Source organism: Bufo gargarizans, chromosome 4 (genome assembly GCF_014858855.1).
Source record: "Bufo gargarizans isolate SCDJY-AF-19 chromosome 4, ASM1485885v1, whole genome shotgun sequence".
NCBI classification, from domain to species: Eukaryota; Metazoa; Chordata; class Amphibia; order Anura; family Bufonidae; genus Bufo; species Bufo gargarizans.
In genome coordinates this window covers 337,960,975-338,105,153 of record NC_058083.1, presented here as the reverse complement: position 1 = coordinate 338,105,153, position 144,179 = coordinate 337,960,975, and the positions used below count along the sequence as shown (strand labels likewise).

General features: G+C 43.3%; 1 protein-coding gene across 1 annotated transcript; it reads left to right on the top strand.

Moving 5' to 3' along the window:
* Positions 1-57,126: 57,126 nt before the first annotated feature.
* Positions 57,127-143,815, top strand: TAB2 (TGF-beta activated kinase 1 (MAP3K7) binding protein 2). The gene is made up of 8 exons (XM_044290737.1): positions 57,127-57,459; positions 101,293-101,339; positions 107,278-107,464; positions 108,405-109,839; positions 130,817-130,977; positions 132,189-132,282; positions 138,854-138,949; positions 141,544-143,815. Exons 3-8 carry the CDS (start codon positions 107,363-107,365, stop codon positions 141,687-141,689), a joined length of 2,034 nt encoding a protein of 677 aa, XP_044146672.1. The 5' UTR covers positions 57,127-57,459; positions 101,293-101,339; positions 107,278-107,362; the 3' UTR covers positions 141,690-143,815.
* The last annotated feature ends 364 nt before the right edge of the window (positions 143,816-144,179 follow it).

The following is a 144,179-nucleotide window of genomic DNA, read 5'->3' as shown; positions in this document are numbered from 1 at the left end:
GAGGAATTTGTGGTTTCCAGAATCTTGGATGTTAGGAGAGTCTGTAACTCCTCACAGTACCTGGTGCATTGGAAAGGCTATGGGCCGGAGGAAAGGTCTTGGGTACCAGCTAAGGATGTTCACGCCACTAGACTTGTCAAAATTTCATGTGGAACATCCTGAGAAGCTGTCGCCTGGCTCCTCGGGTCCGGTGGCCCCACGTGGAGGGGGGATACTGTCACAATGCGCTCTGTGCGGAGGCGGGGACGGACGGGGCACGCTTGCGTCATCAGCGAGCCCGGCTTAGCCCGCTCCCATGGTAGCCACAATAGGGATGAGCATTAGAACTCAGGAGTCATGTGACGCTGGCCACGTCACATGACTCAACCAGCGCCCTATTTAAACAGGCAATCTGCTGGCCACAGGTTGCCTGTTATTGAGGTCCTTCCTGCGAGATACTCACCGGGTTTGTAGTTCCTGCTTGGCTTCCGATTTCCTGTCCGTCTCATCCTTTGGTCTTGGCGTTCCCTTCTGGTTTTGACTTCTTGTTGTTTGTCTTCCCTGCACTATCCTAGCTAAGGGTTTGTCGACCAGTTGTCCCTTGTCGCTAGGACTTGCAAGGCAAGTAGGCAGGGACAGGGGTGCGGGTGGAGTTCAGTGGTCACTACCCCATCCCCTGTGTGTGTGACACTATCGGAGAAGGCTGCCACTGGTGTGGAAGTAGCCTGAGAACTTGTGATTGTATACTCATGGGTACTTTCACATCTGCATTTTTAATTCAGGTTTTGAGATCCGGTAGCGGTAACTGATCAGTTTTGTCCACATTTATTGTCAATGGTGACGACAATGTTCATGATCAGTTCAGTTCAGTTGCGCTTTGGGGGCAGACACAAAACTGCAAAAGCAGCGCTTTACTGTCTGGTTTGCAAAACTGAACAAACCTGATCAGGCTTAAAAATCAATTAAGTCAATGATGCCTGATCCATTTTTTCGTAAAACGGATCAGGCATCCATTGATTATGGCTACTTTCACACTAGCGTTTCTATTTTCCGGTATTGAGATCCGTCAAAGGGGCTCAATACAGGAAAAAAAAATGCTTCAGTTTTATCCCCATTCATTGTCAACTGTAACTGAACAGAATGGAATGCTTCAAAATGCATTCCGTTTCATTTGGTTGCATTCCCATACCGGACAGCAAACCGCAGCATGCTGCAGGTTTTTTTCCGTCATGGGATGCGGAGCAAGATTGATCTGTCATGACCCACAATGCAAGTCAATGGGGATGGATCCGTTTTCTCTGACACAATCTGACGCGATAGAAAACGGATCCGTCCCCCATTGACTTTTAATGGAGTTCATGACGGGTCCGTCTTGGCTATGTTAAAGATAATACAACCGGATCCGTTTATAACGGATGCAGATGGTTTTATTATCAGTAATGGAAGCGTTTTTGCTGAGCCCTGCCGGATTCAGCAAAAACGCTAGTGTAAAAGTTGCCTAATTTAAGTTTTGAGATACTCTGCCGGATCTTAAAACGTGAATTAAAAACACAGAAAATAGCCTTAGTTTGTATATAGATCATCCACAGTTAGGTTAAAGAATGTTACTATGCCTGTCTGACTTTCCCTTTATTACTATATGTAGCTGCGTTTTTGTTCTACCATGCAGGATGCCCAGATTAATTCTGTTTCTGTAATGTGATATAGCATCACAATACAGCTACATTCATCACAAGTTTGATATTCAGATACATATTCTAATTATTACCAAGAATTACAGTTATATATAATAAAGATTCTTTATTTTTTGCTATCCCAGAATTTTTATTGAAAATTTCATCATAGGAGAAACCTTTTTCGGGCTGTATCATCTAGTAAAGTTGCTATATTGACAGTGTCATCATTATTTGGTCTGCTGGAACAATTTTTTTCCAGATCTGATGCTATCAGTGGTTATCACCAATGCAAGGTCAGACATCCAGATGATGGGAGTGGTAGATGTTGTGTCAGAGTGTCAGGCCATTGCTCCCTAGGGATGGGTGCAGTGGAAAGGTGGCTTGAATCAGGCCTGAAGTAAAACTATAAGGCCCTTTCACACGGGCGAGAATTCCGTGTGGGTTCAATGCGTGAGGTGAACCCATGGCACCCGCACTGAATCCGGACCCATTCACTTCAATGGGGCTGTGCACATGAGCAGTGATTTTCACGCATCACTTGTGCATTGCGTGAAAATCGCAGCATGTTCTATATTCTGCGTTTTTCACGCAACGCTTGCCCCATAGAAATGAATGGGTCTGCGTGAAAATCGCAAGCATACGCAAGCAAGTGCGGATGCGGTGCAATTTTCACGCATGGTTGCTAGGAGATTATAGTGATGAAAGCAACCCCGGACCCCATTAAAGTGTATTCACTGTAAAATGTGCCTTGAGGGGTTAAAAAATTAAAAATAAATTAACTCACCTCATCCAATTGATCGCGCAGCTGGCATCATATTCCTCCTTATTTCAGAACCTTCAAAAGGACCTTTGATGACGTAAAGGTGAAATCTTCTATCTTCATTCAGCAGGACCTGCGCTGATGTCACTGCGCTCAGCATTTGGTGAGCGCGATTACCTCATCAAAGGTCCTTTTGCAGGTCCTGAAAGAAGAAGAAAGATGATGCCAGCTGCGTGATTAATTGGATGAGGTGAGTTATTATTATTTTTGAATCCCTCAAGTCACATTTTAGTAAGCATTCTGTATTGAGAATGCTATTATTTTCCTTTATAACCATGTTATCAGGTAAAATAATAAAATCTACAAAACACCTAACCCAAACTTCAGTGAAGTAGTCCGGGTTCGGGGCTGGGTACCACATTCAGTTTTTTATCACGCGAGTGCAAAACGCATTGCACCCGCACAATAAAAACTGAACATCGGAACGCAATCGCAGTCAAAACTGATGTCACGACCATGGTAATGGTCGTGACTCTTTGGTCGCATGCAGTTGTCAGCGGTTTGTTCTTTGTTGTCAACCACAGGTGAGGGCTCTGGGTTTCTTGCTCACGTGTGGTTGCCGTTGGCAACATATGGTTGTTGGCAGTGTAGCAACTGGAGCTGGTGGCTAGGCGGCTAGCTGTCACGGCATGGGGTTGCCTCTGGCAATGTGTGAGTTTTAGTGTTCACTTTCTATGTTTGCTGTTAGGGAGTCTGTCCTGTGTGTGGGTGTGGCTGCTTGGGCTATTTAGCTCCTGCTGGAAGCCAGAAGTCTGAAGGGTACTCCTGCCATGTTTATGCTGGAGTCATCCTACTGGTTCATTTACCATCTGTCCAGTGAGGACCACCCTTGAGGTCATAAAAAGTTATGCATGATGTTAAGTTGATGTTGTTATCCTTTCTATGTTTATTGCAGCTATGGATGTCCTGGTTACCTGTGTGTTTTGTGGTGTGCTGTTCCTTGGTGTTTGTGTGGACAGCAGTACTGGTGCATGGGTTCCAGTCAGCGAGGCTGTGGCAGGTAGGTTGAGAACTGGTGTAGTTCACCTGCCATATCTATATGTCTGTATATGTTCCCCCTTCCTTGCAGCTTGGCCAGTGAGACTCCTGTTTGTCCGTGTCTAGGACGAACAGGTCGTCTTACCCTGCTCCTAGTCCAGGGATCCCTGAGGGCTAGTAGGGACCCGAGGTTTCAGTGTATGAGCCCTTCTACCATCTGGGTTGGCTTATGCGGTTAGGAGTCAGGGTCAGAATTAGGGATGCGATAGGAGGTGACCTGCTCCCTGATCCTGGGGTCCTGGCCTAGCAGCTACCATCCATCCTCTTACATCGCACGGCTGAGAGTTTCCCTCACTCTCAGTTGTGACAACTGACTACAATTGCATGCCTACTCGTGCGGTTTTCCCGCAATGCACACGCGACGTATCCAGAGCAAATCCGGGACGCTCGTGTGAAAGAGGCCTAAAAGTCTCTCATTACTTAGTGCAAAATAAAACATGTGGTACATCCAGCAGTAGTTGGTACAAAGTGCAGTTTCTGCCACAAAATGAGGAGGTATGGTGGCTGGATATGTTGCAATTCATGTTGCATTTCAGATGTGCTGTCTTGCTAAGTTTTTTAGTTTTTTAGTAAGCTAACTATCTACCTAATGTAATTAAACAGTAAAGCACAAATATAGAAATGACACTGCTGTCTCTCTCAGAACTGCAAAAAAACTACAGAAAATGGCTGCTGGGGAGGTTCCTATATAGTAAGGGGTAGGCAACTTTCCTATTGGTTGCTAGGGATGTTGCTAAGCTCAGACAAAGACATTATAGCCTTCTCATTGGCCCACAAGCAAGAGGAAGGTTGCTGATTAAAAGAAATCTAGACTATTCGAGAATATGAATATATAGCACTATATTCTAAATCTTCGCAAATTCTCGAAGTGGCGAAGCAATTCAAATTTGTGATTGGAATATTCGCGCCCAACACTAATCATAACTAGAGCTAAACAAATCGTATGACAAAAATATAAAATGACTTTCAGACTAAAATCTTAAAAAGGTTGTCTCACTTTAGAAAATGGTATTTATCTTGTAGAGAAAGTTAATACAAGGCATTTACTAATCTATTGTGATTGTCCATATTGCCTCCTTTCCTGGCTTCATTCATTTTCCCATCACATTATACACTGCTCCTTTCCAGGGGTTTACGACCAGAAAGGAGGTTATAAATCACAAAAACAGTCACTGGTAAGAAAATAACTTTCACTACAGTTTATATCATGTACATCATCAAGAATACTTCTTTAACTTTCTCTACATGATAGCTTTGAAATGCTTGGGGCTGCCATGGCAACCATCTCAGTGCGGGGACCCGATGGCTCAGGAGAGGGAGCGCAAACCTTTTTCTTTTTTTTTTCCTGTTGTGTAACCAATATATTATTTATTGCAAGATATACATGGTGTAATAAACCAGTGTGGCACACTAGATGGTGCTGCGTGGAGTCGGGATCCCACCCCGTACGTATGATAAATAAAAAAAACTACAGCAAAATTGTGTTGGTATTCTTGGTATTTATTGTGGTGCAGCAAAGGTACACTTTGTGTGACGTTTCGGCTGAAATAGCCTTTTTGAAACATCAGCCGCTCTGGAGGAAGGAGCCAGTGAGTGCTGCGCTGTGGATACAGGTGGTGTGCCGACGCATGCAGTGGATAGAAGGCATGGAGGCGTCTTTCAGTTTTGCGCGGGCCTCCATGAGCTCCCATAGAAGTGAAAGGTTCGACTTGAGACTCGATCGGAATTGTAGCTTATTAATTTGCGCAGTGAGTTCCCGAACCTGGAGCGTTCTATGTTTTTTAAGCCGCAAGGCCAGTGCAATACACTGGCCACAAACTACCTGCTTGTGGACTTCCTAGAGCATGGCCTGGGAGGGGACCGAGCCGGTGTTTTAGTTGAAGAACGTTCGGATGTACCCCTCAACGTCCGCGAGGGTGGACAGTGATTTCAATGGAGAATCATTAAGGCACCAATGGTACAGGTTGAGAAGAAAGAGTGAGGGTGATAGGGGCTGGATCTGACCAGGAAATGAGCCCAATGGAAACATCACACGTAATCTTCAAAGTCAGAGCATTGCCAAAAAAGTAGTCTATCCCGGTGTGTAGCTTATGGGGGGGGGAATAGAAGGTAAACATTTTACCCGAGGGGTTGTCCACCCTCCAGAGGTCGTAGAGGGCAAAGCCCCGGATCGTGCTACGGAAGTCCCTAGCAAGGCGGCACTAGTTTGAGGGGGCGGGGTGGAAAGGCAGGACAACGGGTCCGCGTTCTCGGAAAAGATAATGTTAAAATCCCCACCCAGGATCCACACGGTCGGAGGCATACCCTGGAATTTGCATAGGACCCAACACACAAACGGGAGAATTTGGAGGCATACACATTACAGAGTACAATATGACGACCCTGATAAGTCCCTTCAAGAATGACATAGCGGCCAACGGGGTCAATGTGGGAGGAGGATACTGAGATGGGACAGGAGGCCAACAACAATATGGTAACACCTGCCTTTCTGCGACTAAGATTAGCATCGGGGTAGTAGTGCTTGGAAAAATGAAAGGATCCTGTCTGGTCGAAGTGGGTCTCCTGTAGAAAGGCCTGCAGGTTGTGTCGCTCCCGGAGCACCAAATGCCTCTTAGCATTAGAGCCCAGTCCCTTGACGTTTAACGTGACACAATGAACCGTTGTGAAGGAGTAGAGTAGCAAGGTGTCTTACCAGCTATGAAGGTAGTATCAGGGAGCGGAAGGGGAAGATGCAGACACCACTTCACAATTCATTACAAAAAAACAAGCAATTAACTATATACCTAGAAAAGACTATAAAAGTCTGAAAAGGGACCAACCCCGCTGGAACAAAATCCAGCAGAGAGGACTCACTGAGCCCCACTGTCTGGGGACCAAACCAGTCACGTCCCAAAAGAGGAGGAGGATAACGTGAGCAAAACCAATAGGCCAAGAACAGTAAAAACAATCGTAGTCAACAGGCTGCAACCATGCCACCATTATAACTTCCTAGGCCTCGAGCAGGCGATAACTTTGGAGTCTCCAAGACGGAAAAGGAGAATGTCCAAACATGCCGATGAGTCCCTCAGCAATGGGGGGGGGGTCATTCCTCTGGGCTCAGGGAGCACCAGTCTTGCTGAGAGGGCGCTCTTTCAGGATCGACAGACATCACTCTGGACGAGGGCAGTCGACATCTCTTGTGACCTCCCGCCGCCTGCCAAGCAAGTGGGGCAGGCAGGGATGCCGTGGCACTCTCCCAGTCAGAGGGGTCAGGTACTGGGAAGTCCAGTGTGGTATAGAATGGCTCAAGATCAGCGTAAGAGTGTAACACCGGTGTGCGGCCATTTATCCGGGTGTTCAGGGCAAAGGGGAATCCCCAGCGGTACAGGTTGCGATGGTCCCTCAGGGTCTCCAGTAGGGGAAAGAGATGGCGTCTATTCTGCAACCTGATCTACGACAAGTCCTGGAAAAGCTTCATCCCGGCCCCGGAAATCCAGTAATTGTGGGTCCCTAGTTTTTATCATGAAAGCTTCCATCCGGGTGAAGTCATTGACGCAGCAAATAATGTCCCTGGATTGGGAGGTGGATCCTTTGGACTGGAGAGCTCTGCGGGCCCTATCCAGCTTAGTAGTATGAGATGGGGGGGTCACCCATAATTTAGTTGAAGAGCGCGTCCAGAGTTACTTGTATGTCCTCCTCCCCCGGGGGCTCCGGGAGGCCATGGATTCTGATATTATTCCTCCTTCCGCGGTTGTCTAAGTCCTCCAAGTGGCGCTGCAGAACACTGAGCTCCACGACCTGAGTTGAGAGAAACAGGACCACGAGACTTTGTGTTCCTTCTCCAGGGTCTCCACCCGGGTGGGTAGGTCACGCCGTACCACAGAGATTTCAGAGCAGCATGTAGCAGTGACCTCTGTAACTAGAGCTTGGAAGTCCCCTTTGGTAGCTGAGAGAATATAGATGCCCAGTCCATGGGGGGGGGGGGGCTTGGGGGGCACTGCTGTGGGTGCCGTGGCCAGAGAATGTAGAGTTTGCAGGGGTAGGGGCAGCAGGTTAAAGGTTAAGGTTAATAAAAAAAAAAAGTAAAAATGCATGGTTCTTAAAGGGGTTGTCCGACCTCCCCCAAAAAATAGTGAGATCCAGAAGTGATGACATCAGTTCTGCAGCCAATAATTGGCTCTTGTCCCCAAGATCAGACTGGGGTTTCCCTGGACATCTGGGCCCCACTATGATATCAGAGCCGGGGCCCACTGGAAGATCCTCTGGTACTCTGATGGGCCAGTCAACACTGCATGTCCCCCACTAATTATTTGGCATTTTAAGCAATACATTTTAATGTGACTGAAACTAACAATATTCTATATCCTTGTTGAACCACAGAAAAAGCCATTGTAAAGTATTAATTAGGACTGGTTTCCGGATCAACCTCAATGCTGGACCCCCTCTCTTATCGCCTCGCCTTCATCCCCATAACTAGATTGTGGAGTGCCAAGGGGTTTACATGGCTGCCAGGGGCCTAATAATGGCCCCACAGAATTACCATGTATAGCCTGGCTTAAAAAGAATTCTGTCAGTTTTTTGCAACTGATATAACATGGAGTGTATTATATTAGCAATCGGGATGACAAATTCAAGCTCTGTGAATAGGTAATAAATCTCAATTGTGGGAAAAGTCTTTCAGTTTAACCTCCTCCTGACATGTGACGTACTAGTTCGTCACATGTCGAGTCTATAAAGATGGCGTCTACTGCGAAGCATTAAGGGTGCCACAGCAGCCAGGTGTCTGCAGTTTTTTTTATACAGCAGGCACTGGCAGCTTTTGTCCGTGATCAATGGTAGTGCAGGTTGCAGACTTTTACACCTACAGATGCCGTGGTCAAACCTGACCTTGGCATCTGGACATGCTAAAACCTGGAAGCGCGTGTATGTTTCCATGTGTACTCTGGCGAGGATTGGGGGAAGCTGGGGTGTGTGTGCAGCAGCCCCTGTCCTCCTGTTTGACAGGAAGCTGCTGCACATTAGTTCCTATGGAGACTCTGCCTGTAGGAACATAGTATAATCTTCATAAACTCCAATGCTAATGCATTGGAGTCTATGAAAGAAGCAATCTGATGATTGCTTGTTATAGTTCACTATGGGAACCATAAAAAAGTGCAAAAATATATTTTTAAAAACACATTATGGGCATCTCCAAATGCGAAAACATCCATACTATTAAAATATAATTTTTTTTATCCCATATGGCAAAAAGAGAAAAAATTCTAAATGGCCGATTCGCCGTTTTTTGGTCGCTTCACCTCCCATACAAAATTAAATAAAAAGTGATCAAAAAGCCATACAGCAAATGGTATCAATGAGAAGTACAGATTGTCCTGCACAAAATGAGCCATCACACAGCTCTGTACACATAACTACAAAAAAGTTATAGGGGTCAGAATATGGTGACAAAAAGAAAAAAAATATTTCTTTCAAGGTTTTTATTTTTTTATCAGTAGTAAAATGCAAGAAAAACTATACAAATGTGGTATCACCAAAATCATACTGACCTGGAGAATGAAAGTAACTGGTCAGTGTTACCGTATAGAACGGTGTAAAAACAAAACCCATAAAACTGTTGTGGAATTGTGTTTTTTCCAATTCCACCCCATTTGGAATTTTTTTTACCAGCTCCTCACTATATCATATTCAATATTAAATGGTGGAAAGTGCAACTTGTCCCATCAAAAAAAACAAACAAAAAAAAAACCATAATGCTATGTGAACGGAAAAATAAAAAAAAGTTATGGCCTCAGAAAGGCAGGGAGTGAAAAACAAAAACAAAAAAACCTTCAGGGCTGAAAGGGTTAAACAGGGCATTTCTAGGGAAAAACAAACAAACTGTCCCTAATTTGAAAATAAGCTGGTATACATGCATACACTGGTATACTTATGCCAGTTAGATCACATGACCCCCAATGAGACCTCTTGGATCCGACAGCATTTGCTGTGTGGACAGGAAGCCAGTTTCTCTATTCATTCCTAAGAAAGCCCCAATGTCAGTCTTATAGCAATAAATAGAGAAACTGACTTCCTGCCCATACAGCGGACATTATGGGATCCTTTCAGGAGCATAACTAGACAAGGCTGGGCTTAAAAGTTTTGCACATTGATTGGGCAACTTCCTTCCCCTCTCACAACTAATTGACTGTCCATGCTAGCCATAAAACCCCCCACCCATTCAGTAGTTATGCTCCCTTAGTGCCCTCACACTGTAGCATGCCCCTTTACTGCCCTCAAACAATAGATATGTCTCCTTACTGCGCCCACACAGTAGTTATGCCCCCTTAGTGACCCCCACATATTAGTTATGCCCAATAGTGCCTCCACACAGTAGAATACCCTGTTAGTGCCCCCACAGTAGTTACACCCCCTTAGTCCACCTTCACAGTAGTGCCCCCTTATATGAGTGAAGGCCTCCTGTGGTGTAAAAAAAAAAAAAAGAAACAGTAATACTCACTTAGACTAGTTCCCCGATGAACGGAGCACCTCCAGCTCTCCTCAGCAGGCTCAATGCAGTGACATCATCGCATCAGCTGGGATGAGTAGATGAGGACAGACCAGGGGATGAGCCTCAGCCTTTGCAGTCTTCTATTCAGCCAGAGAGAGTCAGCGAGCACGGCATGGGAATGAGATCCAGGCCGTAATGGATGACAGTGCTTGACAGCACAGCAGAATATGTTGGCAATGTACCGTAAAAGCAACTGTGAATATTTAAAAGTGAAAACTAATTAGGACAGGTAAACACTAGTCATAATGACACTAGTAGAGAATGAAAGGGTAATTTTTACCACCAGGAAATGCCAGTGATCTTCAGTAAGGATATAAGCTCCTTAATAGCAAATGTGTTGGAAGAATTTCCTCTATTATCCAAGGCTATTCCTTAAACTGCGCTTAAGGAGTGGTTAGAGAGGAAACTTTTCCCTTAAGCTTAAAATAAAAAGTAAACATCCCCGACAATTATTAATCTTGCTGAATCTTTGAAAAAAATGTTGGCAACAATATGAATCAGCTTTCTGCTACTAATTATGAAGGCTGGCTTCTTTATTATTCCTGGAACCAGATCCTGAGTGTGTCATATTACTTCAGGCACTGACACACATACATTACAGCTCTGACATTCATAGTGTTCTGTCAATGTTCTGAAAGTCACATTGCCATTACAATTTCTACTTTATCTTTTTGGGTAAATCAATATAAAGAAAGCAGAATGCTGATTCATGTTGTGTGGGTTTGAAATGACCCACCACAAGCATCTTGTGTTCGAAGGAGATAAGCTTTGTCATTTGATCTCATGTAACCCAAAGTTTAAAATAGATTCACTCCGCTCGGAAACATTAATCAGGTCAGCTGCCCTCCACCATTAAAACCTTATACAATCTGCTAGCGGTAAATATAGATTTTTTATTTATTTTTTTGCAACTGTATACACTATAGTTATGCATTTAATAGTTATTTTTAGAGGTTCGCTCTGGTGTTTAGGATGTTTCATGCAGAACAGAGGTTTTAGAAGCTAATGAACAGTATATGCATAACATATTATATACAATGGTTTAACTTACAATATAACCTTGCACCAAAAAAAAGACATATAACTGTGGTTCTCCCTACAGCATGCTGTGGTTTGCAACAGCTGGTTGAAAACTACTAACTGGAGACATGGGTGGAAGATCATTGCTCAATACAGTATGCATTCAAAAACATAATGGATTAAACAGTTTCTGTTGCTCAATTGTATTTTTTCAAATATTTCACACAATATATAATACTGCACTGTGAGCCAATAATATGAAGAGGTATTTAACTTCATGTTGGTAGCAGCCTTTGCACTAGGGTCTACAATGGCTTTTAAAGTTATGGGACTGATAGTGGGCAATTGGAAAGCAGTAAGAATTACTTATAGTGCACATGATAACTACTCACTTAAATGTATAAAGCACATCAACAAATGATACATCTTAAAAGGTTTTCCAGTATGAAATATTTATTTATCAATTGCTCACCGCATGGTCCCTGAAAATTATAGTTCATTTCATACTTACCTGCTCCATGCTGCTCTGGTCTCCATCTTCCGGTCCTCCGAGCTGCATATATCCAACTGGCGATGGGCACTTGCCCGGCTCCAGCCAATGACTGATTTCAGCGGTGATGTGGCCACATGCAGCACATAACTGGCTGGAGCAGTGCATGTGACTATGCCCATGGCCAGCCAGATGTAAACAGCATGGGGACCGGGGGACTACAGAAAGAGGAGGCGGCTTAGAGGACTGGAGCCGCATGAAGCAGGGGGCAAGCTGTGGACACTTGATAAAAAAGAATTGTTACCGGAAAACACCCTTAATGCTTTTCTGGTGGCACACTCTTTCAGCTTGGGTAATGGAATCTGCTCTGAAAACACCAATGAAATATATGTACATGTCGGTGCTCATTACATATATTTAGATGCCACTGTACAGGGTCAAAAGATCGTTTCTTCCACATATATTTTGCTTATTATCGTAGCATATCCCCTGTTTAAATGGGGCAATACACTTCCAACAAAGAAGCATACTTATGCTGACATAAACAACCTGATCACCCGATTGCTCTATAGTCCAGGATAACGCTCTTTGGACTAGCCCTATGTCAAACCGGTTGGTTGGCACAGCGGTTCCACAAGCATTGCCTGTAATACACACTTTAAAGTGGTTGTCCAGCCTTGGAACAAATAACCTCTGGGGTCCTAAACATTCCCTTTAACATAATAAACCCACCTATTTGCTGTCATGGAACCAAGCCGCTTCCTGGACCTGTGGTGATCAGAAGCAGCTGGGAATGGAGCAGCGGACCACAGACAGGGGAGTAGAGTTTTGTAAGGTCATTGTCAAGAACCACAACCAGCAAACTCAGAAACTGCTACCAGTCTTCCTTAACCACTCTGGTTGCTAGGAAGCTAAGGTTACACCTAGGTATGCAACAGAGCCTGCTGCAAGGGACCCAGCTCTGTGAAGTAAGATAACAGGTTACAGGTGCAAGCTTGTTCAAAGCAGACCTACCAAAAGACAAAACAGAGCAGATATGGGGTTAATCCAGAAACTAGCCAAGATTGGTTTACAGACGCAAACAAGCTGATCTAGAGTTCAGGTACAAAGTACTGATGTATAAGTGAACTAGAACACTGAATAAGCAATCAGTGCTAGCAATGGCTGAATAGCAAACTTAAAGAGCAACTAAATCTTTATGTGGAGATTAATATGTTGTGCCTAAAGTCCTAATAAAACTATTTCTAATATACTTTATTAATCAATTTAGTATTTGTATTATACTTTTAATTCCCTAAAGCGCAGCATTAACTGTGCACTTAAAACTCAATTCTCCGTACAGCTCAGCGGTGTACGGAGTACGGGCTGTACACATTTTATCAATGGGGCCGCAGCAGCGCTGTAAGTAAGGAGTACATATAGCTTCTCCTGCCCATTGCCCCCCGGAGGATTACTAACTCCTGGCATAGCACATAAGTACTCTGTACCCATGTACTATGCCAGGATTAGCTGAGCGGAGCAGGCTCCTGCTTCTGCCTACTCTCCTAAACTAAGAGAACTGCATGTCAGCTTTTAGCTTAGTGGGGAAGGCAGAAGCAGTAGCCCGGCATAGTACATAGATACAGGGTACTCATGTGCTATGCCAGGAGTTAGTAATCCTCTGGGGGGCTCCTGCCCGTACTCATGCTCTGTACTCCGTACATCGCTGAGCAGTGGTGTACAGAGATCTGAGTTTTAAGCGCACAGTGAATGGTGGGCTTTAGGGAAGTAAAAGTGTAGTAAAAATAGAAAATTCATAAATAAAGTATTTAAACATAGTTTTATCAGGCATTAGGGACAGCATATTTAAATTTTATATACAGGCTTAGTTACTCTTTAAAGGGTTTCTGTCACCAGAAATACCTAAATTGAATTAGCTGAGATTAGCAATGTGCTAATGTCAGCTGAACTTTACTAGCCTATTCCTAGTTTAATCCATGCCCCGTTACTCCAAAAATGTAACTTTTATAATATGCAAATTAGCTTCTAGGAGCAGGGGGGTGTTGCTCCTGCTCCTAGAGGCTCCCTTCTCCCACCTCTGTCACCTCCCTCCAAGTCTTGATTGACAGGGCCAGGCAGCATTTGCATCCTCCCGCCGGCCCTGAGTGCATGGTAAATCTCGCGCCTGCGCCATGCCATTCAGTATTCAGCACAGACACAGTAAGGAAGTCGGTAGCCAATGAGCATACTTCCTTCACTATGCCTGTGCTGAATACTAAACGGCATGGCGCAGGCGCGAGATTTACCATGCACTCAGGGCCGGCAGGAGGATGCAAACGCTGCCTGGCCCTGTCAATCAACACTTGGAGGGAGGTGACAGAGGTGGGAGAACGGAGCCTCTAGGAGCAGGAGCAACGCCCCCTCTGCTCATAGAGGCTAATTTGCTTATTATATATGTTACATTTATGGAGTAACGGGCATGGATAAAACTAGGAATAGGCTAGTTAGGTTCAGCTGACATTAGCACATCGCTAATGTCAGCCCGTTTAATTTAGGTATTTCTGGTGACAGGAACCCTTTGAATACACCATGTAAGTTCTAGAATTGGATGCTGTGCCAGGGACTGATAGGTCAACCAGCCAGGGCTTGACTGGTTGGCATGGCAACCCTCCCAGCACAGCTATGCAGAGGATTTAGACTGAGTAAACTACTGACATGATTTTCATGCTAAGGGGCACAAGCTAGGAGCCCAGTGGTTGTCCACTCCAAGGCCAGACAACCTCTTTAAATCCAGTGACAAATTCTGTTACCTTCACTTAAAAACGTCTTCTATCCTTCCTTGCCTAAGCACTGACACTGCTAAAACACTAATTTCGGCCCTGATTTCTTGCCTAGATTAATGTGACTAACAACTGTTTTATATTTTACTATACATAAAGTATAAATCCATTTGTATCAATGCACTAAATGTAATTTGCTTTTCTGAAGATAATGTTTAAAACAGAGTGAAAAAACTTTCATAGACATGAGCCATAAAATACCAATCTTTTAGGAATTTGTGGCTTCAGTGAATACTTGCTTTGCCCACTTTAACATATTTCGGGTTTGTAGAGAAAAGCAGATCATTTTACATCTTTTAAAAACAACCTGAATACATAAATACAATGTACTTACTGAAAGATAGCACATCGAACAGTGATTTGTGAATTGGAACTAGTGTATTATTAGTTTGTATTTCTTAAACTGGAAACAGACTTATTAGATTTTATTTATCCAGTAAGATATAGTTGATTGCAATGTGTGATGTTTTTAGGGCACTCTATACCACCTCAAGAAGGAAGTCTAATGGCCCCATGCAGTGAGTCCTACAGAATGGGTGAAATATGTGAGGAACCCTGTAGATGGGAATAAGAGGATATAATAAGGAGAAGAGCTGTAGGTATGGAAATGTTGGTGTAGTATTCTGAAGTGCTTTGTAGACTAACCAATGCAATGAGTGACAGAAAGCAGAGATATTAGTATAACAGACAAAAAGATATCATATTACAATAACACACAAAAATTTCATCCTGACTGCTGCATTCATGATGGATGGAGGAATGCCAATTACAGAAAATACAGAATTTATAATCTATGTATTTATTCTGTTGCCAAGAATTTTACTCAGTTAAATTATAACTAGCTTTATATACCCGTGAACACTTATGATGACATATTTATTAGGTCATTAACGTTCTGGAAATAAATATGCTCTTTTTGCCTTGGAGGTATGAGATAAGTAGCTCAAAAGTTAAAATAACGCAAGCCTCAGACATTTATCTCACATGTTTGAGGTCCAAGGCACAATCTGAAGTGTAAAGATGATGTTAGGGTTTGAGTAATCTGCACATTTGGAGCAGCTTCATTATATTTCAAATATACATCAATAAACGAAATATCTTTAGTTCTCTAGCATTGCAATTTTAATGCGCAAATGCACATAATTTTGATACTACATGGCAGTTGAGAATGAGTGAAAATAAGTTTATATACTCCTCCACATTGAAATTGCAACACCAAGAGGGAAACGTGGAATTATGGAAATCACAGGATTGATAGACATGTTAATTATATGCAAATGACAGAAAAAATAATAAAAATCTCGATTTGAGCATGAGCGCCACTCACAGAAATATATGCACTCACACGCCTTAACATGCTATCACTGAAGTTACTAATGGTTGTCTGAGTTTGTCCATCGATGTTTTAGATGTGCTCGATGATGCAGGCCATAGTAGCATGGTTAGGCCACACAGACTGCTTACAGTAGCACAAACAACATGCAGCCTAGTTCCAAGAACAAATTAATGTTGAGCTTTTACTGTACCTAAAATGAAGACCAGAAGGAATGAGCTGCTGTATATTATACCACGCAACATCATATTCCCAGGAGTAGGACCAGTGTGATATTCCTTTGTAAAGGCCTCTTCATGGCTTTGCCACGTGGTCTCCAGATCAATCTTTGGCTATCATTATATCTGAGACAAAAGCAAAACTCGTCAGTCAGGAGGATAGACCTCCATTCCAGCCTCTATTGCTGTCTTGCTGTGCCTCATCATTGCTTTTCAGTGGTCAATGGAAGACCTGTAGCTGCGCGTCTGGCTCGTCGACCAGTGTTGTACAAAAGCCTTTTGATGGTTTGTGTAGACATTGTTTGCTTCCCTAGGTTTGGGCTGTTACTACGCCCTATTCTTATAATCAGGCAATCCATCCATGCAGAGATTTGCCTCTGTACACCTCTTGCTGTAATTGTAGTTCATCGTTGTTCTCCCAAGCACCGGGACACACAATGTTGAACAGTGCTGACAACGGAATAGGCACGTATAAATTTGCCAAGGTCTGTCAGTTAGGATTTTCTCCCTCTCAGTATGCGATAACTGGCACGCCGACAAACAAGAGGCATCGCACAATCATTCCATATGACTTGATGCAATTTTTGAAATTCTATTTGGCTAAAAAATCTTTGCTTTCAATCTGTCTTTTATGCCCCTTCCACATGCCACAGATTGGAGCTAGGTGCTTGAAAATTAGAACATCTACAGATCTTAGTGACACTTGCTACTTCCTCGATTTGCATAACCTTACTGCTTGTCCTCCTTGGTGTTGCAGTTTCAATGTTGAAGAGTGTATATATTGCTGGCGCTACATCTATAAATTCATCTGTAAAGATAAACTGTGTTCATTTGTGTATATATTGTGACTTGTCCATACCATGTATAAAGACCTTGATTTCTCACCTTGAAATATGAATCTTTTTTGTTAATTGAATATTTTCTTTTCTCATGGCCAGGGGTGTATCTATCACAAGGCAAACAAGGCATTTGCCTAGGGCGGCACTTGAAAAGGGGGTGGCAAAATGCCTTGTTTGCTTAGTGATAGTTACACAATATGCTAAATATATTTTTTGCCCCTTGTCCGATCCTTCATTATGCGAGCGGCATTGCCGGCGCCGCATAGTGAAGGAGTTGAAAAACGTACTTCCTCCCCCTCCTGACTTCCTCCCGACCTCCCCTGCCTTTTGTATCCTCACGTTGCCGTTGTGACGTCACACGGAGGTGGAGTCACGGGCCGGCAATGCTAGGGTGAGCCTTATCTCCTCCAAATGCAGAGCGGATCCTGCACACGGTTACACCGTGAACACTGAGGTCAGGCCCCAGCCACCAATGCACTGAACCCTGAGCCTGCTGTCTTCAAAAACTGTAAGTACTTAAATTACAGTACTTCACAAAAAATCAATTAATTAGTTGTTTTATGGGGTAAGGGGGTTGGGACCCGTTGGGTGGTTAGAGGGGGGAGAATTAGGGAGGGATTAATACTGTACTAACTCTAGCTGCACATTGTTTTTTAACAAGGTAGGGATGGGTCAAATTTATATTAAGGGGGTGCCCGAGTTTAGTCTTGCCTAGGGCAGCACAAAACCAAGATACACCACTGCTCATGGCCCCATTAACACAGAAAGCAGTTACCGAACCAGGAACTATATTAAGTAACAAGTCCCTCCAAGTGCACAGACTTCATTTCTGAAATAAAAAAAGTAGTCCAGTCTTTACTATGTAATAATCTATCTTCAGGATTAGCTATCACTAAATAAGTGGCATAAAAACGGGGCGGGACTTAGTGGGAGGGACAGGGCTTTGTGTGGTCCTCCAGATTTAATTTAAAGGGGTTGGCCACCCTAAGTATAAAAAATCCAAAGTGCCCCAGACAATAGCCAAAACTATGAAGTATTAATATCTAAAGCTAAATGTACTGGCTGTATATAATTTTTAGAACCTGTTCACCATGACTTCCCTGGAGGAGCTCCTCAGACCGGATGTGTGGGAGGAGCAGCTCTTAATGTGAAAGTAAAAATCCCAGCATGCACTGCAGCAAGCATCTCCAGAAGAGCAGTCACATGACATCCCCGACCACCTGTGTTTTCACATCGAGACAAGAGCCCCTCAGACATTATCAAAAACTGCTGTACAGACATAGCAATAGAAGGAACACCCCAGTCCCAGCAGTAAGCTGTACAGACATAGTAATAGAAGGAATGCCCCAGTCCCAGCAGTAAGCTGTACAGACATAGTAATAGAAGGAACGCCCCATGCCTAGCAGTAAAGAGAGTTTACTACCTGTCCCACACATGTGTTTCTGGGGAGGGGGGGTAAGCCATGAACAGAATGAATAGAGAGGGAGATTTATAATTTCCCTTGTTTCTGAAAAGTAGCTTTAAAAACTTGTAAACTATGTGTTTGCAACTTTTTAACTGCGCCTTTAAAAAAATAAAAGGGGAGTGACAATAGCAAGGAGGGGGCGTGACCAGTTGCCCCAATAAATTTATGTTCCTTTTCGACAGTTTGCTGACCCAAATGAAGCCAGAAATCTATGGTAGCTCTTAGCTTAGAGAGATTTTTGTTTAGGTGCACGGACTGCCTGAGGAGGGGGATCTTTTGAGTGGGGGGACATCCCTTTGTTGCACAAGAACTCTAATGAATAAATTTGTACAAATCGATCTGCTCACATAGCGAGGAGCCTCCTGTCTATCATTACACAACCTACTCCCAGCTGACAGCCTGGAAACCATCTAAGAAAATATGACAGCCCTTCACCTGGGGAAAAAGGGAGAATGATGTAGTCAAACATCTCTATATACAATGTACAGGGGCTGACACATCTGTATATTCAGTGTACAGGGGGTCACAGATCTCTTTATGCAGTGATGGGGGTCACACATCAGTATATACAGTGTACAGGGGGTCACGGATCTCTATGTGCATTGATAGGGGTCACACATCAGTATATACAGTATACAGTGGTGGGGGTCACATATCACTATATACAAAGCGCAGGAAGGAGAGGGTACATATTTACAGATGAGACTAGTGACTGCAGCTCAGAAAGGGTTAAAGCTCCTGAACTTTTGGTCTGGCTGTAATAAACATGTCTGTGATAAGATCACAGAGCAGAGGGGCCATCACCAGGACAAACACTGAGATTCCTCACAGTTTTGGTCCACAGCACCATCCTGGCCCTGCTACATCCTCATAAAGCAGGATCCTTTCAGTACAGGAGATACAGAAGGGACAGAGTCTGCAGTCAGTGAGCTCCCATCAGCCATCACAGCTTCTCCTCAGTCTCTCTTCCTCCTGCAAAAGTTTCTTTATTTCTGCTGTTAAGAATTTTCCTGCTAAGCCCCTCTGGCTCTGCACAGCCAGGAGAGGCAGAAGGCACCTCTGATACAAGCAGGATTTCTAGGACCCAGAGAGCAGCATAGGCTTCAGGCATGGACAAGGTAGCTCCTCCATGGCACTTGCAGGAATGGACGAGACAGGCTGCTGTGAGAGCAGGACAGGACGGGGCGTGGCTTCCAATAGCAGGAAAACCAGGCAGATCTGCTTAAAGGGGTTTTCCCACCTCAAACAATGGGGGCATATCGCTAGGATGTGCCCCCATTGTCTGATAGGTGCAGGTCCCACTGCTGGTACATGCACCTACAATGAGAACGGAGCCGGGAAATGAACGGAGGGGGCACTGCGCATGCGTAGCTGCCCTCCATTCATTTTTTTAGGGCCGCAAAAATAGCCAAGCCAGCTATTGCTGTCTGCCCCATATAAATGAATGGGAGCATGGGCTGTGCATGCGCAGTTTGCTCCCATTCACTTCTATGAAAGCAGCGCTTGGTGGTGGACGGACCCTGGGAAATCCAGGGTCATCCAGCCACAGCGCTCCCCGCTTCATTCTCGTTGTAGGTGCGGGTCCCAGCTGTGGAAGCTGCACCTATCAGACAATGGGGGCATATCCCAGCGATATGCCCCTATTGTCTGAGATGGGAATCCATCTTTAACCGCTTTAAGTCCGCCCATAGGATATAAACGTCCTATGCAGGCATGGGATCCAGCCGGTTCTCTCCGGTTCTGCCGAACCGTTTGTTAAAATTACAGGCGGTTCGCAGGACCGGTGAGAAGCAGGGATCCCGACCCGGTCCTGCAGCTGCGCCTGCACCAGTGGCGTAGCTATAGGGGTGGGGGCGGAGCGGAAGCCGAGAGGAGAGGCCCTGTGTGACGCGCACTGTGCAGGGCAGCTGGGCAGGCGAAGTGAGGAGGGGCCGGGGGAGCGGCTTCAGTTGAGGTGCGACGCAGGACTTAGTCACGTACCTCACTGTGACCTCCTGCGGCGGATCTCGCGAGATGACGCGATGACGCGGCGCGGGAAGGCACAGTGAGCGAGGCATTGGTGACCGCCTGTACCAGGATGCCACAAGCTGTGAAGGAGAGAGAGGTAAGTATTAATTATTTCTCCTAAGCAGGTGCCTACTCCACCTTCCCCTCATCCTGACCCAATGTTTAGATTCTTTTAGCCAAACAAGAGTTATGGATGGGGTTGATGACAATATTTAAGGTGGCCACACACAGGGAAACACATCTATTTTGCCCACAGAGTAAGAGCAGCTTTTTTAAGCGGTACTCCACTATGTAATGGCCCCCTCTTTATTATTAATATAATGGCCCCCTCTTTATTATTAATGTAATGGCCCCCTCTTTATTATTAATGTAATGGCCCCCTCTTTGTTATTAATGTAATGGCCCCCTCTTTGTTATTAAAGTGGGGGCCATTATATTAATAATAAAGAGGGGGCCATTATATTAATAATAAAGAGGGGGCCATTATATTAATAATAAAGTGGGGGCCATTATATTAATAATAAAGTGGGGGCCATTATATTAATAATAAAGTGGGGGCCATTACATTAAAAATAAAGAGTGGGCCATTATAATAATAATAAAGAGGGGGCCGTTACAGTAATAACAAAGAGGGGGCCGTTACAGTAATAACAAAGAGGGGGCCATTATATTAATAATAAAGAGGGGGCCATTATATTAATAATAAAGAGGGGGCCATTATATTAATAAAAAAGAGGGGGTCATTATATTAATAATAAAGAGTGGGCCATTATAATAATAATAAAGAGGGGGCCATTACAGTAATAACAAAGAGGGGGCCTAAGGCTTTTTAAAAGTTGAGTGGTATGTGTGTAGTGTATATATAGTGTATTTGTGTGTAGTGTATATATGGTGTATGTAAATATGTCGTGACTGTGTTGCATATATATGGTGTATGTATATATGTGTCATGACTCGTGACGCGCTGCGTATCCACCGCTGAGTAGGGAACCTGTTGTTAAAAATTTGAATCCCACCCCTGGTCCTATGGGTGGACCTCTATTTCTGAAAGCACGTTTTAAAACGTCCTTTCAGAAATAGCAGCTGCACGCTAATCGTGCAGCTGCTGATCGGGTTGCCCGCTGTCAGTGACAGCAGGGCAACCCAGAGAGAAGGCAGGGACAGTGCCCAGGTGTCCCTGCCTTCCGGATCGCTGCAGACACAGCGCTCACCGAGCGCTGTGTCTGCATGCGCTTCCTGTTCCGGCCCGGCGGTCATGTGACCGCCGGGACCGGAGAGAGCAGGAGCTGTGTGAGGTCTTACAGAGACCTCGGTCAGCCCTGCTCTGAGGCTGTACAGCACAGAATCACGCTGTACAGCCTCTCTGGGGGGTGCATTTCTTCTGTAACTGGGGCTACTATGTCAGCCCCAGTTACAGGAGAAATCAACAGTGAAAAAAAAAAAGAAAAAGTGAAGCAAATGTCCCCCAGAGGTCTTGTATGACCTTATGGGGGACGAAAAGTGTAAAATAAAAAATAAAAAATAAAGGGTTGAAAAAAATAAAATACAAAAAAGTTTCACATGTAAAAAAAAAAAGGTCCCCAAGTAAGGAATAAAAAAAAAAATTAAAATAGAAAAAATATAAAAAAATATACATATTTGGTATTGCCACGTCCGTAAAAACCAGCTCTATAAAAATATCACATGAGCTAACCCCTCGGGTGAACACCGTAAAGAAAAAAAAAAAAAAACTGTGTCAAAACAAGCAATTTTTGTCACCTTGCATCACAAAAGGTGCAACACCAAGTGATCAAAAATGCGTATGTCCCACAAAATGGTACCAATAAAACCGTCACCTCATCCCGCAAAAAATGAGCCCCTACATAAGAAAATCTCTCAAAACATAAAAAAACTATAGCTCTTAGAACATGGAGACACTAAAACATCATTTTTTGGTTTCAAAAATGCTATTATTGTGTTAAAGTGAAACAAATAAAAAAAGTATACATATTTGGTATTGCCGCGTCCGTAAAAACCAGCTCTATAAAAATATCGCATGAGCTAACCCCTCAGATGAACACCGTGAAAAAAAAAAAAAAACAGTGTCAAAACAAGCAATTTTTGTCACCTTGCATCACAAAAGGTGCAACACCAAGTGATCAAAAACGCATATGTCCCACAAAATGGTACCAATAAAACAGTCACCTCATCCCGCAAAAAATGAGCCCCTACATAAGAAAATCTCTCAAAAAATAAAAAAACTATAGCTATCAGAACATGGACACATTAAAACATAATTTTTTTGTTTCAAAAATGCTATTATTGTGTAAAACTTTAATAAATGAGAAAAAGTATACATATTAGGTATCGCCACGTCCGTAACAATCTGCTCTATAAAAATGTCACTTGACTGAACCCCTCAGGTGAACGCTGTAAAAATAAATAAATAGAAACTGTGCTAAAACAACCAATTTTTTGGTCACCTTGCCCCATAAAGTGTTATAATGAATGATCAAAAAATCAAATGTACCCAAAAATAGTACTAATAAAACTGGCACCTTATCCCCTAATTTCCAAAATGGGGTCACTTCTTGGGAGTTTCTACTGTAAGGGTGCATCAGGGGGCTTCAAATGGGACATGGCATCTAAAAACCATGTGGAGTTCCTTTTCTTCTGCGCCCTGCCGTGTGCCCATACAGCAGTTTATGACCACATGTGGGGTGTTTCTGTAAACCGCAGAATCTGGGTAATAAATATTGAGTTTTGTTTGGCTGTTAACCATCGATGTGTTAAAGAAAAAATTGGATTAAAATGGAAAATCTGCCCAAAAAGTGAAATTTAAAAATTTGATCTCCATTTTCCTTTAATTCTTGTGGAATGCCTAAAGGGTTAACAAAGTTTGTAAAATCAGTTTTGAGTAACTTGAGGGGTGTAGTTTCTACAATGGGGTCATTTATGGGGGTATCCACTATGTAGGCCCCACAAAGTGACTTCAGACCTGAACTGGTCCTTATAAAGTGGGTTTTGGCAATTTTCTTAAAAATTTGAAGAATTTCTTCTAAACTTCTAAGCCTTCTAATGTCCTAAAAAAATAAAATGACATTTCCAAAATGATGCCAACATAAAGTAGACATATGGGGAATGTTAAATAATAAATATTTTATGAGGTATCACTTTCTGTTTTAAAAGCAGAGAAATTGAAATTTAGAAAATTGCGAATTTTTCAAATTTTTGGGTAAATTTGGGATGTTTTCATAAATAAAGGTGAAATATTTTGACTCAAATTTATGACTATCATGAAGTACAATGTGTCACGAGAAAACAATCTCTGAATGACTTGGATAAATAAAGGTGTTCCAAAGTTATTACCACATGAAGTGAGATATGTCAGTTTTGCAAAATTAGGCCTTGTCAGGAAGGGGGCAAATGGCCCAGATGGGAAGTGGTTAAGAAGATATATTAGTAAGTGTAAAATTTCTCACTTTTATTTACAGTTTTAATAAGTGCTAACAGAGTGGCCAACCCCTTTAACTTTCGCCAGAAACAGACAGTAGTTCTAGTTGAATTCTGCTCCAGCCCCTGTCTGGCGTAGACTTCAGTATCTGGCACAAGGCAGGGATGTGCCTAATTTATTAAGAGGCATCAGTTTTGATAAATCTTCCCCCAAGCGTTTTATATTGTTGCACTGCATTTACATGTTTATTGTAATATATCCTGTTCCTTTTTTACTGTTATTGTACTATATCTGCACTGCACTTTGGAAAGGGTTAATACACAGCCAGTTAATACTCAGAGACTTTGGGACTTTATCTATGCACTGAAAAGTTTGAAAACTTACACAGTTACTTTGCCAAGTTTTGGAGGGAAACCCCAGACATACCCAGACCCAGACATACTGACTTAAAACTCTATACAAATCGATGATAGATTGCAATTGACACATTGTTTCTGTTTAGGCTGTGATTCTCCACTTCACCCCTCCCACTAGAAAGTTCCAGTTCAGTTAGAAACTGTAAAAAAGGAGAACAGTTGGAGCCCCTAGTTGTCTGCAGATAGAGCCCAGTGTTTAATAGAAGAGACTCTGAGAGACTGCACAAGCGATAAGAAGATGGCACTGAGATAGGGATACTCAGCCACAAACCCTGGGTCACTAGCCCTTTGGACAGGGTGCCAGCTTTCTGAGAGAGAGAAGGAAAGCTAGCTACGGCCTTTCCTCAGCACAAAACTTTCTGCCAGGGAGGAGACTGGAGAAGCCAGCTCAGTGCCTTGCCTATATTGTTTTGCACTGAAGTTTTTCCAGTAAAGAAACACATTGGCTTTACTGCAGACTCTGATTTTCTGGACTTATTTATCAATGGGGTGAACAACGCCTTTCCATTCTTTTCAGATAGCAACAACACATGGTGACACCTGGTGGTGTCTGGGGAACCAGCATAGCTTTGGGGCTACCCCAAACCTGGCCACGATCTCGTGGACAGAGCTCCAAGAGATCTCCTGTTTTTCAATAGATTGATCCATAGGTCCTGGAATTTTCACAAGTTGGCAGCCAGATGCTGGTTACAAACCTAGGCTAGAATGTAGCCTAGTGTTTTAACAAGTAAAGCAGTTCAGAAATAAAAGTTAGTAAGAGATTAACTATAGCTTTGCTGGAATAGCAGGGTGTGAACTGAGCAATAGAGACACAAGAATACGGGAGAAAAACTTAAACAAATGCAGCCTTATAAGGGTACATTATGGACATTCCTGGTAAACATGATAGCCAATGTCAAAATATGCAACCTACCAAATACAATACATTTTCAGAATTGTGCTATTCTATTGCTATTCTCCCATTTTTACCATGTGTCTCTTCATTGTTAGGAACTTGTAAGGGTTTACAGACAACGCTGCAATTTAGCCTTCTAATTTTTCTTTTCATGGCCAGGATCTTGAAGCACAGATGCAGGAGTATGTGCAGTAACTTCCTGCCTAGCCACCTCTCTGCAACTATGCTGAGCTTTATGGAACAGCTTCAAAGCATATATCCAAATGGCATCAGGTGGGGATAGGAGAAACAGAAGTGAATAACAGCATTAACAATGCAGTTTATGACACAGGGCAGACTCTGTATGGGAATAGAGGGTAAAATCAGACACGCCTCAGGATCCAGGTCTATAGCGAAGAAGGACCGGCACTCACTTTCTTGATGATATGAAGAAACATTTATTTAAGGCATAATAGCTTCATGAGTCACTAGTTTCGTCTCAAACCTGAGCCTTGTTCAAAATGCAATGGCTCAGGCTTAAGTCGAAACTAGTCACTTATGATGCTATTATGCCTTGAATAAATGTCTCTTCATACCATCAAGAAAGTGAGTGTTGGTCCTTCTGTGCTATATACTAGTGGGGTGCCTTCCTTGGAAGTGTGCACCACGTGCAAACCGCAGTGCCGACCCATCTTCTTCAAATCAGCATCCAGATCTGTCATCACAAGAGATAAGAAATCCTCTGTGGACAGTAAAAGGGGAAATCACTATAGGAATGGTGTTGGGCTGATAGAAGAGTGCTAGTGAAGGCAGCAGCATCCTGGATGAAGAGAACTCAGATCCAGCATGTCTTAGGCTACTTTCACACTTGCGTTCGTCGGTCCGCTCGTGAGCTCCGTTTGAAGGAGCTCACGAGCGGACCCGAACGCCTCCGTCCAGCCCTGATGCAGTCTGAATGGAGCGGATCCGCTCAGACTGCATCAGTCTGGCGGCTTTCAGCCTCCGCTCCGCTCGCCTCCGCACGGCCAGGCGGACAGCTGAACGCTGCTTGCAGCGTTCAGCTGTCCGCCTGGCCGTGCGGAGGCGAGCGGATCCGTTCAGACTTACAATGTAAGTCAATGGGAACGGATCCGCTTGAAGATGACACCATATGGCTCAATCTTCAAGCGGATCCGTCCCCCATTGACTTTACATTGAAAGTCTGAACGGATCCGCTCAGGCTACTTTCAGACTTAGAAATTTTTCTAAGTTATTAATGCAGACGGATCCGTACTGAACGGAGCCTCCGTCTGCATTAATATGATCGGATCCGTTCAGAACGGATCCGATCAAGCGCAAGTGTGAAAGTAGCCTTAGGGTACTTTCACACTAGCGTTTTTGTTTTCAGGTATTAAGTTCCATGTCCTCTAGTAGAGGATATCAGTGCTGCCTGTCAGCCTCAACAGCACTGGCTCCACACCCTCTTTTATTTTATTTTGCCAGCACCAAAGAACATGTAATCCCACTTCTGATTAAGTTGGCTGGTTAGCAGTGAACTGTATCAAAATACAGTGACCACGGGGCGGGGCTTGATGCGCTGGCTGCCGGACACACCTAGAGAGAGCTCTGCCTGAGGCTCTTGTATTAGAGGGGAGAAACACTACAAATATGGGCAAATTAAGACAAAAGAAAGCCCCAAAGAGCCCACCAACCACCCAGCCATCTTCTCAGTCGATTTCATTTTTTTTTTCACCGATTGCTGAACCCCCAGAGGACTCTGACCTGCCACCATGAGGTGAGACACCGCCATCTTGCCATCTTCCTCTGGCGCCCAGGACACCCAAGACAAGCGTGCCGCCACCACCAATTTCACCACAGGACCCTCCAGAAAGACCCCGGGCCCTGGCATTCATGAGAGACAGCTGCAATCCTCGGTCGCATCCATGTGTCTGGGGCCTGCATCGATGACTTCCAGCCCCGACAAACATGACGTGTCTGCCCAGGCCGCGGACCTTAGACAGGCATGGACCGTTGATTTTCAACTTATACACTCTGATATATCTACTCTCAAGGAGAAGGTAGCAGCACTGGAATCGTTTAAAGAGATGGTTTCACGTTCTCTTCAAGAATTTTGCAACTCAGCTCTAACCTCTAAGCAGCAACACTTCTATGCTCTCAAGGAAGAAATAATTTCAAAGGCTCAGGGCTACCCCTGCTATTTCTTTTGAAAATACCCAGATACACCTCTTCCCAGATCTGTCCAGATGGACAGAGGGCATGTTTGAAACCGATTCTGTCAATTCTGCAAGTCCATGAGATACCCTATTGATGGGGGTTTCCATTTACCCTACACGTTCGTAAGGATGACAAAACAGACTCTCTCAAGGCCCCATCGGATCTACCCAGCTTTCTTCAGACCCTAAACCTCCCGCCTGTGACTCTTCCGGACTGGGACACTTTCCTGCTGGACTTGCCGGGTCCATTTCCTGTACCCCCAGGATTGCTGCGACTCTCTTCAGAAGGACTGTCGCCTAGACCTCAAAGATCCAAGAGACGCCAACGTCAGCACTCTTGTTCCTTCAGAAGCCTATTGAGATGCCTAGTAGCTCTTGATCTACCATCTATCTTATTCTCCCCTCTTCTATCTTCTAACTTTCATAGCCTCGGGCGTCTTGTGCTCAATTTCGCCTGTTCTCCTCCTTATCTGTCTCAACCACTACTTACTCTACAAGAAGTGTCTCACGCCATCCATAGGTAACAGTGTGCGAGTCCTCTGTGGATAACACTGTTTACAAAGTTGTCTACTGTGAATGATAGCTTTTATGCAATTGTTGCTCTTTCTTCAATTGCTTTGCTCTTTTATGTTTTTTTTTCTTTTTATAATTTTCTGTTTGACGTTAACAGTTTCTAATGCTTTTGTTGCCTCTAACTCCTGGTCACTACTGTGGTCTGCCTCCGCACCACTATCTAAATGCTCCTTCCTACCTCTCTATGGATCTGTCCTGATCTGTTGGTATGATTATGGCTAATATTGTATTGGCTTACCTTAATGTTAAGGGATTTAATGTTCCTAAGAAAAGGTCCCGCATGCTTTACGATCTGCACAAACAGAAGGTACAAATATTGTGTATATAGGAGACCCACTTTCAACACACAATATGCCACCATTGAAAAACAGATACTACCCTGTCTAGTACCATAGCAGCAACACCTTGAACAAAACTAAGGAATGTCTCTATTTTGTTCTATAAATCCATAGCACCCAATATAATACACACCTGCGCAGACCCGGATGCCTAATTTATTTTGATCAATTGTGAGATTTGCGATCAAATCTACACCATAGCCTCTAATCATAACCAGGCAACCTTTCTTATCAGAACACTGGATAAGCTCTCACAGTTTGCGATGGATTCCCTGATACTGTGTGGCGATTTTAATATTGCCAACCACCCTTCTCTTGACTCATACACACTTCGCAAATAACTCCATAACTCGCAGCTTTTAGATATCTGGTGATTGCAACATCCTGATGACAGAGACTACACCTTCTTTTCACAACCTCATAATAGCTATGGCCATATAGACTATATTTTCTTGCAACATAAACATAGAATGTGTCGGCAGATAAGAACCATTTGGCCCATCTATTCTGCCCAATATACTGAATACTATGAATAGCCCTTGGCCCTATCTTATATAAAGGATGGCCTTATGCCTATCCCATGCATGTTTAAACTCCTTCACTGTATTTGCAGCTACCACTTCTGCAGGAAGGCTATTCCATGTATCCACTACTCTCTCAGTAAAGTAATACTTCCTGATATTACTTTTAAACCTTTGCCCCTCTAATTTAAAACTATGTCCTCTTGTAGCAGTTTTTATTCTTTAAAATATTCTCTCCACTTTTACCTTGTTGATTCCCTTTATGTATGTAAAACTTTCTATCATATCCCCTCTGTCTCGTCTTTCTTCCAAGCTATACATGTCCTTGAATCTTTCCTGGTAAGTTTTTTCCTGCAATCCATTTACTAGTTAATAGTAACTAGCTCTTCTCTGAACTCTCTCCAAAGTATCAATATTCTTCTGGACTGGTCTCCAGTACTGCGCACAATACTCCAAATGAGGTCTCACTAGTGCTCTGTAGAGCGGCATGAGCACCCCCCTCTTTCTACTGGTAATGCCTCTACCTATACACCCAAGCATTCTGCTAGCATTTCCTGCTGATCTATGACATTGTCTGCCTATCTTTAAGTATTCTGAAATAATGACCCCTAAATCCCTTTCCTCAGATAATGAGGTTAGGACTGTATCACTGATTTTATATTCTGCTCTTGGGTTTTTACGCCCCAGGTACATTATCTTGCACTTATCGACATAAAATTTTAGTTGCCAGATTTTTGACCATTCCTCTAGTTTTCCTAAATCCTTCTCTATTTGGTGTATCCCTCCAAGAACATCAACCCTGTTACAAATCTTTGTGTCATCAGCAAAAACACCTTACCATCGAGGCCTTCTGCAATTTCGCTGATAAAGATATTAAACACAATGGGTCCCAGAACAGATCCCTGAGGTACCCCAATGGTAACAAGACCATGGTCTGAATATACTCCATTGACTAGAACCCTCTGTTGTCTATCCCTCAGCCACTGCCTAATCCATTCAACAATATGGGAGTCCAAGCCCAAAGACTCAAATTTATTGATTAGCCTTCTATGTGGGACAGTATAAAAAGCCTTACTAAAGTCTAGATAAATGATGTCTACTGCACTTCCGCCATCTATTATTTTAGTCACCCAATCAAAAAAATCAATAAGATTAGTTTGACATGATCTCCCTGAAGTAAACCCATTCTGTTTTTCATCTTTCATCCATGGGATTTTAGATGTTCCACAATCCTCGCCTTAAGTATGGTTTCCATTAATTTCCCCACTATTGATGTCAGGTTTACTGGCCTATAGTTGCCCGATTCCTCCCTACTACCTTTCTTGTGAATGGGCACAACATTTGCTAATTTCCAATCTTCTGGTACGACTCCTGTTACCAGTGATTGGTTAAATAAATCTGTTAATGGTTTTGCTAGTTCACCGCTAAGCTCTTTTAATAGCTTTGGGTGTATCCAGTGGCGTACATACCAGGGTCGCAGGGGTCGCAGTTGCGACCGGGCCCGGCACTCCAGGGGGCCCGGCCGCCTGTGGACCCCCCCAGGCCGCTGGCAGGGCTCCCGCTGTACTCAGATGTAATGGAGCGCTCTGGTGGGGCCCGGCATGAAGTAAAGTGGCAATTTCGGGCCCCATCAGAGCGCTCCATGCCACCATTACATGTATAATATGGGGGGTGGGGGGGCCGGAGGGTCAAGTAAGGGAGGGGGGGGGGGGGGCACGCACTCACACACACAGGGCCGGCAGTTCCGTTTCTATAGTGAAGCAGGGAAACCTCTCTGCTCCCTGCTTCACTGATCTTCAGAGCTCAGGAGCTCCCCCTGCTGGCCCCAGATCGCGCTGCTGCCTGTCACTGTGGGAGGAGACCTAAAAACCCGGCAAGCTGCCTACTCTCCTCAGGGAAGAAGGTAAGTATGTAAGAATTTTTTTTTCTAATGCTGCAGACTGGGGGCAGGGGGGCAAAGGGGCAGAGAGGCAGAGGGGCAGAGGGGCAGGGGGCAGAGGGGCAGAGGGGGGGGGATTGATGGGAACAACTAGAGTGAGGGGGCACAAAAGTTGGCATCTCTACTGAGGGGCACCTAATCTGCCATAACTAATTTGAGGGGGCACCTAATGTGGCATAACTACTGTGAGGGGGCACATATAAAGGCATAACTATGAGGGGGCACATATGAAAGCATAACTACTGTGACGGGGCATGTAAGGCTACTTTCACACTAGCGTTCGATCGGATCCGTTCTGAACGGATCCGATCATATTAATGCAGACGGAGGCTCCGTTCAGTACGGATCCGTCTGCATTAATAACTTAGAAAAAATTCTAAGTGTGAAAGCAGCCTGAGCGGATCTGTTCAGACTTTCAATGTAAAGTCAATGGGGGACGGATCCGCTTGAAGATTGAGCCATATGGGCTCATCTTCAAGCGGATCCGTTCCCATTGACTTACATTGTAAGTCTGAACGGATCCGCTCGCCTCCGCACGGCCAGGCGGACAGCTGAACGCTGCAAGCAGCGTTCAGCTGTCCGCCTGTCCGTGCGGAGCGGAGGCTGAACGCCGCCAGACTGATGCAGTCTGAGCGGATCCGCTCCATTCAGACTGCATCAGGGCTGGACGGAAGCGTTCGGGTCCGCTCGTGAGCTCCTTCAAACGGAGCTCACGAGCGGACCGACGAACGCTAGTGTGAAAGGAGCCTAATCTGGCATAACCAATGTGAGGGGCACATATGTGAGCATATCTAATGTGAGGGGCACATAATCTGGCATAACCACTCTGAGGGGACACATATCTGGGCAAATTTACTTTGAGGGGGCACATAACCGGGCATAAATACTGTGAGGGGCACATAATCTGGCATTACTACTGTAAGGGGCATATAATCTGGCGTTACTAGGTGAGGGGCACATAGTCTGGCATTAATACTGTGAGGGGGCACATAATCTGGCATTACTACTGTAAGGGGACACATATTTGGCATAACTACTATGAGGGGGCACATATCTGGGCATAATTACTGTGACGGGAACAAAGGTGGGCATAACTACTGTGAGGGGCCACAAGGTGGGCATTAGTACCGTGTGGTTGCACTTAGGGGAAATGTCCTAGATTACCCTGCTACACATTGGCATGGCTCAGTCTTACAGGCCAGCTGGTGATTTCACAGGGGCAGTCACCATCCCTTCCTTATGTGATTATTCTTTTTTTCTCACCACAGGGACCTTGTTCTGGATCCAGCGGACATCACGCCGACGCCAGCGACACCCTGGATGAGGTAGGACCAGATTTTATTAGGACTAGGTGAGTGTAGCCATGCATTGGCCTTAGGGCTCTTTAACACAAGCGGATCCCGTGCGAGGAATCCGCTGCGTAAATGAGAGCCAAGCCCCGTTCCGGACAGCAGAGACACAGAGCATTAACATGATTGATAATGCTCCGTGCCTCTCTGTGATCTCTTTACTACAAAATCACAGAGACATAAAGTTGTCAACGTGATTTTGTAGTAAAAAGATCACAGTCAATCATGTCACTGCTCCGTGTCTCTGCTGTCTAGAATGGGGCTTGGCACTCAGTCACGCCGCGGATTAGCCGCACGGAAAGAGCCCTTAGTAAAAAAAATCTGCCGGTTCTTTGAAAAAATGTTTGCACTGTGGCCCATAACACTATAGTTACACCACTGGTAGGGGAGGTAGTGGGGGGGGGGCTAGGAGGCAGGTTGGGGGGGGGGGCGACGGGGAGGGGGCCCCATAGATCAGTTTCGCACCGGGGCCCCATGGATTGTGTGTACGCCACTGGGTGTATCCCATCAGGCCCCTATGACTTAGTTGTATTAATTTTAGACAGCTGACTTAGAACCTCTTCCTCTGTAAAGACACATGCATCAAAAGATGCCCCTTGCCATGCTGAGAGACCGTGACCTGGTGAATGATGGGCTCCGATGTGTTCCTGACAGGAATATATTGGCAAAAGTCTCAGCTTTTAATATCTGCTTGTATGACTAGCTAGTATAGTCAGTGGCATATCCGTTTGGTGCATTTTTTCTGTAATTTATATAATTATATTTTCATCCGCACAATGCTCCGTTTTGTGTAGGATGCCTTTGTGGTGCATGTGGACCACTCCGGCATCCTCCATTGTACGCATTTTTTGCTGGGGATGGTCGTTTGCTGCGGTCCACATGCGTTGGGACTGCTCCCCCAATGAGCAGTTCCCCCATATTTGCCACTATATTTCTGTGATTTTGTTTTAAATGAGGTGTAGCTTTTGAGGCGTATAGTACCCCCTGGTGATCACCTTAGAAAAGTTTTCCTGAAGCTTTACGCATCTAGATACCTTTGGCGCATTAGAGAATAGTTGTGAGATTTCCCTATTTGAGAATTGAGTATCAAGGTCTTTTTCCCACTTACGGATGAAGCTATATGTGTTGGGTCTGGCCTGGGAAACTAGCATGGAGCATAATTGTGCCACTTTCTTTTCAGGGGGATCATTTTTTCAAATTGTGTTTTAGAAGCGTTGGGCGAAGCTTTTTTCTTCCCTAGGTAGTGTTTGATGCAGAATTTATGAATGAAAGCTAGTGATTGTAGTTTACGATGTAAGTCCCAGCTGTCTATGAGAAACCCTGCAGGGTCCAACAGGTCAAACACTGGAAGGGACATGTCAAGAGTATCCTCCGGCAAAGTGGAGCTGAAGGCCCTCCCAGAACCCCATAGAATGTCTCTCACCTGAAGAACAGGTGATACTTCATGATTTCAGAGTAATATTTTATATTAGCCAGATCAGAATGCCATATTTTTCCCTAACTCCTCCACAACGGCACTTATTGGAGGGATGTCCTCGCCCCAGACAGGAAACAACGACGTACAAGCAGAAGATTTAAGAGCCTTCTCCCCCTTACCTAGTCAGTCGTTGTTTCCTATCCGGCGGAAGTACGTGAAAGGCGCTCCTGAAGTTCAGGAGAAACTCTGTCTTTTCCGCCCAGCCTCACCTCGGTTCCTGGGGTCCTTCCCCACTTTCATGTGGGAGGGCTGGAGCAGGGAACAGGTCCTTGGGGACGCATGGACTCCTTTCCTGTTCCTGGGAGTAAGTCCTGCTTGCAGGTGCTCCCGGGCGCATGCGCGATAGTTCCCGAGAACTATCGCGGGATCCGGCGTCTGACGTCAGCGGGAGAGATTCTCCTTGGGCAAGAGAATCTCGCAAGTAGGTGGAGCTCCAGCGGCGCGGAATTTAAAAGTTCCCCTCAACCAGCACAGCGTCCTCATGCTACGCTTAGCCATGCTGGGCCCTGGAGACATGGACACCGCAAGAAAGCCTGTGGATCCCTCTGTCTCTGCCCTCAGCCCAATAAGCCTCCTCCCAGAGGAGAGATATGCTTATAACTGTTATGTATTCTGTTCTATACCTTATATTGCACACTTGGTGCCTGCTGCTTTCCACCACCGGTGAAGGGTCTGGCCTCTTAGATGGTTCTTTTGCTGGTCTCTAAATGTGCTCCCCATTATGTTTCTATGTTGATCTTAGGCCAGAGAGACCACAACCCCGAAACCGCCTGGTGGAGATCTGGCACGAAAAAAATGTCGCAAAGCACTCTCCTCCAAGTCAAAAAAACATCTGTGCCCCAAGTGCACAGAAAAAATTGTCTCAGAGGAATCTCCTTCCCTTCTCGAATCTATGAGGGCAATAATTAAAGAAGAAGTTAATGCGGCAGTAGACCTAAGAATGCCGTCAACCCCAAGACCATCCACCTCTCAAAGATCCCTAGCCTCTGACACCGGGTTTGAGTGGGATGAAGGGGAAATATTTTCCGGGTCAGACTCCTCCTCTTCTGAAGACGACTCTGGTAAACAACTCTTTCAGCTGGAAGAGACAGATGGGCTCTTGAAAATCATCAAAGCAACTATGAACATTGAGGAGGTGAAGGAGGCCAGATGTACCAGGGGTTAGGGGAAAGGAAGAAAAGAACCTTCCCCATTCACAATAATGTCAAGTCCCTTATTGATAGGGAGTGGAAAGATCCAGAAAAAAAGGTTGCTATATCAGACGCCTTTAAACGCAAATACCCCTTTGATGACGCTGACTCAAACCTGTGGGAAAAAACCCCAAGGGTAGATGCACCAGTAGCCCGGATCTCTAAAAGAACCTCGCTACCCTTTGAGGATACTGGCCTTCTCAGGGACCCCATGGACAAAAAGTGCGAAAGCCTTTTAAAGAAATCATGGGATACTAACACAGCTATGCTGCGACCAAGTATAGCTTCTACCTGTACTGCAAGAACACTCTCAGTTTGGCTGAACCAAATCCTGGCTTCCCTACCAGCTGTCAAGAAGGCGACTAATTTTCTTGCTGATGCATCTGCGGACTTAGTGAAACTCTCTGCCAGGTCAGCGGCCTTATCAAATGCCACAAGAAGAGCAGTCTGGCTCCGCACCTGGTCAGGGGACGCGAGCTCAAAGAAGGCGATAGATTATTTGGTACCTCTTTAGACGATATTCTGGACAAAGCTGCGGACAAAAAGAAGGGCTTACCTATGGAGAACAGCTATTTTCATCAGAGGCGTGCCTTTCGAAATCAAAGAAAGCCCAAAGGGGATCCTAAGAAAAAAGAGAATTCGAAGAGATGGCAGCCCTCCAGGGGCAAAGGTAGAGGGTTTCTCTTTAACCCCGAAAATGCTTCACCCTCCAAACAATGACGCCAGACGTCAAGTGGGGGGCAGACTAATCCACTTTGCTGCCATCTGGGAAAATATAGGAGCATCTCTCTGGGTGGTAGACACCTTAGGTCAAGGCCTAAGGTTAGAGTTCCTTTCTGTACCAATAGATCGTTTCATGATCAACAAAGTCCTGCCTCATCGAGAAAAACAATCTTGCCTAAAGTCAGAAATTACGTCGCTGATTCAGAAATGAGTAATTCGTCAGGTTCCTGCGGAAGAACAGGGCAATGGGTTTTACTCCCCTGTCTTCTTAAACCAGAAACCCAACAAGACCTATCGACTAATTATAAACTTAAAAGCGCTTCAAGATGGAGTCTTGAATTATACCTTACCTGGACGACTTTCTGGTAGTTGCTCCCTGTGCAGAGACCCTTCTGTCCCACCTAGCAGACGTTCAGGAATTTTTCACCACCCTAGGGTGGATAATAAATTTAAAAAAATCAGACTTAAACCCGGCGCAAAGGAAGACCTTTTTAGGGGTAAAATTAGATTCCCATAAGTTAATGTCTTTTCTTCCACAGAACAAACAGATCGAGCTCCAGGAAAATGTTTCACTATTCTGCAGTCATAAATCCACAACGGTAAGGAACCTCATGACCATTCTAGGTATCCTTACGTCAACGATCCAGTCAGTAAGGTGGGCCCAATACCACACAAGACCACTTCAGGCGTTCCTCCTATCTTCCTGGGATGGCACCTCCACGGCCCTGGAAAAGCGCGCAATGATTCCGAAGTCGGTAAAAATATCTCTTATGTGGTGGCGAATCAGAAAACACCTTCAGACGGGAGTCTCCTGGAGACAAGGAGATCAAATGATCATAACCACAGATGCCAGCAGCATCGGCTGGGGAGGTCACTCAGACGGAAGAGTGGTCCAAGGCACTTGGGGAGCAGATCTACTACAAGCCTCCTCCAACTTGAGGGAACTCTCTGCGGTATACAACGTCATGGTCGCTCTCTTTACGCCTACATCACCAAAAAATATAAAAATCTTCTCAGACAATACTACTACGGTCGCCTATTTAAACAAACAGGGAGGAACCAGGAGTCGCTCCCTAGCAGCTGTAAGCGACAAGATCTTCTCCTGGGCAGAGATCAATCTAATTTCCCTTACAGCCTTACATGTCAGAGGAGAAGAAAATTCTTTGGCCGACTTCCTTAGCCATCAGACTCTGAAAGAAGGAGAGTGGTTCCTAAATCTGCAAGTATTTCATCAGTTGTGTCTCAAGTGGGGGACTCCAAAAATAGATCTGTTTGCGACAAAGTCCAACAAACAGACCAAACAGTTCTGTTCCCTCTCCCAAAGGGACCAGCCACTATGGATAGACGTCCTATCCCGACCATGACCAAACTGTCTTCTTTACGCCTTTCCTCCCTTCAGCCTAATATCAAAGACTCTGATAAAGGTACAGGAAGAAAAGGCCAAGGTAATCTTTATAGCCCCTCACTGGCCAAGAAGATCCTGGTTCCCCTTGCTACTTCATCTTTCGGCAGGGGAATCCTGGATACTCCCATCCGTACCGGATCTCCTTCATCAAGGCCCATTAAATCACCCAAACGTCAAATATCTGAACTTGACAGCCTGGAGACTGAGCGCAGCACCTTAAAAAAGAAGGGACTCTCGGATTCAGTTATCTCCACTCTCATGCTCAGCCGAAAACCCATAACATCCAGAATTTATCTGCGGACCTGGAAAGCCTTTAAAAATTCTCGGGTAACATAATTTTGCCAGACATCCCTCAAATTTTGTAATTCCTTCAAGCTGGACTTGACAAGGGCCTCAGACCAGCAACCCTTAGAGTGCAGGTATCAGCCCTAAGTGCGTTTTTGGACATCAAGTTGTCAGAGTCCTCTTTAGTAAAGCGTTTTCTTAAAGGTGCTATGAAAAAGACTCCTGTAGCCCATCCTACCGTTGCTCCCTGGGACCATAACTTAGTACTGTCTGTGTTAATGTCTCCTTTGTTTGAACCAATAGAAGAAATATCCCTGAGACTTCTCACGTTGAAGACCGTGTTCCTTACGGCCATTACAACTGCTAGAAGAGTCGGGGAGATCCAAGCCTTTTCATATAAGCCTCCTTATCTAACGATCCTCGATGACCGCATAATTCTGAAACATTGCCCAGCCTTCCTACCTAAGGTAGTGTCTAGATTTCACTGAGAACAAGAAATTTCACTGCACTCGTTCTGTCCCTCACCAACCTCAAAAAAAGAGAAAAAATATCACAACTTGGATGTAAGAAGGGTTGTAATCTGCTACCTTAACAGACCCTCATCCTTCAGGCACTCGGACCAACTGTTCCTACAGTACCAAGGGCCCAATAAAGGTTGCGGGGCTAGCAAACCTACGATATCCAGATGGATAAAAAATATGATCAAGCTAGCTTACCTGCAGAAAGACCTCCAGCCCCCGGTTGGGCTAAGGGCTCACTCCACCAGAGCAGTGTCATCCTCATGGGCTAAGGCGGCATCAGTATCATTAGAACAGATATGTAGAGCAGCAACTTGGGCTAATCCTATGACATTTTTCAATCACTACAGACTGGACATCCTTAAAAACCAGGACTTATCATTTGGGCGCAGGGTACTTTCTGCTGCTGTCCCTCCCTGATCCTTTTACTCTGTTAATCCTCCAAAAAGTGCCATTGTGGAGGCGTTAGGGAAAATAAATAATTGCTCTTACCGGTAATTGATTTTTCCGATAGCCTCCACAACGGCACTGGGATTCCCTCCCTGATAATAGTAAGTACAAGGAGATCCCTGGGTGCCGCTTTCCATGTCAGCATACTTAGTTTAGATTTTTTATTGTAATGAAAGGTCCTCTTTAAGTCTAGCTTTGTTAAAGCGCCTGGAACCCATAGCATGACACCAACACTGCATTTTCGAAACATAAATGCTATCGTGATGATCTAAGGGGGGGGTGAAGAGGACCAATTGCCTGGTCCATTGTGTGGAGAACGAGTAGATAGACATAAATGGGGGTAACTAATCTGTAAACCTAATACATGTGACAGTATGGAATATTCAACTTCCGCAGAGGACTGTTAGAGGCAGAATAAAAATAGTAATACTTGCTGTACTAGAAAAAACTGGCCCGAAATTGTCATGTGAGACTAAACTTGGAAAACTTAGCTCACAACTGTCCAAGTGAATGGGCAACTTATGGGACTTCAGGCCCGATCCAGACAATAACGAGTCGGTAGAACACCTGCAACGGGGGCTGTCCCACTTTTAGTCATAGCTGGAGTGAGCCGGATCACTCAATTTCCAATCTTGGGTTGCATGGCAGGGGTCTCTCAATCGACCTGTGGGAATCCATGGGTCCACTCCTGGCAAGTCGGGAAGGTCCGTCAGGTTTTTCGCCGAGTTCCAGTCAGGAATGTCCAGGGAGGCGATTTCCATGACGTCATATACCAGAGGAATGTCTGCTGGAGAACACACAGTTAATTTTTGGCCCGGGGTGTTTATCAGTAGCCCAAAATGATGTAGCTAACGGTAAGTAATATTCTTTCCCCTCAAGATGTCTAAGAGCAGCTTTAGCATCCTAAGCTTCTGGAGGGTAATAGGAGATAGATCTTGAAATATTAACACTCCTGTGTCTCCGAAGGCGATAGATTTTTTGGTCCTAGCCGCCCTCATTATCTGATCTGAAGCCAAGAAGCTGGATAAACGGCATATCACATCTCTCGGGGGTTCCCCCTGTTTGGGGGTGGGGGCGCAAGGCCCTATGCACTCTGTCCATGGTGAGATCTCCCACAGAATCAGGGCCTACCAGCATTGTGAAAAGGTCAGTTGCCGAACCGCGCAGAGCTTCTGGCAGGCCTTTCAGCTGTAGGTTGTTGCGGTTATCTTGATCTTCCACCATTTCAAATAGGTGATTGATATGTGCCTGGGTTCTGTCCAGGCTACTAGCTACAGCCACACTCTGAGTTATAATGGATTCTTGTTGGCCTTCCACCACATCCACTCGTTCCTTCACTTGCCTGAGGTCACGTTTAAAGTCCTGCAGATCTTTGCGGAGAGAAGCTATTGTATTTGCCAGGAGATCCTTCAAGAACTTTCTAGATATTGACAAGTTCTCTCCCTCCTGCTCTTGCTCGTGATCACTTTCTCTATCAGAGTCTGCGGACATCTCCGAAGCTGCAGGGGTTTCCACTCTAGACGCCATCTTGGAAACCTGTTTTCCCCCAGCAGCGCTTTGCTTTCGGACAAATGTGTCCATTTCCCCGTGTCCGGGGCCGGGTTTGTTCAGTCCTAGTGTCTTTGGACCTGTCTCTCAGGGTTTTGCCCATTTTCTGACTTGTAGTGGAATCAGATTAAGCTTGTTTCCACTGGACCCAGAGCAGAGCTCACAGCGGCATGTGTGTCTCGCTCTGCTGCCAAGCTTCGCCCCAACCTCCCTCCATTTTGGAGTCGTTTCAGGAAATTTCCCATCTGAAAAGGATGGAAAAACTGACAGTGGACTTTAATTTCTCCTCTGAAACCTATAATACTACCTGGAGGCCTTGAGTAGATTTCCTGCCCACCCCGGAGTATCTTTCCTACACTTAAAATCTGGGACCCTTATTCCCCCCATGATGATGGACCTTTCCTATCAGAAGCCTGATTTGGGAGCTGTGGGTGTCTGACATTTTTTCGGGAACAAACCTCCATGATGATGGGGGTGGAGGCACACCACATCTTGCTAAACATGGAACGTTCACGTGAAGGCGCCTTTAATAGTTGCATACCAGAAAGGTCAGTATTTGACCTTCCTCCTCTCACTGGTAGATGAAGTGGACCTTTCATTCATTGATCCCTTCTTCTATAGAAGTATACAGTGCCTTGCAAATATATTCACCCCCCTTGACTTTTTTTGTGTTTTGGTGCCTCACAACCTGAAATTAACATGGATTGTTTAAAGGATTTGCATCATTTAATTTACAGAACATGCCCACAACTTTGATGATATAGTTTTTTTTTATTGTGAAGCAAACAACAAATAGGACAAAATAACAGAAAAAGTCAATGTGCGTAACTGTTCAACCCCCTAAAGTCAATACTTTGTAGAGCGACCTTTTGCGGCAATCACAGATCTAAGTTGCTATGAGCTTGCCACATCTTACCACTGGGATTTTTGCCCATTCCTCCTTGCAAAACTGCTCCAGCTCCTTCAAGTTGGATGGTTTGCGCTTGTGAACAGCAATCTTTAAGTCTGACCGCAGATTTTCTATTGGATTGAGATTTGGGCTTTGACTAGGCCATTCCAACACATTTACATGTTTCCCATTAAACCACTCAAGTGTTGCTTTATCAGTGTGTTTGGGGTCATTGTCCTGCTGGAAGGTGAACATCCGTCCTAGCCTCAAATTACGCACAGACCAGTACAGGTTTTGCTCAAGAATATCCCTGTATTTAGCACCATCCATCTTTCCCTCAATTCTGACCAGTTTCCCAGTCCCAGCACTGAAAATCATCACCACAGCATGATGCTGCCACCAGCATGTTTCACTGTGGGGATGGTGTTCTTTGGGTGATGTGATGTGTTGGGTTTGCGCCAGACATAGTGTTTTCTTTGATGGCCGAAAAGTTCAATTTTAGTCTCATCAGATCAGAACACCTTCCTCCATACATTTTGGGAGTCTCCCACATGCCTTTTCGCAAACTCACAATGTGTCTTTTTGTTTTTAGCTGAAAGTAATGGCTTTCTTCTGGCCACTCTGCCATATAGCCCAACTCTATTGAGCGTACGGCTAATTGTCATCCTATGTACAGATACTCCAGTCTCTCCTGTGGAACTCTGTAGCTCCTCCATGGTTACCTTAGGTCTCTGAGCTGCCTCTCTTGTTTGGAGAGTTCCTTGGTCTTCATGGCAGTGTTTGGTTATTGATGCCTCTTGCTTAGGTGTTGCAGCCTCTGGGGCCTTTTAAAAAAGGTAAGTATATGTAATGACAGATCATGTGACACTCAATTGCACACAGGTGGACATCATTTCACTAATTATGTGACTTCTGAAAGTAATTGGTTGCACCAGAGCTTTTATATGGGCTTCCTAACAAGGGGGTAAATACATACGCACATGCCAATTTTCTGTTTTCTATTTCTAAACAATAGTTTTATTTATATATTTTTCTCATTTCACTTCACCAACCTAAACTATTGTGTTCTGATCCATCACATAAAATTCAGATTAACAAAACATTGAACTTACCCCGGGGGGGGGGGGGGGGGGGGTGAATACTTTTGCAAGTTACTGTATATTTGTACCTCTCTAGACAGTGGAAAAGGAAATTGTAGGGGCATTACATACCATATGTACTGTATCTCTGGTGCCACATGTGAGGAACTATGTTCTATGCAGGGGAGAAAGGGGTTAACAAGCCTAATTGCAATGCATCCTGGGAGATATATGTGATTGATGATTTGCTGTCCACCCACAGAAAGGCAAGCAAGGCCTCCAAAAATGTTAGTAAAACCTGTTTTAAATTTGTGGGATCATCCCTTTAAGCTTCAATTGCAGCTTCTGCTTCAAAGACAATGAACAGTAGAAGCTTGTGATGTCCCGCCATCAGTGTCACTTCCAAGTTCTGCATATTCATTTTAAGCAGGGGATATTTCCCAGTGGAATGTGAACTACTGCTGTAACTAAATATTGCTGACTAAGCAGAGATCCTGTCTGAAGCTGACACCTCTTTGGCTGGGCCCTTACTGAGGGATTCTTTTCAAAGCTTTCCATTAATTTGCATTGGTAGGCTAGGAATTCTGCTGTCGTATATTGTCTAAACAGCTAAAAGGAGTTTAAGAAAATGGTGGATCACAAGTGTAATAATCAGAGAAATATAGAAGGAATAACATTTTAAAATAAAATATGTATATGTGGATAAGGGCACTCTCAGAAATCAAGGACCATGCAAAGATACAAGAAATATAATTTATTATGTTGAATATTACTATAAAACCATATATAAAGGTAGTCAACAGTCGATGACTTTGTAGCAGATAAAAAATATATTAATGGAAGAATAGCAGCATTATATATTCAACCAAATACACCACTCCTAAAAAAAACTGCTTGTGACAACAGTAAATACATCTCAATAGCAGCAACAATATAATCGAATGTGGGCAATCCCAATAGCAATATGGAAATTGGGTAAAACTGCAATAAATCAAACTGTGAGAAAATCGAACTGTGAGAAAATCGGAGGTCAATGATATCCACTACTAGTAATCAATATTGAAACTTCAAAGTTCCTTACTTTATTCCACCAGGGCCAATCCGTCCTATGAATATTGGTTGAAGCGGCGTCCCGCTAAATCAGGATGGGTAGTGGCGTCCCGCTACTTAACAGGTTGCAAGCGATTATTCGTTTACCTTTTAATCGCGATTTGACGGCTAACACAGAAAGGAACCGATACATCACTGGCCCGCGTGTTGAACAACAGCCCGCCAGCGTGGTCTTCATTAAGTAAATAACTCCCGATACCAGAGTGTGACAACATCGCCGGCACAGCGCAGGGAGTGACAATATCCCAAGGTTCGGTAAAGTCTGATTCGATGGAAGCTGGATTAAATGTAAACAAAGCTGGATTAAAGGTAAACAAATAATCGCTTGCAAGCTAAGTAGCGGGACGCCGCTACCCATCCTGATTTAGCGGAACACCGCTTTGTTCGGAAAGTTTTACACAAAATTAACCACAACAATATTCATAGGACGGATTGGCCCTGGTGGAATAAAGTAAGGAACTTTGAAGTTTCAATATTGATTACTAGTAGTGGATATCATTAACCTCCGATTTTCTCACAGTTCGATTTTCTTGCAGTTCGATTTATTGCAGTTTTACCCAATTTCCATATTGCTATTGGGATTGCCCACATTCGATTATATTGTTGCTGCTATTGAGATATAGTTACTGTTGTCACAAGCAGGTGTTTTTAGGAGTGGTGTATTTGGTTGAATATATAATGCTGCTATTCTTCCATTAATATATTTTATATCTACTACAAAGTCATCGACTGTTGACTACCTTTATATATGGTTTTATAGTAATATTCAACATAATAAATTACATTTCTTCTATCTGTGCATGGTCCTTGATTTCTGAGAGTGCCCTTATCCACATATACATATTTTATCAATTTATCTAATTATCGAGTGAGTGTTCTCGATAGACAAGGAGCACCTCTTTTGGGAGTTCCGATTTCCTAGTGCGACATCCTACCCTCTAATACAAACATTTTAAAATACTTTATACACAATCTAATGATATATAAAATTTTCATGCTTTAGACATGGAATTCAAAAATATAATTGGGCTTCCATGAAAATGCTAAGTAATAAACAGAATTAAAGAGAAGAAGGTGCTGAGCATATTGATCTATGATTTTATGGCAAAACCCTTTTAACCCCTTAAGGACCCAGACATTTTTCTCTTTAACCACCTCCCATCCGCACGTTGATTATAAACGTCCGGGAGGTGGTTCTCTATCTCTGAATGGATGTTTCTGAACGTCCATTCAGAGATCACAGCTGCACGCTAATTGTGCAGCTGCAAATCGGGTTGCCCGCTGTCAGTGACAGCAGGGCAACCCTTAGAGAAGGTGTCCCTGCCTTCTAGATCACTGTATACACAGCGCTCACCGAGTGCAGTGCAGGAAGCCGGGGCCGGGAGAGTGCAGGAGCTGTCGGGTCTTTCCCGGACCTCGATCAGCCCTGCACTGAGGATGTACAGTGTAGTATACCGCTGTACAGCCTCTCTGGGGGGTGTATTTTCCCTGTAACTGGGGCTACTATGTCAGCCCCAGTTACAGGAGAAATCAATTGTGAAAAAAAAATAGTTAAATGTCCCCCAGAGGTCTTGTATGACCTTATGGGCGACGCAAACTATAAAATAAAAATAAATAAAAATAAAGTGTTAAAATAAAAAAATAAAAAAAAAAAAAGGCTTCACCAAAAAATTCCCCAAGTAAGGAATAAAAAAAAAAAATTTAAAATAGAAAAAATTAAAATAAAATAGATACTTTTAGTATTGCCGCATCCGTGATGGTCAGCTCTATAAATATATCACATGGTCCACCTAGTCCAATAATCACCATAAAAAATAAAAACTGTGCCAAAAAATTTTTGGTCACCTAACATCACAAAAAGTGCAACACCAAGTGATCAAAAAGGCGTTTGTGCCACAAAATGGTACCAATAAAACCGTCACCTCATTCTGCAAAAAATGAGCCCCTACATAAGAAAATCGCAAAAAATAAATAAATAACTATAGCTCTCAGAACATGGACTCATTAAAACATATTTTTTTTTGTTTCAAAAATGCTATTATTGTGTAGAACTTAATGTATTTTCCTGCGTATAAGGCTACTTTTTAGCACATGAAAATCTTCTCAAAAGTCAGGGGTCGTCATATACGCTGGGTGTCGTCTTATATGTCGGTATACGGCGTGCTGAAACTTACTTCCTAGCCGGACTGGAGAAGCTGTCCTTCTCCAGCTTCAGGGACAGGCACTCTCTAGCTGAGCCACTGTGCACTGCATCCTGGCCAGCCGCTCCTAAAGTAGCCCCTCTCCCTGCTCTCAGTGGTTTTCTCATGCCGGCAGTATCACATTGTGTACTACCGCTCAGATCGTCTTGAAGATAGGGAGGACTGGGCAGGCAGGGAGAGCTGACCCACCCAATCCAAGCAGGCTTTGTATGCAGTGTGCACAGAAAATACCGGTACATCGTTTGCTGTGAATGGCTGGTTGTTTTATAATGGGTTGGATTGGCGATTCTGAGGGAAGGCAGGGGGAAGCAGGAGCATCTGCACTTTGGTGTGCATCTTATCTGTGGTGAAAAAACAGAGTCTATCTGGGGAGCAGACACATGTGGTGGTGAATACAGTACAGCACCAGTATCTGTACATACAGTACAGCACCAGTATCTGTACATACAGTACAGCACCAGTATCTGTACCAGTTCATACAGTAGAGCACCAGTACATACAGTACAGTATACAAATGGCTAACAGTCAAGATCCCATCATGGCTCTTCCAATAAGAAGAAAGAAATATGAAGCCAGTTTCAAACTTAAAGTTGTAAACTTTGCCATGGAACATAATAACTGCGCTTCTGCAAGACAATATGGAGTAACAGAAAAGATGGTTCGGGACTGGAAAGCAAATGAAAAAGCATTAAAGAGTATGCCAGCAACAGATTTAAGGCCACTGTATCATAGTGTACTAGATTCTTGGAAAGGCATAATATGGTACTAAGGCAAAAGACGAAAATTGCACAACAATTACCTGCAGATCTTGATGCCAAAGTAAAGCGTTGGAGGGGTACTCTTATACGGTGAGTATAGCCCAAACCCTATATTTTAACTGGAAAAGTTGGAGGTCGTCTTATACACTGGAAATTATGGAAAATAAATAAGAAAAAGTATACATATTAGGTATCGCCACGTCCGTGGCGATCTGCTCTGTAAAAATGTAACATGACCTAACCCCTCAGGTGAACGCTGTAAAAATAAATAAATAGAACCAATTTTTTGGTCACCTTCGCCCATAAAGTGTTATAATGAATGATCAAAAAATCATATGTACCCAAAAATAGTACTAATAAAACTGGCACCTTATCCTCTAGTTTCCAAAATAGGGTCACTTTTTGAGAGTTTCTACAGTAAAGGTGCATCAGGGGGGCTTTAACTGGGACATGGCATCTAAAAACCAGTTCAGTAAAATCTGCCTTCCAAACACTATGTGGCCCTCCTTTTCTTCTGCGCCCTGCCGTGTGCCCATCCAGCAGTTTACGACCACATGTGGGGTCTTTCTGTAAACTCAGGGTAATAAATATTGAGCTTTGTTTGGCTGTTAACGCTCGATGTGTTAAAGAAAAAAATGGATTAAAATGGAAAATCTGCCAAAAAAGTGAAATTTAAAAATTTGATCTCCATTTCCTTTAATTCTTGTGGAATGCCTAAAGGGTTAGGAAAGTTTGTAAAATCAGTTTTAATTAACTTGAGGGGTGTAGTTTCTACAATGGAGTCATTTATGGGGGTATCCACTATGTAAGCCCCACAAACTGGTCCTTAATAAATGGGTTTTGTAAATTTTCTTAAAAGTTTTAAGAATGGCTTCTAAAATAAACATCCTAAAAAATTGAATGACATTTCCAAAATGATGCCAACATAAAGTACACTTATGGGGAATGTTAAGTGATAAATATTTTATGAGGTATCACTTTCTGTTTTTAAAGTTTGGGGATTTTATCATAAATAAAGGTGAAATATATTGACTCAAATTTATGACTATCATGAAGTACAATGTCTCACGAGAAAAAAGTCTCTGAATGGCTTGGATAAGTAAAAGTGTTCCAAAGTTATTACCACATAAAGTGAGATATGTCAGATTTGCAAAAATAGGCCTGGTTAGGAAGGGGACAAATGGCCCGTATGTGAAGTGGTTAAGGACTAGGCCATGTTTAGCAAATCTGACATGTGTCACTTTATGTGGTAATAACTTTAAAACACTTTTAGCCATTCTGAGATTATTTTCTCATCACATATTGTACTTCATGACAGTTGTAAAACGGAGTAAAAAAAAATCATTTTTATTTATAAAAAAAATACCAAATTTACCAAACATTTAGAAAAAATGACAAATTTCCAAATTTCAGTTTCTCTACTTTTATAATAGATAGTAATAACACCAAAAATAGTTATAACTTTACATTCCCCAGATGTCTACTTCATGTTTGGATAATTTTGTGAATGCCATTTTATTTTTTGGAGACGTTAGGAGGCTTAGGAGTTCATAAGAAAATTTCCAAAACCCACTTTTTAAGGACCAGTTCAGCTATGAAGTCACTTTGTGAGGCTTACATAATAGAAACCACCCAAAAATGACCCCATTTTAGAAACTACACCCCTCAAGGTATTCAAAGCTGATTTTACAAACTTTGCTAACCCTTTAGGTGTTCCACAAGAATTAATGGAAAATGGAGATAACATTTCAGAATTTCACTTTTTTGGCAGATTTTCAATTTTAATCCACTTTTTCCAGTAACAAAACAAGGGTTAACAGCCAAACAAAACTCAATATTTATTGCCCTGATTCTGCAGTTTACAGAAACACCCCATATGTGGTCATAAACTGCTGTACGGGCACATGAAGGAAAGCCATATGGTTTTTGAAAATCAGATTTCACTGGGATCATTTTAAGCTGCCATGTCACATTTGAAGACCCCCTGATGCACCCCTACAGTACAAACTCCCAAAAACTGACACCATTTTAGAAACTACACCCCTCAAGGTATTCAAAACTGATCTTACAAACTTTGTTAACCCTTTAGGTGCTACACAAGAATTAATGGAAAATGGAGATGAAATTTTATTATTCATATTCACCTATAGATGAATAATATGAATATATTGATTGTAATCCAATTACGGTAATAGTATAGCACATAAAATATAATTAAAATGCATTATTATGTGTACACATATCTCATTATATATTTATTCACAGGACCTAAGCGACATGAAAATATAGATAATGGCCGAAATGAACACCTAAAGATAAATAAAAAAAAATCAATATTAGTGTTCTTTCTTGTATATTAGTTGTTATTGCCCAGCACTGTGTTGGTTAGTCCTATGTTAGTTATTGTTTCTGTCCATAAATGAATAGTTCTTATAGTTCTTACTATTCGATATTATATACAGGTATGTGTCACGTTCGTGTGTGAGGGGAAAACACCACACCGAGCATAGGAGGAAAAGGGGATATCGCAATAAGGCCTGGAAACTAGAGAAGGAAGATGGACTCCTAGAGAAACCCCTAACTCCAGTCCTGACAGACTACCAGTATGAACAGGCCCCAAAGGTAGGCAAGTTCATATACCCGATTCCAAGAATCCTATCTCACCCTATAGGAACATTGAACTAATGTCAGTGAAGGACGAACAGGAGTCTCCCTCAGGCCTAATGAGAAACAACAGGGAAAGGCAACACACACATATAATAAACAAAATACAAAAGGGAAAGGAAACACTTATCTTCAATGAAGCTTTGGTAGCACCAGGAACTCTGAGAACCAAACACAAGCTAACCACAAGTCCAACAGAAGCTATAAACCGCATAGCATAGTGGGAAAAACAACAATAAATAGAGAAGGCTAAATGACCAAAATAGCCACATCTGGGGAAAGAAGCTGTGGCAAGCACCAGAAACAACACAGACATAATTTGATCCAAAAGGAAAACATGTCAGATCAGACCACGTGTTGCAGTCTCACAGATCTTCTGCCACCTGTCGCAGGAATGTACGTATGTCTCGGTACGTCCGTGACAGAATGTCCTTTTCACCTTTTCTGCGGTATGCAATAAGTATGGTAGGATAAGTACTACAAATGTGGTAAGATATATATTGTAAATAAGATCAGCAGTATACTGAATATGGAAGTGTGAGCGCAGTGTGCTCCTTGCCACCTTAGTACATCACTTAGTCCGTCCTGCCAATCAGGTGTCAGCGGCTTTGCTCCCACTTGTATGGCGTATATCTGTTTGTTAATGACCCTCTATATTCAAATACATCTATAGAGGAGTGGACCATTTGGGGATTGGGTTTATTATTGTTATGTTATTGGGTTTACAATAAATTAAATTGGTTCATATTCCAAATTTCATTTTTTGCCCATAAAAAAATGGCGACTTGGGCATTTGACTTTATTTTTTTTTCACTATGGCACCTTTAGATTTTAACAGTTTGGCCATTTTCAGATGTGGCGATTCCAATTATTGTATTTTTTGCCCTGTAAAACGCATCTGCCCATAAAACACACCTAAATTTTAAAAAATCTTGTCTAGATGTGTGAAACTAATAAGGACTAATCTACTGCATGGGACTGCCTGGCATTATGAGGGGTAAACTAACTATAATCTGCTGCATGGTACTGCCTGGCATTGTGGATGAGGGGTGAGTTGACTATTATATGCTGCACGGGACTGCCTGGCATTATGGATGAGGGGGTGAGCTGACTATAATCTGCTGCATGGGACTGCCTGGCATTATGAATGAGGGGTGAGCTGACTATAATCTACTATATCGGAATACCAGGCATTATAGATCAGGGGTGAGCTGACTATAATCTACTATACGGGGCTGTCTGGCATTATGAGTGAGGGGTGAGCTGACTATAATCTGCTGCACGGGACTGCCTGGCATTGTGGATGAGGGGTGAGCTGACTATAATCTACTATATGAGACTGCCTGGCATTGTGGATGAAGGGTAAACTGACTATAATCTACTATGCGGGACTGCCTGGCATTATGGATGAGGGGTGAGCTGACTATAATCTACTATATGGGACTGCCTGGCATTGTGGATGAGGGGTGAGTTGACTATAATCTACTATACGGGACTGCCTGGCATTATGAATGAGGGGTGATCTGACTGTAATCTACTCTATGGGTATCACGATCGGCGTAACTGTCACATACGTGACACGGAGGGAGGAAAAGAGGGAGGCCCTGCCCTAGTGAGAGGGAAGGTGGTGACCCCTGACTCACCTTGCGACTGGCGCCTGGCTGCCCTGTCGTCCCTAGACGGGTTCCTCACCCGTACGCCGATCACGTGCCTAAAACCCTGGCTTTCCCTAGGATGAGCCCTAGATAGTGAACAGGGCGGTGGGAACACTAGTCCGCACCACTAGCTCTAAAGGAAAACACCAAGGGGAGGACAGACAATACAAACTAAACATATAATCCCAGGAGGGCAAAAACAGGAGACAACAAAAGCCCAACAGGGATCCGGAGGGTAGCACTCTGGAACAACAACCAGATTCTCAGCTCCAGTGGGTCAGCATAGATGTCCAGGCAGGAAGCTCTATAACTGGCAACAAGAGAAGTGTGAGAGGAGAATATAAGGAGTTTGGGAGTGGCAGACAAGAAACAGCTGAGGAGGAGAAGCTACAGATCCCTGAGTGAGACAAAAAGGGTAGCAAGGCAAACACAGAAAACAAACACTAAGAAACACTGTGATCTTTAGAGATAGAGCGCGCAGCCACCCGCTGCGACTTCCTGACCCCGGGTATAACGGAGTCAGACGTGGCTCTTGACACCCTCGTGACAATGGGACTGCCTAGCATTGTGGATGAGTGGTGATCTGACTATAATCTACTATATGGGGCTGCCTGGCATTATAAATGAGGGGTTATCTGATTGTAATCTACTATGTGGGACTGCCTGGCATTATGGATGAGGGGTGAGCTGACTATAATCTACTATACGGGGCTGCCTGGCATTGTGGATGAGGGGTGATCTGACTATAATCTACTATACGGGGCTGCCTGGAATTGTGAATGAGGGGTGAGCTGACTATAATCTACTATACAGGGCTGCCTAGCATTGTGGATGAGGGGTGATCTGACTATAATCTACTATACGGGACTGCCTGGCATTGTGAATGAGGGGTGAGCTGACTATTATCTACTATACGGGGCTGCCTGGCATTATGGATGAGGGGTGATCTGACTATAATCTACTATACGGAACTGCCTGGCATTGTGGATGAGGGGTGATCTGACTATAATCTACTATACGGGACTGCCTGGCATTATGGATGAGGGGTGATCTGACTATAATCTACTATACAGGGCTGCCTGGCATTGTGGATGAGGGGTGATCTGACTGTAATCTACTATATGGGACTGCCTGGCATTATGGATGAGGGGTGATCTGACTATAATCTACTATACGGGGACTTCCTGGCATTGTGGATGAGGGGTGAGCTGACTATAATCTACTATACGGGGCTGCCTGGCATTGTGGATGAGGGGTGAGCTGACTATAATCTACTATACGGAACTGTTGAATCAAAGGCTGAAAACGTAACAAATTTTGCCTCCGCGGCGCATACATTTTAATGTCTTTTTGGTATTACATTTACACATATAGAGGTAGAATTATCAAAACTGAAGTAAAGGAAAAGTGGCTTAGTTGTCCATAACAGCCAATCAGATTCCACCTTTCATTTGTCAGGCGTAATATGATTAGTTGCTATGGGCAACTAAACCAGTTTTCCTTACACCAGTTTTGATAAATCTCCCCCATAAAGTTTCATTGGAATCCAATAACTCCTTGATGTGTACAGTCATGTGAAAAAATTAGGACACCCTTTGAAAGCATGTGGTTTTTTGTAACATTTTTAATAAAAGGTTATTTCATCTCCGTTTCAACAATACAGAGAGATTAAAGTAATCCAACTAAACAAAGAAAACTGAAGAAAAGTCTTTTCAAGATCTTCTGTAAATGTCATTCTACAAAAATGCCTATTCTAACTGAGGAAAAAGATAGGACACCCTTGCCCCTAATAGCGAGTGTTACCTCCTTTGGCTGAAATAACTGCAGTGAGACGGTTCTTGTAGCCATCTACCAGTCTTCGACATCGGTCTGAGGAAATTTTACCCCACTCCTCAATGCAGAACTTTTTCAGCTGTGAGATGTTTGAGGGGTTTCTTGCACGTACAGCCCTTTTCAAGTCACCCCACAGCATCTCAATGGGATTCAAATCTGGACTTTGACTTGGCCATTCCAGGACTCTCCATTTCTTCTTTTTCAGCCAATCTTTGGTTGATTTACTAGTATGTTTTGGGTCATTGTCATGTTGCATGGTCCAGTTCCGCTTCAGCTTTAATTTTCTAACTGATGGTCTCACATGTTCTTCAAGCACCTTCTGATACACAGTAGAATTCATCGTGGATTCTATGATGGTGAGCTGACCAGGTCCTGCTGCAGCAAAGCAGCCCCAAACCATGACACTTCCACCTCCATGCTTCACAGTTGGTATGAGGTTCTTTTCTTGGAATGCTGTGTTTGGTTTACGCCAAACATGTCCTCTGCTGTTGTGTCCAAATAATTCAATTTTGGACTCATCTGTCCAAAGAACATTATTCCAGAAGTCCTGGTCTTTGTCAACTTTATCTCTGGCAAATGTCAGTCTGGCCTCGATGTTTCTCTTGGAAAGCAAAGGTTTCCTCCTTGCACACCTCCCATGCAAGTTAAACTTGTACAGTCTCTTTCTGATTGTAGAGGCATGTACTTCTACATCAACAGTAGCCAGAGCCTGCTGTAGTTCTCGAGATGACACTTTAGGGTTTTTGGAGACCTCTTTTAGCATCTTGCGGTCTGCTCTTGGGGTGAACTTGCTGGGGCGACCAGTCCTGGGCATGTTGGCAGTTGTTTTGAAAGCCCTCCACTTGTAGACTATCTTCCGGACAGTGGAATGGCTGATTTCAAAATCTTTTGAGATCTTTTTAAATCCCTTCCCAGACTCATAGGCTGCTACAATCTTTTTTCTGAAGTCCTCTGACAGCTCTTTTGCTCTCACCATGGTGCTCAATCTCACTTCAACAGTCAGGAGCACACCAAACTAAATGTCTGAGGTTTAAATAGGGCAAGCCTCATTCAACATGCAGAGTAACGATCTACTAATTATGTGCACCTGGTGTGATATACCTGTGTGAGATCTGAGCCAATTTAAGAGGGAATACATGTGAGGGTGTCCTATCTTTTTCCTCAGTTAGAATAGGCATTTTTGTAGAATGACATTTACAGAAGATCTTGAAAAGACTTTTCTTCAGTTTTCTTTGTTTAGTTGGATTACTTTAATCTCTCTGTATTGTTGAAACGGAGATGAAATAACCTTTTATTAAAAATGTTACAAAAAACCACATGCTTTCAAAGGGTGTCCTAATTTTTTCACATGACTGTATATATATATATATATATAACTAGTGGAAAATGAAAAAACACCTGCACCTCAAACTGCTAGAGGAGCTTAGTCAGTGGTCACACAACAAAGGTGGTGGTCTTCAGGGTATGAAGCAGCTCGATCTCCAGATCTCTCCCCCATGGAGAATGTCTAGGATTGGATGGGGCGATGCATGTGGCTGAACTACTAGTCCATATTGAAAGAGCTTAGAATGACATACACAGCAGGATATCCAGTGTCTGTATGACCGCTATCATACCAGAGTGGCAGCACCAAGGGGAGATGCCACCCAATATTAAAGAGGACCTTTGATGGCTCCAGACTTTATAAGATATGTAGCACGCTATGTAGGGCATAAAGCAGGGATCCTATAGCGCTTACTATTATTCCTGGGCACCGCTCCCTTCGCCCACTGTGCCTGGCATTATGAATGAGGGGTGATCTGACTATAATCTACTATATGGGACTGCCTGGCATTATAAATGGGGGGTGATTTGATTGTAATCTACTATATGGTACTGCCTGGCATTATGAATGAGTAGTGATCTGATTGTAATCTACTATACGGGACTGCCTGGCATTATGGATGAGGGGTGATCTGACTATAATCTACTATATGGGACTGCTTGGCATTATAAATGAGGGGTGATTTGATTGTAATCTACTATATGGTACTGCCTGGCATTATGAATGAGTAGTGATCTGATTGTAATCTACTATACGGGACTGCCTGGCATTGTGGATGAGGGGTGATCTGACTGCAATCTACTATATGGGACTGCCTGGCATTATGGATGGGGGGGGATCTGACTATAATCTACTATACGGGACTGCCTGGCATTATGAATGAGTAGTGATCTGACTATAATCTACTATACAGGGCTGCCTGGCATTATGGATGAGGGGATATCTGACTATAATCTACTATACAGGGCTGCCTTGCATTGTGGATGAGGGGTGATCTGACTATAATCTACTATACAGGACTGCCTGGCATTGTGGATGAGGGGTGAGCTGACTATAATCTACTATACGGGGCTGCCTGGCATTGTGGATGAGGGGTGAGCTGACTATAATCTACTATACGGTGCTGCCTGGCATTGTGGATGAGAGGTGATCTGACTATAATCTACTATATGGGACTGCCTGGCATTATGGATGAGGGGTGATCTGACTATAATCTACTATACAGGGCTGCCTGGCATTGTGGATGAGGGGTGATCTGACTGTAATCTACTATATGGGACTGCCTGGCATTATGGATGAGGGGTTATCTGACTATAATCTACTATACGGGACTGCCTGGCATTGTGGATGAGGGGTGAGCTGACTATAATCTACTATACGGGGCTGCCTGGCATTGTGGATGAGGGGTGATCTGACTATAATCTACTATACGGGACTGCCTGGCATTGTGGATGAGGGGTGATCTGACTATAATCTACTATACGGGACTGCCTGGCATTATGGATGAGGGGTGATCTGACTATAATCTACTATACGGCACTGCCTGGCATTATGGATGAGGGATGAACTGACTATAATCTACTAGACGGGACTGCCTGGCATTATGGATGAGGGGTGATCTGACTATAATCTACTATACGGAACTGTTGAATCAAAGGCTGAAAACGTAACAAATTTTGTCTCCGCGGCGCATACATTTTAATGCCTTTTTGGTAATTACATTTACACATATAGAGGTAGAATTATCAAAACTGAAGTAAAGGAAAAGTGGCTTAGTTGTCCATAACAGCCAATCAGATTCCACCTTTCATTTGTCAGACGTAATATGATTAGTTGCTATGGGCAACTAAACCAGTTTTCCTTACACCAGTTTTGATAAATCTCCCCCATAAAGTTTCATTGGAATCCAACAACTCCTTGATGTGTATATATATATATAACTAGTGGAAAATGAAAAAAACACCTGCACCTCAAACTGCTAGAGGAGCTTAGTCAGTGGTCACACAACAAAGGTGGTGGTCTTCAGGGTATGAAGCAGCTCGATCTCCAGATCTCTCCCCCATGGAGAATGTCTAGGATTGGATGGGGCGATGCATGTGGCTGAACTACTAGTCCATAGTGAAAGAGCTTAGAATGACATACACAGCAGGATATCCAGTGTCTGTATGACCGCTATCATACCAGAGTGGCAGCACCAAGGGGAGATGCCACCCGGTATTAAAGAGGACCTTTGATGGCTCCAGACTTTATAAGATAAGTAGCACGCTATGTAGGGCATAAAGCAGGGATCCTATAGCGCTTACTATTATTCCTGGGCGCCGCTCCGTTCGCCCGCTGTGCCCTCCGGTATTTCCCACGCTCAGTATGTTAATTACTAGCATTGGTACAGGGAGGAGGAGACGCCAGGGTTTCTCACTGGACGTATCCTTCTCCCTGGCTGTAGCGCGGTCTAATCACAGCAGAGAGCGTCACAGAAAGAGAAAAAAACTCCCTGGCTGTGACGCTCTCTGCTGCGATTAGACAGCACTGAGAAAGACTCAGTCTCCTCCTCATTGCTCCGATGCTCCTCATTATAATACAAGGCAGCAAAATCAACGGGGGGCCACAGCGGAAGAAAGGGATGGGGGGGGGGGTCTTTTGATAAACAACAAAACATCCATGGCATCAGTGGGGCCCTATACGGTAACACCCTAATTAGGCTACTTTCACACTTGCAGCAGTGATCCGGAAATCTGCATGCAAATGGACAGCATTTGTAGACTGATCCGGATACGGATCTGTTTTACAAATGCATTGCAAGAACGGTTCTGTCTCTCCCCATGTCCTCCGGAGAAACGGATCCGTTATGTATTTTTTTCACATTTTTGCAAAGACAAGAAGGACAGATCCGGCATTTGATCCGGCACTAATACATTTCAATGTAAATTAATGCTGGAGCCAGCAACTGTCCTGGAATTTTGGATGGAGATAATACTGTAGCATTCTGCGGTATTTCCTCCGTCCAAAACGTCGTTCAGTGACTGAACAGAAGATATCCTGATGCATCCTAAACGGATTGTTCTCCATTCAGAGTCCATTAGGATAAAACTGATCAGTTATTTTCCAGTATAGAGCCCCTAAGGGCGGAACTCGGTGCCGGAAAAGAAAAATGCTAGTGTGAAAGTACCCTCAGACTTTTGCAAAACTGATGAAAGGTCCTTTTTAAGGGTACTTTCACACCGTTATTAATTTCCGGCATAGAGTTCCGTCCTAGGGGCTCAATACCGGAAAAGAACTGATCAGTTTTATCCCAATGCATTCTGAATGGAGAGCCATCCGTTCAGGATGCATCAGGATGTCTTCAGTTCAGCCTTGACTTTTCAGGACAGAGATAATACTGCAGCATCCTGCGGTTTTATCTCTGTCCAAAATTCCGGAACACTTGCCGGAATGCAGGATCCGGCATTTTTTCCCATTGAAATGCATTAATGCCGGATCCAGCCCTGAGTGTTCCAGCAAAACGGATCCGGAATTGCGGTCTGCTCAAGCTCAGACCGCAAAAATGTGGGGGAAAAAATGCCAGATCCGTTTTTCCACCGACATTTCAATGCATTTCTCAGACGGATCAGGATCCTGATCAGTCTTACAAATGCCATCAGTTTGCATACGTTTTGACAGATCCCTCAGGCAATTCCGGCGACGCAACTGCTTGCTGGAATCCTCTGCCGCACGTGTGAGGGTACCCTAATGTGACCCTGCCTCACCATATACCCTGCTACAGAACCCAAAATAAAGGGGGCATCGCCTGGGCTGTGTGATCATTGACCGAGCACCACTAGCAGTTTCCACATTTCCTTTTCTCATTTCTGGCAGGGTATATATAGTACATATAGCATGGCATACTTTTATTTATGTGCTATGTGACCTGACCCTACCTCACCCCTGTCAGCATCTCTACTTGCTGTGGGTGAATGGAAACACAGTTATTTACAGCCGCCCTGGCATCCAGCAGGCTGCCCAGTCCCACAGCGTCTCTGGCAACACCGGGCAGGAGGGGACATGGTCACGTCACCACAGCAAGGCTCCCCCTCCTCCTCTCGCGGGATCTCCCTTGGCTCTCGTCCGCCATATTTCGCCCTGCTAGTATTTTGGTTTCGCCTCTTGCCTGGAAGCAGAGGAGTCATAGACAGAACTCAGCTAGAGGAGGGACCGTTACGTTCCGGGACTGGTGACGTCAGAGACGCTTGGTTCCGCTGGCGGAGCGCGGGACATTGTGGACTGGGCCTGACAGGATTTTGTGGCCGGGACTTTGCAGTGCAGCGGAGGGGGGGAGGTGGCGGTGAGATTGCCGGGCCGGGGCAGCAGTAGCTACGCTTGTCCCCCTCCCCCCCGCTGGACCTAGCTTCACAAGGAGGCTGACGGAGAGGTGTCGCGGCGTCACGCCGGCCCCTTATCCGAGCTGGCGGCGGAGGAGAAGGCTGTGAGGTGAGCGGGGAAGTAGTTCTGCTACTGGGGCCTGTTGGGGAAGTGGGCCCAGGCCTGAGCGCTGGAGGGGGAGATGGGCGGTGATAAAGCTGTAGGCCCCGGCTCCAGGCCTGTCACTGACACTTGTGTGTGGCAGGCCTCCTGTCATACGTGCCTGCCATTACCTGACTGAGGTGTGCGCTCCCCCACCCCTCCAGATACTGGACCGACCTGGTGGCTTCATTCACTCCAGGTCTGGCTGAGGGGCACACCTGGCATCTTCTGCCACATTGGAGCATGGTGATAGGGACCCCTGTGTGTGGCAGCTTTTGCCCCTGGATATATTGTCATGTGGCACCTTACAGGGTCAAGTTGTTGGAGATGATCCCCACTGCTGGCAGTATGTCTTCATGTATGTGGTAAAGGCCATATGGTCAGGTCTAGAGCAGGACAATTGCTTCCTGACATCAGGGGACGGCTCCGTATTACACACGTGATTGGCTTTCACACAAAGCGTTGATCTGCTGTCAGGTTGTCCACATAGCCGAGCTATAACCGTCTCCCCAAAAATGGCTTCTGCCAAACGCTGTTCACACTGGTGCCGAGAGCTTTCATAGAGACCAGGGATCAGCAGCCTTCGGCACACCTGCTGCTATGAAACTACAACTCCCAGCATGCTCACTTACCTGCCTGTTCCCGTAGAAGTGATGAGTGGATGCTGGGAGTTGTAGTTTCAGAACAGCTGGAGTGTTGATGTTTGCTGTCCCCTGGCTTAGTCTATTCTGTGCCACATGGGCCCCATTAAAGTGGTTCTCTTGGATTATAATATAGTGGCCCTTTCTAGGTAGTCAGTGTCTGATTTGCGGGAATCCGACAACCGGTACCGTGGCAGTGAAGGTGGAGGTCAGACCCCCAGTGATCAAACATTGATGGCTGATCCTAATGATAGTCCTAGAAAACTCCTTAGGGTCCATTCACACGTCCGCATCCGTTCCGCAATATCGGGAGCGGGTGCGGACCCATTCATTCTTAATGGGGGCAGAAGGGGATGCGGAGAGCACACTATGTGCTCTCCGCATTTCTGGAGCGCGGCCCTGAACTTCCGATCCTCGGCTCCGCTAAAAAATAGAACATGTCCTATTTTTGTCTGCAATTGCAGCTAAGAATAGGCTGTTCTGTGGGGGCTGCGGATGCACAATACACCACGGACGTGTGAATGGCCCCTTAAAAGTCTTGTCCAACTTTCTACTTGGCGAAGGCATATCCTCAGGATAGGCCGTCACTAGCTGGTCAGCGGGGGTCCGGCGCCACACACTTCCACTAATCAGCTGTTTGTGTAGCGGGATCACGTTACTACAGTGCTGCCCCCATTGAAGTGAATAGGACCACATCTACAGTGATGACCTCCATCTACTACACAGTTGACAGAGCTGTGTAGTTCTGGTGACAGCTACACCAATTAGGGAGCGGCAGGGTGTCGGCTCTTAAGGATAGGCCATCACCTAATAAAAGCTGGACAACCCCTTTAAGTCTACGTCCACGTGGGACTTAAATTGCAGCACACAAATGCAGATTTCACCCTGTCCATTGTGATGGCTGCAGTCTGTAGTGGAATTTGCAGCGTAAATGGATGTATTGGATTTATAATCTGCACGGTCTCCATTTCCCCATGGATTGCGCGCCAATCTTTTTATGCAGCACGTGCACGAGTTTTCTTAAAGATCGCTGTTCAACTGTTGCGTGCCGACCAACATGACAAGTCTGCAGTAGTTTTTGGAGAATTGCTTCAGTTTCTCATGAGTTCAGGTGAAGCGCGTAAAACGCCTGTTTTTGCTGAGAAAAAGTGGCACGCTACGTGGAAGCATGGCCTAAGGCCCTATTAACGCGACTGTATTTTTGGTCCTATTCTCAATTTTTGTAGATTGGATGTAGACCATTCATTTAAATGTGGCTGCAAACAATGTGGCCAGCGCTCAGTTTGCTTTCCACATCCGTATGTCCATTTTGTTGTCCCACAAAAAATATAGAACATGTCCTCTGGTCCGTTTTTTTTTTTTTTTTTTTTTTGGACAAAAATGGACATTGTTACAGTGGGTCTCCAGAAAAAATGGATGCAAAAGCGACTTCACCTGTGGGTTTTTTTTTTTTCCCCCTCAGACCACAAAATACATCCGGTCTTCTGAATGCGCCACTAATCTCATTCACTTTGCATCTGCAATTCCGAAGATTATATGTCCCGTGTAAACGTCCGCTGAGGGTGTATTCGCACAGCCGTGTAACGGTCGCTGCGTATCTGCATGTGCTACTCTCCCCAGATCTCGCTCTTTGCATTGCAAGGGGTGAAATCTGCTCAGAAAATCCGCACAAAGGGCCCGTTAACATAGTGGTTTTTGGTGCGAACTCTGCTACAAATTTGCGTGGTATCTGCCTCCTAGTGTTTTCAAAGCGAGTTAGCGTTGCAGTTTAAAACCACACTGCGCTGTGAGCTCCGGTCAGTGGGGCTGAACCGCAAGCGGGTCCGTTACCGCTAAGGTGAAAAACCGCAGCATCAGATTGACATGCCATGAATGCCTAAATCCGCACTGCAGGTCAATTTCCATGCAGGGAAATTCTGCACTGTGTACATGAGACTTTGAAAATGTCTTGTGTTTAGCGGATGCTGGATTAGGCAGCGGTAATCTGGGTCCAGATTAATCAAAAAGTTTTTAACTTGTAAATGGAGTAAAAAGCAACCTTTTCTGGTGTGCTACCTTTTAAGGGCTCATATACACACAATCGTATCTTTCCGTGTCCCTCCTGTGGGGGTGTTTGTGTTGTGTGTGGGTTTTTTTTTTTTTTTTTGGCGGACTGTATGCGTAACCATTCATTTCAATGGGTCTACCAAGGAAAAAAAAAAAAAAACGGAAGTTACTGTGTGCATTCCATGCTCACATTTCGGACAAGGATAGGACTGTCCTATTAGGGCCAGCTGCTCCGTTCTGCAAAATATGTAATGCACACGGACGTCATCCTTTTTTTTTGCGGACCCTAAAATACATACGGTTGTGTGCATGAGCCTTAGAGGACCTGTCACCACTCCTAGCTCCATGCATTCCTCATGTACAAACAATTCTGGAGTATCTAGTCTTGTGTCTATGTTGTGCCATTCCTCTATTATTTCTACTAGAAGACATGAATGAATTGCTAGCAGTCTGCAGTAAGGGTACAGAGGGGTGGTAACCAGTTGGGGGGGGGGGGGTGTACCTGCCCAGTCTGACAATGGCAGCACTGATTGGATAGAGGGAGACTGAGCAGGTACACCCCTCTGTACCCTTACTGCAGACTGCTAGCAATTATTCATAACTTCTTGTGCAAATAATAGAGGAATGGGACAACATACAGACATAAGAATAGATGCTCCAGAATTGTTATTACATGGGAAATGCATGAAGCTATTAAAACTGCCAGGAGAGGTGACAGGTCCTCTCTATGGATAATTTATTGGTCATTTGCGACGTCACACCAGTTCTCGTCATTCCACTTTTGTGTCTGTGCCTTGTAGGATGATTTTCTGTCTCTTTATCAGTTGCGACTTTTGGAAAAGTTGTGGGGGGAGGGCATATGGCAGGATGGGACTTTGCGGTGACGCTGTAACTGCGCCTAATTTTACAAGCACTTTGGGACTAAATTTGGCAAATAGACCGCCACCTTTCATCTCATGTTCTTTAATGAATGCACTAACAATTGGTAATTTACTGTGATGATGATTGCCCCATATAAACGGTGATTAAAGGGGTTTTCCAATCAATTTTTTATTTATTTTTAAAATAAAGTTCCTGCTTCTGGTTCCTGCGCTGTTTCCATCTGGGTGGCCATTGGCATAGTAACATGGACCGCTCCAGCCAGTGACTGGCCTCAGCATGTCATGCTGCTTGTGGCCATTTCACCACTGAAGCCAGTTATTGGCTGACCATGGTCAGCTGGAGAGAAACGGCGTGGGGACTGAGGGCAGCAGGCTAGTATGAAGCTTCTGTTTCAGGGGAACATGCGGGCACTTAATTAAATTATTACTGAAATTTATATCAAATTCTTTTTTTATATATATTGATCAGTTCCCTTAAATCTGCCAGTGTCTTACTTATGGCCATTTTTATGTTTTGGGTAATAATTCTATTCAAAGAACCTCTTGGCATGTCTGTCTTTTTCTGTAATGCGAGTGGTCCCAATGTTGAATGCTCTTCCAGATGTACCGTAAGTGTTTGCAGGTAGGTGCAGATAAGGTAGCGTTGTGCTCTGTTAGTGACTGTAAAGGTTGTCTCTCTGCTTCACCCTGTAGACCAGGGATGCTCAACCTGTGGCCCTCCAGCTGTTGTAAAACTACAACTCGCACAATGCCCTTTCGTAGGATGATAGCTGTAAGCTGTCAGGGAATGATGGGAGTTGTAGTTTTGCAACAGCTGGTATGCCGCAGGTTGAGCATATCTGCTGTAGACTGCCTTTGGTGGGCTTGGCTGTAATTGTATTAGGGTCCATGCACACATGAATTTTTGGCTTCTGTATTTTTTGGCTTTAAAAGGAACCTGTCACCAGGATTCTGGGTATAGAGCTGAGGACATGGGTTGCTAGATGGCCGCTAGCACATCCGCAATACCCAGTCCCCATAGCTCTGTGTGCTTTTATTGTGTAAAAAAACCTATTTGATACATATACAAATTAACATAAAAGAGTCATATCTTGTGTGACCAGAGAAGAGTCATATTTTTCAAGCTCTGACTCATCTCAGGGTAATTTGCATATGTATCAAATCAGTTTTTATACACAATAAAAGCACACAGAGCTATGGGGACTGGGTATTGCGGATGTGCTAGCGGCCATCTAGCAACCCATGTCCTCGGCTCTATACCCAAAATCCAGATGACAGGTTCCCTTTAAAAACACCGAGTTCACACCTATTTTAATTTTTTTGCCTAATGTTTTGGGGGCTTTTTTTTTCTTTTTAATTGTATTTGCTCACATGGCCTGGAAAAAATGTCACTTGCTACAGCATACTGTGGATTTAAAAAGACAAAAACGCCAGAAAAAACCTGCGTGAAAGCAGCCATAGGGTACCTGCTGATGAGTGCAGATTTCAGAAGAAAAAACCCACTGCATCAAAAACTGTATGTGTTACTTGTAGTATTTGGTGGAAATCTCTTCCTTCCATTAAAAAGGGTGAAGTGCGAACCAAAAATCACACGATTGACACTCTGCAGATTTCTAAATCTGCCTGTGAGAAAGAAGCGACGTGTACATGAGAATCAGACACTTTGCTGGTACTGTAGTATGCAGGTAATTCCGCATAGTGGGCAGGTACCCTTAGTGCGCCCTCACTTCTGGCAGGTTGGAGTTCTACAAATTTGAATGTAAATTTTGTTGCAGAATTTTCTGCAGTGGAACCTGATGGGTATTTTCTTTGTGAGTTATGTTCTGTGGCTCATATCTCCATTGAAAGGAATGACATTTGGATACAAGAAGTCCACAATACATTAGTTGTGTTCTGTTCCCCTGCAGAATCAATATTCCACACCGTTTTTATCCCCATAGACCAACATAGGGGATGTCTCTCAGGGCATGCTTTTTACTGGTAGACACCATAGTGCCGAAAATATCCTCATGACCTCATGCCTTTTCATTATTTTAGGCCTCATGCTCACGACCGTTTTTTTTTTTTTAAGGTCTGCAAAAACGGGGTCCGTAGGTCCGTGATCCGTGACCGTTTTTTCATCCGTGGGTCTTCCTTGTTTTTTGGAGGATCCACGGACATGAAAAATGAAAAAAAAAAAATCTAAGTCAAGTTTGCCATTGAAATGATAGGAAAAAACGGACACGGATCACGGATGCGGATGACAATTTTGTGTGCATCGGACAGGAGATAGTGTGTGTGTGTGTGTGTGTATATATATATATATATATATATATATATATATTTTTTTTTTCGACGGACCCATTGAAAGTCAATGGGTCAGCGAAAAAAAACGGCACAACGGCCACGGATGCACACGACGGTCGTGTGCATGAGGCCTTAAAAAGAACTTTTTAGCAGGCTTAACCCTACTAAACCAGTCATACTGCCTGGTAAAGTTGGCCTTGCTGATTAACCGCTTAATGACCACAGATATTCCTTTTAACAATTATCACTAACCCTGGGTTCACACCTGAGCGTTCTAAAAGGAGCGCTCTGTATGTGCGATTGTACCGGCGTTTACAATCGCGCATACAGAGACAGGCGAACACACATTGTCGCGTGTTCCCGAATATCTATGTACGGGAACGCGCGACAAAACGCCCCAAAAAAGCTCAAGAACTTGTTTGAGCGTCGGGCGTTTTACAGCGCGATCGTACGCGCTGTAAAACACCCAAGGTGAGAACCATTCCCATAGGGAAGCATTGGTTTCTCCTTGTTGAGCGTTTTACAGCGCGTAGGAACGCGCTGTAAAACGCTCAGGTGTGAACCCAGGGTAAGCTGTCTTAGACATTCAGCCTGAATCAGCAGAACTACAAACTAGGGATCGACCAATATTGATTTTTTTTTTTAGGACCAATACCCATAATTTGTGAACTTTCAGGCCGATAGCTGATAATTTATATCTATTCTGTGAATTTTCATATTTTTTTTTTTTAAATATTCCTACACAAATCTGCTAAAAATTAATGTTTATTGTTAATGTGTATTTTTTTTTATATTTTTTTTGAAAATCTTTCTTTTTCATTTATACTTGATATATTTGTATTTATTTTTTACTAACTTTTAGCCCCCTTAGGGACTAGAACCCTTGTCCAATTCACCCTGATAGAGATCTATCAGGGTGAATAGGAGCTCACACTGTCCGTGCTGCTCTGTGCTTTGTGCACACAGCAGCATGGAGCTTACTATGACAGCCAGGGCTTCAATAGCGTCCTGGCTGCCATGGTAACCGATCGGAGCCCCAGCATTACACTGCTGGGGCTCCGATCGGAGGAGCAGGGGAGAGGGGATCCTGTTGGGGGGGGGGGGCGCGCACTGCGCCACTAATGTTTTTAATACTGGGGTGGAGGGCGCACTGCGCCACCAATGCTTAATACTGGGGGGGGGGGGGGAACTGCACCACCAATGAAGCTTAATCTCTCATTTTATTCATATACAGGAGGCGGGAGCTGGCTGCAGAATCACATAGCCGGCTCCCGACCTCTATGAGCAGTAGCTGCGAACTGCGGCACCTGAGGGGTTAACTACCGCAGATCGCAGCTATTGCTCATAGAGGTCGGGAGCCGGCTATGTGATTCTGCAGCCAGCTCCCACCTCCTGTATATGAATAAAATGAGAGATTAAGCTTCATTGATTGGGCAGTGGCCACAGACCCTCCCCTTATCTTGTCCCCTGTTCTTTCATTGGCGGCAGCAGCAGCACAGGGGGAGGAGACACTGCTTCCTTCTCCCCTGTGCTGCTAAGGGGAACACGGAGAGCACTGACAGCAGCGTGATCTGTGTTTCCCATACGCTATCGGAATATCGGCAAAATAGATGCCGATAGCGGTCAAAATCCTGAATATCGGCCGATAATATCGGTAAAACCGATAATCGGTCGATCCCTACTACAAACTGTTTAACCTAGATGCCATAGTCCAGGGATGCCCAACCTGCGGCCCTCCAGCTGTTTCAAATCTACAATTCCCAACATGCCCTTATATCAGTAGGCTGTTCAGGCATGCTGGGAGTGATAGTTTTGCAACAGCTGGAGGGCCGCAGGTTGGGCATCCTTGCTATAGTCAATAGCGACTACAGCATCTAAGTGGTTACATAGGAAGGTGACTTCCCCTGTCGCCTATAGGCACCACCATGAATAAGAGTCCTCCCGATGCCTCCAGATCACCTGCAGTAAGGCCGTGAACAAGGTCCTGCTGGACCGAAACGATATCGTTGCCCATTTGCATTATAAATGATCCTACTTGGGATGGACAATTAATAAATGAATTAATTTTGACTATCTAATATTGAGTGCCGTGGTTTCTACATATTTGATTGATCTCTTCCACTGAGCACCAACAGCGACACACAAGGAGTGCCATCCACTACAATTATCATGCCTTGTGTGTATGGCTATTAGGCCATGCCAAAGGCAAGCCTGTTAGAGTTCATGTCAGTATCCCACTGACAGTATAATCCACTGTACTACATACATAGTACAGTGTATTATAGAAACAATCGGAGGATCACATGTCAAAGTACCCTTTGTGGGATTAGGTAAAGTTTTATGTAGAAAAATAATACACCATTTTCCATGGAAGAAACATAAAAAACCCTTAACATATTTCATAGTGGCCTGTAACAAACCAAACAATACAATTATCATGTAATTTATCAAGCACAGTCAAAGCTTTAAAAATCCAATAGGTTTTCAATGGGATTCAGGTCTGGAGAAAGTGCAGGCCACTCCATTTGAGGTACCTCAGTCTCCAGCAGCAGCCGTTCTCTAATGATGTGACCTTGTTGAGCTGGGGCACTGTCATCCATGAAGATTAAATTAGGCCTGTGTTGTTCATGCAGAGGCCCAGTGACTGGATTAATGATGATGTTATTCAAGTAGTATGGGCTTGTCACTGTACCATTCACAAAGTGTAGGGCACTTCTGTATTGACTAGATACACCTGCCCACACTGTAACACCACCAAAGGCAAACAGTGGCTGATATATAGCACTCGTCTCCAACATTGTTGGCGGCCAGAATTTCTGCTAAGCGTGAATCGAGAAATAAAAAGTAATCATTGGTGGCAGTGGCCACAGGGTCCCCCCATCATTGGTGTCAGTGGGCAGTGCGCTCCCTCCCTCCCCAGTATTGATCATTGGTGGCAGTGGCCACTTCTGTCTGAGAACATCCTGCTTGAAGCCTCGCAGTGGCGAGGTACTGGTGATCAATTCTTAGGTGTTACCTCATGATGTCAAAATGTGAACAGCATGATGAGGAGGACTGTTTAAATGCCAATTCTAATTGAACCAGGAAATGTATTAGGCAATTCATGGATCAAACACCGGTTGTAAACTTTGCCGTTAAGCTCCTTGTTAGAGAACAGCAAGTTGTGCAAAAAGTACTGAAACATTGAACAGTTGGACATGTGCATCTAAAAGTTTAGAGTAGGTCACATTAAGTTCTCCTGTAAAGAGTAGAGTGCATTTTAGGTTCAGCCTGAAATTTCAACCACAATATCAGATTGGCGGGGGTCCAACTCCTGGGACCTCTGCTGATCAGCTGTTAGAAGAGGCTGGGCACTACAGGAAGTGCTGCAGCCTCCAAGCACAATGCCGTATGTTTCATAGAAGTCGTGCTTGGTATTGCATTGGATGGAGCCACAGCTACACCATGTGACTGCCTCCACCTTGAGAACAGCTACTATCTGTGTGTTGGGGTAGGGGGTGTTAACCACATTGTGCAGCATGTGAGCCTACCTTTACTACCTGCTATAGTCAGTCTTGTGGAAAATAAACTGCTTAAAATGGATGAGCTAGAAGCTTTGTGGTCCAGATAGGGCTTGTTTCCTGAAGTTTTGACTTGGTCTGGAACATTTTCAGCCATACTCTACATTTTGCATTATAGTTTTGTCATCATTGTCAAACTATGCTGTATTATACCCGACAATAGTTCTCCCCTTTTTAGAAATGCGTTTTTTGAGCCAAAGCCACAAGTGAATCCTAGGGCTTCCTTCACACACAAAAAAAAATAAAATAAAATTCTTGGTGGCAAAAATGTCATGCGTTTTTTTTTTTTTTTTTTCTATCTTGTATGCTTTAAACAGTCCTTTTTAAACTCCTATATATAGATGTGTAATGGAGAAAAGCCCAACGAAATGCTATGCAATGCATTCAGTAAGGCTTCAGACCCTTTCTCTTATTTCACATTTCCCGCTCATTCTGCACCCAGAACCACATAATGACTAGGTCAATACAGAATGTTAGAAATCTTTGCCAATTTATTGAAAAGAGAAAACTAAAATCTTGCATTGACATAAGTATTCAGACCCTTTTTACTTAGTTGGAGCACCTTTGGCAGAGATTACAGCCGCCTTGGGTATGATGTCTCAAGGTTTGCACACCTCCTCTCAAGCTCTGTCAGTATGGATGGGGACTGTCAGTGGAAATTCATTTTCAGCTCTCTACAGAGATGTTCAATTGGGTTCAGGGGCTGCATTTTAATAAGTTTTGGGGCGTTTTACAAAACTTCAGATTGGAGTCGGAAATGCCAATCAATGATGCATCATACTCCCTTTGTGGCTTTTTTTCCCATAGTTTTCTCTATATAACCAGACAATACTCCTTTTACTAATGTAGCAAAATAGAAATAAAAACGCACCAAAAATCGCTATGGAAAACACTTGTAATTTATGGCACTTTATATAAGCATTTAAAAACTCTGAAAAAATTGTGATTATTTGTCAGTAACTGTTAATTCTTGTAAGCAGTGCCCCATAGGCCTGAATTTTTTATTTTATTTTTTTATATAAGTGTTTAGCTGTATTAGGGCTCATGCACGCAATCTTTTTATATATACAGTACAGACCAAAAGTTTGGACACACCTTCTCATTCAAAGAGTTTTCTTTATTTTCATGACTGAAAATTGTAGATTCACACTGAAGGCATCAAAACTATGAATTAACACATGTGGAATTATATACATAACAAACAAGTGTGAAACAACTGAAAATATGTCATATTCTAGGTTCTTCAAAGTAGCCACCTTTTTTGCTTTGATTACTACTGAATAGACTGTTAGAATTTGTATTATGGCAAGAAAAAAGCAGCTAAGTAAAGAAAAACTAGTGGCCATCATTACTTTAAGAAATGAAGGTCAGTCAGTCTGAAAAATTGGGAAAACTTTGAAAGTGTCCCCAAGTGAAGTCACAAAAACCCATTAAGCGCTACAAAGAAACTGGCTCACATGCGGACCGCCCCAGGAAAGGAAGACAAAGAGTCACCTCTGCTGCGGAGGATAAGTTCATCCGAGTCACCAGCCTCAGAAATCGCAGGTTAACAGCAGCTCAGATTAGAGACCAGGTCAATGCCACACAGAGTTCTAGCAGCAGACACATCTCTAGAACAACTGTTAAGAGGAGACTGTGTGAATCAGGCCTTCATGGTAGAATATCTGCTAGGAAACCACTGCTAAGGACAGGCAACAAGCAGAAGAGACTTGTTTGGGCCAAAGAACACAAGGAATGGACATTAGACCAGTGGAAATCTGTGCTTTGGTCTGATGAGTCCAAATTTGAGATCTTTGGTTCCAACCACAGTGTGTTTGTGTGACGCAGAAAAGGTGAACGGATGGACTCTACATGCCTGGTTCCCACCGTGAAGCATGGAGGAGGAGGTGTGGGGGTGCTTTTATGGTGACACTGTTGGGGATTTATTCAAAATTGAAGGCTTACTGAACCAGCATGGCTACCACAGCATCTTGCAGCGGCATGCTATTCCATCCGGTTTGCGTTTAGTTGGACCATCATTTATTTTTCAACAGGACAATGACCCCAAACACACCTCCAGGCTGTGTAAGGGCTATTTGACCATGAAGGAGAGTGATGGGGTGCTGCGCCAGATGACCTGGCCTCCACAGTCACCGGACCTAAACCCAATCGAGATGGTTTGGGGTGAGCTGGACCGCAGAGTGAAGGCAAAGGGGCCAACAAGTGCTAAGCATCTCTGGGAACTCCTTCAAGACTGTTGGAAGACCATTTCAGGTGACTACCTCTTGAAGCTCATCAAGAGAATGCCAAGAGTGTGCAAAGCAGTAATCAAAGCAAAAGGTGGCTACTTTGAAGAACCTAGAATGACATTTTCAGTTGTTTCACGCTTTTTTGTTATGTATATAATTCCACGTGTGTTAAGTCATAGTTTTGGTGAATCTACAATTTTCAGTCATGAATGAATATATATATATATATATATATATATATATATATATATATATATATATATATATATAGTAGCAGCTCTCACCTGCCCTTCCTTTGATTGTGAGCACGGACAGCCCGTGTCAGGTGCGGGCGGCAATAGAAAAAAGAAGTTGAGAAAATCCAGCTCCACTTAGATAAAGGAATATGCGTTTATTCAGCTTGCGGTTAAAAACTCATCCACAGATTACAAAATAGCAGTCTTGTCTAAGCTTTTCGGGCTACCAGAGCCAATTCCAGCCCTTCTTCATGACAGGAGGGCTGGAATTGGCTCTGGTAGCCCGAAAAGCTTAGACAAGACTGCTATTTTGTAATCTGTGGATGAGTTTTTAACCGCAAGCTGAATAAACGCATATTCCTTTATCTAAGTGGAGCTGGATTGTGTGTATATATATATATATATATATATATATATATATATATATATATATATATATATATATATATATATATATATATATATATATATATATATATGTTCTGCATACGGTGCGAAAAAATTCACTTCAATTGGGCCGCAGAAAAAACGGAAATGACTTGCATCTCCATATGTCGGTTCCGTAACAAAAATAGAACATGTCCTATTATTGTCCACATTACGGACAAGGATAGGACTGTTCTATTAGGAGCCAGTTGTTCCGTTCCGCAAAATACGGAATGCACCCAGCCATATCTGTATTTTGCAAAACCTCTATTGGTTATGTGCATGAGCCCCTAGAAGTATTTTTATTTTACACCTGATAGTTTAGTTTGACCTCTGTTCTCTAGGCAGTGTTTTTAACTGTATAAAAAAAAAATGCATGAGAAAGTACAAACAATAAAAATTCTTACAAATTTCAAGATTTTCTTGTTTGCTTTTTATCTTTTAAAACTACATCAAGTACATGTCTGTGAAACAAACTGGAAAAGCAAAGCTTTGTAGATGCTACCGTGTTACAGGATTTTCAATAAGAAAAAGTATGTTAAATAATGTGGGAGCTGTAGGTGACATAAATGTAATTTCAGCTTTTTTTTATTTAGATTTTTTTAATCTAATAAACTTGCAGTTCGGCCTATTATCTTGCAAGTTGATCCAGAGGAAGGCAAAAAAACAAACCAAAAAAACTGAGGTAGAAGCCAATTTTCCCCACTTAAAGGGATTTTGGGTATAGAGCTGAGGACATGGGTTGCTAGATGGCCGCTAGCGCATCCCCAATACCCAGTCCCCATAGCTCTGTGTGCTTTTATTGTGTCAAAAAGACGATTTGATACATATGCAAATTAACCTGAGATGAGTCCTGTAGGTGAGATGAGTCAGGGACAGAACTCATCCCAGGTTAATTTGCATATGTATTAAATCGGCTTTTTGACACAATAAAAGCGCAAAGAGCTATGGGGACTGGGTATTGCGGATGTGCTAGCGGCCATCTAGCAGCCCTTGTCCTCAGCTCTATACACAAAATCCAGATGACAGGTTCCCTTTAAGGGGAAAAAAAAAATCCTTCCCGACTTCAATCAGGCAATCGGAATAACTCCCTGGATCAACGACCCATCTCTAGTAGCTATAGCCCGTAATATTATTACACTCCAGAAATACATCCAGGCCCCTCTTGAATTCCTTTATTGCACTCACCATCACCACCTCCTCAGGCATAGAGTTCCATAGTCTCCCTGCTCTTATCGTAAAGAATCCTCTTCTATGTTTGTGTACAAACCTTCTTTCCTCCAGACGCAGAGGGTGTCCCCTTGTCACAGTCCTGGAGATAAATAGATGATGGGAGAGATCTTTGTACTGACCCCTGATATATTTATACATGGATATTAGATCTCCCCTCAGTCGTCTTTTTTCTAGAGTGAATAACCCTAATGTTGATAATCTTTCAGGGTATTGTAGTCGCCCTATTCCAGTTATTACTTTAGTTGCCCTACTCCGAACCCCCTCCAGCTCTGCTATGTCTGTCTTGTTCACAGGAGCCCAGAACTGTACACAGTACTCCATGTGTGGTCTGACTAGCGATTTGTAAAGTGGCAGGACTATGTTTTCATCACGGGCATCTATGCCACTTTTGATGCAACCCATTATCTTATTGGCCTTGGCAGCAGCTGCCTGACACTGGTTTTTACAGCTTAGTTTGCTGTTTAATAAAATTCCTAGATCCTTTTCCATGTCAGTGTTACCGAGTGTTTTACCATTTAGTATGTACAGGTGACTTGCATTATTCCTTCCCATGTGCATAACTTTACATTTGTCAGTGTTAAACCTCATCTGCCACTTATCTGCTCAAGCCTCTAATCTATCCAGATCCCTCTGTAGCAGTATACTGTCCTCTTCCATGTTAATTACTTTACACAGTTTAGTGTCATCTGCAAAAATTGATATTTTACTGTGCAAGACTTCTAAAAGACCATTAATAAATATATTGAAGAGAATAGGGCCCAGTACTGACCCCTGAGGTACCCCACTAGTGACAGTGACCCAATTTGAGTGTGTACCATAGAAAACAGAGGGTGGTTATCAATCATTGAGCCAGTTACCCACATACAGATATTTTCTCCCAGTCCGAGCATTCTCATTTTATATACTACCATTTTATGTGGTACAGTGTCAAATGCTTTGGAGAAGTCCAGATATACATCCATTGATTCACCGCTGTCAAGTCTAGAACGTACATCCTCATAGAAACTGATTAAATTAGTTTGACATGACCGATCCCTGATGAAGCCATGCTGATATGGCGTTATTTGCTTGTTGATTTGCTGCCAGTACAATCCTCCTGTATTAAAGGTTAATTATCATTGGTGGCGCAGTGCACCCCTTCCCCAGTATTAAAATCATTGGTGGCTCAGTGCCCCCCCCCCCCTCCTCCCAGTATTAAAATCATCGGTGGCAGTGGCCACAGGGTCCCCTCACCTCCTCTTCATTGGTGGCAGTGGCAGCTTCTGATCGGAGCCCCAGCAGTGTAATCCTGGGGCATTGATCAGTTACCATGTCAGCCAGGACGCTACTGAACAGAGCACAGAGCAGCAGGGAGAGTGTGAGATCCTATTCACCCTGATAGAGCTCTATCAGGGTGAATAGCGCAAGGGCTGAATAAAATCCCAGGTTCTAGCCCCTAAGGGGGGAAATGGTTATTAAATAAAAAGTATAAAAATGAAGTGTAAATTACATATAAAATATATAAAGAATAAACATTTCACATATCGCCGCGTCTGAAAAGTCCAAACTAGTAAAATAAAATGAATCTATGCGGTGAACACTGGAACAGAAAAAAGAAATAAATTAAAACTGCGCAATATTTTTTTTTTTTCGCGTGGTATCGAGTATCACAATACTTTACTTTTTATTTATTTTTATGGTATCGTAATCGAATAAAAAAATTTGGTATCGCACCAACTCTACTTTAGACAGGACTTTACATAAAGGCAGACCCCTCCCCTCTCTGGTTTTGACGATTCTTTCTAAACACTAACTTTGTACATTGACTGACTGCCCAGTCATAGCTATCATCTAGCCATGTCTCAGTTATACCCACTATTACCCCCCCCCCCCCCCCAATCTCTAGTTTAAACACTCCTCCAACCTTCTAACCATCTTCTCCCCCAACACAGCTGCCCCTTCCCCATTGGGGTGCAGCCCGCCCGTACGATAGAGCCTGTAGCCGAGAGAGGTCAGCCCAGTTCTCCAGGAACCCAAACCCCTCCTTCCTACACCAGGTCTTGTGTAGTGCTGCTCTCCGACAACTCCTAAGTGCTACCTTCCTGTTCTCTAATCTCTACTGTACAAGCATCTTATTTCAGTAGTAAGGGCTGTTTTCACACGAGTGGATGCCGTGCGTGTCAGCCTCAGCGTGAATGACAGCCAAGCCCCGCTCTGGACAGCAGAGACACGGAGCATTAACATAATTGATAATGCTTTGTGCCTCTCTGATCTTTTTACTACAAAATCACAGTGAGAGAAAGTTGTCACCGTGATTTTTGTAGTCTGCTTGTGTGAAACAGCCCTAATAGTGGTGCCTGTGCATGTGCATGCTGCATGCATGTACCATCTGGCTGGATTGCAAGTGGAATTTCTAAACGGGGCACTTATGGGGAAGTAAGCTAAAAGTATGTGTTGCCCTGTTTCCATTAGGCCTGCACAATATATCGCCAAAGCAATCGCGATTGGCAGGTGATGCTGGCACACTAGATCCTCCTGGCGGTGTTCAGGAGGTCCGGGGGCCTTTTTCTCTGCCTTCCTCCCGGCCTGGAACAACTTGCAGGGGGGCGGGCTTAGAGTTTTCTCTGTGTGCTCTGCATTTGTATTCTGTATTTGGAACGCATGTGGCTACAGTGAAGAAGCATTCCGGAAGTAAGGGTGGGACATCCCCTGCTGCAAGGGCCGCCAGACCAGTATTCCTGGTGGGGTAAGGGGTTCAATCCTCACCTTTTTATTTCTTCCTTCAGTGTCTAATAGGGGCTCCTTCCTGGTCTGTTATGTCAGCATTGTGTGAACAAGGTGGTAGAGGAGGAATCCCCATCACGACTTCAGAGTATCAAAGATATTGTCAAATCTTAAGTTTCCCATTCAATGAAAATGTTTAAAAAGTGCCTCCCTTCCTTAGCCTCGGGCAAGCAGGTTCACTCTAATATAGTGTTCTATTCTGAGTCTGAAGACGAGAGTGAGCAAGGAGAAATCCTAGAAGATTCAAACTCTTCCTCAGATGAAGAAACCACAGGTAGACCTTTATTTTCCCCTGAGGATAGGGATTCTCAAGGCTATTAGAGCCACTATGAAAGTGGATGAATCTAGGGAACAAAAATCTATTCAAGATTTAATGTTTGGTGACCCGGGGCACAAAAGATCGAGTCTTTCTGTTAAATATTTTTTTTTATATTTTCATTTAATTCAGAAAGAGTGGAAAAAAATCTGGCAAGAAGTTTTCCCCTCACCCATGACTGCACCCATGCAACTAGGACCTCCCATCCAGGACAGGAAACCTGAAGAGATAAAATGGTTCACACCCCCACCACACCTCAGTTCAGGTTTCCTGTCCTCCAGGGAGGTACCTAAGGAGCTCTGGTTCTCACCTCAGCAGGCTAGGGAGGTCCGGATTTACTATACCGTGAAGGGACCTTTCACTGGTGGCGTTGGTCTCCTTTGGAGCCGCTGCCCGAGCCTGCTCTTCTTCCTGCCTCCTTCCAAGCCTCATTGGGGAGCCGCTGTGGCCATGTTCAGGCGGCTCCCGGTCCATTGCAGCATGGTGCCCGGTGTCCCGCTTCCAAGATGGCGGCGCTCGCTTCTCTTGCATTCTGCGCATGTGTGCCGGGATGGCCCCTTCCGGCTCATTGTCATTTCCGGGGGCCGGAAGAAGTGTGGGCATCCTCATGCGTTGTATTAGGCATTTTTGGGCCTAGGAGTTAAAAGGAACCAAGGCGCGTTTGAATTGGCAGCAGCAGAAGGCAGCCAGCCTTGTGTGCACACAGTGCTGTGCAGGATCTGGGTTTCCACCAGCATGTCAGAACCAGGTGATACACGCTGACAAAACCCCCCCCTTCCCTGGAGCCCTCAAGGCCTACAAGCCCATTATTGGTCCTGAGGAGTGGGAAGCTTGACTCTATTGGTGAGATTTATCCTCTCCTAATAAATTTTGGGTGTTTTTTGCTTTATTGTTGTAGGTAGCAAAAATGCCAAAGAAATCATCCGGAAAGACTAAACATAAAGAATGTGGAGGATGGTAGAGTAGCTTTAGCAGCCTCTTATGTATAGATAAGCTGTGAGACTCTTCCATAACCAACTTTATCTAGAGATATTAAGGCCTTGGGACGGTCAGAACTTAAATCTTCTATTAAATCACTCGGTCGTAGTCTCCCAAGGTTTTCAGAAAGGTCTACCTATAATAAGTAATCTAATCTGATTCGGATTTTTCTGGGACGGACGAGGGTAGAGAATCCGACCAGGCCTTATCAGATTTCTTCTCTTCAGATGAGGATTCAACGGGGAGGGCTCTTTTTCCACCAGAAGATACTGAGCCTTTACTTAAAGCCGTTAAAGCCACCATGCAATTAGAGGATATAAAACAACCTAAATCTATTGCTGACCAGGTTTTTGAGGGTCTCGGCCCTAAAAGTCATAGTATTCTCCGTTCATAAAAACATAGAATGCCCTTATCAGAAAAGATGGAAAATCCTGAAAACAATTTTTTCATTCCTAATTCTGTAAAAAAGAAAATATCCATTTGAGAAGTCGGTAGCCGGTATCTGGGACAGAGCCCCCATGGTAGATGCCCCAGTAGCTAAAATAAATCGTCTCTACCATTGGATGATTTATGCTGCTTAGGAGATTCTTTAGATAAAAAATAATATATATATATATATATATATATAATTTTATTATTATTTTTTTTTAATACGTTTATCTTGGATGTGCTTGGGAGTCTACTTCAACAAGTCTTAGGTTGGCTATTGCTGCCCCTTGGGTGCTGCCCCTTAGCTGCAGACTTCCTGGCGGACGCTTCTACTGATGTGATCCGCTTTTCTGCCAGAGCAACTGCCATGTCTAATGCAGCTAGACGGGCTATCTGGCTTAAATCGTGGAAGAGAGATCAGGTTCCACGTCTAGACTCTGCTCTCTTCCATGTGAGAGTTCTAGGCTGTTTGGTTCCTCTTGATGACATCCTAGAGGGGCCCTCATATAAAGAGGGGTTTCCCGGTTCCTCAGAAAACGTCCTTTTTTCGTAAATCCCAGGCCAGTTTTAAAAGAAAGACAAAGGGGTAGGCAGAGTGACAGGAGAGACGAGGAGAAATTTCGTAAAATATTTTTATTTGGTGGAGACTTTCTCAGTTTCTCCCAGCCTGGAGGTCCATTTCTCAGAACAAATGGATCCTAAGTGTGATAGAAAACAGATTACAGCTGGAATTCACCAGATTTTTTTTTTTTTTTTTTTTTTTTTTTGCCCAGACAGCGTGTCCCAAAAATCCGTTAAGAAGGAATGCTTTGGAGTTAGAAGTTTTCTCCCTCTTGCACAAAGGGGTAGATTGCCTGGTTCCCAAAACAGCAAGGGGCAAAGGGTTTTATTCCCCTCTATTTTTGGTGAAGAAACCAAATGGAACATTCAGAGTGATTTTAAATCTAAAAAAAATTAAACCTCTCTGGTCTACAAATTTCGTATGGAGATGATAAAACATACTTCAGATCTCCTTTTCCAGGATTGCTGGATGGCAAGCTTTTGATCTGGAAGATGCATATTACCATGTTCCAATCCATGGGGAGAGTTACTGCATCTCCAATAGAGAGCACTGCCCTTTTGGGGTTTCTCCGGTTCCCAGAGTCTTTACCAAAGTAGTAGCAGAATTAGCGGCTTTTGTAAGACTGTCTGGAATTTACACTAGTGCCCTATCTGGACGATTATTTTTTATTTATTTTTTAAAGCCTCTCAGTCAAAAGAGAAACTAGAAAAAGATATATAAAAATCCTCTGCTCCACTTTGAAAAATCTAGGATGGAAAATAAACTAGAAAAAATCATACCTGATTCCTTCTCAAGTTTGCATTTTCTTAGGAATTCAGCTGGACTCCTGTCTGCAAAGAAGTTTTCTTCTGCTTCCAAGAAAGTAGTCAATCAGGGAACAAGTATGGTCAGTCTTCCTTTCCTACCAGTGTACTTTCAGGGAAGCAATGGCAGCACTTTGGCAGATGACATCAGCGATTCCAGCAGTACCTTATGCACAGGACCACTCCAGAGAGCTTCAGGCAAACATAAACTATAATTATGACAGATGCCAGCCCTTGGGGTTGGGCGGGCGACTCCCAGAACAGGTGCTGGCAGGGGAGATGGGACTTGAACATGAGGAAAGCATCCTCCAATTTCAAGGCGTTAAAAGGCAGTAGAGATGGCACTGAAGTTGGCTATACCAGAGGTAAAATGCAGGAAGATTGTCTTCTATTCTGACAATTCTACAGCAGTGTCCTACATAAACTGTCCCTTCCCTTTTACTTCTATGCCAGAAGATCTTTTATATAGCGGAGGAAAGAAGGCTTTTTCTGTCAGCAGTGCATCTGAAGGGGAAGGAAAATGTCATGGCAGACTTCCTAAGTAGAGTCTCCTTAAAACCAGGAGAATGGTGTCTAAACAAAGACATTTTTTTTTTTTTCCCCCTTTTTTTTCCCCCACATTGGAATTATTTTTTATTTTTTTTCAAAGAGCCAACATAAAATTAGACATGTTCTACTCCCTCAACCATCAGCCCGTTAGCAATAGACTGGTTAGCACAGGACTGGAGCCAAGAATTGGGGTATGCCTTCCCTCCATTTTGCCTTATTCCCCAGGTATTGAAGAAAATAGAGAGGCGGCCATGGTTATCCTGATAGCTCCAATGTGGCCAAAGATGTCCTGGTACTCCAGTCTGCTAAAGATGGCAGTAGAGCCTCTGTAGACCCTTCTGTTGAAGGAGGATCTTCTTTACATGGGTCCGCTAGTCCATCCCAGCCCAGAAATCTTCCATTTTTCGGTGTGGATTTTGAAAGAGAAGTTTGGTCTAGAAGGGGATTATCTACCAGAGTAGTCTCCACTATTCTGAAGAGTGGGAAGGTGGTTGGAATGTTTTTTCAGCTTTCTTAGGACATAGCCCAGACCCCTTTAAGTCTCCTGAAATACCAAAGATCCTAGAGTTTTTGCAAGCAGGGCTATACAGTAATCTTAAAGCATCTATATTAAAAGTCCAGGTAGCTGCTTTAAGTTATTTCTTTGATTCCAGATTAGCAGATCGCCCATGGATTAAAAGATTCTTGTCGGCAGCATCAAGAATGCACCCTTTAAGACCCTTGTCTCCCCCTGGGATTTGAATTTTGTCCTTTGTACCATTAACTGAGATTTCTATTAAAATGCTTACTTTCAAAATGGCCTTCCTTTTAGCTAGAACATCTGCTAGACGGCTTTCAGAAATTCAGGCTTTCTCTGCCTTCCCTCCCTATACTACCATTTTAGAGGACAAGGTGATTATTAGACCGCTTCCATCCTTTCAGTCTAAGGCGGTTTTCGATTTTTCATATAACTCAGGATGTGATTCTGCCATCCTTTTGTCCAAATCCAACCAATCTGAAAGATTCCATTGCCTTGATGTCAGAAGGTGTTTAGTTTTTTTTTTACCTAGACTTTTACCTAGCATAGATGAGAATCTCCTTATTCAGTTTTTGGGTAGAGCTAGAGGTCACAAAGTCTCTACTAGTGTTATTGCTAGATGGGTTAAGAATCCTATTTCCCTGACTTATTCTTCCCTTAGCCTGTCTCCTCTTTTGTGGTTCGGGGCTCATTCCACTAGAGTTGTGGCAGCCTCTTGCGCGGAGAGGGTGAATGCTTTGGCCCAGATATGCTACTTGGAGCTCTCCCCATACCTTTTTTAGACATTATAGACTGCATCTCGACTCAGACGCGTCCTTTGGGAGAAAAGTGCTACAAGCTGTAGTTGTCTGAATATAGTTTATTCTCGTGTGGGTGCCGTCCATGGGTGAAGGGGAAAACAGTAATTACTTTTACCGGTAATTGTTTTTCTTGAAACCCATTACAGCACCCCAAAAAAGAGAGAGATATACATACATTAGCTGGTTGGCTTCTGTTTTCAATTTTCTTGTTCTTGGTGGTTGCCATGCCTCCAGAGGTCTGTTTATTAGAATCGCTGAGGTGTGGTGGAGGTGTGAACCATATTCTCTTCAGGTTTCCTGTCCCGGATGGGAGGTCCTAGTCGCATGGGTGCTGTCATGGGTTTTAAGAAAAACAATTACTGTAAGAGTAATTGTTTTTTATCCCTAGAAATGTTAAAAGAAAATATATCCTTTTGATGGAAAGATCTGATGGATAGACATGCAGAAGTATACTTAAAAAAAAAAAAAAAAGGGGTATGGGAAGCCTCTACGCAGGCATTTAAACCAAATACTGTCTCTACCTCTACTGCCAAGTCTTTAACCTCTTTGGGACCGGGCTAATTTTCAACTTAAGGACCAGGCCATTTCTTGCGAATGTGACTAGTGTCGCTTTATCTGGTAACTTTAAAACGCTTTGACTTATCCAGGCCATTCTGCTTTATCCCAGTCCCCCCCCCCCCCCCCGTCTCATATTGTACTTCATGACACTGATAAAAATGGAATCAAAATAGTTCATTTTTCCCCCAAAAAATATTTGCCAAAAATTTGGAACAATTAGCAAATTTTTAAGTTTCAATTTCTCTACTTTGTATAATACATAGTAATACCTACACAAATAGGTTTTACTTTACATTCCCCATATGTCTACTTCATGTTTTGGATGATTTTGGGAATGATATTTTATTTTTTGGGGACGTTACAAGGCTGAGAAGTTTAAAAGCAAATCTTGAAAATTTTTCAGCCAGTTTCAAAAACCCACTATTTAAGCACAAGTTGAGGTCTGAAGTCGCTTTGTGACGCTTACTTAATAAAAACTATCTAAAAATGACCCCATCTGCTCTTGAGGTCACGCTGCGGAAAGGATGTGTGATAGCCCAAATGGAGGTAGTTCATAAGCTTGTCCTTCTGACAGGGGGGGGGGGGGGGGGAGAGGGCTGATATCGCAGGTATACGCTCTTTTACTTGGTAAATTCTTAGAGGGGTTTCCACTCTCAAGAATGAAGAAATGGGAGGCTGACTTGGGTGTTATGTCTAAGGATGAGTGGGAGGATATACTGGAAGGTGTCCCCAGGGTGTCCTTGAGTGAACAGGGTAAATTGTCCCAATTATTTATCATACATAGAGTATACAAAACACCGGTATTCCTAAAAAAAGTGGGAGTAAGATCTGATGATGGATGTCCGAAATGTATGGAAGATGGTGCGGATTTGCTGCATATGTTGTGGTCTTGTCCGGTGATTGGGAATTATTGGGATGATGTAAGGAATATGATTAATAGTAAAATGACGTTGGAAATTCAAAATGACCCTAAGGTGTGCGTATTGGGTTATGTGTCTGAGATTGGAGGGAATGACTCTGTCAAGGTGGCAGTGGGACGGTTGTTGTATGTGGCCAGGAAGCTGGTGGCTATGAGATGGATCCAGGGGAGTCCGCCTACATTGGAGGAGTTTGAGAGGAAGGTGCATGATATGTTGATATTAGAGAAAGGGGTGTTTGTGAAAAGAGGGTGTCCTCAGAAGTTTGACAAACTGTGGAGTGATTGGTTATCTCATACCCATGTGGTTATATAGGCTCAGATAGATACAAGACTAGTTTACAGGGCGGGGGAGGGGGGGGGGTGTTGGGATGGGAGGGGTTTTGGGAGGGTCTAGACATTTATAATTCCTGGTGTCTATTGTTTTCGTATGAGTATATAGTACATGCAGATACTTGATTTGTAAGTGTGTTGGTACTGATATGATACTGATGTACACTGATTCCGTAATGTGGATAAAGTAAGAAAAGACATTGTATTGATTTGTAAACTTCTGTCTTTAGTGGTTTAATAAAAACTATTTGATTTAAAAAAAAAAATGACCCCATCTAAAACTACAGCCCTCAAGGTATTCAAAACTGATTTGACAAACTTTGTTAACCCTTTAGGTATTCCACAAGGATTAATGGAAAATAGAGATACAATTTCACTTTTTTTTGGCAGATTTTTCCATTTTAATGGTTAGTTCATGTGATATGTTTATAGAGCGGTCGATACAGACGTGGCGATGCCTAATGTCTACTATTTTATTTGTAATTTTTTTACTTTATTTTGGGGAAATGACATTTATTTATTTTTGAAACTTTTTAAACCTTTTTGGGGGGAAACTTTTTTTTTCTCCAACTTTTGGGGGTCTAATCCCCTTTACAATGCTTTCCAATACTTCTGCATTGGAATACATTAGCTGTATAAGTAATACAGTGTGTATTACTCATACAGCTTCCGGCCTATGAGATCCAGGGGGCTGGATCTCACAGGCTCGTCACAGGAAGGCGTTGCACTGCCTTCCATGCCATCGGGGGCCCCCCTACACCCCTACGGGGACCCGATGGCACCGCCACCAGCCTCAACATGTAAAAGCCACAAACCACAGGTCTGATCACCGCGTGGCGGTGATCGGAAATGCATAGGACGTACAGGTACGCCCTGTGTCCTTAAGTACCGGGACATTATGGCGTACAGGCATGTCCTAAACGGGTTAAAGGGAACCTGTCACCGGGATTTGATGTATAGAGCTGAGGAAATGGGTTGCTAGATGGCCGCTAGCACATCCGCAATACCCAGTCCCCATAGCTCTGTGATCTTTTATTGTATAAAAAAAAAAACATATGCAAATTAACCTGAGATGAGTCCTGTCCCTGACTCATCTCACATACAGGACTCAGGTTAATTTGCTTATGTATCGTTTGCTTTTATTGTGTAAAAAATAAAAAAAAAGCTTTGGGTACTGGGTATTGCGGATGTGCTAGCGGCCATCTAGCAACCCATGTCCTCAGCTCTATACCAGGGGTGTGGAGTCGGTAGATAAATGGTCCTGGTCCAACTCCGACTTCTCAGTTTTTGGTACTTCTGACTCAGACTCCTTTTGTATTTAATATGAAAATGTCATTACCACAGAACTACTGGCTAGGAAGCTGCTGAAGATAGGGCAGTGGGAGGATCCAAGAAGGGGAAGGGGCATTTATTGTAAAACATGATTTCCCTAGTAGAATCCCATAGTCATGTTTAAAGTTTTAAGCTAACAATCGAGTTTACAAGTTTTTATAGCCTTAGCTGAATGACAGCAGTTTTTCAAATGGTTTACAGCTTCAGTCTTGAACTATTGACTATCCATTCCCATTCCGTATTTTTCGCAAAAGTGGGGGAAAAATAGCAGTGCATCTTATGGGGCGAATGCTACGACCGTCCGGTGAATAGACTGAGGGGGAGGAGGGGCTGGGGGCCGGCATCTGTTTCTGTAATAGCAGTGGGGCCCAATGCAGTCACTGTATTCTACTACACCGGGCCCCGCTCACTGTAGTTACAGTAATATATAATTTGTGGGTATTGTTAAAGTATTCCAATCATTTTAAAAACTTCTTTGCAGTCAGGAGGCTGGGCGGGCGCCCGGCCCCCGTTGCCATTACAGAAACAGATGCCGGCCCCCATTCTCTACACAGGGACACTGTTATGGGGGGGATCTGTGGATGACGCATAAGATGCTATATATGTGTCATCCACAGACCACCATTAATTCAAAACCCACCTAAAGCACACCTTTTGGTTAAAAAATGTATTTTTCTTATTTTCCTCCGTCTTATAGGGCGAAAAATACGGTAATTAATTATAACTTTTTGTGAATTGGGACATTTAAACTTGCTATTTTTATTCCAATTTAAATCTAGTAGGAGTCGGTTCACTTTTTTCAGACTCCAGGTACCCAAAATTGCCTCAGACGCCACAGCCCTGCTCTATACACAAAATCCAGGTGACGGGTTCCCTTTAAAGTTATAGCTGCAAGAGTTAGAATCCCGTATCTAGAATAAAACCTCCAGAGTCCAGTTGGGGTGTTTCCTACCATCTTTAAAATGGTGGACTTCATTTCAGAGGCTTCTGTGGATTCATTAAGATTAAATGCCAGGTCAGCAGCTCTATCTAATTCTGCTAGGAGGGTCATTTGACTTTTAAGGATGGTCTGGTGACGCGTGTTGAAAAAATAAGCTTTGCTCTATTCCATGCCAGAGAGATTTCTTTTTTGGGTCGGTTTTGGACAACCTTTTTAGAAAAGGCCTCTGATGACAAAAAAGCTTTCCTGTTTCTAGACCCACTAAAAGACAACAGTGTGTTTGTTGTGTGTTTTTTTTTTTTTTTTTTTTCTTCTTTTCTCTCCCACAGAAACGGAAACATTTTCAATACAACAGACAAAAAGCTGAATTATTACACCTATAAATCACTACCAGACCGCTTGTAATTAAATACCTATTTATTGCATGATTTCAAAAGACATAAATAACCTACATATTAAAAATTTAAAAAAAAGGAGGGTAAAGCAGCATCACTTGAAGGGAGACCACAGCGGATAAAACATTCATACATATGTCCGTGTACTCAAGTAAAAACCAATAAAGTGCATAAGAACATACAAAAGTCAATTGGACAAAGAGCAGTTACCCATGCTGTGCTCCATCCAGGATGGCGTCAGCCCCGACGCGTGTTTCGGCGTACCTTTTGTAATTAGAAAGAAAACAGAGGTAGGAAGGATAAGGGATTCCTCTTTAATAGCCAGTTCACTTCAGGGCTCATGACTCGTCAACAATGACTGTTACTGTCCCGTGGGGGAAGACTTTCTCGTGCTTGGGGAAAAATGTCTGCATGCCTTTGGATTATTGGTATGATAAAAGACTGGTTTTCGTCTAGAGTTTCTCTCCCCTTCCGGAAAGATTTTAAAATTACAAATCTGGTTCCAAATTCTGTAAGAGACTTGGCACGAAGACCAAGTTTTTTCCCTTTTAAAGAAAAAGGTTCTTGTTCCTGTTCCAGACTTAGAGAAGGGGAGGGGTTTTTATTTGTCCCTTTTTCTGGTACCCAAGCCAGACTGATCATTCAGAATGATTATACACCTGAGAGACTTAAATCCATAGTGTCTGCAATAAAACTTCTCTTCAAAGACTTTCTCATGGCTACCATAGACATAAAGGATGCCTATTATCACATCCCAATTCATGCAGGCGTCTATGGAAGGCCAAGTTCATCATTTGCAATACAGAGCACTTCCATTTGGAATATCTCAGGCCCCCAGGCTCTTTACGAAACTGATGGCAGAGGTTATGGCCCACAAAAGGGAAAGACATTCTGGTTATTCCTTATTTGGATGATCTTCTAATGGTGGCAGAATCTGAAGACCGTCTAACCTTTCGTCTTCTGGAAGCAATAGAAATTCTAGCAAAGCTAGGGTGGCAGATAAACTGGGAAAAGTCAAACCTGACTCCTTCCCAAAAATGTGTGTTTCTAGGACTGATTCTGGATTCTGTGAAGCTAAGTTGCATCCTCGCTCAAGATATCTCAAATAAGAGAAGATTAGTAGCCTCAAAAAAAAATCTATCAGGCAAGGGATGGCAGTATTATGCAGAATGACCTCCATGATGCCTGCTATCAGTTAGACCCTGTATCACTTTAGGACACTTTAATGGCAGATTCTAAGAGTGTGGCAGGGATCATTGTCCCCGTTGGATGCCCCACTTCCTCTCACCCCTCGGGTGATACAATCCTTAATCTATTGGCTGGAGCCTTCAAATCTGACTCGGGGCCTCCCTTGCGGTCTACAGGAGCAACTAACTGGCCACGGATGCCAGTCTGACTGGGTGCTAGGGCCTATTGTCAGTGGTGGGGGGTGAGTGAGTTTGGCAGGGGGTGTGGTGTTAAACAAAGAGTCAGGGTTCCCAGAATATGAGGGAGTTGAGAGCGGTTCTGTTGGCCTTAAGAGAATTTCTACCCAAAATATGAGGAAAGGGAGTAAAAATCTCATTGCCACGGTGGTATCCAACCTAAACGGGCAAGGAGGGACAAGGTCAGAAAATCTTTTTTTTTTTTAAATTTTTTTTTATTTTTTTTTTTCCCCTCTTCCTCATCATTCCTTATGTTCCTTTCATCAAGGCAGTACACGGGAACAGAAAACAAGGTGGTGGATTATCTAAGCAGAAACCATTTGGATCAGGGAGAAATCTTCAGATAGTTCAGCTGTGGGGCCAACCTCAAGTAGATCTTTTTGCAACCAGACTGAACAAAAAATACAAGCTATTTTCTCTAAATCCGAAAGATTTTCAGTCTGGAATAGACTCCTCCCTTCCATGGCTGGAACAGCTTCTGTATGCCCTTTTTCCGAGGATATTACAGAAGCTATGGCAGGAACAGACTCTCATTCTAATTGCCCCTTTCTGGCCAAGAAGAACTTGGTTCATTTGGTTGAGGAAGCTATCTCTTGCAGATCCCTGGATTCTTCCGGACAAGCAGGATCTGTTTCAGGGTCCTGTCTTCCATCCGGAAGTGAGAAACCATCTAACAGCCTGGTATTTGAATTGGAAATCCTAGAGGAAGTTATATCTACCCTTTTATCATGTAGGAAAGTAACCTCTACTATTTACCTCAAAGTATGGAAGGCCTTCTTAATTTTTCTAAAGTCCCGGTAGATCCCTTGAGCTCCTCCTATGTCCCATTTATTTTTTATTTTTTTATACAGAAGGGTCTTTATCAAAACCTAAGACTTAGCACCCTTTATAGATCAAGTTTTGGCCCTTAGTGCTTTCTTTGATTTCCCTATTGCCAATCATCTGTGGATCAGGAGGTTCTTTAAAGTGGTTAATAGGATTAAGCCTGTGATAAGATCTTCTGTACCCCTGTGGGATCCTAATCTAGTTTTGTCTAGAATTATGGAGTCTACTTTCGAACCTCTGCAGGATTTATCTATTAAAACTTTGTCTTTCAAAACTGCTTTTCAGCTCTGCAAGGTGTGTAGGGGGAACTTTTCTGCCTTTTCAGCCTCTCCTCCTTATACTAACATCCTGGAGGACAGAGTGCTCATTTAAAGGGAGTCTGTCACCACATTTGAGCCTATTAGACAGATCCAATAGCGTTATATGTGCCACCCAGAAGTTTAAAAACGGTACCTTTGTTGCATATACTAGAGTCTTGTTTCAGCCAAAAATGAACTTTGTAGATTCTGTAAATGCGCCCTCTCAAGTGCCCAGGGTGGCGTCGCAGGCATCATGGAGGAGCGTAAATGGGCGGGCAGAGGCACACGGAGGGCGGGGGTTATGAGCCGTTGGGGAGGTCCGGTCTTGGGCTCGGAAGATTGAGACGCCGCCCTGGGCACTTGAGAGGGCGCATTTACAGAATCTACAAAGTTCATTTTTGGCTGAAACAAGACTTCGGTATATGCAACAAAGGTACCGTTTTAAACTTCTGGGTGGCACATATAACGCTATTGGATCTGTCTAATAGGCTCAAATGTGGTGACAGACTCCCTTTAACCAGATCTTTCTTTTCTACCTAAAGTGGTCTCCCTGTTTCATAGAACCCAAAACATTGTTCTTCCGTCCTTGTGTCAATCCCCAAAGAACAAGAGAGGCGGCTCAAGATGTTAAAAGATGCCTGTCTAAATATCTGAAAGTCACTGGTCAATATAGGAAATCCTCCAGACTCTTTTTGTACTGTTTGGAAGAAACAAAGGTAATAAAGTTTCTTCTAGAACTCTATCCAGGTGGATAGGGGGTGGGGGCGGCTATTGCTTTAGCCTACTCTGTGGGGGAAACTCCCCCTTTGGGATTTGGTGCTCACTCAACCAGATCCATTTCTACTTTTTGGGCAGAAGCATTTGTAGGGCTGCTACCTGGAAGTCTCCATGTACTTTTTTTGTCACTGCAGGTTAGATTTAGACTCGGACTGTTTATCTTTTGGCAGGAAGATCTTGCAGGCAGTATTAAACCCCCCCCCCCCCCCCTTAAGCTAGTTGCTATTCTAGTCTTCTCTCAAGGGTGCCGTCATGGGCGTGAGGGAAATTCAGGATTACACTTACCGGTAATCGTTTTTCAATGAGCCCATGATGGCACCCTTGAGAGACCACCTCCATCCAGGACAGGAAACATTCATGGAGAGCTCTTAAGGAGGGTCTCTGCCCCTATACCACCAGTTAATTTGGCGAGAGCTTGTCCTAAAACGCATCTAACACAAACTTTTAATTTTTTATATACATCAAATTCTATATTTTATATTTGTATATAAAAAATAAGTTTTAGACCCAATTGTCACATATGAAGAGGGCATGCGCGAGACTGTGACATCAAAGATGCTGACGAGAAGAAGCAGGAAGAGCTGAAAAGCTTATGGTCTGCCCCCTCATGCTGAGAGACAGCAGGCGTATAGATGACACAGAAAGGCAGCTGCTGTTGAGAAGCTTGGAGATGAGGATAAAGAAAGGATATCCCTGAATTGGCCCCAATAAAATTCTGCATGAGCCAGGAAGTGTCTTCTAGACAATAAACTTCAATGACCGCGAGGAACGAGAGCCGCTGCTGAGATAACCACCGCACAGACACACTCGCGCTGTCACTAATACACAGTCAGGAAATATAGCTACAAGCTCTACAACTTTTACACAAGACAGGAAGTTAGGGAATTTGTCTGTTGGAATGCGTTAATAGCACTCCCAAATCTAATTCAATAGTTTGATGTTTGGGCAGATAGTTCTGATAGAGCAACGTTGTATAAAAACCCTCTAACCACCTCTAACGCACAAACTAATGTCACAAATGACGCCTCTTCTACGCAGAGATATCTGCAGTTTATTTACCGGTCACAGATTATGGCTCCAATGCTTTCAAGTTAAAGAAAAATGATAGAAAAAGGTCTGGTGACGTCGTTGAAAACAAGAGCCCAAGCCCTGTGTGATTTACGCAGGGCAAGGGAGCGAATCTGAGCATGAGATGCTCTAATGCTAGCCTCAGGGGGGCAGCCTGGGTGAAAATAAGGGTATGTCCGGGTTCAGCTCTGAATCCGGACAAACCCTTTAACTTGGGGATCTGCAGATGTCTGTCTTTGGCCGAATATTGTGCTTCCGTAAAAATCACAAATATTAAGAGGGTTATGGTTTGCATATGAGCTGCAATGCTGACTGCTTACTAATTGTAGATACAGGCATGTGTGCTCTACTTGTGAAGCGACACATCCCATGGTCAGGACGCTGTTACCCAAAATAAGTCTAACAATAGAGAAATTAATTCCAAAAGCACAAACACCAGTGAACCTAACAAGATTGACACCATGGTTAGAATGGTACATAAACCAGAAGAATGCTCGACTGCTCCTTAATGGTTCTAATAACTGGTTTTATATACCGGAGTTTAAGGGTAATGGATGTGTTTGGCTGAAAAATCTATCTGCTGATAAACAGATATGGATAAAGGGAACCTGTCACCTGGATTTTGGGTATAGAGCTGAGGACATGGGTTGCTAGATGGCCACCAGCACATCCGCAATACCCAGTCCCCATAGCTCTGTGTGCTTTTATTGTGTAAAAAAAAACTATTTGATACATATGCAAATTAACCTGAGATGAGTCAGAGCTTGACAATATGACTTCTCTGGTCACACAAGTAAGATATGCACTTATGTTAATTTGCATAAAAGGTGGGAAGTACAAAAATAAAACTTATTGAATTCGTCTGCAAATGAAATTAAGTGTAATTTATGTTTAGGGTAACACAACGAACATTTAGAAATGCTCAGTGAGGGTAGCATAGTAGAGGTGACAGATTCCCTTTAAATAAAAATTCCAAAAGAGTTTAGATGCAGGTCCTTTTTACATAGTAATAAAATATCTTAATTCAACTATGTTGTCTAAATATTACTTGGTTTAAATATATGTAGCTTTTAAAGGGGTATTCCCATCACAGACAAGGGTGGCATATCGCTAGGACAGCATATCCCTACAACAAGAACGGAGTGGGGAGAGCTATGGCTGGAGGACCCTGGATTTTCCGGGGTCCGTCCACCACCAAGCACTGCTCCCATAGAAGTGAATGGCCCCTGCTCCCATTCACTTCTATGGAGCAGATGGAAAAAGCAGAGCCAGTTCTTGGCTATTTTCTGCGGCTCTATAGAAATGAATGGAGAGTGGCTGCACATGCGCATTGCGCCCTGCGTTCATTTCCTAATTGTAGGTGCGGGTCCCAGAGGTGGGACCCGCACCTATCGGACAATGGGAGCATATCCTAGCGATATGCCCCAATTGTCTTTGATGGTAATACCCCTTTTAAAGAAAAAATATTTTAGCTGATTGTTTGTTTGTTTCTTACCAGCAGTTCCAGGTATTCAGAGTATTAGCACCAGAGGCAGTCAAAGGCAATACCACGTCCAAAACCTCTCTGGGAACTGTTTTGGAATGAGGTTCACTAGAACATTGGATTGAAGTTTGTAATGGTATTTCATGTGTAATTCCACATACAAAATAATGTAAATACTACTATAGCTATTTGTCTGCTTGTTAATGCGAAGGCAGTTAACAGTATTTTAGTAGGAATTTCGTTTTTTTTTTTCTAAAATCCCATACCAAATTTCTTCATGATTTTGCAAGATATATAAGGCATCTGCCATTGTTAAAGACCAGAGGAGACCAATATCCTTGGACTTGTTTAAAAATATGGTCCATACTTGCCACACGTTTATTTCTCTTCATTTGAAATCCTGTTGTGGTATTTAGGACATCATTTATAATAGCATTCTTCACAGTCCTTTTGTGTTGGAAAAACTATGGCAGTGAATAAAGTCTGACTGGCCAATTTTTATGCAAGATGTACAAGTGCAACAAATATATTTATATTGATCCTAGTGTAAAAAATAAATTTTTTAAAACGGAACAGGCCGGAATAGAGACGTGGATCCAGTTAAAAGAATACAGAAATTCAGTCTTTTGCATAGGCAAGGCTAGTTGCACACTGCTGTAGTGGTTCCGGCGGGCTGTTCAGAAGAGAACAACCTGCCATTTCTCTCTGCATTCGGCATTGCTGGATGTTTGACTATAAATGGGTCTGGCAGGAATCTGGCCATCACCCCGACAAAACTGCTGAATCCCAGCATATTTGCCGGTTAATGGCCGTATCTCCGCCAGACCCCATTATAGTCAGTGGGGATGAGGGTCATATCAGTAACATATGGCAATGCTGGATCCAGAGCGCTCCGGAACAGCCTGCCAGGATTACTAATGGCAGTGTGAAGAAAGCCTTGGTATACCAATAAACAATTATTTAATTTAAACATATTTACCTAGTTCGTTGTCTTTATAGTTGTAATTTTATTATAAAATTAATGGAGTTTATGCCACTTTGTTGTCATATAGGAAACCCTTGCTGTATGTGGGTGAGCATTATCTTGCTGAAAAATGCCAGTTGGAACCGCAGCCATGAGGCAACACGTGTTGCTGTAGGATGTCCTGTGCACCTCGCTGAGCTGTGAATGTCCCTTGTATCACTACTACGACTGCCGTGTATGATGGCTACCCAGACCATCACAACAGCAGTTGGGGCAGAGTGTTGCTCAACAGCAAAGGCAGGATTGAAAGCCTCCATACTCGAACCCGATGGTCATGGGATATCAAGCTGAATCTTAATTTGACACTAAAGACAATATACCCCTTTTACAGTTGGTAGCAGTGGATGTGGAGACTAAGGGCCTGCGAGCTTCTATTGGCTGATAAGGGACATGTGACCATGAGTATGGCAGTTGGGATATGAAGAGAAAGACTTGCAGGCTTGTATTGGCTAATGCAGGTCATTTTGGGGGACTATCTCAGGAACGGTACGTCCTAGAGAGCTGTGACCCCCAGAAGATTTTTCTAGGTAGCAAGAGATGTGTATGCCAAGTTTCGTTGAAATCGATGGTTGCATCTTCGAATGATCGCTAAATATACATACATTTTATTTAGATGGATGTCCTATAGAACCAACCTGTTATTAGAGATGGCCTTGCAGTTCGACCGGCGGTCATTTCACGGCAAACTTTGCTTGTTCGCCGAACATGCAAACATATGATGATGTCCGCTGGCTCCATATTCTTTTGCATTGTACTGAACCTTGACCCATGACACATCCATCAGGTGGGACAGGACAGCCAATTGAGATGTTTCAGTACATAGACACCGCCCCTACCCTATAAATAAACCTGATCTGGCAGCCATTTCACATTCAGTTTTTTTGGAACGCTAGTGGAATAACTAATTGCAACTGGTGTGATATACCTGTTGCCCCCCCAAAAAAAATGATCGAGTGGTGCGATATACCTGCTTCCACAAAATACTGATGATATTTTTTTATTTTTTTTCAAAGCAGGTCCCACACTTCCCAAGTAGTTATACCCCAAAGCTGAACCACTTTCCCCACAGTAGTAGTCCTTCTTTCAGCTTCCATGCACTCATCTCCTGTACATTCCCACAAAGCACCGTCTGATGGCAAGAAGATGCTTAACCCCGTCAGCCACCGTGACTTAATTGTATGCCATAGTTGCTGAGGGAATGTATGGAGTGGGATGCTCTCAGCCCACTCCATATATGGCGGGTGCTGGCTGTATAACACAGCAGGCACCCAGCCGTAATGACCGGGATCGGTGATGACTCTAAACTCTGTCATTTAATCTCTCAGATGCTGCGCTCAATAGCAATTGCAGAATCTGTGGAGTTAGGCAGAGGGAGGCATTCTGATTGGAGCCCCCTCAGTGAAGTCACAGGGCTCTGATGGGTTACCTTGACAACTTGGGGTCTGGTACCAGGCTTGATTTGGTAATCTGCCTGCGAAGCTATGCACGAGGCACAGCTAATCGGGCAGAGCGACAGAATTGCATTTCCCATAATGGTGATGTTTTATGGTATATGGGACAAGGGATCAAAAGATATATAACTCATAGCAATATTTAGTTGTTTTTTTCGTGTGTTTTATTTATTTTTTATTGCAAGAGCTCATTCATAGTTTCTGAATTCTTAATATTCGATTCACCTTGAACTTTCCTTGCTTCACTTTGTGAACTTGGTTACAAATCACTGTCAGAGCCTTCTGAAAGATGCTGGCAGCCTGTATGTGTGAAGTGCCTCTGAATGTCATAGTTTACTTAGTTTAACAGCAATGTGCTACTAGCTTCTTTCCTAGAAACTATTTCCACCAGATATTGCAGAAGTGATTGAAAGGATACCCGAGGTTTGCCATGACAGACTGTTGGAAAACTTCACGAGCACTTTTGTTCTTCACTGATGGGAAAAGATCTCTTGATACTGGCACTTTGTGCTAGAGTGTGCCTGAGCGTGCAGTCTGCCGTCATTCTGCGCCTTCTCTTCTTGATTTTTATTTTGCTTTCTTGTATTTTAATAGGCTCTAACGCTTTGAAAAGGCAATATGAGGAGCAGCAATTGCTATAAAATAACAGTACTCTCCTTTCATATCCTCTGCAGCACAGATTCTTTGGTGATCCCCTGCAGATCAAGCAATGCTACATGGGTTATTTGCCTGTACGGCATTTAATTCTTGAGCTTGTAACCAAAGACCGGCTGGGCATATGTGCAGGAAGGTTGGATAGCTGGGACAGTGGAAAATAAAATAGTGGTTGCCACACAGAATATTCATAGCAGTGAGGTGTGTACAGTCGTGTAATTATTGTTAAAACTGCAGATTTTAAAGTAAATATGACCTACTTCATTACTGTCTGCTCAAACACTTATTTAGGCCACATTGTTATCAGTTTGATAAGTTTAACCATAATGGGTGTTTATGAGCTGTCAGGTGTTCAGTGATAAGTGCTACATATACAGCTCTCAGAGCAGTTGCCTGAGAGGGTCTCTGCAAAACAGAAAGCAAGATAGTCTGAAGATTCACTGAAAGGGAAGTCTGTAGAGCAGAATCTGTTGACCATTTAATAAAGACCCATTGAAAAAATTGAATTTAGCCAAAAATGAAGTAAGATGTAATGATAAAAAATTGCCTCCCTTCAGACTTGATCCCATAGGAAATGGTCAGTGTAATACTGACAGTTACAATGCACTATGTATTATTATGCATTGTAAAAGGGAGCAGACCCTCAAAAGTTGAGTCCCCTAGTGGGCCAAAAGTAAAAAAATTGTTTCATTAAAATAGCACCCCTTTACCCTTATCGAGCCTTTTACATTTGTAGGAAAGGCAAATGGACCTTGGGTATTGCTGTATCTATAGCAACCAGCTCTAAAAATATCACATGATCTACCTTGTGCCAGAAGCCAGAACAGTCACCTCTTCTTACAAACAGAGTAATATCAAGCGATTGAGTTGTGTAAAGTTATAATTTTTTTATTATTTTTTTACATCTCTGTAATCGTACTGATGGCAGAATAAAGATAACGCCGTTTTTCCTGCGCGGGGGTTCCCTGCAATAACAAAAAGCAAAGCTATAATTGTCTTTTCTTTATCCTGCTTCCCAAAAAGCAAGATAAAAAGTGATCGTCATATGTACCCCAAAATAGAACCAATGAAAATGGGGACTCATCCTGCAAAAAAAGTCCTCACAGCTGAGGTAAACAAATGTTTTTGTCAGAGAATGATTGCACTACTACCCCAGAGGCTGTTCAATAGCCACATGGTGCCTGTAAATCGGTCCATCAAAATCTGCCCTGCAAAAGCCAAAAGGTGGTCTTTCCCTTCCGGTCCCTGAGCTTACTCAAACAGTGGTTTACATCCATATTTATTGCATTTCAGTACCCAGTAGAATCCGCCTAACAATTTAAAGTCCATGGTGTGTCTCAGATGGCTCAAGCTGGGCACTGAAGTGCCATATCTGTGGAAAACTTGCAACTTTCATTTTGCCCAGTCCCCTGCACATTAATTTCTGCAAAACACTTTTGGCATCAAAATGGGGCCACTTCTCAGGGGTTATATTTATTATTTCTCCCCAGAATATGTCTCAAATGTACATGGTTCTCCTTTTACTCCTGAGCCCTGTTGTCCTTTCTGGTTTTTCAAACGAGTTAATAACAGGGCTCACTTTTTACACTGGCATACACCGGGCACAACATATTGGGCCTTGTATTGGCATATCTGTGTAAAAATTTTCATTTTCAATTTGCACCATCTGCTGTGAATTTAATTTTTGCAAAACACCTGTGGGGCACTACATCCCTTGGTAAATCCTGTGACGGCCGTGATTTCAAATATGTGGTCCTTTCTTGGGATTTTTTTTTTTGTGTGTGCAATTGCCAGCTGTATAAATCGCTAACCAAGGCCTCAAATGCACATGGTGCTCTTTTTCTTCTGAACCCTGCAGTCTGCCAAACAGCAGATGACATGTTGACACCCACATATGATGTATTGCCATACTCAGGGAAAAATGATTCACAAATTGTGGGGTGCATTACATCCTGTTACCCCTTGTGAAAATGAAAAAAATGTGGGCTTATGCAACACTTTATTGGAAGTGATGTTTCATTTTCACAGCCAGGAACTTCTAAATTCTATGAAATATCTGTGGGGTCAAAGCACTCAGCACACCCCTCAATAAATTCCTTGAGGGCTGTAGTTTCCAAAATGTGGTCACTCTTTGGGGGTTTCCACTAGGTCAAGGTCGCGTCTAATTTGAGATGGCAACCAAAAACCATTCCAGCCAAATCTGCCTAGTAGACAGACCATCAGTATTACCAATCAACAAATACTGATTACTTGCTGATATTTTATTTATAATGTACAGTCGTGGCCAAAAGTTTTGAGAATGACTAATATTAATTTTCACAAAGTTTGCTGCTAAACTGCTTTTAGATGTTTGTTTCAGTTGTTTCTGTGATGTAGTGAAATATAATTACACGCACTTCATACGTTTTGAACGCTTTTATCGACAATTACATGACATTTATACAAAGAGTCAGTATTTGCAGTGTTGGCCCTTCTTTTTCAGGACCTCTGCAATTCGACTGTGCATGCTCTCAATCAACTTCTGGGCCAATTCCTGACTGATGGCAACCCATTCTTTCAGAATCACTTATTGGTGTTTGTCAGAATTAGTGGGTTTTTGTTTGTCCACCCGCCTCTTGAGGATTGACCACAAGTTCTCAATGGGATTAAGATCTGGGGAGTTTCCAGGCCATGGACCCAAAATGTCAACGTTTTGGTCCCCAAGCCACTTAGTTATCACTTTTGCCTTATGGCACGGTGCTCCATCCTGCTGGAAAATGCATTGTTCTTCACCAAACTGGTGTTGGATTGTTGGAAGAAGTTGCTGTTGGAGGGTGTTTTGGTACCATTCTTTATTCATGGCTGTGTTCTTGGGCAAAATTGTGGGTGATCCCTTGGACGAAAAGCAACCCCACACATGCATGGTCTCCGGATGCTTTACTGTTGGCATGACACAGGACTGATGGTAGCGCTCACCTTTTCTTCTCCGGACAAGCCTTTTTCCTTATGCCCCAAAGAATCGGAAAGCGGCTTCATCGGAGAATATGACTTTGCCCCAGTCCTCAGCAGTCCATTCACCATATTTTCTGCAGAAGATCAATCTGTCCCTGATGGTTTTTTTTTGGTAGAGACACTTCTTGACACCAGGCCATCTTCCAAAAGTCTTCGCCTCACTGTGCGTGCAGATGTGCTCACACCTGCCTGCCGCCATTCCTGAGCAAGCTCTGCACTGGTGGCACTCTGATCCCGCAGCTGTCTCCTTTAGGAGACTATCCTGGCGCTTTCTTGGACGCCCTGAAGCCTTCTTAACAAGAATTGAACCTCTTTCCTTGAAGTTCTTGGTGATCCTATAAATTGTTGATTGAGGTGCAATCTTAGTAGCCACAATATCCTTGCCTGTGAAGCCATTTTTATGCAACGCAATGATGGCTGCATGCGTTTCTTTGCAGGTCACAATGGTTAACAATGGAAGAGCAATGATTTCAAGCATCACCCTCCTTTTAACAGGTCAAGTCTGCCATTTTAACCCAATCAGCCTGACATAATGATCTCCAGCCTTGTGCTCGTCAACATTCTCACCTGAGTTAACAAGACTATTACTGAAATGATCTCAGCAGGTCCTTTTAATGACCGCAATGAAATGCAGTGGAAAGTTGTTTTTTTTGGGGATTAAGTTAATTTTCATGGCAAATAAGGACTATGCAATTCATCTGATCACTCTTCATAACATTCTGGAGTATATGCAAATTGCTGATTATAAAAACTTAAGCAGCAACTTTTGCAATATTTACGTAATTCTCAACTTTTGGCCACGACTGTACACTACTCACAAAAAGTTATGGATATTTGGCTTTTGGGTGAAAAATACGGAAAAATTTAAAACGTTCACTCTACGGTGATATTGTATCATGACAGTAGGGCATTAAGGAGAAGCATGCAATGGTGATTTCCTCATCTCAAATTTATTAAAACAAAAGCCAACAATAGTGGTGGGTATACCCCCACAAAAAAATGTCAGTCTCAATAACGTGTCGCGTGGCCTTGAACATCAATTACAGCTTGACAACAACCTCTTATGCTGTTCACAAGTTGACTCATTGATTGCTGAGGTATGGCATCCAACACTTCTTGAAGGGTGGCCCTCAGGTCATTGAGGTTCTGGGGTACAGAGTTGCGTGCCTCTACACTGACTTAGCTGATATTCTGGGTTTTCAATGGGATTCGGTTCTGGAGAATGGGTTAACTCAAATGGAGTGGCCTGCCCGGTCTCCAGCAGCTGTTCCCGAATGATGCAACCTTGATGAGCTGGCGCGTTATCCATGAAGATGAAATTAGGCCTGTGTTGTTTATGCAGAGGCACAATGATCAGATTATTGATGTTATTCAAGTAGTATGGGCTTGTCAATTGTTCACAAAGTGTACGACAGTTGTGTATTGTCTACTGCCCACACTGTAACATAGGGCTGAAACATCACCTGCTGGTCCGCACCATGCTGCACTGTCCTCCTGACGCATCGTCAGGATATAGTGCACATAAGCGTGCACTATGACATGACGCTGTGTCATGTCAGGTAGACAGTGCAGCGTGCAGGGAGAAGATGATGGAGAGGTAAATATTTTACTTCACTGGTGCTGGGGACATGGTGGCACTGGGCAGGTGGGTATGCTGATGGCATGGGGGGGGGGGCTGATGAGTTTTTATAAAGGAAAAACGTTCTTTTAATTCGTTTTTTGTTTTTGGAGTACTCTATAAATTGATAGAATACTTGATTACAAGGATAATCGTTAGCTGCAGCCCTACTGTAACAAGACCACCTCCACCACCAAAGGCTCGTCTGGTGACAACAGTGGCTGATGCATAGCGCTCTTCTTGACGTCTCCTACATCGTTGGCGGACATCATTTCTGTCCCTGTGAATCGACTTTCATCATTGAACAGCACTGAGACCCACTGGTCTGTCGTCCAGCGTAGATGCTCCCTAGCCCATGCAAGATGATGACTCCTGGTGGCGTGGTCAGGTACCCTTGCAGGTCGTCTAGCATGGAGACCACGCTGATGTAAATGGTTTCAAATGGTCTGATGTGACACTTTTGGTGACTCTCACCTCCCTTAAATGTGCCTGGAGTAGCATTCATCATCCAGTTCCGCAGGGCATTGTCACAATGAAGTGGCCAAAGGATGTCCACTTCTATACTTTTCTGTTTAAATGCCAATTCTAAGGCCCCTTTCACACGAGCGAGTATTAATGGATCTGTGTACATGAGCATTGATTTTCACACATCACTTGTGCGTTGCGTGAAAATTGGAGCATGTTCTATATTCAGCGATGAAATTATTTTTTTTATTTATTTATTTTATTTTTTTAACACATGCCCGATTAGAAGTGAATGGGGCTGCGTGAAAATCGCATCTGCAAGCAAGTGCGGATGCGATTTTCACATATGGTTAATAGATATTATTTGTATACCTTCAGTTATCTATCACATAAAACGCATTAAGGCTCCATTCACACGTACGCAATTTCGTTACGCATTTTGCGGAACGGAATTGCGGACCCATTCATTTCTATGGGGCAGCACATTGTGCTGTCCGGACATGGAATTGCGGACTCGCACTTCCGGGTCCGCACTTCCGTTCCGCAAAAAAATAGAACATGTCCTATTGTCCGCAATTGCGAACAAGAACAGGCATATTCTATTAGTACCGGCAATGTGCTGTCCGCAAAATGCGGCACGCACCTTGACGTGGATCCGCAAAACATGTTTTGCGGATCCACGGCAACATGTGGACGTGTGAATGGAGCCTAAATCTCATTGCACCCGCGCAATAAAAACTGAACGCGATCACATACAAGACGCTTGTCTGCAAGCTGCCTATTTGAACCAGTAAACTTATTGGGCGATTCATAGATCAAAAACCTTTTACGGTTAAGCTACTTGTTAGAGAACAGCAAGTTGTGCAAAAAGTGCTGAAACATCTAACAGTTGAACATGTGCATTCAGAAGTTTAGAGGCGGTCACATTAAGTTAACCTGAAGCTGGCCATACGTAGAGAATGCATCAGTAGTCGTACATGGCAGGTCAGTTATTAAAAGTGCATTAGGAATTGCAGAAAAAGCTCTTCATTGATGTGAAGCTAGGACTGACCTCAAACACTTCTCATGCGCTTATATTCATTGAAACATCACATACGCCGACTGGCCCAGATACAGTTTAGACAGCAGTGTGTGGTTGGATCTAGGAGCCTGCAGATGACTATTTGCCTTAATGGTATACAAAGCTTCATGCTCTTAAAAATATGCCTGGAATCCTTCACTTACTGTCCTCATCTGACCCTCTTTCTAGTACTAAAATGTTTTCTCAAATCCACCTCCTGTAAAATGCTGCTTCTGTGGTAGCCCAGAATCTTAAAATTTGATTCTTTAGGGGTGAAAAAGATGCAGTAGACTGTATGAGCCAGTTTTGCTCTACGAGATATTATTATTATTATTATATATATATATATATATATATATATATATATATATATATATATATATATATATATATATATATATATATTTTTTTTTTTGTAGCATTGTAGTAAGAGCTCTCCATAGATGTCAAAGGTCGGGCACATTGATGCCATGCTCCCGGGACTTGCTATTGGACACCAGTTTAGAAGGTTTCTCCTACTGCATGTCATATTACAGTGCGGTCTGGTAAGGAAGAATTGAATCCTGAAGAGCTACCTGTGCGGATAGTCAGCAGGGCGAATGCAGCGCTGGGTCATAACCCTGGCTGCAAGTCAAGATAAGCGGATCAAAGGATTTGCAACCATGACTGACATTTTTCTGAAGAGTAACGCTGCATGTAAAAAATAAAATGGTGGTTAATGATTAACATAGATGTTAAAATATAGTAAAAAGATATCTAGTTCCAGATGGAACTGCAGAATGAGCCTGAATATTGTGCTGCAGGCCTTACCGGTTATACAGGTATTCTGGGGTCTGACCTCCACCAGACAGCAGAATGATGGGAGAGTGGCGCTGCAGTGCAGTGATGTTCGGGCACAGTGGCATGTTCAAGCAGAACCTGTCTTGTTCATCATATCATGTAAGCAAATTCTGTTTTCTGTCAATTTTATGTCGGGACTAGTGTAAAGTAAATTGGTAGGCAAACCCCCAAAAGTCCACAATCCCTAAAATGGTTGGCCACTTTCTGACTATTGTTGACCATTGTGTATGGCATTTAATCCCATAGTGACCAGCCTGTTTTGGGCCTCAATGATCTATTTTTTTTTTATGTATTTTCTTTTTTTTAAATGTATTTGTTACTTTCCAAGGGCTATGATTTTTATTAGATTTTTTTGTTTTCTCTATCTATGTAGCCGAATGAGAGCTTGTTTTTTATGGGGGGGGAAAGTGTTTTTTTTTTTTTTTTTTTTTTTTTTTTGGGGGTACACAATTTACTTAGTAAGGGCTCATGCACGCGAATGTATTTTTGGTCCATGTCCGATACGCCTCTTTTTGCATGTCGGATGGGGTGGCAAAAGATGGGGACTGCACACCATGTGCTATCCGTATGTCAGTTCTGTGGCACTGCATGGACAAAGATATGAACAGTTCTACTGAAGACAGGACGTTCCAATCCGCAAAATGCGTAACACAGCTGGTATGCGTGGTTTCGGAGCCGCAATTTGTTGTCCTCAAAAAAAACTTTTATGCACGAACCCCAACTTTTATTAACTTTCTGGAATGGGGATGGGAAAAAAAACAGCAATATTGTCACTGTTTTTGACATTATACGTTTTGTGGCTTAAATTTTTTGGTATAAATAACATGGTAAATTTACTCTCTGGGTCAGTCCAATTACAATGATACCTAGTATACCATTTGTTTTAGTTTTGCTACTTTTGCACCAATAAAGCCCTTTTTTAAACAGAAGAAAATGTTTTTGCATCACCACATCCTAAGACGCATGACTTTATTTTTCTTCCTACAGAGCTATCTGAGGGCTTTATTTTTTATTTATTTTTTGTGGGATGAATTGTAGTCTTCATTGGTATGATTTTGGGGTACATAACACTTTTTGATTGCTTGTTATTGCCATTTTCGTTTTGTGGCAACTAAGCAAACCGCAGCGCGGACCATGTTCTCTAACAGATACTGGGCTGCGCACAGCCTAGTATCGTTAAATAGCAAGACTGGTATGGTAACGTATCCGAATCTAAAAGTGTCGATTGGGTATCGAAAATCCGATACCCGATGCAACTCTTACATGCCACTGGCGCTATGGCTGGCTGCATGAATGGGGTTAAATGACCTGGATCTGTGCTGCTGCTGGTCCAGGCTGTTAGAGCAGGAGCACAGTTCTCCTGTGAGACCTATGCGGCACCTAGACTGGGTCGTTTGTTTATCATATACATTGGCAGAGTCCAGCCCAATAAAAGTCTTTTTTTTTTTTTTAATGGAACCCTATTGGACGGATGCCGCTTTTTGTCGTCTGTCCAAGGCAACTGTTTAACAATTGTCATATGTTTACATGAAATGTGAGAAAAAACCCAGCCTTAAGCCTCATTCACATGTTGGAGTTCTCCACATACACATACCCATCCATTTTCATGTGTATTCACACATCAGTGTCTTACCACGGTCTGTGTTTTTAGCACAGATGCATGCTTTGTCAGTGTTCATGGATACATTACTCCCAGTATAGTCTATGGGTACGTAAAAACCACAGATGACACACAGATCCAACATGGATCCATCATGGAGGTATCACTGACCACCTTTACACGGATTTATGCACGGACACAGACGTGTGAATGAGGTTTTACATGAACAAAACTTAATACAGCCTACAAACACACACTTGTATATACCGGTACATGCACTCACTGTGCCATGTTTTATCATATGCTGGGCTATGGTAATTAGGCACAACAGTGGCCTGTCCTTGTGCTGGTACTGATCCAGGGCTGGCATAGATTTATATGCGTACTATGGCAGAAAACGATGTGTTTTAATGATAAATCTTGCCCAACAGTCTTCTCCAATGTATATTGTAAATTATAACTAATCTCAGTATTTTCTTTCTCCTGCTTGCAGAAAATGCGGTGAGGACACAGATCTGAAAGTCTACAAGGGCACTTGAGGTAACTCCTGTAACCTAAATATTGTTGGTGTGAAACTTTTTTTTTTTTATATGCTTGGCTTCATTCCCAAACTTCTTGCACATCTCTCACAGCATTGTTTAAGCGATGTCTGATCTGTGGCAAATAAGTGTCAACAGATTTCCCTTTTAGGCCTTTAGAAATTCGGATTCTAGAGCTGCTCACATATAGAAAAGAGACTCAGAAGAGAAAATAGATCTATACAAGAACTGGAAAAGCAGCGTTAAAAACCATCTCTGAGAAAGAAAGCACTACTGTCCTAGCGCCCGTTATTGTAACGGGCTTAATGTCTAGTTTATTATATAGCTATAGTGTTTGTTTGATTTTATTTTATTACATTTTTATAAGGGCTTGTTTTTTGCGGGACAAATTGTAATTTTTAATGGCACATTTTGGGGTACACATAACTTTGCCGATTAACGTTCATTAAAGGACTTATCTACTATTGAATCTACTTGATCTACTATTGAATCTTACGGAGTATGCAGAGTATTATACAGTCAGTGCTGATGATCACCAGCAGGCTGCACCACTGAGGCACAGCCTGATGGATACACTGCAAGCAGGCCTAGGGCCTTCATTAGACCCCAGGCTGCCATGTCAAGCAATAGGTAGCTCCTTCCCTCTAAACTACTTAGATGCTGAGGTCACTATTGATTGCAGCATCTAAGAGGTTAAATGGTCCAGATTGGCACTTCTGCCAGTCTGCGCCATTACAGCAGGAGCCAGGCTCTCATTTCAAGCCCATGCAGTGCTTGGACTAAGCCACTGTAAAAAGGCAGTGGCCCAGTCTAAATAAAGCCTGTTGATGACTACTGTGGAAGGGTGTATGGGTGCCCACTGGGTGTTTTTTAGTTGCTTTTCTCCTACCCTTCCAGAGCCATAACATTTTTACTTTTCCATTCAGGTAGCCATATGAGGCCTTAATTGCGTGACAAATGAAATTGCACAGTTACAAAATTCAAATTATCGTATCTCTGATTGTTAAAGGGAATGTCGCCCAAAAAAATAACTTTTTTTTTGTTATTGCATTTTTTTTTTCTGAACATTATTATTGGGGCTGCCATCTTGCCTGAGCTGCTAACAACAACATTTGGAGAGAGGCTTTACAGCAGCTACCATAGGCAATATATACAATGGACAGGAGGGGACCTCATTGACTTCAACAGGAGATTTTTCTAGGCATGACCTGTGCAGAGGTCAGGAGTAAGCAGATAAGCTTTGACAATCGCCTATTGTGAATGTTATTAACAAAGGTGATATGTTATTTCTGCCTGTAATGATGAGCAGATAACTACAGTAAAGTGATCTGTACATAAGAACTGTCTGGCTCCCATTAGGCTTGTGGCCAGTGTGAATTCTTTAAAAATCTGTGTAACATAAAAACCTGATTTAAACAAAAGGTAATTTTTCCTGATGACACATTCCCTTTAAAACAGGGGAGGAAAAATGTGAGGGGTGAATTGGAAAAACCACAATTCTGACATTTTTAGGATTTTGTTCTTACAGTGTTCACTGTTACTAAAAGTTATGATACTATTATTCTGTGTGTCAGTACAATTATAGTGATGCCAAGTATGTACAGTTTTATATCTTACTACTTTAAAAATAAAATTGTGATGAGGTTTTTTTTTTTTTTTTTTTAACCCTTTAGAGGTTTGATTACTTCTACCATTACTATTGCAGTCTGGTCTTTTTACTGGCTGCTTAAGTCCTGCTGCAGGCAAGGCTTAAAGGTTTCTAATGTCAGTCAGCTACATAACGATTTTTTTCATGACAGGAAACCCTTTTAAAGGGGTTGTCATAGTTATGTAAAAAAAAAACAACAAACAAATGTAAATCTGGTCAGCAGTGTATACAAAGCTAAGTAAAAAATACATTTCATGTTCTGTTCTTAACCCTTTCATGACCAAGGGTCATTGATGCCCCAGTGTCCAGGTCAAAATTTTCAAATCTGACATGCGTCACTTTATGTGGTAATAGCTTTGGAACACTTTTACTTATCCACGCCATTCTGAGATTGTTTTCTCGTGACACATTGTACTTCATGATAGTCATATATTTGAGTCAATATATTTCACCTTTATTTATGAAAAAATCCCAAATTTACCAAAAATTTGGAAAAATTCACAATTTTCCAAATTTCAATTTCTCTGCGTCTAAAACAGAAAGTGATACCTAATAAAATATTTATTACTTAACATTCCCCATATGTCTACTTTATGTTGGCATCATTTTGGAAATGTCATTTTATTTTTTTAGGGCGTTAGAAGACTTAGAAGTTTAGAAGCAATTCTTACAATTTTTAAGAAAATTTCCAAAACCCACTTTTTAAGGACTAGTTCAGGTCTGAAGTCACTTTGTGGGGCTTACATAGTGGAAACCCCCATAAATGACCCCATTGTAGAAACTACACCCCTCAAGTTACTCAAAACTGATTTTACAAACTTTGTTAACCCTTTAGGCGTTCCACAAGAATTAAGGGAAAATGGAGATGAAATTTAAAAATTTCACTTTTTTGGCAGATTTTCCATTTTATATATTTTTTTTCTTTAACACATTGAGAGTTAACAGCCAAACAAAACTCAATATTTATTACCCTGATTCCGCGGTTTACAGAAACACCCCACATGTGGTCGTAAACTGCTGTACGGGCACACGGCAGGGCGAAGAAGGAAAGGAATGCCATACGGTTTTTGGTAGGCAGATTGTGCTGGATTGGTTTTCTGAACGCCATATGTTTTTTATTTTTCTGCCGATCGTCTTGTGCAGGGGCTCGTTTTTTGCAGAAAGTGTTGAGGTTTTTATTGGTACCATTTTTGGGTACATAGGATTTTTTGATCATTCATTATTACACTTTATAGGGCAAGGTGACCCAAAAATTGGCTGTTTTGGAACAGTTTTCATTTATTTATTTTTACAGAGTTCATCTGAGGAGTTAGGTCATGTGATTGTTTTATAGAGAAGATCGTTACGGACGTGGCAATACCTAATATGTATACTTTTTCTTATTTATTTAAGTTTTACACAATAATAGTATTTCTGAAACCAAAAAAATGATGTTTTAGTGTCTCTATAGTCTGAGAGCCATAGCTTTTTTATTTTTTGGGCGATTGTCTTAAATAGGGTATAATTTTTTGCGGGACGAAGTGACGGTTTGATTGGTACTATTTTGGGGGTCATAAGCCTTTTTGATCGCTTGCTGTTGCACTTTTTGTGATGTAAGGTGACAAAAATAGCTTTTTTGGCACTGTTTTTTTTATTTTATTTTTATGGTGTTTATCGGACGGGGTCCATCACGTGATATATTTATAGAGACGGTCGTTACGGACGCGGTGACACCTAATATGTGTATTTATTTTATTTTTTCATTTTTTTATAGGAAAAGGCAGTCTTTTTTTTTATTTACATTTTAATTTATTTATTGATTTATTTTTACTTTTATTATTTTCACTTTTTTTTTTATCAGTTCCCTCTTGGATCTTGAAGATCCAGTGGGGCTGATAGTTGTACTATACTTTGCAATGCTCTTGCATTGCAAAGTATAATACTTCCAGACTGCCTGTAGGTGGCAGCACTGGACACCTTTGCCATGGCAACCGGACGCTTTTGCAAAGCGTCCGGTTGCCATGGCAACCATCGGGCGCTGCGATCACAGCGCTGCAGCCCCGATGGTGGAGAGAGGGAGCCCCCTCCCTCTGTTAACCCGATGGATGCCGCAACCGCAGCATCTATCGGGTTACAGGAGAGTGTCAGCATAGAGCTGACACTCTGCTGATGGCGGCGGCTCAGGAATGGAGCCGCCGCCATCACACACACAGAATGGGGAATCGGGGGGTAGGGACAATATTGAGGGAGGCTGGGGCAGGAGGGGCGGCCAGAAAATTAATGCAGGGGGCGGGGAGGGGGCGGACCGCATGCCAATCAGGGCAGGAGGAAGCAGATGAGCGCCGGCTGGGAACAGATCAGCGAGGCACAGATCGGGGTAGGGGGGGACCACAGAGGGGCACCAAAGGCTTGGAGGATCGGGGGGCATGAGGAACACTATCGGCTTTCAGGCTCTGATCTGCAGAGCGCAGATCAGAGCCTGAAACCGGCATTTTTTCACTGCCGCGATCCGATTGGTTAGTCTGCACAGACTAACCAATCGGATCGATTGCCGGCAAGGGGCCACTCCGATTGGTCCCTTGCCGGCATTACTGCACTGTATGCTGTCCGTGACAGCATACAGGGCAGGGGCAGAAGCTTTAATCCAAGCGCTTTGCAGCGCTTGGATTAAAGAGCTGCCAGAACGTTTATATACGTGGTAGCTGCACGGGGTATGTGCAGCTATCACGTATATATACAGATTGCGGTCGTGAAAGGGTTAAAGACATTATAAACCAAGTATCAGGGTACGTAGGGGATAGTGCAGGGATCTAACTGCACTTACCATTTTTCCTGGGCGCCGCTCCGTTCGCCCGCTGTGTCCCCCGTTGCATTCTCTCGCCTGCTATGCTAATTTTAGCATAGAAGTAATGCGGAGGAGACTGAGTCTTTCTCCGTGGGCGTCTTCTCCTCCCCTGGCTGTAGCACTGTCCAATCGCAGAGGAGAGAGTCACAGCCAGGGAGAAATTGATTTAGAATTTTTTTTAAATTTTATTTATTTTATTTTTTCTGGCTGTGACGCTCTCCTCTGCGATTGGACAGTGCTACAGCCAGGGGAGAAGGAGACGCCCACAGAGAAATACTCAGTCTCCTCCGCATTGCTTCTATGCTAAAATTAGCATAGCAGGCGAGAGAATGCAATGGGAGACACAGCGGGCGAACAGAGCGGCGCCCAGGAAAAATAGGAAGTGCAGTTAGATCCCTGCACTATCCCCTACATATCTTGATACTTTGGTTTATAATGTCTGCACCCGTGAAAGGTCCTCTTTAACCTTGATTGACATGCAGTTTCAGAGCTGTGGGGGCGTGTAACAATCTGACATTTTCTTTATGAATATATATCGACAAAGACTGCCTTTCCCCTCATCCTGCTCTGCAAAGGGAGTGAATAAAAGTGCTGCCCTGCCTACAGTGTGACTCGTCTGACTGCAGCATGTTGTATGTGTGGGACTACAAGTATAGTATGGTGACATTGCTGATACACAAAGGATCTCCCCCCCCCCCCCCCCTACCTGTTCCTGTGGAATGCTCTGCAGACACTTCTTCACAGCCAGCAGAAGAGTACAGAGGAGAGAACTCCTCTGGTCTTTGTCAGCTCGGCTAACTAGAAGAACGGGGCCACTGAAGTTAGTGAAAACCCCTTACATTTGCTTAGTTAGAAACCTACAAAACAGGCAACTTTCTATGGCAGGCCTGGGGGCCTTCACAAAGCCCCAGGCTGCTGTAGTAACCGTTCAGAACCCCACAATGTTGCAGTGGGGTTCATGTCAGAGGACAGAGGGATCACTCTCCCTCTTACCTTTCAGACACTGTGGTTACAGTTTGCATTTTTACCAATACGTCAAAACCTTTTACTGTAGTCAACAGATTCTGGAATCCACCAGAAGTAACTGGATCTGAAAAAAGACAAACACCTCCCTCCAAGGCACATTTCATTTAGGCCATGTAAATGCAAGCTTCTATTGAGAGAAGCCCTCCAGCAGTATAAAGTATGTGCATACATATTTGTAAGCCGTTTACCCCTGCATTCAGATTTGCTGACAATATACTTTACGTAGGGTAAGCTTACATGACAAAGATGGTAGATAACAGGGAAAACTCATGAAGCCAGTTACACAAAGTGAGGGCTTTTTGTTTTTTTTCATTAGCTAAAAATTGTGAACAAAATTTTTAAAAGGTATCTTGAAAGATTTGTAAGTCAGATCCATTAATACAAAACATTATTATTAAGATTGTTTTGTGCACATTTGACCTCCTTTCACTTTATTTACAGAAAATGCTTATAAAGGAATGAGGTTGGGTTCCACCGAAGCCTAGAACTGTACTGTTAAGAACAGTTCTGCTCGGGCAATACACGAATGGCCCAAGGAAGCTCGCAAGTGGACTTTCAGGTTTTAAATGACCTGCGGCAGAAATTTCCAGAGGTGCCTGAAGTTGTTGTTTCCCGATGCATGCAGCAGGTTGGTGGTTGACATGATTTGAAAAAAATGCACTTAATGTTTATTAACCTATGACCTGGCTTCACCCTCCTATTCTTTTATAAATCTGTGGGGAAGACTGTGCAGAGTTTAATTTATTAATATTTATAGTAGGAAAGTCCTCCGTCAGCTCCCCCATTATGTCTACACTTTATCGCTGACTGACAGTGAAGGGCTCAGCCCCCCCCCCCCACAGAGAGACACAGGGCACAGCATCATTACACACCACTGTCCTCGCCCTATAAGCAGCCGCTCAGGTGTTGACAAGGAAGGAGGTCCCTACCCACAGCCACTTCACCAAGATTCCTGGCCGACTGGCTCTGCAGAGTCTGCAAAGAAGTCAGAGGTTATGGTCATTCTCATGGTGACTGTGAGGTCTGGTCAAACTTGATGCTGTGCTGGGTGCCCATAAGCTGCTGCTGTACAAGTATGTACAAGGAAAGATGCATAAAGGGAATCAACAAGGTAAAAGAGGAGAGAATATTTAAAAGAAGAAAAACTGCTACAAGAGGACATCATTTTAAATTAGAGGGGCAAAGGTTTCAAAGTAATATCAGGAAGTATTACTTTACTGAGTAGTGGATGCATGGAATAGCCTTCCTGCAGAAGTGGTAGCTGCAAATACAGTGGAGGAGTTTAAGCATGCATGGGATAGGCATAAGGCCATCCTTCATTTTTTTTTTTCGTGAACGAAAATGCGGACCCGGAAGTGTAGGTCCACATTTCCTGAGCCAGGCCGCACATCTTGTGTCCCCATAGAAATCTTTATGTAAACCTGATGGAAAACCCAATAAAGGTCTGTGGTATTTGTTAGAAAATAAAGAAAAGATCTGGATCTTTTTGTGTACAGAGCCTCAGAATGTGTAAATTTCTTTTTTTATGTTAAGAGTAAAATTTCCCAATTTCCCTCATTCTTTTCTAGAATAACAACAATCTGGATGCTTGCTGTGCAGTCCTTTCTCAAGAGAGTACAAAGTATCTGTATGGTGAAGGCGACGTGTCTCCTTCTGAAGAATCAAGCATCTCTGGTTTAAGAAATCACATGACATCCCTTAATTTGGATTTGCAGTCTCAGTACCATGAGGGCAGAGATGGAAGCAGAATAAATGGAAACAGCAGGACTTTAAGCCACAGCATAAGTGATGGACACCTTCAGGGAGGACAATCCAACAATGAACTGTACCAACAAGAGCCACAGACTGCGCCTGTTATGCCTTCTAGCTATAATGTCTTTGGGATGACAAATACAATCAATGCTTCGAACCCGGGCCATCAATTTGGACTTCAGTTGGGCAGCAAAAGCTCCGGCTTGCAAACAACCAGGTTCAATCCCATCATGGTTACCTTGGCTCCAAATATCCAGTCTAATCGTAATACCCCTACATCTTTGCACATACATGGTGGCCCACCGCCTGCACATAACAGTCCACATGGAAATTCTATATATATTAGACCATATATCACTTCTCAAGGTGGAACAGCAAGACAGACCCAACAGCAATCAGGCTGGATGTCTCCGAATCCCACACAACAGCAGGCTTATCCCACACAGCACAATCCTTGGACAACCCTTCCTTCTTCTTATACTCAGTCGCATACCTCAGCACAGCCTAATCAGCAGGGTCATCAGACCTCTCATGTGTATATGCCCATTAGTTCACCCACCACTCCTCAAGCCCCAGTGCTTCATTCATCAGGTGGTTCCCAGCCATCAACCCAGTACAACATTCAAAATATCTCAACTGGTCCCAGGAAAAACCAGATAGAAATTAAACTTGAACCACCCCAAAGGAGTAACTCAATGCTGCGTTCCACAAGCTCTCGAAGTTCCACAAACCCTTGTGCTTTGAATAACCAGTCAAGGAACCAGCCTACTGTTTACATTGCAGGTCCTCAAAATGCAGATGACGGTCTAGGCCGTAGCCAGCCTAAGGTCTATATTTCAGCTCCTGGTAGCGATGACCAGATTGTTAGAAATCAGCCAACACTTTTTATTTCCGCTAATCCCGGTGCCGCCAGTACAGCAAGAAATGTTTCTGGGCAAGTAAGCATGGGACCTGCTTTCATTCATCATCATCCACCCAAAAGCCGAGCACTTGGAAACAACATATCTGCAACATCGCCTCGTGTTGTAGTGACTCAGCCCAATACAAAATATACTTTTAAAATAACTGTGTCCCCAAACAAACCTCCGTCAGTTTCCCCTGGTGTCGTGTCCCCAACTTTTGAGCCTACAAATCTCCTTCCGTTTGCAGAGCCAGAAGGTATCCATCTAACAGACCCTGTTTTAGCACATGATAGAATGAATGATGTACGGAAGCTGAGCGTGGGTTCCGATGACGCAGCCTATACACAAGGTAAATTTTAATATCCCCTATTTATAGTTTTGGTGAATTGGATTGTTTTTAAGTTCTTGCAGTTGTTTCTGAGGTTTTAATATTAAAGGGGTTATCCAAGGCCTATAATGCCCCTCACACAGATAGTACTTGCCTTGCTCCCTGGCACCCACATCTCTTCTGATGCCGGCATGGCTGCCGCTGCATCTCCCCATTGCACGGATAAAAACCATCCGTTATCGGTAGGGGTGGATAGCCTATAGCAGACTGATGGGAACGAGCCTCCCTAGTGTCGCCTGCGATGCTAGGGAGGCTTGTTCCCGTCACGGCCTGCTATTGGCTTCCCCTCAGCCTCCTTCTCCCCGCCCCACTGCATGTTTTCATTCACGAGATGGGGAGATGCAGTGGCAGCCATGCCGGGGAGCGAGGTAAGTTCGTGTGAGGGCCCTGGGCATATGGGGAGCATTATAGGTCTTGGCTAGCCCATTTAACCATTTAATTTATTCAGTGTTGCACTGTGTAATATAGCCAGCAGTTCCATCTCAGTAAAGGTGTAAATCCATGGCCCTTACTGATAATGGCACTGGAAGGCTTTATTTCTTAGTGCTTTTTGGCAGGTTAAAATATGAGGCAGACACACATATAGAGGACGATGGTTGCTCCGCATCCTTTCTCAAGGCCTGATGGAGGATTTCCCACAACGTAGTGGAAATATAATTTTTTTTCATATGCCATAAAAGCAAGCCACATCAGACAAGGTCTGGGCAACAGAAATCAAATGGTTCTTCAGTCCGTGGGGGCTGGAAAGGAAAAAAGACTAGGGCTGCTTCCTCCTCCGCACACAGCACAGGTTTGCCCCTGGTGTCACATGGATTCCTCTTACTAGATGACTCGTCTGCCAGGATTTATTTTTATTGGAGATTCATCTGGATCTTCAGTCTCAGTAACTTGCAATTTTCCTTCTTGGCACTTGTATCACCATATGCAGTAATTTGGTGTAAATAATGGTGTTATGTTACTGTACACTTATCTAACTGGCACCAGTGCCAGGAGACTCAACCTGATCGCATATCTGATTACACCTTGTGTCATGTCTAACTCATCACTTCCGATTTGCAATATTGTTTTGCGATCAGATCTTCTTCTACTGACCAAAGAGCCTGCCTGCTGCCTGAGGGTCCCCTTCCCTCTTGCCTATATGATGCGGTCATCTTATGCTTTAATGTTTCTTTATATATATATTTATTTTTATTTATATTGTGTCAGGGATGTTAAACCTTTTTTTGTAATATACCTCATTAGAGAAAGAGAGGTTTCTTTTGTTTTAGAAGACAGGATGTAGAGAGTCGTCTTAGCGAAGCGCTACAGCAGCCTGTCTTCAGTCTACTTTCAGCTGGCCTCTTTGACTTGTTATACACTGGCATCTTCAGCACTCAGTAAAATGCTGAAGACAGACTGTCCTTAGTAATGCTAAGGATTTCCCACAGAAAACATTAAACTGAAATGACAATTACACTTTAAGGATAATTTTCTTACTCTGGTCCTGTGAAAAACCATTCATCGAACTGGGGAAACGCTTTGGGACTATTTGGCAAAGCAATAGAAGAAAGTATCAGGATGACCTAAGTGACAAGTGAGGGTTTAGTCACCGAGAAGTAGGGTCACTCCTGTTGCAGTGGATGCTCCACTTTTAGGCAGGAATAGTCTCGGGGATGGTCTAGGCACAGTCCTGGTGGAGACTTGTATCTGGATTCTGTGCAGTGTAACCCTGAGCCGGAGGAGCGGAATGTTATCGCATTATGGTTGCATCGATTTACATAATTAAATCCTGCTAGTGCTGTCATGTGAAAGGGTGACCACTTACATTTTTTGGATTGTGAGGCAAACTATAGGCTTCTAATTCTGCTTTATATCATCTTTTTGCATTTAGTTCAAATTTTTTTAGTATATATTTGTGTTAATATTATCCTTTTAATTATTTATTTAAAGCTACGTTTTAGACTGTACACAGTGTAGTTCATTCTCTCTTACAATATAAAATCCCCCGATGAATCAATTTTTAGAGAAAATGCATTTGGATAGGTTTCAGGATTTTGGCAGGCCTTCTAAGGGTGCAATTAGGGTCAGCGATACTGGAGTGGGATTGTCTGCTAACCTCAGATTAAATGTGTTTTCAGCAGTCCCTAAAACAGGGTAGATCACCACTAATGGCGGATATGCAGACTGCAGTAAGAGTATTCTGCAATGCTTTACAGTCGACCTGCACTCAGGGAAATTGGCTGGATGAGGACACTGATCCCCACACGGGGGGATCCATTTTACATACGCTATGATGAGCGTATCGTATGTTACAGTTTTCTTTGTCTGCTGAAGAACACACACCCAGTGGGGCATTAACCACCATATTGGGGTATATACACAGAATACATCGCCCATTTGTGTTATAGATGTTTTATGGGATATGGAGTAAAATACATTTTTAATATTTCCAGTAATTAGACAGTGGAACGGTTTATCACAATTCTACCCCCTCTATCCATGTAACTGCTGGGGGTCTCACGATAGTGTATATATATTTATTTATATTAGTGAAAACTACACTTCAGTAAAAAGGGAATCTGTCTCCAGTGACCTGCATATACAAAGCCGCTCCAGATAGTGAGATGGTAATGGAGCCTCTGCTCACCACAGTATTCCTACGTTCTGGATTTACAGTACATTGCTGCAGAGATTTCTAAATTTTAATTTAATTATTTTTTATTTCAGTATTGCTGAATACCTTTACTTGCAGGGTACCCCCTTCTCCCTGGCTGTGACGCTCCGCTGTCGGCACAGCCAGGGAGAAGGAGACACCCATTGAGAAACCCTGGCGTCTCCTTCTGGGCGTAGGAGCCATATTAAAAAAAAAAAAAAAACAGGCAGGGTGGCAGCATCAGTGGGGGGGTACCCTGCAAGTAAAGTTGTTTATCTACAATAAAAAAAATATGACAGGTCCGCTTTAAGAACATGGCTTCAGCTATTCTAACATGATCTTGCAGTTTTGAAATTGTGAACTGCAGCAGAACGGAAGGCTGGGTGTACGGACTGGACCCCCTTCTATTCCATACCTGTTCATTCTACAGATTGCCTATCTGAATATACGGCCCATAAAATAATATTGTGACTTGATGTGTAAAAGGCGAGAGCAGAACACTAATTGAATGTAGCACTGCTTTCAGTTTTCGGCTTAAGTGAATAATGTTTAACCCCTTAGAGCTCTTTCACACGGGCGAGTTTTCTTTCCAGATGTGATGCGTGTAGCGGACGCATAGCATCAGGACTGAATCTTGACCCATTCATTTCAATGGGTCTGTGTACATGGACATTGTTTATTACTGATGATCACAGCGTCTTCTATATTGTACGTTCTGGCTCCGTAGAAGTGAATGGGGCTTGTGTGATATACAGAAGGCATCTGGCTTTTCACTGATGGCTGCTAGGAGATGTAGATGGTTATTCTTCAGTTTTTCTTCAGATGTGTGAAAACGCATGCAATGCAGATGGATGTAGTTGCTTTCTCATTTAGGCTATTTTCACACAGTGCATACTCTGCAGCTGAAATCTCCATGGTTGTTCACTTTGGATGTTGTGGACCTCCTCTTGGATTAGTTCTGCTTAATGGAGATAAACCACAAGCGGTCCCCCACTCCACACACACAGCTTCAAGCAACATCTGTCCAGACCAACCTCCTCAAGAATAGATGTCCTTTCATTGGCACAGTCATGTCTTAAAACCGCTGGCCACGCCAACTGCAGACACTATGCGGTGTCTGCTGAAATTCTGGCCCAGAGCCCACACTACAATTTTGCAGCATAAAGCGCAGTGTGAAGGAGCACTTACAGATTCTTCCATTTATTCAAGTGTTGGGGTACAGCCACACAGATGCGCTGTTTTCAAATGTAGCATTGATGGCGGGGTGTGCTGAAATGATTTGGCTCATTGGGAGACTGATCAGTTTTTTGCATATGTCCCCCCCCCTCTCTCAATGCTGCTGGTTTTAACCCCCTTAAGGAGTCAGCCCTATTTCACCTTAAGGACCAGGCCATTTTTTGCAAATCTGACCAGTGTCACTTTAAAACGCTTTGACTTATCCAGGCTATTCTGAGGTTGTTTTTTCATCACATATTGTACTTCATGACACTGGTAAAATGAAGTTAAAAAAATATATTTTTTTTGCATAAAAAAATACCAAATTTACCCCAAAATTTGAAAAATGTGCAAATTTCAAAGCTTCAGTTTCTCTACTTCTGTAATACATAGTACTACCCCCAAAAATTGTGATGACTTTACATTCCCCATATGTCTACTTCATGTTTGAATTATTTTGGGAATGATATTTAATTTTTTGGGGATGTTACAAGGCTTTTCTGAAATTTACAAAAACCCAATTTTTAGGGACCCCTACAGGTCTGAAGTCACTTTGTGAGGCTTACATGATAGAAACCGCCCAAAAATGACCCCATTCTATAAACTACACCCCTCAAGGTATTCAAAACTGATTTTACAAACTTCGTAAACCCTTTAGGTGTTGCACAAGAGTTATTGGCAAATGGGGATGAAATTTGAGAATTTCATTTTTTTGCCTAATTTTCCATTTTAACCCATTTTTTTTCCACTAACAAAGCAAGGGTTAACAGACAAACAAGACTGTATCTTTATTGCCCTGACTCTGCCATTTACAGAAACGCCCCATATGTGGCCGTAAACTACTGGACGGCGACACAGCGGGGCGTAGAGGGAAAGGTGCGCCGTATAGTTTTTGGAAGCCAGATTTAGCTGGACTGGTTTTTTGACACCATGTCCCATTTGAAGCCCCCCTGATGCACCCCTAGAGTAGAAACTCCATAAAAGTGACCCCATCTAAGAAACTACACCCCTCAAGGTATTCAAAACTGATTTTACAAACTTTGTTAACCCTTTAGGTGTTGCACAAGATTTAATGGAAAATAGAGATACAATTTCACTATTTTGGCAGATTTTCCTTTTTTTTTTTTTTTTTTTTTTTTTTTTTTTTTCAGTTACAAAGCAAGGGTTAACAGCCAAACAAAACTCATTATTTATGGCCCTAATTCTGTAGTTTACAGAAACACCCCATATGTGGTCGTAAACTTCTGTACGGGCACACGGTAGGGCGCAGAAGGAAAGGAATGCCATACGGTTTTTGGAAGGCAGATTTTGCTGGATTTATTTATTTATTTATTTATTTTTTTGACACCATGTCCCATTTGAAGCCCCCCTGATGCACCTCTAGAGTAGAAACTCCAAAAAAGTGACCCCATTTTAGAAACTACGGGATAGGGTGGCAGTTTTGTTGGTACTAGTTTAGGGTACATATGATTTTTGGTTGCTCTATATTACACTTTTTGTGCGGCAAGGTAACAAGAAATAGCTTTTTTGGCACGTGTTTTTTTTATTTATTTTTTATTTTTGCAACATTCATCTGACAGGTTAGATCATGTGGTAATTTTATAGAGCAGGTTGTCACGGACGTGGCGATACCCAATATGTATGCAATTTTTTTTTTTATTTATGTAAGTTTTACACAATGATTTCATTTTTAAAACAAAAAAAAAAGTTTGTCTCCATAGTCTAAGAGCCATCGTTTTTAAGTTTTTGGGCGATTATCTTAAGTAGGGTCTCATTTTTTGCGGGATGAGATGACTGTTTGGCACTATTTTGGGGTGCATATGACTTTTTGATCGCTTGCTATTACACTTTTTGTGATGTAAGATTTTTTACACAGTTTTAATTTTTTTACGGTGTTCACCTGAGGGGTTAGGTCATGTGATATTTTTATAGAGCCGGTCGATACCTAATATGTATACTATTTTATTTGTTTTACACAATTTCATTTTTTAAACAAAAAAAATCATGTTTTAGTGTTTCCATAGTCTAAGAGCCATAGTTTTTAGGCGATTATCTTGGGTAGGGTATGATTTTTGCGGGATGAGATGACGATTTGATTGGTACTATTTTGGCATACATGCGACTTTAAAGGTCCGCTTTAAGAACATGGGCAAAATTTTCTCAGTTTTTATTTTTATGGCGTTCACCGTGCGGGGAAAGTAACATGACCGTTTTATAGATCAGGTTGTTACGGACACGGCGATACCTAATATGTAGTGTATTTTATTTTTATTCAGTGATAAATGTTTTTTTTTTTTTTTTTTTACCCAGACCCACTTGGTTCTTGAAGATCCAGTGGGTCTGATGTCTGTATAGTACAGTACGCTATATAGGGTACTGTACTGTATTTTACTTACACTTTGTCTGAACAGATCTATGCCTTTAGCACAGATCTGTTCAGCACCATGGACAGCAGGAAGCCTGAGAAGGCGTCCTGTTGCCATGGGAACCTTCCCCGTCTGCTCAGTTGTAGCCACAACTGCGCGGACGGGGCTGTCGGGGGGCTGCAAAGGCACAGCAGCCCCCTGATGGGAGAGGGAGGGTGCTCCCTGAGCTGTTAACCTTTTCCATACAGCGGTCCGTGCGAATCGCGCTATGGAAAGGGTTAAACAACTGATATCGCATCACCGATGTCAGATGTTTATACCAGGGTGTCAGCAATGTGCTGACACCCTGGTATACCACTGGCCACCAACGATTATTCAAGGGGAGGCGGGCGCCTGCGACACACTAACCCCCCCCCCCCCCCGGCGTTGTGACAGGATGCCGGCTGAATGATTTCAGCCGGCATCCCGTTCAGATTAACCCCCGGGGCGCCACAATCTTATTTTAACCCCTTAGGGACCCATGACGTATCGGTACGGCATGTTTCCCGAATCCTTAAGGACCCATGACGTACCGGTACGTCATGGCTTTAATTCGTGATTCCGGCGCCGCGGGGGTTAATCGGAACGGGATGCCGGCTGAAATCATTCAGCCGGCATCCCGTAACAACGCAGGGGGGGGGGGGTCATTTGACCCCCCCCGTATAGACGATCGCAGAAAACCGCAGGTCCAGTTCAGACCTGCGGTTTTCTGCGTTTCCGGTCCATTCGGGTGTGCTGTGACCCGATGAACCGGAAAAAGACTGCGATCGGTGGCGTAATTTTACACCACCAATCGCAGTCCGAGGATTTGAGGAGGCGGTGCTGGCCCTGGTGCTGAACACTGCTGTCCAGGGTGCTGATTGGTGCAGGGGAGAGAGGCGCGAGATTCAAACTTCCTGCGCTCCTCTCTCCCCTCCTCTTCCTGTCCAGCACCCTGACCGTGCAGCATCGTCCAGCACCAGCTCCTGTGTCCCCCTAATCGGCATCCATCACCCTCCTGCACCCATCGCCACTCAGGTAGGTTAGGGTCAGTGAGGGAGAGGCACCATTAGGAAGGGAAAGAAGGGAAAAGTTAGTTAGGAAAAAAAAAAAAAAAACTTTTACACACAACTTTTTTGATCCATCTATCAGACCCCAGAGCCCCCCTGCCACTTGCCCCCCCTCCCCCACCAGCCCTCCCCCAGCCCCCCCCCTCACCCAGCCCTCCCCAGCCCCCCCCCTCACCACTAGCCCCCTTACCACCACTTTTTTTTTTTTTTCTGCGTTCGCTGACTGGTCGGCACTTTAGCGTCCGTCCACTGTTAGCGCATCGCCCGCCCCACCGCTGATCAGCGTTGTACCGCTGATCAGCAACTTTGAACTTTTTTTTTTTTTTTCCCTAACACTTGCCCCTTTATTTTCCTTTTTTTAGTACGCGAACACCCGTTGCCCCCACACACACGCACATATAATAAAGGTTTCCACACACGCACACCTACACGCACACACACACACACCCATGGCCCGCCGGGTGTTCTCGGCCGAGGAGGCATACGCCCAGATTGCCTCCGACTCAGAGAGCCCCAGTGAGGATGAGGATGACCCCACGTTCCTTTTGTCATCTGCATCCTCCTCATCATCATCGGATGACGATGAGCCACCAAGGCGGCGGAGACGCCGCCAGGCGGAGCCAGGGGCCACACATGCTAGGGATCCTGTGGCCCACCCTAGTACGAGCCGCCCTGGGGTTCGTACTGGTTTCCCGGCCCACCAAATAAGTTCACCGGAGCCCCCTGCCGATGAACTTAGCTGGTGTCCCCCAGTGGACTTTGAGCCTGAGATTCCGGATTTCGCTGGCAATCCTGGAATCCAGATTCCCACAGTGGGGTTTACTGAAATAGACATTATTTTTTTTTTTTTTTTTTTTTTTTTTTTTCAGTAACCCACTGGTGAATTTGATGGTGGAGCAGACGAATCTGTACGCCCAACAGTTCGTCGCTCAAAACCCAGGCTCATTTTTGGCTAGACCCGGTGGCTGGACGCCGGTCAGTGCAGCCGAAATGAGGACATTTTGGGGCCTCGTGCTGCATATGGGTCTAGTCCAAAAACCCAGTGTCAGGCAATACTGGAGTGGGGACGTCCTATACCAGACCCCACTGTACAGTATGGTCATGACACGTCCCCGGTTTGAGGCCATCCGGAAATGTCTGCATTATTCCGATAATGCAGCATGTCCACCCCGAGGTGATCCTGCCTATGACCGGCTGTATAAGATACAGCCGGTCATCGATCACTTTGGGGCCACATTTCAGCAGGCCTACGTACCTGGAAGGGAGGTCGCGGTTGATGAGTCTCTCGTTGCGTTCAAGGGGAGACTCAGTTTCCGCCAATACATTCCCACAAAGCGGGCGAGGTATGGCGTGAAGCTATACAAAATTTGTGAGAGTACCTCAGGGTACACTTACAAATTTCGTGTGTACGAGGGGCGAGATTCCCGTATTCAACCCCCAGAATGTCCCCCCACTCTGGGTGTTAGCGGGAAACTCGTGTGGGACCTTATGCACCCACTGCTGGATAAGGTTTACCACTTGTACGTGGATAACTTTTATACCAGCATTCCCTTGTTCAGGTCCCTTGCCGCCAGATCCACGTTCGCTTGTGGGACCGTGCGGAAAAATCAGCGCGGCCTCCCTGCCCACCCCCTCCAGGTACCTATCCCCAGGGGTGAGACCCGTGCACTTACCAGTGGAAACCTGTTGCTGGTCAGGTATAAGGACAAGAGGGATGTCCTTATGCTGTCCACAATCCACGGTAACAGCACCACCCCAGTCTCTGTGCGAGGTACCACGGCAACAGTCCTCAAGCCCGATTGTATCGTCGACTACAATCGGTATATGGGAGGAGTTGATCTCTCTGATCAAGTCCTCACGCCATATAATGCCATGCGCAAAACCCGGGCATGGTACAAAAAAGTTACGGTCTACTTGGTGCAGGTTGCCATGTACAACTCTTTTGTACTATCCCGAAGCGCTGGCAGCACAGGGACATTCCTCCAATTCTATGAGGCAGTCCTCAAAGACCTGATCTTTTCGGACCGGGAAAGAGCAGGCCGGAGTACCTCGGGAACTGGAGGCGCCCGGATCGTCCCTGGCCAACACTTTCCAGGTGTGGTCCCCCATACTGGAAAGAAGGGACGAACCCAAAAAAGATGCAGAGTGTGTCACAAGAGGGGGATACGGAAGGACACCACCACTCAATGTGACACTTGCCCCGATCATCCGGGCCTCTGCGTTATCGATTGCTTCAAGGAGTATCACACTTCCATGGAGTACTAAATTTTTATAATCCCCAACAGTCCACTAGAGAACATAAAACACTATGGCTCTTAGACTTTGGAGACACAGAAACAATTTTTTTTCCCCCAAAAAATATTAGTTTTAGAGCAGGCATCCTCAAACTGCGGCCCTCCAGATGTTGTAAAACTATAACTCCCAGCATGCCCAGACAACCTACAGCCATCAGCAGGGCATGGTGGGAATTGTAGTTTTACAACATCTGGAGGGCCGCAGTTTTTAGGATGCCTGCTTAGTGTCTCCAAAGTCTGAGAGCCATACATATTGGGCATCGTCGCGTGCGTAAAAGTCGTCGCTATAAAAATAACATTTGACCAAACGCCTCGAATGAACGGTGTTAAAAATATAAAACAAAAACGGTGCCAAAACACCCATTTTTGGGCAAAATTTCAATTTGAATCCCTTTTGCCGGTAATAAAGCAAGGGTTAACAGCCAAACAAAACTCAATATTTATGGCCCTGATTCTGTAGTTTGCAGAAACACCCCATATGTGGTCGTAAATGGCTATATAGCCGCACGGCATAGAAGGAAGGGAACTCCATACGGTTTCTGGAAGGCAGATTTTGATGGACAGTTTTTTTTTTTTTGACACCATGTCCCATTAGAAGCCCCCCTGATGTAGCCTAGACTAGAAACTCCAAAAAAGTGACCCCATCTAAGAAACTACACCCCTCAAGGTATTCAAAAGTTACTTTACAAACTATGTTAACCCTTTAGGTGTTCCACAAAACTAAATAGCGAATGTAGAAACATTTTTAGAATTTAATTTTTTTGTTACATTGCCTCAAAAAAGAGTAATATAGAGCAACCAAAAATCATATTTACCCCTAAAATAGTCCCAAAACAACAACCACCTTATCCTGTAGTTTCCTAGATGGGGTCACTTTTATGGAGTTTCTACTCTAGGGGTGCATCAGGGGGCTTGAAAGGGTACATGGTGTAAATCAAGCATGTCAAACTCAAAGGCTAACATGGGCCAAAAAAACTAAATTTTAGTTTATGTGGGCCGCATAAAAAAAAAACGCCTGGCCGTGCGGATCCGTCCAGACTTACAATGGAAGTCAATGGGGACGGATCCGTTTGAAGATGACACAATATGGCTCAATCTTCAAACGGATCCGTCCCCCATTGACTTTCAATGTAAAAGTCTGGACGGATCCGTTCAGGCTACTTTCACAGTTAGAATTTTTTTTACAATATAATGCAGACGGATCCGTTCTGAACGGATCCACCGTCTGCATTATATGAGCGGATCCGTCTCAGACGGATCCGCTCTGAACGCAAGTGTGAAAGTAGCCTTAGGGGCGAGAACCTGGGATCTTTCATCCCTTGTCCTATTCAGCTCTATCAGGGTGAATAGAACTTCACACTGTCCCTACTGCTCTGTGCCTTGTGCACACAGCATCAGGGATGTTACCATGGCAACCAGGGCTTCTGTAGCGTCCTGGCTGCCATGGTAACTGATCGGAGCCCCAGGCTTACACAGCTGGGGCTCCGATCAGAAGCTGCCACTGCACCACCAATGAGGGGGAGGGGAGAGGTCCCTGTGGCCACTGCCACCAATGATTTCAATACTGGGGGGGGTTGAGAGGGGCTGGCGCACTGTGCCACCAATGATTTTAATGGGATGGGGGGGTTGAGGGGGGGGACACACTGCACCACCAATGATAAATTACCCCTTTATACAGGAGGCGGGTACTGGCAGATCAGCAGTTAACCCCTCAGGTGCGGCACCTAAGGGGTTAACTGCCTCTGATCGCAGCTCCCTGTCAGGGGCAGGGTGCCGGCAATGCGATTCTGCTGCCGGCACCCGCCTCCTGTATTGTGTTAAACTACTTTCACTATCAGGCCACACAGAGCGGCGCCCAGCGATGTCTCAGCACTCACCATTAGTCCTGGGCGCCGCTCGTTCGACTGCAGTGCTCCATTACTGTCTCCTCTCCTGCTCCACATGCTGCTGATTACTATCGGAGCGATGGGAGGAGACATCAGCTTCACTAGTGGGCGTTCCTTCTTCCTGGCTGTAGCGCTGTCCAATCGCAGCGCAGGGAGAAGGAACGCCCACTAGTGAAGCTGATGTCTCCTCCCATCGCTCCGATAGTAAGCAGCATGTGGAGCAGGAGAGGAGACAGTAATGGGGCACTGCGGGCGAACGGAGCGGTACCCAGGACTAATGGTGAGTGCTGGGCGCCGCTCTGTGTGGAAATAGTCCAATCATTGGTGGCGCAGTGCGGCCCCCCCCCTCTATTCTCATTGGTGGCGCAGTGCGCCCGCCCCTCCTCCCCCCCTCTATTCTCATTGGTGGCGCAGTGCGCCCGCCCCTCCTCCCCCCCCCCCCCCTCTCTTCTCATTGGTGGCAGCGGCAGCAGCACAGGGGGAGGGAGGACAGCTTCCTTCTCCCCGTGCTGCTGAGAGAACATGAGCGCGCCGATAGCAGCGCGCTCATGTTCAGAAATACTTGCCGGGCCGCAAAAATATTCATTGCGGGCCGCATGCGGCCCGCGGGCCGCATGTTTGACACCCATGGTGTAAATAAACCAGTCCAGCAAAATCTGCCTTCCAAAAACCATATGACGTTCCCCTCCTTCTATGTCCTGCCGTTTGGCCAAACAGTAGTTTACGACCACATATGGGGTGTTTCTGCAAACTACAGAATCAGGGCAACCCATTTTGAGTTTTGTTTGGCAGTTAACCCTTGTTTTACTCCTGGAAAAAATTGATTATATTGGAAAATTTTCCAAAAAATAGAAATTTCTAAATTGTTTCTCCATCTGCCATTAACTCTTGTGGAACACCTAAAGGGTTAACAAAGTTTGTAAACCCAGTTTTGAATACCTTGAGGGGTGTACTTTCTTAGATGGAGTCACTTTTTTGAAATTTCTATTCTAGGGGTGCAACAGGGGGCTTCAAATGGGACATGGTATAAACAAAACCAGTCCTGCAAAATCTGCCTTCCAAAACCCATATGGTGTTCCCCTCCTTCTATGTCCTGCCGTTTGGCCAAACAGTAGTTTACGACCACATATGGGGTGTTTCTGCAAACTACAGAATCAGGGCAACCCATTTTGAGTTTTGTTTGGCAGTTAACCCTTGTTTTACTCCTGGAAAAAATTGATTATATTGGAAAATTTTCCCAAAAATAGAAATTTCTAAATTGTTTCTCCATCTGCCATTAACTCTTGTGGAAGACCTAAAGGGTTAATAAAGTTTTTAAAAAAACAGTTTTGAATACCTTGAGGGGTGTAGTTTCTAGAATGGGGTCATTTTTGGGAGGTTTCTATTATCTAAGCCTCACAATATGGCTGCAAACCTGAACTGGTCCATAAAAAGTGGGATTTTGAAGATTTCTGAAAAATTTCAAAATTTGTTCTAAACTTCTAAGCCTTGTAACATCCCCAAAAAATAAAATATCATTCCCAAAATGCTACACACATGAAGTAGACATATGGGGAATGTAAAGCCATCACAATTTTTGGGGGTATTACTATGTATTACAGAAGTAGAGAAACTGAAACTTTGAAATTTGCTAATTTTTTCAAAAAAATTGGTAAAAATTTTATTTTTTTGTGCAAAAAAATTAACTTTTTTGACCCAATTTTAGCAGTGTCATGAAGTACAATATGTGACAAAAAAACAGTCTCAGAACGGCCTGGGTAAGTCAAAGCGTTTTAAAGTTATGAGCACTTAAAGGGACACTGGTCAGATTTGCAAAAAATGGCCAAGTCCTTAAGGTGAAATAGGGCTGAGTCCTTAAGGGGTTAAACTCATGATGTACCGGTACGTCATGGGTCCTTAAGGACTCGGGAAACGTGTCCCTAAGGGGTTAAAGGCAAGAAAACTGCAAAGGATGAGCACAAGCCCTAAAAAATGATTTCCAATGCAATATATAAGGGTGATTTTTACATAGATTTCACTAGGTTGTATGGATGCTGCCAAAAACCTTACTGGAGTAGATCTAGAAGTTTGTTTTGCCTTATAGCAGGCTTTGCTGTATGGGAATTTCTTTGTGGCTGGGCTGGCCAAGAGCCAGGTAGGCTATAAGCCTAGAAATTTGCTGCTGAGGCCTACTGTTGTCCAATGTGTTGAACTTTGACTTTGTAGAAGAGCTTTCATAAACTTGCATTGATGTTGAATTTTAATGTGGCAACAAAGAAAAAATGACTAAAGGTTTTTTCAATCAGGGCACTTATGGCATATTCACAGGATTTGCCATAAATCTCTGATGGAGCGGTCCAACCTGTGGAAGCTACTCCTGTTTCAAGAACGGGGCCAGCCTGGAATCCAGGGGATGCTCTATCTGGAAGTCTGAATGGAGAGAGGCAAGCTGTGCACTAGCAGCCTCCTGTGCGTTCCTATTGGGGGAGTGACCTGATCCCATTCTTAATATAAGAGCATCTCAGAGGTGGGACCCTCTCCTATTGGACATTTATGGCATACCCTGTGGATATGTAATAAATGTCCAGATAGGAAATCTTTCATTAAAGGGGTTTTTCCATGCTCCTGATTTTGATTCCAGCACCCCACATCTTACTGATCAGCTGTTTCTCGCAGCCTCTGGTACTAGAACTAGCAATTTGAATGGAACAGGAAGCACAGCTCTGTTCAGTCCAGTGGCCGTGCTGGGTTACTGCACCTTAGGCCTCAGCTGCAGTAACTCTGCACTGACACTAGACTAAACAAAAGCAGGGTGTCACCCCCTTGCTGATTGAATATTAGGCTCGAGCTCTGATCGGATGTGTGTATATGTGTGTGTGTGTGTGTGTGTGTGTATATATATATATATATATATATATATATATATATATATATATATATATATATATATATCTCTATCTCTATCTCTCTCTCTCTCGCTCGTAAGTGGTGTTATAGTATGAAATGTTTGTTTTTAGGTTGGGGACATTATAGGACAGTTGTGGCGAACCATGCCATGGGTGCCAGAGGTGACACTCGGAGCCTCTCTGTGTTGTCACCCGCACCCTGGAAAAAGTCTATGGCAGGCATCCTCAAACTGCAGTCCTCCAGCTGTTGTCAAACTACAACTCCCACAATGCCCTGCTGTAGACTGATACCTGTAGGCTGTTCAGACATGCTGGGAGTTGTAGTTTTGCAACAGCTGGATTGCCGTGGTTTGAGGATGCTTGGTCTATGGTGTACCAGTATGCCTTACGCTTTTCCTGCCATTCATCAGCGCAGGGCTTATGATAAACAGCACATGCAGCGCACTGAATGTAGGCAGGCTATTACATCTAAGATATACTATATTGGTATTCAGGTTACATTGCCATGTTGGCACTTTGCGATAGGTGGGTTTTGGGTTACAGTTTGGGCACTCTGTCTCTAAAAGGTTCACCATCACGGTTATAGGAGCTTTGGGAACACATTCCTAATTTAAATAAATTAGGTCAGGATATAGCACTTTGGACTACACACATCTTTGTATCTGCAGTCTTTTATTGAGAGGGTATAATCGCTTGTGAAGACCCAATGACACTCGCAAAGTATAATAATTTCCATTAGATTGTAGCCCTGGCTTCACAGTATACCATATGTTTCACCCTATGAGACGCACCTAGGTTTTACAGCAGGAAAATAAGAGCAAAAGATTTTCATCAGACCTGACCTCAGAGCCCTAATAAGACCCCATCCAGGCCGCAGATCAGCGCTATGGTGATGGATGCCACTGTATGAAGCCTGTTTACCGTTGTATACATTACACAAAGCTGTGATGTGAACCCAGCCTTGCTTATACATGTAAACCCACTTCCTGAATGTTTGGCATCATTCACATAACTGCCATGTATAAACGGACTTTTTGCCATTTTGCTTTCACTGCAGATTTCAAGACAGCCTAACCTTTTGTCAAAGAATAAAAAAATAATTAAGAAAAATCATTGGTTGTGGCTACATCTCTGACCAAAGTAAAGCCAACAGTACATACAAACATGGAAGACTTGTGGCACAAACTTGGGTGACTTCTGTTCATCTAGACCGCTCACCCAGTTAAGCCAGTGCTCTTTGCTGATGAGGAGCAATCACCCTGAAACAGCTGTCTGCAGATGAGATGCTGACTTAATTATTACCAAAGTCATGTCTCAAGAAGTTTTAAAAGGTTGAACATTGATTATAGGATAGCTGCCTTGCATCTTGTAGCATAAGAGACATGGCTAAAAGTTTGTATACATGTTCCATTCATCTGAATTGTACTTAGAGAAATCCATACACCCAGGCATATATGTGGTACTGATTTTTAATCAGCTCTTTGTGTAAATTCACACAACAGCCTCCTAAGGTCAGAGTTCATACATTTCTCATATCCTGTGTAAATGTGCACATATCTTCAGTCATTGAAACTGAAGAGGCCGAAAGGTTTCTGGCTTCCATTGCTTGTTAATATTCCACTCATGGAGTTCTGATTAGGCGGAGGGTTGATTTTTCAGATATGTAGCTTCTCCACATCTCGCCCTTTTTAATAGTGTATGGGTCGGAGAGCGATAATCGGCACATCCGCTATACAATGTACAGTGATGTGCTTGGTAAGCTGCGAGAAGGAAGCCACGCCCACAGAATTAGCCGGTGCCTTCGCAAACAGCTGATCGTCAGGCGTCCCCATCAGATACTGATGACCTATCCAGAGAATAGGTCATGAGTATAAAAATCTCGGAAAACCCTTTTGTACCCCTACATAGCACCAATTAAAATGTTTCATGTACCCTGACTTTGACAAGTGCCGCACGCCCGCACCCTAATGATGCATCTACTGTAGATCTTCAATCCTGTTTCATTGAAAAGCTGAGGCTTTAAAAAATATATATATATTAGTACTATCCTTATGATCTATGAGTGTATTACTGTACAGCGGTAGCACGAAGCACACAACGTCATAACAAATAATGACTCCGTGCAGTCAGCAATACGGCAGGCCAGGTTTTCACAGACCATGGTCCATAAAAATCCACACACTTAGTCTGCAAAAATAGAGACGGTGCTCCTCGTTGAAACGACCAGCAGAAATCCCTTTCACTTCCAATTCGATCCTTCTGTAGAAACCAAAGGTTGCGCAAATAGTGAAGAACCACCAACAAAAGTAAAATAAATAATTTTATTATACTCGCAGAAGTAACAAGAGCTTATGCAGTTTTAGGATATGCTGATTACCTTATGTGAGTATGATAAATTATAAATTTTACTTTTTTTTGGTGGTTCTTTCTTCACTATTTGTGTAACCTTTTGGTTCCTACAGAAGGATTGAATTGGAAGCGAAAGGGATCTCTGCTGGGCGTTTCAATGTTCGTCTATATTTGAACGCTGTACTTGACTCCATTAAATTTTGATGCCTTCTGGATATTCTGAGCAGTGCGGTCTTTTTCACACGAGCGAGTCTTTCATCTGGATGTGATGCGTGGCGTGAATACATAGCATCCAGACTGAATCCTTTCCCATTCATATCAATGAGTCTGTGCACATGAGCATCATCTCTGCGTTCAGGAAAAATCACAGCATGTTCTATATTGTGCATTTTTCATTCCGCTCTGGCTTCATAGAAGTGATTGGGGCTTGTGTGATTAACAGAAGGCAACCGGATGCAATGTGTTTTTCACTGATGGGCGCTAGGAGATGTAGATTGTTCTTCACGCGTGAAAAACGCATGCAATCCAGACAAGACCCCACACACAACGTAATCACTGAAAAAACTTGTGTGCAAAACCATCAGTTTTTTTTTTTTTTTTCCTTGAACAGATCCTGACACAATTCATACCACTCATGTGAAAGGGGCCTAAAACATTCACCACAAGGCGTCTATACTGAAACCTGACCCTTGTGGGATTCCAAACGGAACCTGGATCCATCGGTAAAGCTGATACAGTTCCAGTCTATAGCCATGCAGGTTTCTTGTTAACGACACCACTGCAAACTAAGGTGACAGTGGCTGGCTGTCAGTGGCAGGGGTGTGTAAATGAAGGTCCCACCTGTGTTTGGATGGTAGACAACAAAACAACCCTCACTACTGGTGGTTTGTCTAGCCTGTCCGGAACCTGTTCACTGTGTGAGTTCTCCCAGTACCCTAGGTCAGAACAGCCCAAATAGTGGGCAGTTCATCAAAATGGCCATCCATCTGCAAACCTTTTTCTAGGGCAGTAGAAAAAGCACTTTTACGCCCTCTTGTGGAGAGACCCAGTGTCTAACCAGACCATATCTTAATCATTTACATGTCTGTGTGAGACACAGTGCATTATTTTTTATTTTATTTTTGTCAATAAATATATATTATGGCCGGCAGGTCTCTGCTGTTTGAAATAATGCAGATCGCAGTAAATAAAGCCTTCAGATGCCGTGATCAAGTATTATCATGGCATCTAAAGGGTCAAAAACCGCACTTTTTATCGGCATCCTTTGAGGTCAATGAGGATGTTGGTATTGGGTTTCAATACACTCCTCCTCGCTGGAGAGGCTGAGGGCATTGAAGATGCAATTCTTATTTTCCCCGGAGCCTCCAACGGCACTCACAGGAGGGTGTCCCCGCCCCCAGCACAGGAAACGACGTAGAAGTGATTTAAAGGGCCTCCTCCCCCTTACCTATTCAGTATTTGTTTCCTGTCCTCAGGATGCGTGTGGAAGCCTCTTCTGGAGTGTCAGGAAAAACTTTTTAGGTCTCCCAGCCTTGCCTCCTTCTTGGGGGTGCTTCCCCACGTTCATGTGGGAGGGCTGGAGCATGGAACGGGTCCCCCATTCCTGGCAGTAAGCCCTGCTTGCAGGCTTCCTCGGGTGTGCGTGGCAGTTCTCTGAGCAGGAACTATCGCGGGATCTGGTGCGTGACGTCATCAGGCGAGATTCTACTTGGGCAAGAGAATCTCACAGGTGGGCGGAGCTTCCGGTGGCAAAGTGTTCAAATTTCATTTAGGAATTCAGACTTCCTCCTCTCTCTGCGCTGTCAGCATGCTGCCCCCGGGAGACATGGACACCGCCAAAAAGCCTGTGGATGCCTCAGCCCGGTAAGCCTCCTCCCAGAGGAGAGATATGGTTGCTGCCTGCATCTTTTTCTTTCTTATGGTCTCCGTTCACAGGGTGCTTTTAATATTTCCTCCCCAGCATCGGTGATGGGTCTTGGCCTCCTTTAAAAGTGTTAGCTGGCCGTATTAAGTGTAATCCCCTTTTGAGCATTTAAGCCAAAGAGACCTCAATCCCAAAGCCGACTGGTGGAGACCTAACGTGCAAAAAATGTGCCATATGCAGGAAGGCCCTCTCTTCAAAGTCTAAAAAACCCTCTGTCCCCAAATGCACAGAAAAGATTGTTACTGACTAATCTCCATCCTTCCTTGAGACCATGAGATCAATGATAAGAGGAAATTAGTGCTGCTATGGACTCAAGAATGCCTCTATCTCCTAGGCCATCTACCTCACAAAGATCCCTGGCCTCAGATATGGCTTTTGACTTAGACAAAGGGGAATTGTTCTCCGAATCAGACTTCTCTGATGGCTCAGGGAAACCTCTGTTTCTCCAATACAGAGAATGGCATAACGGAAAAAGGGTCAAAATGGCCAATTTGCATTTTTTTTTTCATTACTTCTCTTACCTAAAAAAATAAATAAAAATAATTTAAAGAGAATGCGATCGAAAAGTCACACTCTCCAAAATGGTATCGATAAAACAGATTGTCCCACAAAAAATGAGCCCCCACACAGCTCAGTAGATATTTGTACTGACCCAGAGAATGAAGGGTCAGTTTTGCCACAAACGGAAGGCCATTGGTACAAAACCTGTAAAACTGTAGAGGAATTGCGTTTGTCCTTTTCCACGCCATTGTATGCCATAAGTAATGGTGGCATTAGAAAGTAAACTTGGCCTGCAAAAGATAAGCCTTCATACAGTTATGAGAACGGAAATGTAAAAAGTTATTGCTCAAGGAATATAGGAAAGAAAAATGAAAAAAACACTGGTATCCTAAGGGTTAAGAAAATTGTTTTGCAGTCTGACAGGATATCAGCGTTTTCTTTGTTAGTACCTAAAGCCACAATCTAGACTAGATCTTATGGGTAAGAAACCGTTAGTTAAAACAAGCTTACATATTTCCTCTTCCGCAAACTTGTCAGATCCTCCTTCCACTAAAGGTGGTCCTTGTTTTTTCTTTGAAGCCATTAAAATAAATCTACTAAGGTCATTTAGCATACCAGCGCAATTATTTCTTTTACACTGATCCTCATAAAACTGTTTTCCAAAGTTCTATGAAGAAAGGAAATAACGGGTCTGTACAGAATAAGGTCCCAAACCCCTTGTTCTGCGACAAGTCAGTCCGCTGCTGAAGTGGTATCTCTCATACGTCCAGATCTGCACTTCGCACTGGTACCTAATGGAACATCACACGCAGCTTTCCTTGAAGTGTGTGAACGTGGTTCTGTAAAACCCTACTTGTGTTCTGTTGAGGATTTTCTGTTTAGGATACTGCATGCAAGTCTGAGGGAACCCACATAGAGTAGTATACGGCGTACATTACTCATTTTACACGCTGTCCAATATAGAGCAGAATGAGACTGGTATAGATTTGTGGGAAAAGATTAATTGAAACTGGACAGTTAGTGATTGACAGCTATCTCTATGCCTGCTGTTAAGGAGGCATACACATGCAATAGCTGCCAGTGGAACTATAGTCTGACTCCCTCAAACGTCGTGTTTTCAGTGGGGAGATTGAAGAAAGCTGCTGCCAGACACCTCTGGTGTTGGCTTATTCCCCAGGAGAACACATCGCCCCATTCTTCTCCCTCCTGACATTCTCTAGCTCCCCATACCCATTAGACTGTTGGCCAAAACTGTTCCCGTCAGGTTTGGCCGACGGGCACTAATGTGTATTGTGGCCTTTACTGGGTAGACCGTCAATCATTGAGTCCCTGCTTACAGTACACAAGAATTTGTCAGTAAATCAAGTTGTACTGAATCTTTTCCCAAAAACTTGTACATTTTAGTCTACTCAGATCCTACAGAGACCGTGTTCAATATGGCGGCTTGTTTTTAATATGGGAAATATTACTGAAGCTGCCCCTCCACGTAGGGCATAAGAGTACTCCTGTTAATGTTTCAGCTGTGAAAGATTGTTGGCATGCTGGAGGAGCCGTTATGTAATCCTGCTTGTGTGCCCGTGTTGTTAAATAGTGCACCCAGCATGTCCTCTTATCACTCTGGTTGGTGAGAGTGCTCTCTAACCACTGCTAAATGACCAATCTGGTTTATTTCTTAACTTTAAAAAATTTGGCATGTATTTTAAGTGCTAGAAATGGTCAAAGGGTGGAGAAAGTTTTAAAAAAATTGTACATTTTTCTTGAACGTTAAGCATAGTTACATTGTGGGCTTCTTTTTCAGCTTTGCTGATACATCAGAAGGCAAGAATGGAGCGGCTTCATCGAGAACTAGAAGTACAAAAGAAAAAGCTGGACAAACTTAAAACAGAGGTCAATGAAATGGAAAATAATCTCACCCAGAGACGCTTAAATAGGTCGAATTCAGTTTCACAGATTCCATCAGTAAGTTTAAGCGGAGCATTGGGTTGTTTGGCTCTCCAGTGTTTTAAAAATGCATCAAACCTCACAGGTGATTCCTACTGTCCTATCTGAGAGCAGCATGGGATGGATGCAGAGTATTTGTAGGTGTGTATGGTTTGGAGCAGGATTGAGTCAAGTGATATTGACACAAGTGTATTCCAGACACACTCCCTCTCCGTGTTAGGGTGCACTCACACACTGCAGATTTAGTTTGAATTTCCACAACTGAAAGTCTTTTTTTATTTTTATTCATTTGAATGGAGAGACAAGCACATGGAATTTTGCAAGCCCCATTCAAATGAATGGAACTGATTTTCAGTCACAGAAATTTCTGCAGCGTGTGAGTGCACCCTTACTTGTATTATCTGCCTTGGAACTTCATGTTTAACTGATGGCTCACAGCATTCTAAAGATTTTTGATGCTATGTTTAGGTCTGTTGAACTGTGACAATGTGAGTAATACGTCTACACTTATGGAAATATCCCCTACAAGGCGGAGTAAACCCAGTAAGAGACAGAGCATTGTCCAATTCCTCATACACAGGGCGTGTCCACAGAAAGCTGTCAATCCCTTTGTGTTGAAGGGGTAAGCAGGACTTGCACTGGCTCTCCTAGGAGTCCTATTATCACTTTCTCTGCATATCAGAGCTCCGCCTGAATCCCTCAATCAGATGTTACTCTCAGAGAGGGCAGTAGAATCTGATGGCTTACTTTACAGTGTGTATGTGATGGGTCACACATTACTATGAAACTATTGGCTTATATTGCAAAGTGATCATATGGTGGAAACCTTCTCTAGGTATTCAGACTATGTATGAAAAAAGACGAGGAGACCCTCTTTGCAGTGTCTCTCTGCTCTGGAATGTACACAAGACCCATGTTGGGTCCTCCTTTATAATGTTTTGCTGCCCTAATATGGCAATGGGTTGTCCAGTTGCTACAAACCCTTTTAAAGTTTGTCACATCATGATTTACTGGCAAATGGCAATAACGTGTCTGACATTTTGCTGCCCAGAAGTGTCATGAAAGCTGTATGTGTGTTTCAGTGGACTTTGTCACAATTGTTGGCACAGCTTTTGTTACAGAAATTCTGTAGTGTGCACCATGCATAATTAAATTTTTATTTTTTTTGTTTATTTTTGTACTCTACCTAACTGTATAAAATGACTCCTTTTCTTTGATTTTTCTTTAAGCTGGAAGAAATGCAGCAATTAAGGAGCTGTAACAGGCAGTTGCAAATTGATATAGACTGTCTCACCAAAGAAATAGATCTTTTTCAGGCAAGAGGTGAGAGTCATGGAGTATTTGTTAATTTACATCTCCCAGGTTCTTAAAGGGGTTTGCTACTTTCTAGATACTATTAACCAATGTGTATATAAGATGAACATGTGGCACTTAGTTATTTATCCTTTTGTTGATATTCTACACCATTTTCTATATTTTGTAAGGTGTGCCTCATGAAGGACAAGTCTTCTGCGCTGTCCGCATATATGTCCTATCCATAAAATATGAAATATAGAAAACGGCACAGAATGTGAACAAAGACTATATTAGTAGGTGTCATAGGGCTGCAGTAAACTATTATTTTAGAAATCGAGTATTCTATCTTTTTTTTTTTTTTTTTACGATTAATCGAGTAATATAATAAGAGAAAATAAATTAATACGGTTTTCCTTTAAAAAAAAAAAAACTCATCAGACCCCCCTGCCATCATTCCCCAACATCCTTTGTCCCCCTCCCCCCCGTGCGATCAGCCCAAGTGCATTAGTTCCCCCCAGTGCCTTCAGCTCCGCTATCCCCCAGTGCCTTCAGCTCCGCTATCCCCCAGTGCCTTCAGCTCCGCTATCCCCCAGTGCCTTCAGCTCCGCTATCCCCCAGTGCCTTCAGCTCCGCTATCCCCCACCCAGTGGCATAGTCTCTGCCGCTGGCACTATGGCTGCTGATTCTCTGGTTGGAGACATTCATGGGAGCACTCTGGTTGGCATTATACATAAAAGTGCTCTAGTTGCCATCATATATGGTGACACGAACTGGCACTAGTCATAGAAGCACTGACACTTTTTTTTATTTTTGTATTGCTGGCACTATGGGCACCATTTACTTCCTTTCTGGTATTATCCTGGGATCTTGAGGACGTGCCCCCTGCAAGCTGGAGCTGCATCTACCACACAGAGCTTCTGTGTCCCAGCACCCAGAGCTGTGCATGTCCACGCAGCCTGCCCTCCTCCTGACACCAGAAATGCACAGCGTCATTGGTTGCTATGACGCTGTGCACTCCAGGCGCCTGGCCTTAGTCGCGCCCTCACCCCCTCGACCCCCTCGCTGTCGCCAACTTACCTTTCCCCTACGCCCATGACAGCACCCTTGAGAGACCGCCTCCTTCATCAGGACAGGAAACGGGAACGCTTGTGGAGAGCTCATAAGAAGGGGCTCTGCCCCTATAGCCTCAGTTCCTGTTTCCTGTCCTAAGGATAGGACATGCGGTGGAGAGCTTAAAGAATTAGGCTGCAGTAGCCCAGCGTAAGACTCCACAAGGAACCGCCTGCCAAGTCTGGGGCAGTGTCCTTCGGAGTCTCAGACTTATTGTTAATTGCCGAGCTGGCATTTCATTGCAGTACTGGGACTTACTGTGAGATAGCCCTGGACGCCGGATCTTCCTGGCAGTGTTTGAGAGATCTGGGGCCTGTACTGCTTCTTCTGGCTTCCGCTAGCCTTACAGAAGCTCGGGGAGGCACTTTCCTTTCTAGGCATGCTCCGTGCATAAACCGGAAGTTGTTTGGACTTCATCCAGGTAGTTCAACCTCCTGCTCAGCATGTGGTCAGAAGGATACCAGCCAGCCCGTTAGCAACCCTAGGTGCATATGGACGCTCTATCCGGAGACTTGGAAGAAGAGAGCAGTCAGCGCACTGATGTACAGGATGGTCATGATGGCAGACTGGTATTCCTGGTCGGGTAAGGGGGTCAATCCCCACCTTTTTGTATTCCTCCCTGTTTGCCTAATTGGGTTTTTATTCTCTGATTTGTTTTAGAATACTAAAGAGGCCCCTAGGAAAGCCACTGCTAAAATTAAAGGAAGAGAGTGTGCAGTCTGCAAGAAATAACTTCTCTTCCTGGTCTAAAATGTTATGTCGGCATTGTGCTAATAAAGTGGTAGAGGAGGAATCCCCCATCATTACTTCAGAGCATCAAAAAGATTGTCAAATCTGAGGTTTCTGATTCTATCAAAATGTTTAAGTGCCTACCTCCCTCATACATGGGCGAACAAGGTCATTCTAATGTCATTTCTGATGGTGAATCTTCCGAGGAAAGTGAGCAAGGAGAAATCCTAGCTAGTTCAAGCTCGCCCTCGGCTGAAATTTCCTCGGGTAGACCTGGATTTCCCCCTGAGGATACAGATTCCTTACTCAAGGCTATTAGAACCACAATGAAGGTGGATGAATCCAAAGAACAAAAGTCCATTCGAGATATAATGTTTGGTGATCTGGGTCACAAAAGATCTAGTCTGTTTGAGGATCTGGGCTCCTTAAAAGACTTGATGGATAGAAGGGCAGAGCTACATCTTAAAGGTTTGGGAGGCCTCTACTCGGGCCTTTGAGCCTAATATAGCCTCTACCTTCACTGCCAGATTTTAGAAATTGTGGCTTCAGGATTTAGAATCCCACATTCAGAATAAGTAACAAAATTATTATTTTTTTTGTTTTTGTTTGCCTGCCCCCCCCCCCCCCACACTATACTTAGAGCGGTCGACTTTATTTCAGATGCATCAGCTAATGCATTAAGATTAAATGGCAGATCTGCCGCTCTTTCCAATTCATCTAGAACAGCAATTTGGCTGAAAGGATGGTCTGGGGACACAAGTTCAAAAAACAAACTGTGTTCTATTCCATGTCAGGGTGAATTTGTTTGGTTCAGTTCTGGATGATCTCTTGGAAAAAGCCTCTGATAATAAAAAGGGGTTTCCTGTGTCTAATCACCCTAGGAAGCATCAGTTTTTTTGGGAAAAATAAGAAGTTTCGATCAAATAAAAGGCAAAACAGGTGGAGAGATAACATCGGTACAAGGGATAGAGGTTTCCTCTTTAATTCCCAGTCCTCTTCAGGCCCCAAGTCTAGTCAACAATGACTGTTACTGTCCTGAGGGGGGAAGACTCTTTTCTTCTCGGGCTTGGAGAAACATCTCTGCAAGCCCCTGGTTAAATGGTATTGTGAAAGACTGTTTTTGTCTAGGGTTTCTCTCCTCCTCTGGAAAGACTAAAAATTACAAGTTTAACTCAAAATCCAGCAAAAAAAAAACTAGCTCTAAAAGAGGAAGGGTTTTCTCATTTAAAGAAAAATGTCCTAGTTCCTGTCCCAGACTCAGAAAAAGGAAGAGGGTTTTAGTCTTACCTTTTTTTTCTTGTACCAAAGCCGGATGGTTCCTTCAGAATGATCATAAATCTGAAAGACTTAAATCAATACCTCCATCTAGAAAAAATTCAGAATGGAGTCCGTGCAGTCGGCTATAAAGCATCTTTTCAAGGACTGTGTGGTGGCCACCTTGGACATAAAGGATGCTTACTATCATGTCCCTATTCATGCAGATTTCCAAAAAATACCTCAGAGTAGCTGTGTCTATGGAAGGTCAAGTGCATCATCTACAGTACAGGGCTCTCCCGTTTGGAATTTCCCAGGCTCCAAGACTTTTAACAAAGTTAATGGCAGAGGTCATGGCCCACATAAGTGAAAAAGACATTCTCCTTATACCTTACTTAGATGACCTCCTGATAGTAGCAGAGTCTGTGGAACTTCTATCCTCTCGCCTGCTGGAAGTGGTAAACATTTTTAATAAATTTCGGGTGGCAGATAAACTAGGAAAAATCCAACCTAAACCCTTCCCTACAATGTGTCTTTCTAGGTTTTATGCTAGATTCAGTAAATCTACGGTGCATCCTCCCTCAGCACAAAATAGACAGATTTAAGAAGACATGTCTTGATGGCTTCGAAAGGTTGAACCATCAGGCAAGGGATAGCAGTTCTTGGAGTGAACTCCACAATTCCTGCAATAGGTTGGTCCCTGTTTCGCTCCAGGACGCTTCAGTGGCAGATCCTAAAAGAATGGCAAGGATCATTGTCCCTGCTGGACACCTCACTCACACTCACTCACCCCACAGGTGATACAGTCCTTAAACTGGTGGCTTCGGCCTTCATATCTGTCTCAGGGCTTCCCCTCGATTCTGCAAGAACAGGTAACCATAACCACGGATGCCAGTCCAACCGGTTGTGAGGCTTTCTGTCAGTGGGAGGTGCTGCAGGGAGTTTGGAGTCTAACAGCCAAGATTCCCAAAATGTCAGAACGAAGAGCGGTGCTGCTAGCCTTAAAAGCTTTTCTGCCCAAGTTAAAGGGAATGGGAGTAAAGATATTGTTGGACACCGCTATGGTGGTCTCCTACCTAAACAGACGAGGAGGGACAAGATCAGAGTGTTTTGTGTCCTTAACCGCAGAAATTTTCTATTTAATCATTCCTTTCATTCCTTTTATCAAAGCAGTACACCTAAAAGGAACAGAAAACAAAGTCTCAGAATGCCTAAGTAGAAACCATTTAGATCAAGCAAAATGGTGCCTGAATCAGGAGGTTTTTAACCAGATAGTTCACCTTTGGGGTCCTCCTCAGACCTTTTCGCAACTAAGCAAACTAAGCAAAACAGGATCAACTTCTGTATGCCTTTCCTCCTCTGGGACTTCTTCCAAGGGTATTGCAGAAGCTGAGGCAGGAACAGACTAGGCTCATTCTAATTGCACCCTTCTGGCCGAGAAGGACCTCTTGGCTAAGAATCCTATCCCTGACGGATCCTTGGATTCTTCCGGACAGGCATGATCTGTTATTCCAGGGACCAGTCTATCATCCAGAAGTAAAGAATCTTCACCTGGCAGCTTGGCATTGGAGGGGGAAATATTAGAACGTAGAGGTCTATCCAAAGAGGTCATTTCCACCCTATTGTCCTGTATGGAAGACTTTTTTTTAGATTTTCAGGGACTTCATTGATCCTTTGACTCCTCCCCTATGTCTAACGTTCTGCATTTCCTTCAAGAAGGCCTTAATAAAAACCTTAGGCTTAGTACCCTTAAGGTACAAGTCTCCTCTGAGTACCTTTTTTTTGATTGCCCAATTGCCAATTAGTTTTTCTTTAGGGCAGTTAGTAGGATTAAGCCTGTAATCGGGTCGTCTGTTCCCCCCGTGGGATCTGAATCTAGTACTGTCTAAGTTAATGGAGCATTCTTTTGAACCACTACAGGATTTACCCATTAAAATATTATCTTTTAAGACTTCCGTCTTGGTGGCCATCACCTCAGCCAGAAGGGTGGGGGAGATTTCTGCCTTTTTAAGCTTCCCCTCCCCATACTAACATCTTGGAGGATAGGGTGTTAATTAAACCTGACCCAGCGTTTCTGCCTAAAGTGGTCTCTCTCTTTCATAGGTCCCAAGATATTCTCCCATCTTTGTGTCAATCCCTTAAAAATGAGAAAGAAAAAACTGCATTGTCTAGATGTCAAAAGATCCCTGTCACATTACCTGAATGTCACCAGTCAGTGAAAGAAATCCTCTAGGCCAGCGATGGTGAACCTGTTACAGACTGAGTGCCCAAAGTGTAGTCCAAAACCCACTTATTTATCATAAAGTGCCAAAATGGCAATTTATCCTGAATACTACAGTCTAGTATAGTATATCCTCCATGTACTTTATCATTTGGCTATAATAGCCTGCCTACATTCAATGTGCTGCCTGTGCTGTTTATACCGTGCCCTGTTTTAATGAATGGCAGGAAAGTCTAAGGCATATTGGTAAACCAGAGACTTATTCCAGGACGTGGGTGACCACAGAGAGGGCTCTGAGTGGCACCCGTGCCAAGGTTCGCCACCACTGCTCTAGGCTGTTCGTACAATTTGGGGGGCAAAAATAGGGGTAGTATGGTTACATCTAGGACTCTAGCCAGGTGGATAGTAGGGGCTATTGTTTTGGCCTATTCCTCAGCAGGGCAGATTTCTCCTTTTAGGTTTCAGTGCTCATTCAACCAGACCTGTGTCAGTTTCATGGGCAGAAAGAGCTAATGCATCTTTAGAGCAGATCTGCTTGGCTGCCAAATGGAAGTCTCCAAATACCTTTTTTCGTCACCACAAGTTAGATTTAGACTCCAATGATGGCCTTTCCTTCGGTAGGAAAGTATTGAAGGGGCGGTAGTCGTGGTCTCTCTTTCCCCCCCCCCCTGGCCAGCGGGAGACCACAGAGCTGGAGTAATAGCAAGCTCTTCACTCCCACTCCGTGGTCACGTAACACAAACGAATCCTCGATACAAAAAATTTGCATCAAGTATATTTTTGTAGAATTACTCTATTTAGTCGGGTACTAGTTGCAGGCCTAGTCATATAGTGATCTTATATACACATTGGTCACAAGCAGCCTAGAAATGGGCAAACCCTTTAACTTTTAATGTTTACCTTTTTCATGTGTAATCTACTGTAGTTAACCGTGTCATGTAAGATCTGGTTGCCTAATACTGTTTCTCAAAGGAATTCACTTTCTCTTACTGTATGATGAATATTAAAGTCCTAAAATACAGTTCAGTTTTTGTAAATACTCCTAAAATACCATTGTGTTGCAGTGCAGCTCATTTTGTTAGACCTGCAGTATTTATGTGGCATGGAGTGGTTGTCTATTCATTCTGCCCTGCTTTTGTATTTATTTTTATTTTTATGTTTATACCACTTTATTGCTAACTTCTAAAGCCTTGTTTTAGTTTTGATTCCTATTGGTAACATGAAATTTCTTGTCAGAAAAAAATCTATTTAATAACCATTAACTTTTATCTGTTTTGTTTTTAGGGCCACATTTTGATCCCAGTGCCATTCATAATTTCTATGATAACATTGGATTTTTAGGCCCCGTGCCACCAAAACCAAAAGGTACACAGTCTATTGGTAAGTACATGCTAAACAAAAAAAATAATATATACAGGGTGAAGCAAAAGTCTGGACATATCCTTTCAACTGCGTTTGATTTGTAGAAAATTGACTTCCAATGTGGAAAGGATTAATTGGCGGCTGCATTATTTGGTGGAGGAAATGTTTTTGGCCGTGTCGGCCATATTGAATTCACATTCGGTTTTTCCAAAGTGAGGATAGAATTTACTTAAGAAATCCTAGATGACTACCTAGTAGGGCCACATGGAATTACATAATACCTACCTAGATATAGTGTATAGCCAGGTTATAAAACCCAAACAACCATCTTGTTAGCAAAAAAAACTTTATTAAATACACACATACAATGGAGTCCCTACCATTTCAGTGGCACAGGAGAATGTAAAAGAGGGACAGCTGGGATGAGACTAAGTAAAATCTTTGTGAACAAGCTTAAGAACTGGCATTCGGTGAAACCTGTTGGGTCGGTGAGGGACACTGGTATGGGAGATGTGATTATACTCTGTAAATTGGTAAGCCCTCTTCAGGGCTTTTGGCTCTCCTCTATATTACTGTTTTGCAATCTTACTGCTATAGATTTGACACACTATACTACACTTCTGTGTGTGAGTTTACAATGATTGATGGGTTTTCATATTTTTTTTGTGCAGTTTGTAGTGGAGATCAATTTATTTTTCTCTTCCCTTTTTCAAGTATTTTACTATGCATTATTTGTGAGACTAGTTGGAAGACATCCTTGCTGTGCTTACCTTGTATACCTATTATACTTAGTCCCATCCCAGCTGTCACTCTTTTACTTTCTCCTGTCCCACTGAAATGGTGGGGACTCCATTTTATGTTTATTTATTTTGCTAACAAGATGGTTGTTTGTGGTTTATAACCTGGCTATACATTATATCTATGTAGGTATTATAGAATTTACATAAGGATCAGTTTTGGCCTATCTTTACCTGTTTAGGAAACTTTGACCTCGTTTAACTGGAAGTACTTTACATGACTTGTTCTATGTGTCCACCATTCTGCCGGATTCCTGTGGTTTAACGTTTAGTCCAGTCTTTATGAATATTCTGAAAAATTGCAGGTGATCCTTCTCAGCACTGTAGGACTCGTCATTTCAGTCGAGCGGTATGGTCTATAACCTGCAGTTTAATCCAGGTGATATGCAGTATGGCTCACCTGAAATGTCGAAGCATCACTGCATTTCTTAAGCTTGTTCATGAAGACTTAAACATTTAACCGTGTGCATCTGGCAGAATTGTGGACACAGAACTCTGTATTTCCCACTTATATAGATTTTTTGCAGTCTTTCTGCTGAAACAGAAGATTCATACTTGCCTGCTCCAGTCCTCCACGCTGCATCCGCTTTCTACATCCAGTAGTGCATGGTCACGGTCACATGCACCACCCCAGCTAATGACGACTGGCTTCAGCATTGATGTGGTCACAAGCAGCATGTCAGCGCTGAAGCCAGTCATTGGCTGGGCTATGGCATGTGACCATACCCGTACACCACCAGATATAAACAGTGTGGGGGTCGGAGGATGGAATTAACGTAGTGGACTGGAGTAGTGTGGAGCAGGTAAGTATGAATCTTCTGTTTCAGGAGGCAGGCTGCCGACACTTGCTTAAAAAGAATTATAACCAGAAAACCCCTGTAAAGGGAATTGGCTGTTTAAATGTTTTTTTTTTTTTTTTTTTTTTTCTGTCACTGTATATATAAAAAAAAAAGTACTAAATCATGCAGTTTTCACTGGCTACTATTCCTTAAATATGCTAAGACTTTTATTTTTGAGAGCAGCAGCCACATAGACACAAAGGACAGCTGACCCATTGGGGTACATTTATTAAAACTGGTGTAAAGGAAAATTACTTTTGCCCATAGCAACCAATCAGATTCCACCTTTCAATTTTCACTGCTCCTTTGGAAAATGAAAACTGAGATCTGATTGGCTTTGCTGACCATAGCAACCAGTTTTGATAAATTTCCCCCATTGACTTCAGCTGTGCCATCACCTATTGTGAACGGTGGATCCTGTGTTATCTATATAGAGGTGTTACTTGTCATTGTAATTCTGCTTGTAGTGATAATAATAGCTACTAAAAAGTTCCCCGTACGGAACAGAAAATAATGACCAGTGCAAAAATTGCAGGATTATACATTTTTATTAAATATAAATAGACATGGAAAAATAAACTTTTCGAATTTGTTGATTTTTAACATAAAAACTTGACTTTAACAGGTCATTTTCTGATTTCACACTCCCTTTTCCTCATAAACTGGTAAAGATGGGTCAAAACTGACAGTTTCTTTCTGAGTAAATTCTAGCCAAGACTGATGCATCACATGACCCCTTTCCCATTTCAAGAACCTGAGCGAAACTGGTTAATACGTGTTTATGGTTGATTTCAAAAGTATCCAGTCTTGTACACCACAAGCACTTTCATGCAATAAGAGACATTTTTATTATTATTATTATTAATAATTTAATATTAGTAGTAGTTTTATATTGTAACACCTCTTTGGGATAATGTCACTGGGTCTTGTGTGAGATCATTTTTACTGTATTAGTAAATGTCTTGTTCCCATTTAGATCAAAGGTCTACTGTCAAAACGCCAACAAAAGTTCCTGACACCGAGGAAGATGAGGGAGCTCATTGGAATTGCACTGCATGTACTTTTCTGAACCACCCTGCCTTAAACCGATGTGAACAGTGCGATATGCCCCGGAATTACTGAGGCAGTAGGTCAATTTTGTAAATGGAAAATCGTCAAAAACAGCATTTTTAATTGATAGGAGAAAGAATGGCCTTGTGGTTGTTTACTAGTAGTAAACATTAGCCCACAGAATAATACCTCAGTGTTGTATTGTGCGCAGTTGGGCTTTTGCCCTTTTCTTAAATTCTTTATTCAGTGTAAGACTGATACGCCTGGTTCCCAGCTGACCGCCTGTACCATGTACAGTATTAATAGCCCTGAAAGAAGATTTCTCACAGTGCCCAGTGTTTTGGGTCCTTTACTACTTTTTCTCAGTAGAAGTTACTGGATTGTTTTGGGATATTTAGAGGAGACGCAAAGCAAGAAATTTGTATTGGCTTTTAAATTCTCCATATGCGAAACCAGCAACCCCACAAAACAAACACTAAGAACACAAAGGATTTACAACTTGCTGCAAGCTGTTACCGTCACGTGAACAGAGGAAGGACTATGCAGTTCATGTGTTTTAAGCGCTTCTCGGGAACCTCCCATGACTTGTGAAACCAGCATCAGTACAATAAAGTGCAACAAGGATGAAAAACTGCATGTGTTGTCTCTGTACGATACAGTGAAATTACCTAAAGCTTTTTTCCAGTTGTACATAGCCCTGAAGCCTGCTCCAAGTGACCTTAGTTTCCTTCTCACCTTTATTAATTTCATGTTCTTCTGTATGTATAGTGTAATAGTTTTTTTTTTTTTTTCTTTTTTTTTTCTTTTTGTTAGTGTTTTCATTCTCCTTTTATTTTCTTTTGGCACAGCCATTGTCCTTTTTAGATCTTTTATCAAAAATGTGGTGCCTTTTTAACTGGGCGGTGGTGGGGAATAAAGCATTGTGCATAGTTTAATTTTGTCGGTCATCTCTCCACCACAGAACTTATTTCTCTTGTATATCCTGATCTCCTGTGAAAATCATGAAAAGGCACAATGTTCTACCATCTTTTTCTGTACACATTGGGCTTTACAGTGGGTGACTTTTTTTTTTTTTGACATTTCCTAAAAACTTGCCTTTGACCATTTTATTCCAAAATGTGCCAAATGTCTCATGCCTTTTTATAAGTCTTAGAACAAGTGGTATATTTATAGTAAAAGAAACCCCAATTTCCTAATGAGTGAATGATAGGCACTCCTGAAAATCCTAAGATGACCTACAATCTGCTTTTAAATTGCCCATATTGCACCATCATATGTTCTGTAATATTTTGAAGTACTGTATTGTCAATCTTGTCTATGTATCTAGGTTTGTTAAGAATGAAAGAACCTTTGTTGATGCCCAGGAGTTGCATAAGAAGCAGTTTTAACCTATTTTTATGCACATGGGTCCATGTTCTTTGTTACAGTTGCCTCAAACTTGCGACTTCCCTATTTGAGACAGTTGTACCCTAAAACAGATGCTCTTATGTCACCGTCGATCTGGGTAATTCTTATTTCTTCATTCCCCAACATAAATATTAAGTTGTGAGTTTTGGCCATTTTGAAAATAATCACTGGTATGAAGCAATGATCTGTTGAACATCATAAAGCTTAGGAAGAAGTACCACGCATTTCGTAAGCAAATCACTCTTAAGGAAATTAACTGATACACTGCTTGGCATCTCAAAGAAATGTGCGTTATTGCTGCTTTTATTTAAGTATTAAGAGAGAAAATTAGTGACAATCGGTGGCTCACCTTTTCTTTCCAGCTTTTGTATTCAAGTAGCCATTGGTTTAGTCAAGTCATCCACTGTAAATGACTGAACATCATACATTGTTTGTTTTTAAGGTTTTTGTACCAGAAACTAAAATGTGATGAGCCTTCTTTCTTAAGGCTATTCATTGTGTTGCAGAATACATTTCTAGGTAACCAAAGTGTTGCAAAGGCTTGTTATGTTTTGGGCCTTCCAGCACTGTAATTGGGCTAAACAGCAGAACCAAAGCACTTACAAGCAATGCTTTTTGTTAAAAGACCATTTTCAGCTTCATCTGCAGTTTTCTGTGAAGATTGACAAATTTTTACTTGTTTTAATAATAAAACCTAATTTGGATATCTTGAGCTGATGGTTTTGTGATTTAGCTGGGTAAACAGTCTTTGTAACAGATAAGTTATTTATAAAAATTAAAAAAATATATATTCTAAATACTTGTCTGTGTATTTGTTCATTTAACATAAAGCAGGAAAGCAAGGGTGAACTCTGTTAGATACATTCTGACAAGTATATAATAAACAAAATTGTGATGGAATTTTAGTGTGGAATAAATGCACCAAAAACCTGCAGCACTGTACATTACAATACAAAAGAATGGGGTAGAAAATGCTATCATTAAAGTGGTGCTGGTATGTTTGAGATTTTCACACAATTCCTAAAAATACAGCATTCTGCAAAAGTTTTAAGCAGGTGTGGGGAAAAAACTGAGAAGTAAGCATGCTTTCAAAAATAGAAGTGCTGATAGCATTTTGTTAACTGAGAAAAATAAACGAAGTGAAGAGAAATCTAA

What these genes read in the sequence shown, in the direction of transcription:
- TAB2 (XM_044290737.1), top strand. Translation starts at nt 107,363, where the DNA reads ATGGCCCAAGGAAGCTCGCAAGTGGACTTTCAGGTTTTAAATGACCTG. An exon ending in TGACGCAGCCTATACACAAG is followed by an intron (nt 109,840 to 130,816) that starts GTAAATTTTAAT and finishes CTTCTTTTTCAG; the next exon opens with CTTTGCTGATACATCAGAAG. An exon ending in AAAAGGTACACAGTCTATTG is followed by an intron (nt 138,950 to 141,543) that starts GTAAGTACATGC and finishes GTTCCCATTTAG; the next exon opens with ATCAAAGGTCTACTGTCAAA.